The sequence below is a fragment of the Sminthopsis crassicaudata genome, chromosome 3 (genome assembly GCF_048593235.1).
Source record: "Sminthopsis crassicaudata isolate SCR6 chromosome 3, ASM4859323v1, whole genome shotgun sequence".
Classification (NCBI taxonomy): Eukaryota; Metazoa; Chordata; class Mammalia; order Dasyuromorphia; family Dasyuridae; genus Sminthopsis; species Sminthopsis crassicaudata.
Genome location: NC_133619.1, coordinates 644,615,485 through 644,723,375, shown reverse-complemented (window position 1 = coordinate 644,723,375; position 107,891 = coordinate 644,615,485). Strand labels below are relative to the sequence as shown.

The 107,891-nt window shown below is 39.3% G+C and overlaps 3 protein-coding genes across 7 annotated transcripts; 2 read left to right on the top strand and 1 right to left on the bottom strand.

Moving 5' to 3' along the window:
* The first annotated feature begins 15,411 nt into the window (after window positions 1-15,411).
* LOC141564953 (uncharacterized) lies at window positions 15,412-31,609 on the top strand. Its single transcript, XM_074307834.1, has 4 exons — window positions 15,412-15,610; window positions 25,759-25,885; window positions 26,808-26,876; window positions 29,574-31,609. The coding sequence occupies exons 1-4, from the start codon at window positions 15,605-15,607 to the stop codon at window positions 30,920-30,922; spliced, it is 1,551 nt and encodes a 516-aa protein (XP_074163935.1). The 5' UTR covers window positions 15,412-15,604; the 3' UTR covers window positions 30,923-31,609.
* Window positions 31,610-31,684: 75 nt separating this feature from the next.
* On the bottom strand, window positions 31,685-63,779 carry LOC141564947 (uncharacterized). Of its 3 annotated transcripts, none has more exons than XM_074307815.1 (5): window positions 63,421-63,779; window positions 46,272-46,432; window positions 44,269-44,395; window positions 43,238-43,306; window positions 31,685-40,814 (listed from the first exon to the last, which is right to left on the bottom strand). In XM_074307815.1, the coding sequence occupies exons 2-5, from the start codon at window positions 46,302-46,304 to the stop codon at window positions 38,797-38,799; spliced, it is 2,247 nt and encodes a 748-aa protein (XP_074163916.1). In that variant the 5' UTR covers window positions 46,305-46,432; window positions 63,421-63,779; the 3' UTR covers window positions 31,685-38,796. The 3 variants fall into 3 exon arrangements, with proteins under 3 accessions (XP_074163916.1, XP_074163918.1, XP_074163917.1); XM_074307817.1 differs by having other exon boundaries at window positions 63,544-63,779; XM_074307816.1 differs by lacking the exon at window positions 63,421-63,779 and adding an exon at window positions 56,144-63,414.
* A 117-nt stretch (window positions 63,780-63,896) lies between these two features.
* On the top strand, window positions 63,897-87,304 carry LOC141564955 (uncharacterized). 3 transcript variants are annotated; one of them, XM_074307838.1, is made up of 5 exons: window positions 63,897-64,323; window positions 66,672-66,786; window positions 79,483-79,609; window positions 80,936-81,019; window positions 83,777-87,304. In XM_074307838.1, exons 2-5 carry the CDS (start codon window positions 66,754-66,756, stop codon window positions 85,015-85,017), a joined length of 1,485 nt encoding a protein of 494 aa, XP_074163939.1. In that variant the 5' UTR covers window positions 63,897-64,323; window positions 66,672-66,753; the 3' UTR covers window positions 85,018-87,304. The 3 variants fall into 3 exon arrangements, with proteins under 3 accessions (XP_074163939.1, XP_074163938.1, XP_074163940.1); XM_074307837.1 differs by having other exon boundaries at window positions 63,897-64,767; XM_074307839.1 differs by lacking the exon at window positions 63,897-64,323 and adding an exon at window positions 70,080-70,222 and having other exon boundaries at window positions 66,684-66,786.
* Window positions 87,305-107,891: the final 20,587 nt, after the last annotated feature.

The following is a 107,891-nucleotide window of genomic DNA, read 5'->3' as shown; positions in this document are numbered from 1 at the left end:
ACCTCTCAGATGTGGAAGAGGAAGGAATTTATGACCAAAGGAGAACTAGAGATCATTATTGATCACAAAATAGAAGACTTTGATTACATCAAATTAAAAAGCTTTTTGTACAAACAAAATTAATACAAACAAGATTAGAAGGGAAATAACAAACTGGGGAAATGTTTTTACAGTTAAAGGTTCCGATAAAGGCCTCATTTCCAAAATATATAGAGAACTGATTCTAATTTATAAGAAATCAAACCATTCTCCAATTGATAAATAGTCAAAGGCTATGAACAGACAATTTTCAGATGATGAAATTGAAACTATATCCACTCATATGAAAGAGTGTCCCAAATCACTACTGATCAGAAAAATGCAAATTAAGACAACTCTGAGATACCACTACACAACTGTCAGATTGGCTAAGATGACAGGAACAAATAATGATGAATGTTGGAGGGGATGTGGGAAAACGGGGATACTGATGCATTGTTGGTGGAGTTGTGAAAGAATTCAGCCCTTCTGGAGAGCAATTTGGAACTATGCCCCAAAAGTTATCAAATTGTGCATGCCCTTTGATCCAGCAGTGCTACTGCTGGGCTTATATCCCAAAGAAATACTAAAGAAGGGAAAGGGACCTGTATGTGCCAAAATGTTTGTGGCAGTTCTTTTCATAGTGGCTAGAAACTGGAAAATGAATCGATGCCCATCAATTGGAGAATGGTTGGGTAAATTATGATATGTGAATGTTATGGAATATTATTACTCTGTAAGAAATGATCAGCAGGATGAATACAGAGAGGCTTGGATCTGATGCTGAGTGAAATGAGCAGAACCAGGAGATCACTATACACTTCAACAATGATATTGTATGAAGATAAAGGTCTTTTATCTTTGAGTGATCCTCAAACTTTTTAAATAGGGGGCCAGTTAACTGTCCCTCAGACTGTTGGAGGGCCGGACTATAGTAAAAACAAAAGCTCACACTCTGTCTCCATCCCTCAGGCCATTTGCTATAATCAGAAGGAACATTTGGAAGAATATAAAAAAGAATTCAAAAATCAGAGATCAAGGAAATGTTAGGGGGGTTGGGGGGGAATGAAAGCATTCCAAGAAATTATGAAAAGAAAGTTAATCAATTGGAAAAAAGTTTTAAAAAGGCCTTGAAAAATAGAATTGAACAAGAGGAATCTAGTATCATTGAGACACCAAAAAGTAATTAAACAAAAAAATTGAAGGGATAAATAGAAGGGATATAGTTGATTATGTTGATAGTTTTCCTAATATTGACCTAGCCCTTCACTCCTGGTATAAATCCTGGTATAAATCACAGTGCATTATCTTGGGGATGACTTTCTGTAATCTTGTTGCTAATATTTTATTTAAGATTTTTGCATCAATATTAATTAGAAATTGGTCTATAATTTTCTTTCTCTGCTTTCACCTTACCTGGTTTGTCTATCATCCCCATATGTGTGTCATAAAAGAAATTTGGTAGGACTCCTTTTCCCCTATTTTTTCAAATAGTTTATACATTATTGGAATTAATTGTTCCTTGAATGTTTGATAGAACTCACATGTAAATCCATCTGGCCCTAGAGATTTTTTCTTAGGGAGTTGATTAATAGCTTATTCTATTTTTTTTTTCTAAAATGGGACTATTTAAATAATTTATTTCCTCTTCTGTTAACCTGGGCAATCTATATTTTTGTAGATATTCCTCCATTTCATTTAGATCATCAAATTTGTTGGCAATTGGAGAATGGCTGAATAAATTATGGGATGTAAATATACATGGAATATTATTGTTCTGTAAGAAATGATCAGCAGGATGATTTCAGAGAGGCTTGGAGAGACTTACATGAACTGATGCTGAGTGAAATGAGCAGAACCAGGAGATCATTGTATACAACAACAACAAGAACTACCATGATCAATTCTGATGGATGTGGCCCTCTTCAACAATGAAATTATTAAAGTCAGTACCAATTGTTCAGTGATGAAGACAGCCATCTAAGCCCAAAGAGAAAACTGTGGGAACTGAGTGTGGACCATAGCAGAGCCTCTTTGCTCTTTCTGTTGATGTTTGCTTACATTTTGTTTTCATTCTCAGGTATTTTTTTCATTCTTTACCCAAATTTTCTTATGTAGCAAGATAACTGTATAAATATATTGATTGATATATGGATATTGGATTTAACATATATTTAAACTTATTTAACATATATTGGACAACCTGCCATCTAGGGGATGAGGTAGGGGGAAGGAGGGAAATATTTGGAACAAAGTTTTGCAAGGGTCAGTGGTGAAATATTACCCATGCATATGTTTTGTAAATAAAAAGCTTTAGGGGAGCTAGGTGATCTAGTGGATATAGCATAGGCCCTGAAGATATGAGGATCCGAGTTCAAGTCCGGTATGAGATACTTAACACTTCCTAGCAGTGTGACCCTGGGCAAGTCACTTAACCCCAATTACCTCAGAGGAAAAAAAAAAGTTTTAATACATTTTTAAAAAAAAAGACAAAATAGAAGAGAATCATTAGAAAAACTGGAGAACAGATCAAATAGAGACACTATAAGAATTGTTAGACTATCTAAAAGTTATTATTTAAAGAACAATCTGGATACAATATTTCAAGAAATTATGAAAGAAAATTACTCTGAAGTTCTAGAACAAGAGCATAAAGGGGGAAAAAAAAATCTATTTTTCACCAGCTGAAGAGATCATAGAAGAAAATCTTATAGGAATATCCTAGCAAAGTTTCAAAATTCCCAGATTAAAGAGAAAATATTGCAATCTAACCAGAAAATAAGTGACTAAAATACTGCAGAAATAGTCAGGATTTCATAAACCCCAGCAGTTTCTACTCTAAAAAATCATAGGTTTGATTACATTAAATTTCAAAAAAAAAAAAAAAAAACAATTGCAGTTGCATCCAGAATAATTTACCCAGAAAGTCGAATATAATTTAGAATGAAGGGAAAAAATGGACTTTTGATAAACTGCAAAGCTTTCAAGTATTTGTATTTTTAAAATTTTTATTATTATTATTTTTTTCTCCTGAGGCTGGGGTTAAGTAACTTGGCCAGGGTCGCATAGCTAGGACATGTTAAGTGTCTGAGACTGTTATGTTTTTACTAAGTGCTAAATCAGTACTTAACAATTCTCTAGTTCCGGCCTTTATTGGGAGTTTTACTTATGAATTCCTGGGGAGGAGCAAGTTCATTGGTTGAAGTAATTTTTCCCAGGAGCCCTTGCATTATCCCATGCCCATTCTCTGGGAGGATAAAAGAGGGCAGCTCTGGAGGAAGGAGAGAGTTTTTTCTGGACTAGACTTGAGGCAGCTCTCTGGAGGAAGGGAAGTCGACTTCTACAGGAAGAAGAATCTGTCTCAGAGATTTGAGTTGATACAGCAGATCTCCTACCAGAGAGCGATTTGGCAGCTTCTAGAGACAACAGCATGTTACATATTGGCGCCCAACGTGGGGCAAGGACTTTTGCTTATCCTGACAAGGACTTATTCTGAGCCCTTCAGAGGAGCTAGACCGGACCATTGCAATTTGGTGCCTGAACAGGGACAGACATGATCCTGATTCCAGTGGAAAAGCCTCTGATCCAGATCTCAGTCTTTCTGACCCAGAACCATGAGTAACAAGGAAACTTTGTTAAAGATTAAGTGGGCGTTCTAATGGATAAATAAGGAACTTAACTTGTTAAGGGCTAAACCAGCAATCTCTTATAATGAAAGGGGGCAAATGCCTTCTGTTCAAGGAAAATGTTTAGAGAGCATCATCAAGGTTATGAAAAGCCAAGGATTGATTATAATCTTGGAGGTGATTACTGAACTTTTAAAAACTGTGAAGGTCATATGTCCTTGTTTTTCTCTGGAAAAAGAATTGGATCCAGATGAATGGGAATTAGTAGGAAAGCAATTAGGTGAACACTACAATTGCCCTTGTGACATTTTGCACTTTGGTTCCAGACCAAACGCCATTTCCAAAGATATACTTCATACCTATAATTTAATCCAAATGGCTTTAAAAAATGTTATTCTAAAGGAAGAGAAGAAGGAGCAAAATGGGGAAGTGTCAACTAAACTAAGTGAAAAGGATGAATCAGATAACAATGAAGTTAAGTACAATTCTGAGCAACAGGAGCATTTCCCATCTCCTCCCTCAATTAACCCTTCAGGGGTGGAGCAAGAAGGAGGAGGGGAAGAGGTAGAAACACAAACAGAATCGCCTAAGAAGCAGCCTAAGCCTATAACAAGATTAGAAAAAGCATTGGTTAAAGCTAAGAGAGAAGGACAGGATATAAGTGATTTTATACATGCATATCCTGTGATTGAAGATATTGACTCTGTAGGTTAAAAAAGGAGAAGATATGCACCTTTAGATTTGAATAAAATTAAGTACCCTTTATGGGGCTACATCAGCTTATGTTAAAATGTTAATAGATGGTTTGTCTTATGAAGTCCTAACCCCGAATGATTGGAAATCCATAGCAAGGACATGACTAGAACCTGGAGAAAATTTGTTATGGCTTGCGGAGTTTCATGAATTCTGTAAAATCCAAGTCAGATGCAATTTGGAAATAGGAGTTAACACACAATTCACTTTTGAGCACTTAGCTGGTGAAGGTCGGTATTGAGAATTCAGAACAGATTAATTATACCAATGCAATATATGAGCAAATTGCTAAGGCTGCAATAAAAGCTTGGGGTGTCCTCCCTGGACAGAAAGATTGGGGAGAGGCTTTCACTAAAATAGAGCAAGGTCCCAATGAACCTTTTGCAGATTTTGTGGGACGTTTGCAAACTGCTATCAAAAGAACTACTGGAGAAAATGCAGCTACAGAAATAATGACCAGACATCTGGCTAAGGAAAATGCCAATGAGATTTGCAAAAGAATTATATGGGGATTAGACAAAGATGCTCCTTTAGAGGAGATCATAAGACGCTGTGCTACAGTGGGAACAAATGCTTTTTACACCCAGACAATGATGAACGTGGTAAAACAGGGTCCCTCCTGGCAAGGGACATCTAGAGAAACTCGGCGATGTTTTCAATGTGGAAAAATTGGGCATCTAAGAGCTCAATGTAGATATGGAGATACAGTGAGAAGACAGGGTGAGAGAAGACCTAAAACTCCATTTCCAAAATGTCACAAGGGTCTCCACTGGGCCTCCGAATGTAGATTGACCCAGGGAAATGACAGGTGGGGCCCAGCTTCATCCCCCCAGGTGGGGCATGATGGCAGCCGAGGTTACATCCAGAGAATTTTAAGACATGATCAATCAGCCAAAAGGCAATCAGATGGAAGAAAGGGATTGAAATTAGGAAAAATAGAGTTGTGTGCAGTAGAGACTACTGAGATACTCCCTGGAGAAGTGAAATCTGTTCCTGTTGAGCCTATGGATCCTTTGCCTCGAGGCACAGTAGGCTTGACCATTTCACCTTCTGAGAGTGCCTACAAAACAGTGTCCATCCATACACTGATGTGGGAAACTGCAGAACGTGTAGCTAATATCCCAGTCACTAACACAGGCAGACAATGTGTGATTTATCAACCAGGAGAAGTAGTAGCATCAGGCTTATTGTTACATACCCCTAGTAAGCAACCTGGTGATAGTCGCCCAGATTCTGACTCTAATGAACAAAATCCAGGAATTTATTGGACAGCAGCTGTGACAGCTGAACAACCTATGCTTACTATTTATATAAATGGAATACCATTTCAAGGATTGGTAGACACGGGTGCAGATCGTACAGTTATTAGAGGTGCCAATTGGCCCAGTCACTGGCCAAAGATTAAGGCAGACACCTACATGTCTGGTGTAGGAGGATCAATAGCAGCAGAAATTAGTGCTAGGCCTTTTTGATGGATATTTGAAGGTGAAAGAGGAGTTTTTACTCCTTTTCTGGTTGAAAAAATCCCCATCAATCTGTGGGGAACAGACATTTTACAGCAGTTGGGATTGCAAATAAGCACTTCAGCTTTTTAGGCAGGGCTGCTGTTGAAGGCCTACCTGCACTTTCACCAGTTCCTATTCAGTGGAACACTGATTCACCAGTGTGGGTAGAACAGTAGCCCTTAAAAAGTGATAAAATTCAGGCCTTATTAGACATAGTGAAAGAACAACTTGACCAAAGACACTTGCGGCCTTTTCTAAGTCCTTGGAATTCCCCAGTATTTGTGGTGAAAAAGAAATCTGGAAAATGGAGGATATTAACTGATCTAAGAAGAGTAAATGAACAGATGGAAACTATGGGAACTTTTCAGCCTGGACTTCCATCTCCTACTCAGTTGCCAAGAGAATGGCCTCTATGGGTTATAGGCATCAAGGATTGTTTCTATTCTATCCCTCCAGATAAGGAGGATATGAAAAGATTTGCTTTTTCAGTGCCTAGTGTTAATTTGGCTGAGCCTTATAAAAGATATGAATGGACAGTTTTGCCACAGGGAATGAAAAACAGCCCTACTATGTGCCAAATGTATGTTGCTGCTCCTCTTGCTCCAGTAAGAAAAGCCTTTCCAAAAGTAATATTGTTACATTATATGGATGATATTTTGGGATGTGCACCTGAGGAACAAATGTTAGAAGCATGTCTACAAAAGACCATGGAAACACTAAAGTACTACAAACTGCATATAGCTACAGAAAAAATTCAAAGACATGCTCCTTTTCAATATTTAGGATATGAAGTATATCCTAAGACACTCATAGTACAAAAGCTTTCTTTAAGAAGAGAGAAGTTTGGTTACCACTAGGAGGAGTTGGACTGAGCTCTGTCACTGTCTTTAAAGCCCTTCATCAGGAAGATAATGGTAGCTGTGCTGACTTTATTATTCATGGAGAGCGACTCAGGGACAAGACGGTGGTTTTAGAATGTATACTAAAGAAGGACCCCATTTACAACAAGGTCACCCCAACCTTTCATCACTGGAAGATTGATGACAAAAAGTTTGGCCTCACTTTTCAAAGTCCTGCTGATGCAAGAGCTTTTGACAGAGGCATTCGAAGAGCTATGGAGGATATTTCTCAAGACTGTCTGACATCACACAATGAAGTTGAAGTAGCTGAAGACAGTTTTCCATAATAGTTATGCATGAGTGCAAGCTGTGGTGATGACCCAGGATGACTCAAGTGGTGGAGAACACTTTAAATGATTTCCAAAAATTAATAGGAGATATCCAATGGATGCATCCAGTATTAGGCTTAACCACAAATCAACTACAACCTCTATATGACATTTTAAGGGGAGACAATGCTTTAAATTCACCACGCCAGCTTACAAAAGAAGCACAATAGGCTTTGAGAGAAGTTGAACTGGCTTTATCCAATGTGGTTGAAAGAGTTACTCAAAAACCCTTGGAAATATCAGTTTTTGCTACAAAAGAGACACCCACAGCAGTCCTTCATCAAGGAGACAGTGTGATTGAGTGGGTGAACCTCCCAGCACAACCAGAACAAAGCCTTACTCCTTACCCAGTGCTTGTGGCTAGAATTTTATTAAAGGCTATTAAGAGAGTAATACAATTATCTGGAATAAGTCCTGAAAAAATATACACATTCTATACTAATGCACAAATTAATGTATGTTGTGAGACCATCCCAGAATGGCAAATTTTATTGGTCACAGCTCCAAATTTTGCACATGGATCCCCATTAAAGATAACCCGGCTACTACATAATTGGTGATGGATTTTTGAAGAAAAGGTTTCTAAGGTTCCTCTTAAAGTACCAACAATCTTTACAGACACCTCCAAAGAAAATATTTGTGCTGTATACTCTCATGATTTAACCATAAAGAGAGTAGTCAGGACTCTTTTTCAGTCCACTCAACAGAATGAATTATTTGCTATCATGCTAGCTCTTACTTATTACCCAGGAGATGTAAATATAATTATTGATTCAGCCTATTCAGTAGGTGTAGTACAAAGAATTCCCACAGCCCAAATAAAATTTGCAGCCTCTAATAATTTATCAGCTCTTTAAGGAACTTCAAGAACAAGTGAGAAAACATCCAGGCAAGATTTATATCTTGCATGTCCACTCACATAGTGGACTTCCAGGTCCTATTTTTGATGGAAATTCAAAAGCAGATAGCCTTCTAACCATGTTAGCCAGTAGTCCTTTATTTCAGGAAGCACAAGAATTTCATTCTAAATATCATCAGGCTGCCTGAGCTTTACGTTTACAATTTGGAATAACAAGAGAAGAAGCTAGGAGCATAGTAAAAAGCTGTACAGCTTGTTTTCCTTTCCACGCTCCTACATGCCCTCCAGGGAAGAATCCTCGTTATTTGAGACCCAATGAAATCTGGCAAATGGATGTGACCCATTATAAATCTTTTGGTCGTCTGTCTTTCATCCACGTGGTAGTAAATACCTTTTCAGGATTCACTTTTGCAGTGCCAACGAGTTGTATTCACCTTGTCCATCAGAGAGAGACAGAAAAAGAGAAAGACCTCAAAACAAAGGAGAAAATCTAAGAAACATCTGATACTGAAAGAGCATGGCTAATAAGAAGACTGTTAAAGAACTTTAAAAACCAGCAGGAATCACTGGATTTCCTAACACAAGATGAGACTAATGGACAATGGATTTATGGACATTTATAAATTCTCAATTTATGATTATTTGATCATGTTATTTGTTACATACTTCTAGCATGTATTATGTTACTATGTTACTATGTGTTTATGTAATCTATGTAATTATGTGTAATGCCTCCCATATTGATGGATTTAAGTTTCAAGGTCATGACCACCCTATGTTCTAAATCAAAAGAAAGGGGGAGATGTTAGGTTTTTACTAAGTGCTAAGTCAGTACTTAACAATTCTCTAGTTCTGGCCTTTACTGGGAGTTTTACTTGTGAATTCCTGGGGAGGAGCAGCTTCTGGAGACAACAGCATGTTACATAGGAGAACTAGAGATCATTATTGATGACAAAATAGAAGATTTTGATTATATCAAACTAAAAAGTTTCTGTACAAACAATACTAATGCAAACAAGATTAGAAGGGAAGTAACAAATTGGGAAAACATTTTTACAGTTAAAGGTTCTGATAAAGGTCTCATTTCCAAAATATATAGAGAATTGATCCTAATTTATAAGAAATCAAATTGCAATGGTCCGGTCTAGCTCCTCTGAAGGGCTCAGAATAAGTCTTTGTCAGGATAAGCAAAAGTCCTTGCCCCACATTGTGGACGCCAATATATAACATGCTGTTGTCTCCAGAAGCTGCAGATCGCTCTTTGGGAGGAGATCTGCTGTGTCAACTCAAATCTCTGGGACAGATTCTTCTTCCTGTAGAGAGTCGACTTCCCTTCCTGCAGAGAGCTGCCTCAAGTCCAGAAAAAACTCTCTCCTTCCTCCAGGGCTGCCCTCTTTTATCCTCCCAGAGAATGGGCGTGGGATAATGCAAGGGCTTCTGGGAAAAATTACTTCAACCAATGAACTTGCTCCTCCCCAGAAATTCACAAGTAAAACTCCCAGTAAAGGCAGGAACTAGAGAATTGTTAAGTACCGACTTAGCACTTAGTAAAAACCTAACATGAGACCACATTTGAACTTGTGTCCTCCTGAACTCAGGGCTGGTGCTCTATCCACTGCGCCACCTAGCTGCCCCTCAAGTTTTTGTAATAAAAAGCAGAACTCAATGGAAAATTTAATATAAAAAATCCTGAAAAAAGGAGAACATTAAAGACTAATTCTAAGGCATTCCTTAAGGCCAACTATTTACTTATATATGTGAAAATGCTATCAGTATAACTGTAGGTAGTTTGAAAGACTGGGGCCGAATCATTTATGATGGGGTAGGAAAAAGCAAAAGGAAACAAGTATCAAAATTGGGCAAGAGGAAGAAGTAATACTAAGAAAGACGGTGGGGGAGAGGGAGGAGAGCTGGTAATATTGTAATTTTACTCTGAATTTTCTAGGAAACAATGTATACATCCAGAAAAATGTAGAAGCCTTTTGAATATATATATAGAAGTGAGGAAACTGGGGGAGGGACTTTTATCTGGATAGGATTGGGAGTGGGAGAGTAGAAGGGAGTGAGATTAGATAAAATGACTGGGATAGAGTAAAAAGCAGCTTGAGAAAGAGAATGGTGAGTAAATCTAAGATGGAAGGACAATCAGTTGTTTGGATGGGATGTTTAAAATGGCCCTTTGTGAGAGCAAACACCTGGAAACTGCATGATACTCATTCATTCCGTATTTATTTTATTTTATTTTATTTTTTAGTGTAAGTATATTTTATTTTATCCATATTTATTTTAAATTTTAAATTCCATTATTAGAAATTAGACACTGTACTAAGAATCCTAAGACTGGACTGTACTATTGGAACAGATTTGTTTCATCTCATCTCATTGTTGAAGATGGCCACATACATCAGAACTGATCATCATATAGTATTGTTGAAGTATATAATCTCCTGGTCCTGCTTATTTCGCTCAGCATCAGTTCATGTAAGTCTCTCCAGGCCTTTTTAAAATCATCCTGCTGGTCATTTCTTATAGAACAATAATATTCCATGGTAAAATTTAAAAACATACATTAATCCCTGAGTAGACATGAGATGTTCTATACTAGATGAAAAACTTCATTCATATAATCCATGTGGAAAATTATTTAAGCTCACTTCAACCACTGATTGTCACCAGAAAATTCCTCGAAGATTCAAATCATGTATAAAGGTGTAAAGATGGAGGACAGAGCTTGTTAGTTAGCAGGGATTTTCTGCTTGGGAACAACTCTCCTATGGACTTGTCACAGGAAGATCTTTAACCCAGATTCATCTCTGAGTTTATATCTGAAGATACATAGTGGAGAGAAGACTTACAAATGTGCTGAATAAAGACCTGCCTTGACTTGGAAAATAAAGGTCATTAGACATCACAATATTCACAATGGGAAAAAAATTATAAAAATATATTTGTACAAAGTCTTTCACCTTGATCTCATACTTTTATGTAGAAATCTTGCAGATAAAACATGGGAATATAATGAATGAGGGAAAGTTATTAGACATTGCAATTGTATACACTCTGTGGTCCAGAGAAGGATAGCTATGTGTGTGTTTGTGTGTGTGTGTGTGTGTGTGTGTGTGTGTGTGTGTGTACACATGGGCTAACCATCCTTGCTTTTTCCCTCCCTCTGAAGGTTGAAGTCTCTCCCTTTAAGGTAGGATCCTGGTCATTATAACTCCTGTAGGGCCTCACACTTTGTAATTCCTTGTAGCCAGCTTCCTGTCCCTGAAGAGAAGGGAAAGAAGTCTCCCCCAATTAGAATCCTTCTCCTCCCCAGCTCAGTGTGCAGAAGACCTAGGCCTGGCCAGGCAAAGGACCTGGAGCCAGCAAGAATTGAGGAAGCAGGTGGGATAATTTTGCTTTGCATTTTCCCAGGTTTTCTAAGATCATTGAGCTCATCATTTCTTATAGCTGAGTAGTATTCAGTCTTAATCATGGACTGTCACCACATGTGACCACCTCTAGTTCATTGCCCAGTTGATGGGCATCCCTATAATTTTTGGTTCTTTGCCCCCAAAAAGCTAAGTGCTACAAATGCTTTAGTACATATAGATTCTTTTCCTTTTCCCCTCTTCATCTTTGAAAATAGACCTAGTGATATTTTATGAGTCAAAGAATAGAGACAGTTTAATAACTCTTTGGGCCTAATTCCATTTTGCTCTCCAAAATGGTTGGAGAAGTTCCCAATTCCACCAAAGGTGAATTAATGTCCCATGTTTCCCATATTCCCTCCAACATTTGTTGCTTTTCTCTTTATTTGAGCCAGTTGATAGGTGTAAAGTGATATCCCAAGGTTGTTTTCATTTGCATTGCTCCAATCAAAAATTATTTACAGCATTTGTTTTCATTTAATTATCAATTATTTTGACTACTTCATTAAAGTTCCTATTCTTGTACACTGTTCTTAAGTGGGATTGGGAACCCTGATAGAAAATCAGGATAGCTGGAGTCCAAGATGTGGTAAAGCCAGTCTTTATCCTCTGCCACCTCTGAGCTGGCCCTCAACTTCTCCCTGTTCTTCTTGTGTTCCTTTTGAGATAATGAAGGGATGCTTGAAATTTATCTTAGGAGTGGCAAGCATGTATTAGAAAACAGTGTAACAAAACATATGCAAGGCAGAAAATGTAACAGCAAGCTTGATACATTATTAAAAGGATTGAGATGATTTCAACAATCTGACTGCAACATCATGAGAAGCAATACCGTCAATCTGAGAATCAGCTACTTTATGTTGTATCTTAGACAATTGACTAATTTCCCATATAATATTTTCAGAATGCACTCTGTAGCTTGTTCTATATTTGTTTAATAGGTAAATTGGTAGAGTTTGAATAAGGAGTTACCCAGAGAAAAGAATACTGATAATCATATTCCCAATTAAAGAGAGTTTCTAATTGTACATGCCTACTTATTGTTCTTAGTGATTGTTCTAAAACATCCAATTCTTGTTGATATAGCATCTATATCAATTTGATGTTGTAAAGCTGAAGACATATTTTAAACTAAATTTTTAGCAAAGTGAGAAAAGTCCAGTGTGACAGAGTTGACTCAGCAAAATGAAAAGGTGCCCAACCATTTCATCTCCTCTCTGTCCTTCATCTTGCCCCTTATTGTCAAACCTGGGGAGATGGCTATATGCATTTGGCCAATGAGTGACCCTATGCTGCACCATGATCAACTTCATTGGCCCAGGTAGATATTTTGCCAGGTAGGGCAGTCTATGGGCCTGCTCATTAGTTTGGCAGGACAACTTGAAAAGTCTGTCAAGGTCTGCCCATTAGACTAGTTGTTATTAATGGAATTCTGTATTTGTATAGACCCTTCTGGAGAATTAAGGGCAAAGTCTACCCATCAATGAGACAGTATTTTCAGTTTGCTTCACCTGTATTGGTTGGGTATCAAGCACTTTAAACTAAGGCCTTGGAAAAAGGAACATCTCAGATCAGAAGGAAGATCTGAAGTACTATTCATTGAAGAAAGCCAGGTCCCTTCAAGAAATGGTTTATTGGCTCAGAGCTCTGTCCCAATGAGTTTTCTTGTAAATGGCTATTTTGGGGCCCATGAATTCCAATGGGGATAGAATGGAGGCTCACAGGATCTACTATCATGTTCTGGTATTATAAGAAATTATGCAATTTGTCTTTAGCCTCATGATTTATCACTCATGTTTGCTCTTTTATACTTTTCTTGAATTCTGTGTTTGAATGTAAAATTTTCTGTTTGGCACTGGTTTTGCTTTATTTATTTATTTTTTATCCAGGAAAGCTTAAAATCCTCTATTTCATTGAATATCCATATTTTGACCCATAGGATTAAATTTAATTTTGCAGCATACCTTGTTTTTGGTTGTAATCCTAGATCCTTTGCCTTCCAGGACATCATATTCCCAACTCTCTATTACTTTAGAGTAGTGACAGCTAATCCTGGATGATACTGACTGTGGCTTCATGGTACTTCAATTTTTGTTGTTGTTGTTGTTTTGTTTTGTTTCTGCCAGCTTGCAGTATTTTCCCCTTAATCTGGCTGTTCTGGATTTCAATTATAACATTCTAGTGTATTTAGATTTTGAGGTTTAGTTCAGAAGGTGACCATGGATTCTTTCAATTTCTACTCAATCTTCTTGTTCTAAAGTATTCAGGCAGTTTTCCTTTATAATTTATTGAAATAAGTTAACTAATTTTAAATTGTTCATAGTGTTCAGGTTGTCCAATGATTCTTAAATTTTTTTTGTCCTTGATCTATTTTTCTAGTTGTGATTTTCCCCCATGAGATATTGCACCTTTTCCTTTTTTTGGGGGGGGGAGAAGGGATCTTTTCATTTCCTTTAATATCATTCATTATCTCACAGAATTATAAGTTTAATTTCATTAGGGCAATTTTTTGAAAAGAGGTTTTTTTCCCCCCAAAAAATATTGTCTATTCACAAATAATGCAACTTTCGTGTGTAACTCAGTTACTTTTTTCATCTATCCCTTTGATTTTTGTAATTTTTTTTTTTTTTTGCTAATTTTACTTATTTATCTAGCTATGGACATATGTTCCATCTTCATTTTCCTTTGAGTATTTCCTTGTAGATATTGTCTAGTCATTGTCTTCTGTGTTTTGGGTTTTGAGCTCCCCTATCCTCATAGCAGCTACTTGTGGTGAGGATTTTTTTGTTTTGTTTTAAAATATATTTTTTAAATGACCTTTCAAGGGCAGAGTTTTAGTATTCTACTTTTGAATAATTTCATGTGACAAATATATTACTATACTGACTATATCATTGAAATACCTAATCTTGACAGATCAAATCCCTCCTTTAAGCTTTTATTTCAAAATTCCAAACCCTTTTACTTTCAAACTTCACTACTTCAATTTTCCTCTTTCTATAAATCTCTACAGCAGAGCACTAGATCTGAAGTCAGGAGGACCCAAGTTCAAATGTGACCTCAAACACTTAACACTTCCTGGCTGTGTGACCCTGGGCAAGTCCCTTAAAAAAAAGATTAAATCTCTCCATCGACTGATTAAATATCTTCAAAAGAGAATTTTCCTTCTTCTGCTTCTATATCTCCTCTGTTCTTTCTCTTTCTTATCCTAGACTATCTATAACCCTTCTCTTCATTCTCCTAATTTTTCCCTAACAGATGACCTCATTTATTATTTTCTAGATAACCCTAGCTGATTGTAATACTGTTGTCTTTGAGATTTTCAAGAGCTTACATGGTCTTATTCAATTTCTAATTCCTTTCTAATGAATTTATGTAGTTTTATATTTCTAATTCATTTAGGATGCCATCTCAGGTAAGTCTAGAGACACCCCAACCTGAATGGTGGGGTTAGAGACCCCTGTTAAGAGGAGCATGGCTAGAGACATCAGAGCTGGGGGACGGGGCTAGAGAGCCTCAGTAGGAAGGATATGGGCAGGAGGGAGTGGGCAAGGGACTCCACTCTAAATCCAGGACCGGGTGGGGATTTCTTACGGGGGCTCTTTTTCCTCACTTGTCGCTTCCCAGCTTCCCTGCTCACCCTGTGTTCACACACGAGGTAGGGCGCTATTTGAACCCATCTTTTGATATTCCCACTCCGAAAAAAAACCTGGCCACGACCAGCTCCTTTTGCGGGGGAGGTTTTTTTGTTTTGTTTTGTTTTGTTTTTTTTTTCCAAATTTCTCAAACGGTATTATGGCCCAAAAATATCTTGTAACTGAAAACAAATCAGTCTCCTTGGTCCCTTTTTTTTTTTTTTTTTAATTTATTCCGGAGCAGGAACGTCCCCAAATCGGGGAGGCAGACAGGATCACCCCCTCTCCAGCCTTTGACCAACATTTCCTTCCGGGCGCCCCAAGAAGAAGGCTGGGGAAGGAGCGGCGGGAGGAGGGGGAAATGGGGGGTGGAGCTCAAAGTGGGGGGAAAGCGCTGGAGAACTCCAGCCGGGACAGTGACATAAGAAATCAGGAGGCGATGGCGCCATCTACAGCTCCCCCTGCATTTCCAAGTGGTTTGACCCGCATGGCTCCTTACCGGCCGCGCCTTCTCCCACGGAGCTTCCCGTGCTAAGTGAATGGATGACCAGTTTATGAAAGGCAGGAATGGGGGTAGGCGCGCCTGCTTCTTTGGGGGAGGGGAAATGGGGCGGCAGCAAGACCGCAGTGGAAAGTGGGGAGGGGTACTGAGGCGAGGGCGTGGGTCGCGGAGCGGGGCCAGAGGAGGAGGGCCGGGGCCCTGAGCATCCCTGCCGCCCCCGCCAGGTTAGAGCTGGGCGCTTGGTCACGGCTGGGTTCGGATCTCCTTTTTAGAGGGTTTTGGGGAGCGCCCCCCCCCGCCATCTTGGGGCGAACTCATTTACGTCCCCAGATGGTCCCCAAGCCACGGTCCGGTGGTCCCGGGGATGGACTGGGCCGGCTGAGCTTGGGGTCGAGTTCCGGGCGCTGCAGCGGCGCCATGGCTTCCACCCAACCCGCGGTTACTTTGTGATTCAACGTGTGGATCCTGCGCCTTTAGTCCGTGGGGAGATTTGTCTGGGGCAGCCTGTGGCCTTGGTGCTCTGAGTGCACATTTCCTAAGTGGAGGAGGACGGGTCCTAAGGGGCGCAGAACAAGATGACTTTTTACACACCCTCAGAGTCCCGGAGTTCGTCCTCCCTGTCCCAGAACTCGCCCTGGATTCAGGCAGTGAAGCGTCTGCTTCCCTGTCTCTTCTCTGGATTCATCCCAGACAGGATTGTGTGTTCCCCAGTGTCTGGCTTCTCCTGGTGATTCCGGAGGGCTTCCTCTTGCTAGTTGCCTTTGTCTTTGCTAATGTGGGGATCATCTGACCTCAGAAACGTGCTGCTCTATCAGCAGAAAATAGGGAACTATTGAACAAGCCTTCTCTCCCCAACTCCCCACATCCATTCCCCTTCCCACCATCCTTGTTTTTCACATACCAATTCTTCCTAAACAACAGAGGTTACTGTCCCCGGATTTATCATCAATTCACATTTTCCCAATTTCAGACCTTGCCCATAAGGAGTCAGGAGTACCGCCTTGTTCCTTGATCCTGATTACACATGTGGTGGTTCTGCCCTCCCGATCAGACCCTAGGCCTTGACTTCTTTAGGGTCTCCAAGCCTAATCTCTACCTGAGAGTCCTAGACATTTTTCCCAGCTCCTAGGAAGACCTCAGGGCACAGTAATGCTGCTTTCCCAGGATCCGTGTCCCCCGCAGCCTTCTGCCCCTCCAGTGCCCCTGAACTTCCCTGAGCTGTGTCAGAATTTCTTCCAACCAGATCTTACCTGGGCTCAACTTTCCCAGGCCTTCTGCCCCCTGTGTTTTTTTTTTGTTTGTTTGTTTTGTTTGTTTTGTGTTTTTTTTTTTCCTGAGGCTGGGGTTAAGTGACTTAGCCAGGGTCATACAGCTAGGAAGTGTTAAGTGTCTGAGGTCACACTTGAACTCGGGTCCTCCTGAATTCAGGGCTAGTGCTCTATTCACTGCGCCACCTAGCTGCCCCTGAACCTTGTTTTACATCCCTCAAACCTCATCTTACTCCCCCCCACCCCCAACAGATCCCAGGCTTCCCCAGCTTCCCTTGGTGCCTCCATCCAGAGCCATCCTTCCATCCCCAACGTTTATTATATATTCACAAGGCTTCCACATCCTTCCCGATGCATACATTGTTTCCTCACAATTCAGAGAGGAAGGTTACAATGTTACCAGCTCTCCACCACCCCCCTCACCCCACCTGCTTTCTCAGTTCTAGTTCTTCCTCTTGCCCATTTTTCATAATTGTTTCCTTTTACCCTTTCCTACCCCATCCTACACAATTCATTTCTAACCTTTGAAACTATCTACAATTTATACTGATAACATTTTCTCATATATAAGTAAATAATTGGCCTTAATGAGTGCCTTCGAATTAGTCTTTAATGTTTTCCTTTTTTTCTGGATTTTTTATATTAAATTTCCCACTGAGTCCTAGTCTTTTTCTTAGAAATGAATGAAAGTTTTTCAGTTTGTCAAATGCCTATTTTTCCCCTCATTCCATATTCTATTCCAGAATTCTGGGGTTAATTATTCTGGGTAAATTATTCAGGAGGCAAATCCAGTTCTTTTGTTCCTTGAAAATGTAACCAAACCTATGGTCTTTTAGAGTTGGAACTGCTGGGTTTTGTGAATTCCAGATAATTTCTGCAGTTGGATTGTAATATTTCCTTCTTAACTTGGGAATTTTGACATTTTGCTAGGATATTCTTGAAAGGCTTTCTCCTGTGGTCTCATCAGCTGGTGAATAGTAGATTTTTTTCTCTCTCTCCACTTTTATCCTCTTGTTCTAAAACTTCAGGGTAATAATCTTTCATAATTTCTTGTACTATTGTATTCATAGTCTCTTAAAAATAACAACTTTTGGGTATTCTAACAATCCTTATATTGTCTGTCCTTGATCTATTCTCCAGGTTTTCTAATAAGATGTTTAAGATTCTTTCATATTTTTTCCTAGTTTAATTATTTTTTTTGGTGTCTCACAATGTCACTTAATTCCTTTACTTCAATTCTATTTTTCTTTTTTTTTTTTCTCTCTTTTTTGATATTTATTTATTGCCCCACTACTCTCTGTCTCTCAGGCTCACAACCAAGATGTCCTCCATGAATCCTGTTTCTTACCCCACTTACATCATGCCAATCCTGCAACATTTCTGCCATCCATCTTCTCTCTACTGATGTTTCCACCTTCTTGCTGTAGCTCCTTGTCACCTCACCCTTGGAGTATTGCAGCAGCCTGCTTGTGGGTTGGCCTGATTCCAGATTATCTGACTCCAATGCATCCTTCATTTAGCCAGCAAGGTGATTTTCCTGAAGATCCAATTTTCCTGGACTCAATGATCAGGGATATTCTAACCAACCTGCAAATGTGAACACTTTCTATTCCTCACTGATTATGGGCAGATTCTTATACCTTAGTTCTTTGGGATCTCATGACAATGGCTTCCTTGCTATTCCAGGAAAATGATACCCTAACTCTCCCCTTCAAGAAATGTCGCTGGCAATTCTCTGGCAATGTTATCTCCCTCATTTGTGCCTCCCAGTTACCTTCATTTTCCTACTGAAAGCTTTCTTTCCATGGGAAACCTTTAACTGTGTGGAGCAGAAACCACTGACTTCAATAAATCAGAGGCAGCTTAAGGTAGAAAACAAAGCAGTTCCAATTTGACAGGGCTTGGGAGATTTGACCCTGAGTGGTCTGGCCATGAAGAGAGGCAATGAACAGTAAACAGGCAATAACTACATAAGGGGTCTGGGGAAACACTCCCTATAGGTTGGACCTTTGCCCTGATTAGTCAGCAGAAATGAACTCACATTCTAAGTCATAAATAAGGAAAAATTTCTAACCCAATCACATCTTTAATCTTTTAGGATTAAATTACCTTACATGAGAATTTTAATGGCAAGGTAGCCTTAACTTAGTCCCACAAGAAAAGGGTAATATGATCCCAATCTTTTTAAAACTGTTGATCTCTAGAGAAAGAAACTTGGGCCTGGGGTGTAGCCAATCTTCACTCACCTTGTGAGATAGCTTTAACAGTTCACTTTATTCATAAGCACTCTTGATTCCAGTGTTTCCCTCTTTTCAGTGATATCCTATTTATCTTGCCTGTAGCTTGTTTGCAAGTTATTTCTTTGCTTGTTTCTCCCATTAGTTTGTGAACTTGTTGTAGGTGGAAATTGTTATTTACCTTTTTTTAAAACCCCTTTCATTCAGCATCAGAGGTAGAGGTTTTATACAGAAATCCTAAGTAGGAATGGTCGGGGAAAGTGAGTTACACTACAGTCATACCCTGAGTTTGACTGGTTTCCCAATGGAAGAGGATACAACAGTTCTTGGATTATTTCAAATTTTGTGGGTTGTGACTACCCCTTCTTTAAAGCACAGAGTTCTGTGATAAGTTTTCTGTAGTTTTCAATTCACTTATTGTACAGAAGCACAGTACAGCATAAGAATATACATTATCAGGATATTTGATAATTTTACCCTGCATTGTGAGTCCTGCCTCCTAACCCAGGAAAGGGAGCTCCGAGAAATCTAAATTATTAGTATATTTATTAGGAATATAATATAAAATATTAATTCCAACTACAATATAAAATCAAATAACATGAAAATTACAATGGTTACACTGTGGGAAGGCCTCTAAAAGGAGTTTTCATTTTTCTGAATCTAAGAAGTTTCTGTTCATGATGATGTTTTGTTCTAGAAGAGGACCACAGGTAAAAGGGAGATGTCTTGAGTTGTGTTTGCATGGGATGTAAGGGAGGCAGTGCTCTGCCAAGTCCTGTGGCAAGATAAAAGTCCTAAATCCTTCCTGCAACAAAACATGAGATGATGGGAGCACGGGGGAGGAGGAGTTCATGGGAGATAAGATGGGCAGCCTGGTGGGTAAGTGACCAGATGAAATAAGAGTCCTAGGGTGGAGTTTGGAAGCCTGAGAGGAGTCTAGGGATGGAGAAGAGCCATTCCAGTGGCTACTGGCCATGTGATGATGGGCAGGCCTGGGGGTGGGGAGGCAGGCAGCATTCAGAGGTCATCACCCTGGATGATTTCGGGAGTGAGGACCCACCCTCCAGACTTTAGGGACTAGGCTGCTAGGGGCTCTTAAGCCTCAGAGGACATTCCTGGAATAGATTAATGGGAAGCAAGAAGGCTTGGAATGGAGATCTGTGGGCATTTTCTTGACTCTGCCATTTTCTACTTAGTGCAACACATCTCTACTGGGATAAGTCCCATGAACGTCTGAGACAGGACTCTTCACAGTTCTTTTCTGCTCTGATGACTAGTGTCCTCCACATCTATCGGTACAACTTCCTTCCATGTCGGGCTATTTGATGAATTCTTGGCTGTTACCTCTTTTTCAGGTTCCCAAATATCCAGTGTTTCCCTCTTCCTCAAGCTTTCCATTGGGTCATATTTGCCCAAAGATCAGACTTTCCCTATAGTAACTCAGGAGTTGCACTTTCAGCCTCCCCTTCTGGATCACAGTGGTCTCTTTCTGCCTCCAGCTCTTTTTTAGTGAATTTATTATTCTGCCTTCAAACCTAATTTCTAATGAGGTTCCACAGGGTCTGCCTTTCTGCCCTCAGGAACCTTCCTTGGTTGTAGGAACTGAAGCTGTTTCCTGGGGCAACTTTCCTGGACCCACACATCTTGGGCTCCTTCCCAGGCAAGTGGCTCACTGTTTCTACATTCCCTTTCAGGATTCTAAGCCTAAAATCAATGCAAGAGTCTTAGTTACATTACCCCATCTTCCAGTTACATTTTAGGACACAACAGCCTGTTTTTCTGATTCAGCTACCCTCCTAAATCACTTATGGACACTTAAAATTCTTCTTTTTTACCCAGGCTTCCCAGCTCCCTGCCTTCCTCCCTCACCACAGGTCCAGGGAGCTAAATCCCAGACTAGATTATTTTCCTGTCTTAGGCTTCCTCTTGTCTTTCTCTGTAGGCTCCATCTCAGAGGCTTTAGCTTTTGTACTGGATCCCTCACTCAGTTTACTGTCTAGACAATATGTCTGCTGGGGAGAAGGGATGCTGGGAGGACCAATATCACTGGCAGGGAGATTTCTGACTCAGGGGACATTGAGGTTCTACACACTCTCATCCCATCTAGGGCCTTAAATTTCTCTTGCCTCTAGGGTCTGTAGGAAGATGGAGGAGAGGAAGGGAGTCCAAAGAGTAGGAGTAAAAATTTTGAGCCCATTTTCAATTTTATACCTTTCCATCAAAGTCATCTTATTCTCTGTCCCTTCTATCTATATATACTCTTGACTGCCCCTATGGCCAATATCTCTGGGGACTTTTCCCCAGTTTGTTGTTTTTGACAAGGTAAAAGAAGCCATTTCTGTCTTCATTCCTTTCCTAGCTTTAATTCCTCTGTGGGCCAAGGTCTCCACTGTTTCCAGGGTCATCTCCAGTCATCCTGATCTATATCTGGCCACTGGAGCCAGGTGGCTCTGGAGGAGGAGGTGAGGCTGGCGACTTTGCACCTCACCAGACTCTTCTCCCTTGTCCTAATGCAATTAACTAACTTCCCAATCTTGGCTTCCCCTTCCTAATATCTAAGTCCTCTTAGAGAACAAAGGCCAAAGAACAAGCCAGGAGAAATTCAGTTCTTAACTAGAGTTACAAGTATTATCTCACATAGATACATAAACAGTTTAGTCTTGTTAACTTAGTTATTTCTTTTTCTTTCCTCTTTACTTTTTTATGCTACTCTTGAGTCTTTTATTTGAAAATTTGAATTCTCTGTTCTGCTCTAGTCTTTTCATCAAGAATATTTGAAAATTCCTTTTTTTTTGTTGTGTTTCCCCCCCCCCCCCCAAGATTGTAACATGCACTCCTGGTAGTTACAATTACTAGTCTGTCCTAGGCCCAATAGAGTACCTTTGACCACTGACCTTTGCAGTGTCAACTCTACCCGGCTCGCCGCCTCTGAGGCCTTCAAAGGTCTCTGGCCATGATCTCTTGAATCTATAGTTTAATAACCGGTAGCACACTCAAGAACAGCCACATGTAATCTTAAAAGCCTTTATTATACCTACTCACATAATGCCCTGACTTGATGCCCTGACTTGTTAACTTCTTATCTCTCACGGCTCCATCAGCTTGGCTCAGCTACCCCAGATTAGGGAGCCAGGTTAAAGAGCGCCAGGTTAAAGAGAGTGACTGCTGTCTGCAGTAGGCTTATAAAGGGCCTGTGAGGTCACACACACAGTCAATCAGTGAGAGAGTCACCTATTACGAAGCTATCTCAATGTGGCCAAGATCCCATCTACAGGGCATTCCTAATATCCACAGAGAATACTTCCTGGGATACTCAATCTCCTGTTGCGCTGTGGCGCCACCCATTTAAAGGGCCCTTACACAAGAAGATGTTTAGTTTTGTTGGGTAGTTATTTTTTGGCTGTAGTCCATGCTTCTTTGCCTTTTGAAATATCATATTGCAATCCTGACTGTGCCTGAACAATATATGAGTTGGTTCTGGCTACTTCTAAATACTTTTTTTGACTGGGAGTTCTGCAATTTGGCTACCAACATTTCTTGGAGTTTTCATTTCGGGATCTCTTTCAGTAGGTGATCAGTGGATTTTTTCCATATATATTTTATTTATATTAGCTTCCAAATTTTTAGTGAATTATTTTCTTTCATGTACTTTCTTTTTCATTTGGCCAATTCTTTTAAAGAAGTTGTTTGCTTTAGTGGATTTTTGTGCTTTCCTTAAACCAAACTAGTAACTCTTTGTTCCCCCATGATTTTCTAGTTCCACTCTCATTTCTTTTCCTAATTTTTATTCTACTTTTTTTTATTGGATTTTCAAAATCCTTTTGGTGCTCCTCCAGGAGGACTTTTTGGACTTGTGACCAATTCATATTTCTCTTTCAAACTTTGCATTGGAGGCATCTTGATCTTGCCTTCTTCCCAGTTTGTCTTTTGACCTTCCCTTTGACCATAATAATTTTCTATTGTCAGAGGTTTTTTATTATTTTTTTATTTTTATTTTATTTTTTTTTCTCATTTCCCAGGCTATACTATGGCCTTTAAGGTTGAGCTCTTCTCCTGAGCAGATGACACTGTCCCAACCATTTTGCACTGGGGCCAGAAACTTGGTTACTTATAATGTTCTGTTGTCTCCAGAAACTGCCGATCACTCTCTGGGAGGAGATCTGCTGTCTCAACTCAATCTCTCAGAGAGCCGCCAACTCTGACCTAGAGTAGAGACTTCTCCCCTTTGCTCACTGTTGCTTCTTTTATCCTCCCAGAGAATGGGCATGGAATAACTCAGGGACTTCTGGGAAAAAATACTTCAACCAATGAACTTGCTCCTCTTAAACATGTAAGCTCCTCCCCAGGAGTTCAAAGGGGTAAAATTCCCCCCAAAGGCCGGAACTAGAGAATTGTTAAGTACCGACTTAGCACTTAGTAAGAACCTAATATCTCATTATCTCATTAGCACTTAGTAAGAACCTAACAGTTACTAACTTCCTGCTTCCCAGACAGAGCCTCAGGAGCTGGCTCCTTGCCAGTTGTGCCAAGGGCTCTGGAACTGGTTATTCACATGCTGTGCCAAACACCACTGGGGCTGGGCTGTTGATCTGTGCTGGGGCTATATTTCCCTTTTACTCAAGTGAGACAGATCTTTGTTGAAGCCCTTCTAAATTATCTAAGGCTAGAAAATTGTTTCTCCACATAGTTTTGTAGGTTCTGTCACTCCACTCATAATTGCAAGTTATTTCATAGGAATCTGCAGGGAGTTCAGGCAATATCTTGCCTTTTCCCTCCCATCTTGACTCCACCATTTTCATTTTCCAATTTGCTCTCCCTTCAACCTCCCTCACTCTGTTGGTTGGGGTCTCTGCCCTAAGGGCAGGGCCAGAGGCTCAGTAAATCACCTAGAGCCTCACAATCTCTAAATTGCTCTAGGCTAGCCTCCTGTTCAGAAAAAGAAGGGAAAGATATCTGTTCCACTGTAATCATCCTGCCCCAATAGCCTGCAGAGGACCAAAGCCTGGCTCAACCAGGAAACCTGCAGCCAGAGAGGGTCACACAGCTAGAAAGTATTAAGTGTCTAAGTTCAAATTTGAATTCAGGTTCTTTTTATTCAGAGATAATGCTCCCTCCATTACACCATCTAGTGGCCCTATTATAACTTACATTAACCTTAAATACAAAATAAGAGAAGAAAAAAAAATCAGGTAACCAGCAGAACATAAGAGCAGATTCCATATAAAATAAACCTACATAACAAATGCTACACATTGTTGAGGAATTGTCCAGCATTTTCTGGCTTTCTGGTAGGTTTTCTTTTATTCCATTTTATTTTCTTTATCTCTTGAGACCCCTCTATGCCCCAAAGCTGCAATTAGGTACTTCTAGAATAACTCCATCATACTCAGCTCATCCCAAGCTTTTCTATCCCTTCACTATTGCTTGGGTCAAAACAACAGGCATTTAGAAAGGGAAGAGGCTCTGTGGGAATATAGAGGAGATGCAAAGGAGGAAAAATCAGTCCCTGCCCTCAAGAAGCTTCCATTATAACATGGAAGCAACATGTTGGCAGCTATATCCATGCCAGCTGTGTACAGTGTAGGTGGGAAGCCTTTGCATGACTGTGCTTCCAAATGTTCTCATACAGGATGTGACCTTTTCGTAAATCCCTTCTTTCTGCTTCAGTTTGCTTTTGTAAATTGATGACCATTGGGCCAGATTCATTTTAAAGTGTGTGATTCTGAAATCTGGAACACAAAATCTTACAAAAAATGAATGTTGAAAACTATCTGTACTTGCATTTGGAAAAATAAAATATTCTTGGTGGGGAAGGATAGTGTTTTCATCTGGATAATACTTAATTTCTGGCTTGGACAATTCACAGTCTTTTTTTCTTCTCAGTGATCATGGAAATGTTTTAGCTCTACATAATACTTGCTAGCTTCACACAAACACTTCATGCCATTTTCTTAATATAGCACTATCTGATTTCACCTTCAAAAATCCTCATCTCTCTCTCATAGAAACTATAACTTCTGATTTCACAGAAACTACTGTGTGGGAAAAAGGTGAAGAACTTACAGATCAAGCACATATTGATCAGAGACTGTTAGCTAAAGCCTTAAAGGCCTCAGTTGAGAAATCATGTGATTTTAGATAAAGCCTGGACTATATTCCATTGTCCAAAGAAGGGGTGGCCGAAGAGGCCATATATAACCTTGTCTACTACATTCCACTGACCAAATAGGGGAATACAGACTTATGTGACCAATCACACCATAAAGAGGGTAGGATTTTGGGGGTTCTTTGTCTGAAATATATAAAAACTGTGAGCATTTTCAAGGGAGTGGCTCTCTCCTGCTGTGAAATTTGGCTCACAGATCATGATGGGGTCCGCTTCTCAACATTCTAATAAATAATTCTGCTTTTTATGAGTGATCTTTGAGTAGTCAATTTGGGTAGATCTCTTCATCCCAAACACTACCATTTCCTAGTAAGACATTTTTCAATTTTATTCCAACTGAAAATATAAGATGTGTTTCTCTATATTCCACCGGTCTTTGGGGGACTTTGCTTTCAGTGCTGGCTCTGAATCCTGTAGGGGCTGTCACCTTTGAGCAGATCCCTCCTCCATGCTTCAAGTCCCTTTTGTAAATTGAGAAGCATTCAATTAGGTCAGTTATGAAGCATGCTTCAACTCTTTAAGTCCTGTGGGTGTTGGTGTTTTAGGAGTTGGTGACCTTCAAGGATGTGGCTGTGGACTTCAGCCCGGAAGAGTGGGGTCTGTTGGACCCGGATCAGAAAGAGCTGCACAAGGAGGTCATGCTGGAGAATGCCGAAAACTTGCTCTCCCTGGGTAAGGAGCACTTCCCTTAGAACTCTAGAACTGCCATCAACAGGAGTGTCACCATCCCCTCCCTGGGGTGCAGAGTTCCAGCCTTTTATCAGTTCTTAGAAAGGCCCAAGGGCAGCCTCCTTTCCCCAACAGACAGGGTCCTCCTGCTGCCTGGTTCTTCTGTGAGTGGTCTTTGCATTGTAGGATGGGAACCTAGCAGTTTTGCCTGCAAATCTTCTAAAAATTAATCCTACCCCTTTTCATTTAGCATGGAATAGGAGAAAGAATTCCCTTCTTCTTTGGGGGAAGCTTTGTCTTTGCAATGTTCTTTTTGGTTAAAAAAAATTTTTTTTTTATCTCACTGCCCCTGGTGTAACTCATTCCCCAGCACAGCAAGTGGGCCCTTGATCTTGCTTCATACATCCCCCAAAGTCCTATACAGATACAGGGAGAGAAAGAGAAGGGAGGAGGTCTTTCCATACATTTGCTGGGATCCAGACCTTGTGCTCAGAGCTTCCTTCATACACATTATCACACTTGATCCCCACCAAAACCCTTTATTTTGGGTGCCATCTTTATCCCCATTTTACAGGTCTGGAAGCTGAAGCAAAAAGATGAAATTACTTGCCCAGGACATACCTAAATCCAAATTTGAACTTGGGGTTTCCTGACTACAGGTCTGGTGCTCCCTTCTCTGTGCTACCAGCTGCCTCTAATGTCCAGAAAATGGAGGCTGTCAGATGTAGCCATCCTGCTGTGAAGGAGACAGCAAAATCAGGATTTTCTGATTTTAGATTGCCTGCATGGCCTCCTTTCCCCTCTGCCCACTTTCCCTGGCAATAAGCACCCTGAAAGCCATCTTTGAGTTGCACCCCTGCCCTATTCCAATGAGGAATAAATGACCAGTTTCAAGACTCACACCCACTATCTTCCCCCTGCCCAGGAGTTCCAGTTCCCAGAGAAGATTTCATCTCCCATGTGGAGAGAGGAGGCCTGAGGAACTCCTGTCCTGGTGAGTGAGTTGGAAGCTGGGGTACAGACTGTTATCCCAGGAGGCTTCTTCATGTGAGGGGTCTGGGGGTGAGAAACTGGCTTAGAATCCCTTTTCAGACTCTTATGGTAGTGAGATCCTGAGCACCTCACTGAACCTCTGATCCTCAGTCTCTTCATCTATAAGATGGGGGGGTTGGACTCCATGGCCTTTCAGGTCCCTTTTAATAAAGAATCAATGACCCTAGTGGAAATATTTGTTTGAAATTTTGGGATGTCCAACTATCTACAAAGAAAGAGGGCTCAGGCTATCTAATATGACTATTATTAGGCCTTCCTTAAGCCTAAAGGCATTTATTTTTACTTTTTTTTTTTTTTTTTACATTTATTTAAAACTAAAAATGAAATAGGAAAAGACAGAAAAGAACAATTTCTTTTTTTTCCCCCCTGAGGCTGGGGTTAAGTGACTTGCCCAGGGTCACACAGCTAGTAAGTGTTAAGTGTCTGAGACCAGATTTGAACTCGAGTCCTCCTGAATTCAAGGCTGGTGCTCTATCCACTGCGCCACCTAGCTACCCCAAAAGAACAATTTCTAAAAATGTTTTATGTTCAACAGAACATAAGGGAGGATTCAATATATGTAATAATAAATTTCTATAAACCATAAATGAAAGATATTGTAGTTAGAGCTTTCCACTGCTTTTTGCTTCCTTATAGATTTTCTTCTTTTCTCTGTTGTGCACTTTTTACTTTATTCTCCCCTCCTCCCTCCCCCTTCATCCTCTTCCAACTCTCCACACAGTTAAGCACAGATCTATATAGGAAAAGCAACAACCTCTGAGTAAAGCTGGCCACAGGCTGGAATCCATCAATTGGAAGACTCCCTTCTTGCCTCCTTCCCACCCTTCCTCCCTTCTCTCTCCCTCTCCTCTCTTCTTCCTTTCTTGCCTATTTCCTTTTTTTCTTCTTTCCTTCTATCCCTCTGTCCACTTAGGATATCATATACCCTTACCTATAGATACTCTTTCTTTTCTTTCTTTTTTTCTTCTTTTTTTTGCTGAGGCAATTGGGGTTAAGTGACTTGTCCAAAGACACACAGCTAAAAAGTATTATGTGTCTGAGACCAGATGTGAACTCTGGTCCTCTTGATTTCAGGGCTGGTGTTCTATCCACTGTGCCTTGATTCCTTTCTTAAAAACTTTAAATCAAAATCAGTCTGATTCTCAGTGACCACCCATAGGTCCCTTGCTAAACTCCATTTGGTTTTTGTTTGGGTCCTGATACACTCAGATTGAGTGTAAATCACAATCATTTCTGCTTTGGCCAGAAACCCTGAGGTTCTTCCGAGAGTCGCTCATTCATTTTTATTTATTGAGATTTTTTAGGCCTAGGTGAGAGAGGAGATTCTTTGCCTCCATTACTGCTTAGCATTAATCATTGTATGGGTGCAGCCTCAATCACAGGTGACCTGTTGGGAGACCTTACCTTAAGAAGACCCAGGTCTCCTCTGCATCCAGAGCGATCTGCAGTAATCCTGATCTATAACTGGCCACTGGATGCAGATGGCTCTGTGGGGGGAAGTGAGGCCGATGACGTTGGACACCTCCCTCACTTAAATCCAAGTCACTACATAACTGACAACTTCCCTCAGGTTAGAGGGAAAGACTCCTGGTTATTCCATAACAGCATCAGGAGCCCTCAGCTCTTGTTAATCTTCACTATGAGATTTGTTCATAGGTGAGAGGGAGCAGGAAAGAGACAGAAATAGAAACAGAGATTTGTCCCCTCAGAGGGACCAGCATGCAAGCACTGAAGTGGGGTTAGGACATGTGATCAGCCCTGGGTAATGTCAACCAACCAATAAACATAGATTAAGCACCTGTTCTGTTCTATGCATTGCATTGAGCCCTGGGTATACAAAGAGAAACTGTCAAGAAGTTGTAAATCCAGCATATAAACTTGGAGACAGTTTGAGAATAAACAGCAATTTATGAAACTTATTCTTAGCAAATTTAGGCAAAGGAAAGTGTTTTATATGGAAATGCATTATGTTCAACAGACATATGTATATAAAGAGAGAGAGGAAGGGAAGTTTATGAAGGAAGGAAGCATTGAGATGGGGAGAATCAAAATCATAGTGACAATGATAGTAGTTAACAAGCATATGGTGCCTACTGCATGCCAAGAGTTTTATAACTATTATCTCATTTCATGCTCACAACAACCTGGGAAATGGTTACAATTATTACCTTCACTATATAGGAAAACTGAGGCTAAGAAGCACTTTCCTAGGAATGCAGAGCTAGTCTGTGCCTGAGTTTGAATTTGAAGGAAAGGATGGAAAATAAAATGAGAACATCTGTCTAATGCAGTAGATTGAGAAGCCTCAGTTTCCAGCTGCAAATTCTAATCTCTGCTTCAGGGATTTGGATCAGGTTACTCAGCCATTCAGAGCTCATAGCCTGGTTTCTACATTATGAGAACTTTTACCTTGCCTTTGTCTCAGCTTTATTGTGGGGGTCCAATGTCATTGTATTGTGTATGGAACTCTGTGTTAATTGAATAACTTTATTGGTGTGAGCTAATCACATTTAAAAATGATTGAATCTGTCCATTTCAGTTTGAAATATTTTTGCCTGAAGAAATTAAATGTCCATGATTTTATTATCTGCCAACATTAAAGGATATATTTATACATGTATATGTTTGTTTCTTTCAGATGCAGATGCACAGTTTGATATGAAGGAGATGAGTGCAAATCTGAAAATGATCTCATGGAAAGACCTTTTTCAATATCGTGAATACAGGGCTGTTCTTGGTGAGCACAAAAGAAACCACATTGGAGAGGAACATTGTGAATGGAATACACACAAAAAAGCTTTAAGAAAGAGTCCCAGTGTTGCTAAAGATAAGCATGTACACATTGAAGAGAAACCACCTGAGTGTCATGAATGTGATAAACCTTTTCTTGTCCTCTCTTCCCTTGCCAACCATCAGAGAATCCATGCTGGAGAGAAACCTTATGAATGTAAGAAACATGGGAAGACTTTGAGAGAGCAATCTGCTCCTGCTAAACATGAGATAATTCACACAGAAAAACAATCTTATATATGTAATCGATGTGGAAAGGATTTCCAATATTATTCCAAATTGGCTCAACATCAGAGAATCCACACTGGAGACAAGCCTTATGAATGTAAGCAATGTGGAAAGGCTTTCACAAAGCGCTACTACCTTGATGCACATCAGAGAATCCACACTGGAGAGAAGCCTTATGAATGTAATGAATGTGGAAAGGCTTTCATTCAGAGCTCCAGTCTTCTTGAACATCAGAGAATTCACACTGGAGAGAAGCCTTATGAATGTAATCAATGTGGAAAGACTTTCATACGGAGTTACAGTCTTCTTGAACATCAGAGAATCCACACTGGAGAGAAGCCTTATGAATGTAATGAATGTGGAAAGACTTTCAAATGTCACTCCAATCTTGCTAGCCATCAGAGAATGCACTCTGGACAAAAGCCTTATGAATGTAATGAATGTGGAAAGACTTTCACACACTGTTCCAGTCTTGCTAAACATCAGCGAATCCACACTGGAGAGAAGCCTTATAAATGTAATGAATGTGGAAAGGCTTTCACACACTGCTCCAGTCTTGCTAAACATCAGAGAATCCACACTGGAGAGAAGCCTTATAAATGTAATGAATGTGGAAAGGCTTTCACATATCACTCCTACCTTGATGCACATCAGAGAAGCCACACTGGAGAGAAGCCATATGAATGTAATGAATGTAGAAAGACTTTCATATATCGCTCCCATCTTGCTGTCCATCAGAGAATCCACACTGGAGAGAAGCCTTATGAATGTAATGAATGTGGAAAGACTTTCACATATCGCTCCAGTCTTGCTATCCATCAGAGAATCCACACTGGAGAGAAGCCTTATGAATGTAATGACTGTGGAAAGGCTTTTACACGGCGCAATAGTCTTGGTAAACATGAGAAAATCCACATTGGACAAAAACCTCATGTGGAAACCTTCAGACAAAGCTCAAATGTTGCTTAACAACAGAGTGAACATTAGAGAAAAACTTTTGAGTGTCTGGAACATGGTAAAGTTTTATAGATACTAGTTCCTGACTAGACTTGGGAGATCCATACTAGATGTAAAACCTCATTCATATAATCCATGTGGAAAAACATTCAGGCTCACTTCAACCCTGAATTGCCTCCAGAAAATTCCTAGTTGATTGAAATCATAGATAAAAGCATAAAGATGTAGGTCAAAGCTTGTCAGTCAGCAGGGATTTTCTGCTTGGGAACAAATCTGTGAACTTCGAACAGGAAAGTCTTTAGCCCAAGTTCATCTCTGAGTTTTTATCTGAGGATACTGAGTGGAGAGACTTACAAATGTGCTGAATGAGGACTTGCCCTTATCTGGAAGATAAGGGTCACTATAAAACACAATATTGACACTGGAAAGAAACATTATTAAAAATGTATTTGCCGAAAGGCTTTCACCTGGATCTCATCCTTTGTATAGAAATCTTGCTGCAGATGAAATGTAACTATAATGAATGAGGGAAGGCCTCTTCTTACAGCACAGATCTCATTAGACATTGCAATTTTATACTGTATATATAGGTCAGAAGATAGATTTATTTCTCTGAAATTCCAAGATTGGTGTCCAAAGAAGGGTCTTTATAATGGGGGAAACTAATTGTTTTAATTTCTTTTCTCAATCAATAATGAATAAGAGATTTTAAAATTTGATTTTAAATTGTTTTTATTCCTTAATTTTCCTCTTCATTCCCTTGTTTATTCCTAAATTGTTTGGCTTTCCATCTGTTTGATAAGTAATATGTTCCAAGTTCTAATTTTCTTTTAAAATATCTGTAAATGTGTCTCAGGTCTCCATTTTGACCTTGTTAAATTGTGTTGGGTGGGTTTGAGGGCAAGTGAGGCCTTTTCAGAACATTTACCCCGAGAAAAGTGCTATAGTTTAGGGCTACACTTCCAGAAAAACTCTCCTCCTTGTACCCTTGCTTGGTCTTGCACAAACCACTTTGCCACATCAGCAAGCTTTGTAATGTATAGTTACTGTTCTTAAGTGGAGTGGGTTCCTGTGACACATTGTGAGTCTTGATACAAATCAAGGATAGCAGATGCCCACTATATGGTAAAATTGCTCAGTCTAGAGTATTAAAATTCCTTCTCTGTCGCCTGCCCTTTGCCTTCCTTCACTAGATTGCACTAGTTGAGGTGATATCCTATTCCTACAAAAATGAAATCAACTGCATTCTGCTCTGGCTCTGAGAAATGTCTGTTTGAATTATTTGGAGTTGGTGGTCATTGTCCCACATAGTGTGAGATATCATATAAATTATAATCTTGAAATTGACAAATGTAAAAAGTAAAGACTTGGGAGAAGAATTTATTATTTGGTTTAAAAAAATTAATATTCATTTAAAATATATATACCAGTTAAACAGGTAAGTTTTCAAACATTTTAACTTCAATTTTTAATTTTACAGAATCCAGATCAAAAGAAGCATTCATTTTCTAAGGGCACATTTACATAATCCTCTAGAAATTATTTATAAAATAACAGTATTTCTAAGAAAAGATTTTCCCCTAAATTCCTAAATGAGAAAAATCATAATAAAAACAATTTCATGAATAATGTTAGTGTTTTTAAAACATGAGAGGAAATTACCAAATAACATGAATTCACTTGATTATCTTAGAATTAACTTAAGTTGCTGCCCATCCAGCCCTAGCAGTCAGGCAGTCTGTGAGCTTCTAGACCTTGGTGGGGGGAGGGCTGGAGGGCAAGCTGAGAGGAAACACAAGTCAGGTGGCAGAAAAGAGCAAATTCCAATTATTCATCTAAGGGTAAGCATTTATATATCTTTTGCGAAAGCAATAGTGTGCTCCTGGGAACATTCGTTTTTTCTCATGGGACTACTAGCTATGAAAGCACCCAGATGGTTTCCTTCCTTCCTTGAAATCTCCAAGGACATTCTTTCCCCTAGAAACAGAACAGAGGGGTGGTGAGCCATCATGCTGAGTTCTCACAGGGAAAACCTGAGCTGGTCTGAATCCTCTGCCTCCTCAGAGCTGGCCCTCAATCTCACCCTGTTCTGCGCTACCTTGAGATACAAAAGGGATGCTTGAAGGAGTGGCGAGTGTGTCTTAGAAAACAGGGCAGGAGGAAACATGCCAGGGTAACAAAACATATCCAAGGCAGAAAATGCAACAGCAAGCTTAATACATTATTAAAAGGATTAGGTTGATCCAATTCCACAACCTGTTTGCAATATCATGTAATAAAGTCAATCTGAGAATCAGCTGTTGTATCTTGGACAACTAATTTCCATGTAATATTTTCAGTATGCCAAGCACCCTGTAGCTTGTTCAATATTTGCTCAGTTCAATTGGTAGAGTTGGAATATACATAAGGACTTACACGGATAACAGAATAATGATGATCACTTTCCCAATTGGAGTGAGTTTCTAATTTTACATCCTTACCTATTGCTATTATGAGTGTTCTAAAACATCCAATTGTTACATCATAGCTTCTATATCAATTTGATGTTTTAAAGCTACAGACATGTTCTAAACTAAATTGTTAGGAAGTGAATTTTCAGAAACTGCAGCTAAAATTCCTACAACTTGAGACAATAAATCTTTTGCTTTTAGCTTTTACAAGAACTTTCATGAGCATTGACTTTCATGTCAAAAGTTTCTTCTCCAGCATGCTGATCCCACACTTTCATTGGAAACAAGGCATAACGAGATTGTTCTACAATCCTAAGTACGGGTCTTGAAGTGGCGTCTGTGTATCTACATAGAGTACAATTAACACACGATATAGTAAGAATTTGTTTTATGAAAATTTGGATGGGCAAATTTCCATGAAGAAACATTTCAGGATGCTTATGCTTTTACATAATGAACTTTAGGACTCATTAATCGTTCCCACATTATTTTTGTGTTCTGGGACCCAGCTCTGCCATGGCTCTCCAAAGATCTTTAGAGACCTTTCCTCATTCCATTATAATTGTGTCCTCTGTAAGGGGTCTTATGGATATTTGATCTTGAGTGTCAGATCACAGGAACAACCTGGACCCCCCATCCCATTCAATATGATGAGTGATGCATTTCCACATTTCTAAAAAGGGACAAAATTGGATAATACACTCTTAAGTATTAGTGGCATGGACATATTATTCCCTAGTTTGAGAATATAAAAACAATTTCCTCACTGATCATCATTGTTCATGTTCAAAAAATTGGACTTTATCATTTGGCAAAAGGTTATGGCATATGTTTTGTTTCCCCTCACAAGTCAAATTGACACTAGGAAAACGTCTAGGGGCTCTGCTAGCTAAAAGCTGCCAAGATATAATCTTATATATATATATATATATCTGCAATATATGGGTTATATCCTTTTCCTCCCAAATTATCAGTATCATTTACAGCTATCGGGGTCAAGTTATCATACCAAGTGACAGTTTTATATAGTAGGGGTAAGGCACATAAATCCAATTCAATCTTTTTTTCATTCGGTAGGTAACCATAATAGACATCACTGCCAGGAGACAGATCAATGTCCTATATCCCCCTTCTCCTCCATTGGGGTCTTGCTTTCCACTTTCTGTTGGTCCTTTTTTTGGGAAGATTTCCTGGACCCTCAAAACTCTCATCTTCATGGCTGCTATGTTGATATATGGGGATATTTCTCTCTGGGATCTGGACCACTAATGCATTTTCTGGAAGAGCAGAAGCATAAGCTCAATGCACATTAGTAATTTGACTAAGCCAACATAATGACCCACTATTGGATATTTCCACATGATCTTGAAATCTGGCAGTTTTCCTGACAACCCATTTCTTTGTCCTGCAAATGTTTTTGAGCTTATCTAGGTCCTTGCTTATCTAAAGTTATGGGGGGGGGGGGTGGAAACTATGACATGTATTATTTGATCCAAACTTCTTCTTACTCTATTTCCTATTTCCCCTTTTTTCTCTTTGATAAGGATCTTAATATTCTTATTGCATCTTGTAACAATAGTATATAGTGAAGCTATCCAAAAGATGGATTAGGAGTAGCATCCATCTGCCATCTGTCCAATGGATCTGTGTTGCCTGAGGCAACAGGAGCAGCAGCAGGAAGACAATTTCTACTGTGCTCCCAGCCAGGTGAAGGACAAAAGCTGGGGATACTTCCAGGATTCTGCTCCAGACAACACTCAGGGTCAAGGGTTTCCAGAACCTTCAGCTATTACAAGGGCACTTGGCCATAGGATACAGAGAGTGGATAAAAGGGGTGTGTGTGTGTGTGTGTGTGTGTGTGTGTGTGTGTGTGTGTGTGTATAGTGGGGAGATGGTGCTGGACTAAAGCAAAGACATGATACCCACAGGATAGACACTAATGAGTGAAATGTTCATCCTTGTCAGTGACCTATATTGAGGGAAAACTTAAACAAACATGTGGGGGCAGCAACTAGGGGAAGTAGTGCTCAAGATGCCTAAGGGACAATGAATCAGTTCAAAACATGGGAGAGAGGAGGGTGGTGCTGTTACTACTGCATTGACTTTCCTGCCCATTTTTGTAAAGTAAAGATCCTTAGATAAATGGCCAGCATCATAGACCATCCTCCAGATCTGTGGAAATGGCCTCTTGGGCTGATGTTGCCCACATCTGTGGGCAGAATACACTCACCTGGAGTGGTTGTCTGTGGTTCTTGGGGCCATTCCCTCTGGCTGCAGGCTCCCTGCTTGGGCCAGACCTTGGTCCTCTGCAGGTTGTTGGGGCAGGATGATTACAGTGGAACAGATATCTTTCCCCACTTTTCTTGGACAGGAGGCTAGTCTACAGGAATTTAGAGCTTGTGAGGCTCTAGGGGAGTTACTAAGCCCTTATTCCTGCCCTTAGAGGAGACACCCCAACCAATAAGAGGGAGGCTGGCTGAAAGAGTCAGGTTGAAAAATGAAAATGGTGGAGTCAAAATGGGAGAGAAAAGGCAGGATAATGCCTGCACTCTCTCCAGTTTCTTATGAAATAACTTTGAATTAAGAATCTGGAGTGAGAACTTGCAAAACAATGGGGAGAAACAATTTTCCAGCCTTAGATAATTTAGAAGGGCTGCAAAAAGATCTGTCTCACTTGGGTAAAAGGGGAACATATCCCTGGTATAGATCAACAACAGAGGCTTCTTGGACCTTGGCACAATGGGTAAACAGCCAATTCCAGAGTCCTTGAGGTTCTGTATTGATGCAGCAAGTCAGTGACCAAGCTTCTGGCCCCATCACAAAAAGCTTCAGACAGGGTCCTCTGCTCAGTAGAAAGCCAAAATAAAATAAAAAAGCTCTGACAGTAGAAAATTATTGTGGTGGAAGGGAAGATCAGAAAACGCATGCAGAAGATCAAGATGCCTCCAATGAGAAGTCTAAAAAGAGAATATGGATTGAACACAGGTCCAAAAAGTCCTTCTGGAAGAGCTCCAAAAGGAAAATAAAAATCAAATAAAGAGAAGTACAATAAAAGTTATCTGTGTAAGTTTTGGGTTTGTAGGTACTCCAGGGGCTTGTGGGAACTACTTACAACCAATGAAACTGCTCCTTTTAAAGGTGTATAAAGTCCTTTTCAGAACTCCCTTTCAAGGTGTGAACTAAAGATGTGAACCCTGAGCTAGAGAATTGTTAAGTACCGACTTAGCACCTAGTAAAAACCTAACATCTCCCCCTTTCTTTTGATTTACAACATAGGGTGGCCATGACCTTGAAACATGAATCCATCAATATAGGAGATATTACACATAATTACACATAGTAACATAACACATGCTAGAAGTGATGTAACAAATAACATGATCAAATAATCATAAATTGAGAATTTATACATGTCCTTAAGTCCATTGTCCATTAGTTCATGTGCCAGAAATACAATAATTCCTGCAAGTTTTAAAGTCCTATAATAGTCTTCATCAACAATTTTTCATCTCAAGGAATCCAATGCTCTGCTGGTTTTCAAGTCCTTTAACAGTGTTTTTATCAGCCATGCTCTTTAAGTGTCAGATGTTTCTTAGATTTTCTCCTTTGTTTTGAGGTCTTTCTCTTTTGAATGAAATAACAATGAGGACTACTTTGTTCACTATCTCTCTGACTGTCAGTATCAAGTAAGGCATAAAACTAGGAGATATATATTTATCAGAAGTAGTTTTCATCATAATGGAAGATGGGCCTAAATGGAAGAAAACTATTCTCTAAATTATATAGTTTTCCCAAATACCCCTGTTTGCCAATTACATTGCCCACAGCATTACAGAACCTACCTGATAAACTTTACAAGCTCTTAAACTAGATAAATTTCCTGATCTACAGGAAAATCAAGTAGATGAAGAATTATCATTGTCTTGAGAATGATATGCAGTTGGATTGACAGTCCATAGATCTGGTCTAGCAATGTGTAAAAGTAGGACAGAAACTGAAAATGAACAATTATCTGGGTTGCTTTTGGGGAATTATGATCTTTTTAGTGACCCCAAACTTTTCCTTAAAACAAAAATTCCTCTTTTTTAACATCAGTATTCTTCTGGTGAAGCTGCATGGTTATTGTTATAGAACACTACAGTGTAAAGAATTAAATTAAAATTGCCAATCTCTCAGAGGACATTGAAAAAACACACTGTAGTTATAAGTAGGTTGAGACTGGTGAAGAATTATATTAGAAGTGTAAAAAATGTCATCAAATATAAATGACAGCAAAAGGAAGTGGGCTGATCATGTAGAATGAACATGAGAACTGTTTCATAGTCCATTTGCTCTGTTAGTACAGAAAGACCTGGAAGAAGGCCTTGAGCAAATTGTATGGACAACTTCCTGACCTCATTCTTCTCCTGGAGGATTTCAGCAAAGTTGGAGACAAGAGGCATCTTGGATGCCTTTGAGGCATTTGAGGAAGTTCTCACATGAGAGCACAGATCCTTTGAATTACTAAAGTAATCTTAATATGCTCTTTTTGCCACTAGTAAAACAAAAGTGATCTTGTAACAGTCTTAACTGAAGAATTTCCATACTAGGAGAAATTTATGGTTAAAAATAAGTCTTTCAGTACCACTTTTAAAATTAATTATTCCTACATACTTCTACACAGAACTACACAGTTTCAATGTAGATACAAATAGTTTACTTCTTACATAATGGGAAACAGAAATTGTCAAGTCCGTACTAGCTCCTCTGAAGGGCTCAGAATAAGTCCTAGTCAGAATAGGCAAAAGTCCTTGCCCCACATTGTAGGTGCCAAATTGTAATGTCCTGTCTCTCAATTATAATCCTTCTCTGGTAGGAGGTTTCTTGTCTTTGAATCCTTTTCTCTGTGAGCTGATTTCTTGGGAGGCTTCTGGAGCTTCCAGCCAGAGCGAAGGTAGATAAATCCTCTCAATCTCAAATCCTCTTCTTCCTGAATCCTGGCTCTGAATCTCCTCCAGCTTCCCTGAAGTTCTCTCGGGAAGTCTCATTGTTCCCCAATCCTGACTGCTCTCGCAATGTTGCCTCCTTTTACCCTTCCAGAGAATAGGCTTGTGGGTACTCCAGGGGCTTGTGGGAACTACTTACAAATCAATGAATTGCTCCTTTTAAAGGTGTGTAAACTCCTTTTTGGAATTCCTTTTAAAAGTGTGAATTAAAGATGTGAACCCTGAGCTAGAGAATTGTTAAGTACCAACTTAGCACCTGGTAAGAACCTAACAATAAGGCTTCTCTCCAGTGTGGATTCTCTGATGTATAGTAAAATTAGAATGAGATGTTAAAGCCTTTCCACATTCATTATATTTATAAGGCTTCTCTCCAGTGTGGACTCTCTGATGTTGATATCTAAGAGTGCTTTGTGAAAGCCTTTCCACATTCACTATATTTATAAGGCTTCTCTCAAGTGTGGGTTCTCTGATGGGAAGTAAGACTAGAGTGAGATTTGAAAGTCTTTCCACATTTGATACATTCATAAGGCTTCTCTCCAGTGTGGATTCTCTCATGGATAGTAAGACTGGAACAGCTTGTGAAAGCTTCTCCAGTGTGGATTCTTTGATGTTCTGTGAGACTTTTTGTGTGTTTGAAAGCCTTTCCACATTCATTACATTTATAAGGCTTCTCTCCAGTGTGGACTCTCTGATGGGAAGTAAGATTGGAGCCATTTATGAAAGCCTTTCCACATTCACTACATTTATAAGGCTTCTCTCCAGTGTGGATTCTCTGATGGGAAGTAAGACCAAAGTGAGATGTGAAAGCCTTTCCACATTTGTTACATTCATAAGGTTTCTCTCCATTGTGCATTCTCTGATGTGCATCAAGATAGGAGCGCTTTGTGAAAGCCTTTCCACATTCACTACATTCATAAGGTTTCTCTCCAGTGTGGATTCTCTGATGGATAGTAAAATTAGAATGAGATGTGAAAGTCTTTCCACATTCATTACATTCATAAGGCTTCTCTCCAGTATGGATTCTCTGATGTACATAAAGATAGGAGCGCTTTGTGAAAGCCTTTCCACATTCACTACATTCATAAGGCTTCTCTCCAGTGTGGATTCTCTGATGGACAGCAAGACTGGAGTGAGATTTGAAAGTCTTTCCACATTTCTTACATTCATAAGGCTTCTCTCCAGTGTGGATTCTCTGATGGATAGTAAGACTGGAACACTGTGTGAAAGCCTTTCCACATTCATTACATTTATAAGGCTTTTCTCCAGTGTGGATTCTTTGATGTTCTGTAAGACTTTTTGTGTGTTTGAAAGCCTTTCCACATTCATTACATTTATAAGGCTTCTCTCCAGTGTGGATTCTCTGATGTTTAGCAAGGATGGAGCAATATATGAAAGTCTTTCCACATTCATTACATTTATAAGGCTTCTCTCCAGTGTGGATTCTCTGATGTTGATAAAGATAGGAGTGCTTTGTGAAAGCCTTTCCACATTCATTACATTCATAAGGCTTCTCTCCAGTGTGGATTCTCTGATGGATAGTAAGACTAGAGTGAGATTTGAAAGTCTTTCCACATTTGTTACATTCATAAGGCTTCTCTCCAGTGTGGATTCTCTGATGAATAGTAAGACTAGAGTGACATGTGAAAGTCTTTTCACATTTGTTACATTCATAAGGCTTCTCTCCAGTGTGGATTCGCTGATGTATAGTAAGACTGGAACACTGTGTGAAAGCCTTTCCACATTCATTACATTCATAAGGCTTCTCTCCAGTGTGGATTCTCTGATGTGCTATAAGATAGGAGCGCTTTGTGAAAGCCTTTCCACATTCATTACATTCAAAAGGCTTCTCTCCAGTGTGGATTCTCTGATGGATAGTAAGACTAGAGTGATGTTTGAAAGTCTTTCCACATTCATTACATTCATAAGGCTTTTCTCCAGTGTGTACACTTTGATGTTTAGCAAGGTTGGAGCCATCTATGAAAGTCTTTCCACGTTCAGTACATTCATAAGGCTTCTCTCCAGTGTGGATTTTCTTATGTTGAGCCAATTTGGAATAACATTGGAAATCCTTTCCACACTGATTACATATGTAAGATTGTTTTTCTATGTGAATTCTCTCAGGTTTAGCAAGAATAGATTGCTCTCTCAAATGTTTCTTACATTCATAAGGTTTCTCTCCAGCCTGGATTTTCTGGTACTTAGAAAGGGAAGAGAGTACAAGAAAAGCTTTATCACATTTATGACACTGAAGTGGTTTCTCCTCACAATGTATATTCTTATCTTTAGCAACACTGGAAGTCTTTCTTAAAGCTTTTTCGTGTCTATTCCATTCACAATGTTCCTCTCCAATGTGGTTTCTTTTGTGGTTGGCAAAAACAGCCCTGTATTCACTATATTGAAAAAGGTCATTCCATGATATCATTTTCGGATTTCCACTCATCTCCTTCATATCAGAACATCTCTCTGCATCTAAAAGAAACAAACACACACATGTATAAACAAACCATCTAAAGCTGTCTGATCATAAAATCACTGACTTAATTTCTCCAGGCAAAATGTTTTCAACTTGAAATTGACAGATTCAATCACTTTTAAATGCTATTAGCTCACACTAATAAAGTGATTCAATTGACACAGAGTTCCACACACAGTAAAATGATATTGGACCCCCAAAACAAAGCTGAGACAAAGGCGAGGTGAAGGTTCTCATAATTTAGGAACCAGGCGATGAGCTCTGAATGGCTGAATAATCTGATCCAAATCCCTGCAGCAGAGATTAGAATTGGAACCTGGAAAAAGAGGATTCTCAATCTATTGCCTAGACAGATGTTCTCCATTTTACTTCCAATCCTTTCTTTCAAATTCAATCTCAGGCACCACCTAGATCTGCACCTCTGGGAATGTGCTTGTTTGCCTCAGTTTTGCTGTAGAGTGAAGGTAATAACTGTACCCACTTCCCAGGTTGTTGTGAGCCTCAAATGAGATAAATAGTTATAAAACTCTTGGCACACAGTAGGCACCATATGCTTGTTAACTGCTATTGTCACTAGTGAAGATAACAAGGGCCTAGGCCTCCTGGTTCTCTTATGGAATAAACAGGAGTCTTTCCCTCCCATATCCCTAACCTAAGGGAAGCTGTCAGTTATGTAAATTAGATCAATGATCCTCCAAGAATAGGCCAAAGGTTGGTAAACAGGAACCAGGAAAAGTTGATGAATTAGGTCTGAATTCTTTCTAAGTAAGGTGATAGTCTCCACTCCCATTCACAAACCGATGAATGGAGAAAAAGAAAATCATAAAAGTAGAGTCAGGTCCATTCTTGTCAGTCCTTTGTTCTAAGAGAGGACAATGACATGAGGGAGGTCATGCCCTGACAAATGAGTGACTTGCATTTAAGTGAGGGAGGGCTGTCCAAGGTCACTAGCCTCCCTTTCCTCCACAGAGCCATCTGTGTCTGGTGGCCAGTTATTGATCAGTCTTACTGGAAATAGCTCTGGATGCAGATGGCCAACAGAGACCGGGGCCTTCTTAAGGTAAGGCCTCCAACAGGTCTCCTGTGACTGAGGCTGCCCCCATCTATTAAGGTTAGGGAGCAATGGAGGCAAAGAAATCTCTTTCTCACCTGGGATAAAAAAATCTCAAAAAATAAAAATGAATAAATGAATAACTCTGGGAATAACATCAGGGTTTCTGGCCAAAGCAGAAATGATTTCAATTTATACTCAGAATGAGTCAAGCAGGACTCAAATAGAGACCAAATGGGGTTTAGCAAAGGACCTATGGGTGGTCCATGAGAATCAGACTGATTTTGGTTTAAGGTTTGTTCCTTAAGAAAGGAATTAGAACAGTTAGATGGAGCAGTGGATAGAACACCACCCCTGAAGTCAAGAGGACCTGAATTCAAATCTGGCCTCAGACACTTAATACTTCCTAGCTGTGTTTTCCCTGGAAAAGTCACTTAACCCCAATTGCCTCAGGAAAAAAAGAAAGAGAGAAAGAGAAAGAAAGAAATCTAACCAGGGATGGTTCAGTGATGAAGAAAGAAGGGGGGAAATGCTTTTATGAGCATCTGTAGGTAAGGGTATATGATATCCTAGGTGGATGGAGGGAAGGAAGGAAATAAGAAAAGAAATAGTGAAACAAGCAAGAAAGGAAGAAGAGAGGAGAGAAAGAGAGAAAGGAGGAAGGGAGGGGAGGAGGCAGGAAGGGAATCTTCCAACTGATGGATTCCAGCCTGTGGCCACCTTTCCTTAGAGGTTGTTGCTTTTCCTATATAGATCTGTGCTGAAACTGTAGCCTGCATGGGGTGAGTTGGCATTGGATGAAAGGGCAGGGGTGGGGAGTGGAGGAGAGAAATAAAGTAAAACTTGAACAGCAAAAGAAAACCTACAAGGAAGCAAAAAGCAATGGAAGATTCTGAATACATTATCTTTCATTTATGGAAATGTATTATTACATATTCTGAATCCTTCTTTATGTTTTACTGAACATAAAACACTTTTTAAAAAATTTTCTTTTTTTTTTTTCTATTTTGTTTTTAGTTTTAAATAAATATCTAAAAGTAAAAATAAATGCCTTTTGGCTTTAAAAAGACCTAAGAAAAGTGTTATTAGATAGCCTGAGACCTCTTTCTTTCTTTGTAGATAGTTGGACATCCCAAAATTTCCAAGCAAGACTTCCACTAGCATTACTTCATTAGAAGGGAACTGAAATACCATGGAGTCCAACCCCCTCATTTTACAGATGAAGAGACTGACATTCAGTGAGGTGCTCAGGGTCTCACTACCACGAGTCTGAAAAGGGATTCCAAGCCAGTTTCCCTGCCCCCAGGCCCATCACATGAAGAAGCCTCCTGGGATAGCAGCCTGCCGCCCAGCTTGCTACTCACTCACCAGGACAGGAGTTCCTCAGGCCTCCTCTCTCCACATGGGAAATGAAATCTTCTCTGGGAACTGGAAGTCCTGGGGAGGGGGGAGATAGTGGGAGTGAGCCTTGATAATTGTCATTTATTCCTCATTGGAATAGGGCCGGGGTGCGAGGCCCATGGGGTAATTCCAAGGACAACTCAAAGATGGTTTTCAGGGTGCTTACTGCCAGGGGAAAAGGGCAGAGGGCAAAGGCGTCCATGCAAGCAATCTGGAAACATAAGATCCTAATTTTGCTGCCCCCTTCACAGCAAGATGGCCACTTTCCATAGCCTCCATTTTCTGGACATTAAAGGCAGCTGGGAGCACAGAGAAGGGAGCACTTGGCCTATAGTCAGGAAGCCCTGAGTTCAAATTTGGCTTATGACATGTCCTGGCTATGTGACTCCGGACAAGTAACTTCATCTGTTTGCTACAGCCTCCACACCTGTAAAATGGGGATAAAGATGGAGCCCAAAACAAAGGGTTTTGGGGGATTGAGTGCAATAATATGCATGAAGGAAGCTCCGAGCACAAGGCCTGGATCCCAGCAAAAGTATGGAAAAACTTCCTCCCTTCCCTTTATCTCTCTGTATCTATACAGGCCTTTGGGGATGGATGAAGGAAGAACAAGGGCCCATTTGCTGTTCTGGGGATTTATGAGTTACACCAGGGGCAGTGAGGTAAAAAATTTGTCCTTTTTACAAAAAGAACATTACGAACACAAAAGGGTTCCCCCCAAGAGGAAGGGGGTTCCTTCTCCTATCCCTTGCTCAGCGAAAAGGGGCAGGACCAGTTTTCAGAAGGTTTGCAGACACAACTGCCAGGTTCCCATCTTATAATGCAAAGACGACTCATAGAAGAATCAGGCAGCAGGAAGACCCTGTCTCTTGGGGACAGGAGGCAGCCCTTGGGCCTTTCTAAGAACTGATAAAAGGCTGAAACTCTGCACCCTAGGGAGGGGATGGTGACATTCCTGTTGATGGCAGTTCCAGAGTTCCAAGGGAAGTGCTCCTTACCCAGGGAGAGCAAGTTCTCGGCATTCTCCAGCATGACCTCCTTGTGCAGCTCTTTCTGATCCAGGTCCAACAGACCCCACTCCTCAGGGCTGAAGTCCACAGCCACATCCTTGAAGGTCACCAACTCCTAAAACACCAACACCCACAGGACTTAAGAGTGGAAGCTGCTTCATAACTGACCTAATTGAACGCTCCTCAATTTACAAAAGGGACCTGAAGCATGGAGGAGGGAATCTACCCAAAGGTGACAGCCTTTTTAGGATTCAGAGCCAGCACTGAAACCAAAGCCCCAAAGACCACTGGAATATAGAGAAACACATTTTATATTTTCAGGTGGAATAAAACTGAGAAATGTCTCACTATGAAATGGTACTGCCTGTGCAATCAAGAAAGACTCTATGAGAGATGAGGATTTTTGGAGGTGAAATCAGACAGTGCTTTGTTAAGAAAATGGCCTGAAGTGTTTCTGTGAAGCTAGCAGGTATTATGTGCTGTAGAGCTAAAACATTTCCATTATCACTGAGGAGAAAAAAAGATCTTATGTATTTCCCAAAGACAGAAATTAAGTCTTATCCAGATGAAAACACTATCCTTCCCCCCCCCAATTAATAATAATAATTTTTCCAAATGCAAGTATAGATAGTTTTCAACATTCATTTTTGTAAGCTTTTGTGTTCCTAATTTCAGAATCACACACTTCTTGATGGATGTGGCCCAATGGTCACCAATTTACAAAAGCAAACTGAAGCAGAGAGAAGGAATTTACCCCCAAAGGTCACGTTCTGTATGAGAATATTTGGGGGCACAGTCATGCAGACTACACCTACACTGCCCAGACCTGGTGTGGACACAGTTGCTGACATGTTGTCTTCCATGTAAGAATGGAAGCTTCTTGAGAGCAGGGACAGATTTTTCCTTCTTTTCATGTCCTACATATTGACACAGAGCCTCTTCCTTTTCTAAATGCCTCTTGCTTTGACCCAACCAATGGTAAAGGGAGAGAAAGACTTGGGATGAGCTGAGTATGATGGAGTGATTTTAATTGCAGCTTTGGGGGCACGGAGGGTTCTCAGGAAATAAAGAAAATAAAATGGAACAAAAGAAAACCTACCAGGAAGCAAAGAAACGCTGGACAGCTCCCGAACCATGGGTAGCATTTATTATGTAGATTTGTTTTCTATCAAATCTGCTGTTATGTTTTGCTGGTTGACTGAAATTTTTTTCTTCTCTTATTTGTATTTAGGGTTAAAATAAATTATAATAGGAACCAAAAGATGGTACAGTGGATAGAGCATTGGCCCTGAGTTCAAATTAGAACACTTAATACTTAGTAGTTGTGTGGCCCTGGGCAAAGTCACTTCACCACAATTGCCTCAGGGGAAAAAATATTATAATAATAGTGAAAAATGGCAAAGGGAAGGGATTCAGAGAGATTTGGGAAGATCTGTGTGGTCTGAGGCAGCTGGAGCTGAGCAGCAGCAGGAGGACAATTTCTGCTCTGCTCCCAGCCAAGGAAAGCACAAGAGCAGGGGAAGCTTCCAGGGTTCTGCTCCAGACAACAGGGTCAAGGGTTTCCAGGAAAGTCAATGGGTATAAGAAGGAGCATGGCCACAGGACCCAGAGAGCGTTTAGATTGTGTGTGTGTGTAAAGGGGAGATGGTTCTGGATCAAAGCAAAGACATGATACCTATAGGATAAATACTAACAAGTGAAGAGGTCATCCTAGTCAGTGACCTATATTGAAGAAAAATTTAAACAAACATGTAGGGCAGCAACTGGGGGAAGGACATTAGTGCTCAAGATGCCAAAGGGACAATGAATCAGTTCTAAACATAGCAGAGAGGAGGGCAGTGTTGTTATTACTGCATTCACTTTCCTGCCCATTTTTTTAAAGTAAGCATCCACACATAAGAGAGATGGCCAGCCTCACAGACCACCCTCCAGATCCATGGAAATGGCCTCTTGGGCTGATGTTGCCATATCTGTGGGCAGAATACACTCACCTGAGGTGGGGGTCTGCAGTTCTCAGGGGCCATTCCCTCTGGCTCCAGGGTCCCTGCTTAGACCAGGCTTTTGTCCTCTACAGGCTATTGGCGGGGAGTGGAAGGAGATGATAATAACTGAACCGACGTTATTCCCTTCTTTTACTGGACAGGGGACTAGCCTACAAGAAATTATACAGGGTGAAGTTCCAGGAGAGTTACCAAGCCTGGGAAATTAAGAAAAAAAAAACACACAACAAAATAAAAAATTTCTCACAATAGAACATTATGGTAGTCAAAGGGAAGGTCAAAATACAAACTCAAGAGAAGATCAAAATGACTCCAATGTGAAATCTCTAGAATAAAAATTAAGAAAAGGAATGAGAGTGGAACTAGAGAATCATGGGGGGAGGGAGGGAGAAAGTCACCAGTCTGGTTTAAGGAAAGCACAAAAATCCACTACAGAAAACAACTCCTTTAAAAGAATTGTCCAAATGAAAAAGAAGGTACACTGAAGAAAATAATTTGTTAACAATTTGGAAGCTAATATAAATAAAATATACATGGAAAAATTCCACTGATCACCTGAAAGAGATAACAAAATGAAAACTGCTAGGAACAGTATAGCCAAATTGCAGAACTCCCAGGTCAAGAAAAAAAATTTTGAAGCAGCCAGAAGCAACTCATATATTGTTCTAGCACAGTCAGGACGGCAATATGATATTCCAGAGGGTAAAGAAGCATGAATTACAGCCAAAAAATAACATAAACTACCCAACAAAACTAAACATCTTTCACAAAGGAAAACATTCAATGAAAAAGGGAATTTTCTTTTTTTTTTTTTTTTTTTTATTATATATATATATATATATTTTTTATAATATTATCCCTTGTATTCATTTTTCCAAATTACCCCCCCTCCCTTATTCCCTCCCCCCGACGACAGGCAATACCATACATTTTACATGTGTTACAATATAGTCTAAGTACAATACATGTGTGTGAATATCATTTTCTTGTTGCACAATAAACATTAGAATCCGAAGGTACATGCAACCTGGGCAGACAGATATTAGTGCTAACAATTTACATTCCCCTCCCAGTGTTTCTTCTCTGGGTGTATCTACCTCTGTCCATCATTGATCAACTGGAAGTGAGTTGGATCTTCTTTATGTTGAAGATTTCCACTTCCATCAGAATACATCCTCATACAGTATCGTTGTTGAAGTATACAGTGATCTTCTGGTTCTGCTCATTTCACTCAGCATCAGTTGATTTAAGTCTCTCCAACCCTCTCTGTATTCCTCCTGCTGGTCATTTCTTATTGAGCAATAATATTCCATAACCTTCATATACCACAATTTACCCAACCATTCTCCAACTGATGGACATCCATTCATCTTCCAGTTTCTAGCTACAACAAAAAGAGCTGCCACAAACATTTTGGCACATATATGTCTCTTTCCGCTCTTTAGTATTTCTTTGGGATATAATCCCAGTAGTAGCGCTGCTGGGTCAAAGGGTATGCACAGTTTGATAACTTTTTGGGCATAATTCCAGATTGCTCTCCAGAATGGCTGGATTCTTTCACAACTCCACCAGCAATGTATTAGTGTCCCAATTTCCCCACATCCCCTCCAACATTTGTCATTATTTGTTCCTGTCATCTTAGCCAATCTGACAGGTGTGTAGTGGTATCTCAGAGTGGTCTTAATTTGCATTTCTCTGATCAGTAGTGATTTGGAACACTCTTTCATGTGAGTGGATATAGTTTCAATTTCTTCCTCTGAGAATTGTCTGTTCATATCCTTTGCCCATTTATCAATTGGAGAATGGTTTGGTTTCTTATAAATTATGGTCAGTTCTCTATATATTTTGGAAATGAGACCTTTGTCAGAACCTTTGTTTTTAAAAATATTTTCCCAATTTGTTACTTCCCTTCTAATCTTGTTTGCATTAGTATTATTTGTACAGAAACTTTTTAGTTTGATGTAATCAAAATCTTCTATTTTGTGATCAATAATGATCTCTAGTTCTCCTCTGGTCATAAATTCCTTCCTCCTCCACAAGTCTGAGAGGTAGATTATCCTCTGTTCCTCTAATCTATTTATTATCTCCCTCTTTATGCCTAAATCATGGACCCATTTTGATCTTATCTTGGTATATGGTGTTAAGTGTGGATCCATATCTAATTTCTGCCATACTAATTTCCAGTTTTCCCAACAGTTTTTTCCGAATAATGAATTTTTATCCCTAATGTTGGAATCTTTGGGTTTGTCAAAGATTAGATTGCTATAGATGTACCCTTTTTTGTCCTTTGTATCTAATCTGTTCCACTGATCTACCGGTCTATTTCTTAGCCAATACCAAATGGTTTTGGTGACTGCTGCTATATAATATAGCTTTAGATCAGGTACACTTAGACCACCTTCCTCTGAGTTTTTTTTCATTAGTTCCCTTGCAATTCTTGACCTTTTATTCTTCCATATGAATTTTGTTGTTATTTTTTCTAGGTCATTAAAATAGTTTCTTGGGAGTCTGATTGGTATAGCACTAAATAAATAGATTAGTTTGGGGAGTATTGTCATCTTTATTATATTCGCTCGGCCTATCCAAGAGCACTGAATGTCTTTCCAATTATTTAAATCTGATTTTATTTTTGTGGCAAGTGTTTTGTAATTTTTCTCATATAATTCCTGACTTTTCTTTGGTAGATGGATTCCCAAATATTTTATACTATCAACATTTGTTTGGAATGGAATTTCTCTTTGTATCTCTTGCTGTTGCATTTTGTTAGTGATATATAAAAATGCCGAGGATTTATGTGGATTTATTTTGTATCCTGCCACTTTGCTGAAATTTTGAATTATTTCTAGTAGCTTTTTAGCAGAGTCTTTGGGGTTCTCTAAGTATACCATCATGTCATCTGCAAAAAGTGATAGTTTAATTTCCTCATTTCCTACTCTAATTCCTTGAATCTCTTTCTCGGCTCTTATTGCCGAGGCTAGCGTTTCTAGTACTATATTGAATAGTAATGGTGATAGTGGGCAACCTTGTTTCACTCCTGATCTTACTGGGAAAGGTTGCAGTTTATTTCTATTGCATATTATGCTTACTGACGGTCTTAAATATATACTCCTGATTATTCTAAGGAATAATCCATTTATTCCTATACTCTCAAGAGTTTTTAGTAGGAATGGATGTTGGATTTTGTCAAATGCTTTTTCTGCATCTATTGAGATGATCATATGGTTCTTATTAATTTGATTATTAATATGGTCAATTATATTAATAGTTTTCCTAATATTAAACCAGCCCTGCATTCCTGGAATAAATCCTACTTGATCATAGTGTATTATCTTGGAGATGATTTTCTGAAGTCTTTTTGCTAATATCTTATTTAAGATTTTAGCATCAATATTCATTAAGGAGATTGGTCTATAATTTTCTTTCTCAGTTTTCGATCTACCAGGTTTAGGTATCAGTACCATGTCTGTGTCATAAAAGGAATTTGGTAGGACTCCTTCATCCCCTATTTTTTCAAATAATTTATATAACATTGGGGCTAATTGTTCTTTAAATGTTTGGTAGAATTCACATGTGAATCCATCTGGCCCTGGGGATTTTTTCCTGGGGAGTTGATTAATAGCTTGTTCTATTTCTTTTTCTGAAATGGGACTATTTAAGCAATTTATCTCCTCCTCTGTTAATCTAGGGAGCCTATATTTTTGGAGGAAGTCATCCATTTCACTTAAGTTATCAAATTTATTGGCATAAAGTTGGGCAAAGTAACTCCTTATTATTTCTCTAATTTCCTCTTCATTGGTGGAAAGATCCCCCTTTTCATTTGTAAGACTATCAATTTGATTTTCCTCTTTCTTTTTTTTGATCAAATTTACCAAAGGTTTATCTATTTTATTGGCTTTTTCATAAAACCAACTCTTGGTTTTATTTATTAATTCAATAGTTTTTTTACTTTCAATTTTATTGATTTCTCCTTTTAATTTTTGTATTTCGAGTTTAATTTTTGATTGGGGGTTTATAATTTGGTCTTTTTCTAGCCTTTTAAGTTGTAAGCCCAATTCGTTAATCTTCTCTTTCTCAATTTTCTTCAAATAAGCCTCTAAAGATATAAAATTTCCCCTTATTACCGCTTTAGCTGCATCCCAAAGATTTTGATATGATGTCTCATCATTATCATTATCTTGGGTGAAATTGTTAATTGTTTCTATAATTTGCTCTTTCACCCAGTCATTCTTTAAGATGAGATTATTCAGTTTCCAATTACTTTTTGGTCTATTTACCCCTAACTTTTTACTGAATGTAGCTGAAAAAGGGAATTTTCAAACATTCTTGATGAAAAGGCCAGAGCAGAATAGAGAATTCCAATTTTAAAATAAAAGACTCAGGAGCAGCAGCAAAAAGGAAAGAAGAAAGAAAAAAAGAAAAAACTAAATTGCAAAGTCCCCAGCCTCACCTCCACCTCCAGAGCCACCTGGCTCCAGTGGCCAGATATAGATCAGGATGACTAGAAATGGCCCTGGAAGCAGTGGAGAGCTTGACCTTAACCTAAGCTAAGCTCTCTGTCTGAAGGAGGCCACACCCACAGAGGCAATAAAGCCTGGTAAAGTTTGAAGGGAACAATGACTTCTTTTACCTGGTCAAAAACAAGTCTGGGAGGGAAAAGTCCCAGGGTTATTGGCCATAGGGGCAGGCAGAAGTTTACATAGACAGAAGGGACAGGGAATAAGATGACTGTGACTCCCTTTCTGTCCCTCATCTTGCTATAGACCCAACAGGCAGGAGGGATTTGGGATGAAAGTGTTTGGGACAAAAAAGACCTACCTAAAATGACTAGTACAGAGATCCCTCATAGAAAGCAGACTTATTAGAATCTCGAGAAGAGGACCCCATCCTGGTCTGTGAGCCAAAATCACAGCAGGAGAGGGCCACTCCCTTGAAAATGTTCACCACTTTTATACATTTCAAAGAACCCCCAAAATCCCCCCATATGTTGTGATTGGTCACATATTGTTCCCCTATTTGGTCAGTGGAATGTAGTAGATATCCTTCTTTGAACAATGTAGTCCAGGCCTTATCTAAAACCACATGCTTCCTAAACTGAAGCCGTTAAGACTTTAGATAACAGTCCCCGATTAATATATGCTTCATTGGTAAGTTCTTCACCTTTTCCCCACACAATCCCCTTTGTTATTCATATATACATACATATATATATATATATATATATATATATATCTCCTCATGAAGAACTAACAATGTGGTCAAATTCAATTAACATCTCCACACATTGATTGTTAATCTCCTCATCTGGATCACCACTGCTACTGCCTCCCGTCCCTCTTTCTGTCATTTTAATGGCATCCTCTGTATGTAAGATTCTTGACAGTGATCTTTGAACTCTTCTTGTTACCAATGTGATTACACAGGGTAAACATAGTGGCAACGAATAATACCCCTGATTGCAATATGTCTATACCATAAGAGCTGTTTCCACCAGCTACATCAAACCAAGACCACCAGCTACTTGTGAAGGGAGATTTCCAAACTTGTACAGGCATATGAACTATCCTGAGAATGCCCTCAGTAATTTCTTTCACTGCTTGTTCGTCATCATTAATTTGCATACAACAGCTGGACAGACCCTTCCTTCCTCTGCTAACAGATATTCTAAAATTAATTTATGTTGTAAAACAGTTTCCCTTGTCTGGGTAGCTTGATCGGCTAGTAGATCAAGGGCCTGAGCAGTTTGATTAGTTGTTACCTCTAATACTGCTTGCAGTTGAATTAATCTGTTTAATACATGTATTAGTGTCCGATATCCACTACTACCCTCTTGGGCCCATGTCGCAGGGCCATATTCCTTGATAATCTGTGCTGGGAGCCAGGCATCTCATTAGCACCACCAGTTTGTCCTCAATCCCCTCTAATGAATGCTGGTGGCCACAATTAAGCACTGACCCATCATCACAAACAACATTTGACTTGCTCCCTCTGTTTCTATACTCACCACAATCTATGATGTCTACCCTCTTTGGTCGATGAGTAAAAGTCCATTCACATTTCCTCTCTCCCACCCATGGGCCTGCATCTGTTTGATTTAGGTAATGCCCCAATAAGGCACCCCAGATCAATACCGCTATCTAGATTTTACATGCACTGTTCATCAGGCCCTTTTCAATGGTTATCCCAGCTTGTTCTCTGGATTCAGTTTGGAAATGCACACCCTTGCAGCATGTGCCAGTCCTTTAATTTTGGTATGCTGAGTCCACTCTTCTTCCTGTGTAGCACTGCTGTACCTGATGTCAAGAGGATCTTCCTTCCCAGGTCAGGGTCAGCTTGTCTTCTTTCCATGTCCGAACCAGGACCCAGTCTCTAAGCTAGAATTTATGCACTGTAATGCTAAGGGAGGAGTCTGAGCAAGAAGCCCTTTTAGTTGTAAGGTTTTCAGATGTTGCAGTAAAGACATGACATATTTCCTTAAAAAGGAATCCTTGGTTTCAAATATTGGATCCAAGGAAGAATTTTGAATCCCTTTTGGATAAGGGTGCCCATACAATAATTCATAAGGTGATAATCCCACATCTCTTTGGGGTTTTGTTCTAATTCTTAATAAGGCATTAAGGAAGGCATTTGGTCCAGGGCAATTGTGTCTCTAACGCCAATTTAGTCAGTTGCTGTTTAATTTCCTTATCCATCCTTTCTACCTAACATGATGAGGGCAGATTTATAAGTTCCATGATAGCTACTGATAGGAGGATCTTAGCTGTGAAATGGGTGCCTTGGCCTGAATCTGCCTACTCCACCATCCTATACCCCGGAATGATATGCTGGAGGAGTACTTTTACGACTGCTGAGGCAGTTGCCCAGGCAAGGGGAAAGGCCTCCACCCATGAGGTCAGATGGTCCACTACAATCAACAGGTATTTGAGATGCCTCACTGATGGCAGCTTGGTAAAGTCCACCTGTATGCTTTGGAAAGGCCTAATACCAGGGGGCTTTCCTCCTTTTTGGACTCATCATCAGGCCATACTATTCATCCTCTGACAAACAGGACACCAGCTAACAAATTGCCTGCTATTGTGTACAAGCCAGTGCCACAAACTTAGCACTGTATCACACAGGCCTTGGACACCCCAATGACTGCCCTGATGTAAATATTGGAGTACATGTCCCAAACACAGTACCTCTCTGCCATCAGGGAGGAGCCAGTGCCCTCTTTATCCTCCTGAGCACCAAGGCTTTGGATTTCCTGCTTTCCTTCTGGGGTAAGGGAAGGTGGAGGCATAAATGCCAAAATTAGCACCATCATCTCCTCCCTACTTACAGATTTCTCTTCTTCAGACCATTTCGCCTCCTCATCCTCAAAGCAATTTCCTCTTGTCTCAAATGAATCTCCTCTTTGGTGCCCCTGCACATGAATCACTTCGATGTTCTTAGGGAACATAAAATTAGTCAAAATTTCAGTGACCAATGCCCTGTGTGCCAATTCCTTCCCTTTACTGTTTCCATTCTTTCCCTCAAATAATTTATAAGATTTAATTTCTTTTTCCCTTCACTTATACAATGACCTAAATATTTTGCCTTCCATTTCACAAATTGCAATTTGTCTTGAGAAATTCTCAGTCCCTGTGCTCCTAAATAATTTAATAAACTGATAGTGCCTTGGACAAGGTCACTCTTTTTCCTCCCTGCCACAAGAGGATCATTTACATATTGTAAGACTTTTAGCATTAAGAAATTTATCCCAGAATGTTCACATAATTCTTACATACCCAAGTGGATGTTTCAGAAATTGAACATTATACCAATCATTTTGCTTTTAAAGTACCCAATACACAGAAAAATCCCAAACTACATATTGTTCATAACATAAAAACATTTTCAAAAGGATGAAGGAAAAAACTCTTATCTTTGGAGTCCCTTTAAATAATTGGCATCAATACAGTTAATGAAAACTTCCCATTTTCACATAAAAGAATCTGCAAAGTTCTTAAAAACAGCAATTAAACTTTTTGAAATAACCCCTTCAAACTATAGATCGAATTTATGATCACATTCCTTAAAGAAGAAAACCATTATGTTTCAAAGAAACAAATATTCAGTCAATTAACACCCCTTGAGAGCAGCCTGTCCCTTTAAAAGATTAGCCTGCTTTCTTCAGCAGTTCAGCAACAGCTGGAACAAAGGCCCCTTTCCACTGCTGCCCTTCCCCCCACTCAATTTCCTACACAGGAATCCTTCTCAAGAGTGTGGTAATCAGTTTATTTCCTTTCTTTTTCCAACTGATTCCTTCTTGAAATCATTCAGGCTTTCAATTTGCTCCTCCAAAGCAATCCTTCATAAATCTCCTGCATTCCCTCTCATCCGTCCCTTCAAAACTTAAAAAGTTTTTTCTTTTTTCTTTTTTTTCCATTCTGGCAGCGTTTAGATCAGATAAGGTTTTATTGCTTTTTCCTTTAGCAGGCTCTGAAAACTGCTTTAAGGAAAAAACTTTCCAGTCTGTTTAAAATGGCCAAGTTCCATTTACTTACAAATTAGTACATCAGGTTAAAAAGTTTATAATCACAAGCAAATTTTTTACTAAGTAACATTAAAATAACCAATTCCCAAGTTTCTTAATCATTGTTCTTAAAACTTAACAGAGCTTTTAAGTCAACAAAACAGATTAGGGGCTTTTTCCAGGACCTCCCCAGAGAGGTTTGTTTCACCTTGAACAGTCTTCCCTGCCAGAATCCAAAGGGAGCTTCTCTAAACTTCCAAACCCACTTAGTGCATTTCTCTGCCTTCATAGAGAATGATTAGATGTTCCATTCAAACTTCTTTTCTTTAAATGTTGGCACACTGCTCTTCCTTTTAACTTTCCAATCTTTCAAATCCCTTTCAATCTATATTTTTATTTCCCCCTCTTCTCCCTTTTCCCCACAAGGCTGCTGCAGTGAGAGGGGGAAAAGATTTTCTTTTCTTGCCTGAGCCACTCTGAAAGTATTACTACTCTGAATGAATTCCACTTCAAACAATTCAGCCTGATATTTTCTAAGTCTGCAACACAGAAGCTGAATTCTTATCTCTCCCAAGCTTGCTAACTTTTTAACATGGAACACAAAACAAACACACAGACAGACAGACACAGAGCTCTATTTTCCCCTTTTACATTTTTATCCCTAGCTATCTTTGTCACAAATTCTTGGACTGCTTCTATCCATTATCAGCAGAGGTCGATCTCAGTCATTGCAGAGCCTACTCAGGAAGTCCTTTCCTGGGGGCGACACAGTCCTCACCAAAAACAAATTTAGAAGGGCTAATCCCTGGTGATCTCCCTCGACCCAGCCAATGGACCCCCCCCAGACCGTTCCCTGACAGCATACCTCAAATTATACATGTAAGTCTTCCAGACTGCATTTAGCCTGCCATAAAGACTCCCTTCATCTTCAGCTCTGCTTTCCACTGAGTACCTGTGCCTTGGCCGGGTGTCCAAGAGGGAGGGAGGCTGCCCACCCAGAGCCAGAGACCATGGAGAAAACTGCTCTGTGGGCGCCCGTCCCTGTTCGGGGTACACAGCCGTCTCCCCCAAAGACCCCATCCCAGAGAGCCCCCAACTGTTTGGGACAAAAAAACCTACCCAAATTGACTACTACAGAGATCACTCATAGAAAGCAGAATTATTTATTAGAATCTCTCGAGAAGCGAACCCCATCCTGGTCTGTGAGCCGAATTCACAGCAGGATAGGGCCACACTCTTGAAAATGTTCACAGGTTTTATACATTTCAGACAAAGAATCCCCCAAATCCCACCCTCTATATGTATGAACCCTTATACAAGGGTAACCGACAGAAATCAGGACTTGTGAGGAGCCCTGGCTCGGACCTACCTGGGACCTACCCCAGTAGAGATGTATTGCACTAAGTAGAAAATGGCGGATCCAAGTGAATGTCCAGAGATTTCAGTTCCAAGCCTTCCGGCTTCCCATTAATCTATTCCAGGAATGTCCTCTGAGGCTTAAGAGCCCCAAGCAGCCTAGTCCCTGAAGTCTGGAGGGTGGGACTTCACTCCTAAAATCATCCAGAGTGAAGACCTCTGAATGCAGCCTGCCTCCCCTCCCCCAGCCCATCAACACATGGCCAATGGCCACTGGAAAGGCTCTTCTCCAGCCCTAGACTCCTCCCAGGCTTCCAAACTCCACCCTAGGACTCTAATTTCACCTGGCCACTTATCCACCAAGCTGCCCATCTTATCTCCAATGAACTCCTCCTCCCCCAGGCTTCCATCACCTCTAGTTTGGTTGAAGGAAGGATTCAGGACTTTTATCTTGCCACAGGACTTGGCAGAGCACTGCCTCCCTTACATCCCATGCAAACACAACTCAAAACATCTCCCTTTTATCTGAGCTCCTCTTCAAGAACAAAACATGTGGAAGTGGAAATCTTCAACATAGAGAAGAGCAAATCCAATTCCAATTGACCAATGATAGACAGAATCAGCTACACCCAGAGAAGGAACACTGGGAAATGAGTGTAAACTGTGAGCATTTTTTTGTTTTTCTCCCCAGGTTATTTTTACCTTCTGAATTCAATTCTTCCTTTGCAACAACAACAACAACAACAAAATTCGGTTCTGCACATATATATTGTACCTAGGATATATACGATAACATATTTAATATATATGGGAATGCTTGCCATCTAGGGGAGGGGGTGGAGAGAAGGAGGGAAAATTCGGAAGGGAGTACAAAGGATAATGTTGTAAAAAATGTTATAATTATAAAATTAATAAAAATAAAATAAAATTGCTTTTTGATAAAAAAAAGAACAAAAAAAGAACAAAACATCACAGACCACAGAAATTTCCTAGATTCAGAAAAATGAAAACTCTTTCTAGAAGCCTTCCCACAGAAAGCCTTTATGATTTTCATGTTATTCAATTTCATATTCATTCTGGATATAACATTACAAGAAATTGAAAGAAAATTGCCCTTAATTTCTAGAAGAGGATAAAAGTCAAAAGAGAAAAAATCTACTGTTCAACAACTGAAAGAGATCAAAGGAGGAAAAGTTACACAAGAATATCCTAAGCAAAGTTTCAAAATTCCCAGGTTAAGGAGAAAATATTGCAATCCAACAAGAAATAAGACAGATTGCAATACTGCAGAAATAGGATTACACAAAACCCAGCAGTTTCTGCTCTGAAAGACCATAGGTTTTGTTACATTAAGTTTCAAAGAACAAAAGACCTGGATTTGCATCCTGAATAATTTACCAGAAATCTGGAATATTGTAGGATGGGGTAGGAAAGGGGAAAAGGAAACTATAAGTATAAAAAATGTGCAATAGGAAGAACTAGAACTGAGAAAGCAGGGTGGTGGGGGTGGAGAACTGGTAACATTGTAACCTTCCTCTCTGAATTGTAGAGGAAACAATGTATCCATAAGGAAGGAGGTAGAAATCTTCTAAATATATAGAGATGAGAAAAGTGGGGGGTTGGGTGGAGCAGGGACTTTAAACTGGATTAGTATTGGGAGTGGGAGAGAAGATAGTCACAGGGATAGCGTAAAAAGGGGCTTGAGAAAGAAAATGGGGAGTAAAAATAAGATGGAAATGATGGGGGAGAACCCCCATCTCTGACAGAGACCCCGCCTTCAGGGCAGTAAGGGGTCTCATCCAATGCAGATTTGGCCAGAGATGTGGCCTCTATTGAGTTGAGCCCCTCCCAGTAGCTCAAATCCCAAGATAAGTCAATTTCTTTTGAGAGGCCTGGGACCACTGACACTATGGGAGGAATCTCATTCAATGGAAGCCCAAACCTTAGACCATTGATAAAAAGTGATTCTGAACCCCAAATCTTTGAAGAAGTGTGAAACAGATTATCCTTTGCCAAGGAAATTGTCTTGGCAAAGCTGCCTCCCAGACTCCTGCCCTGGGTGAAGATATTCTCAGTATTAACCTTTGCTATTTCCCTGACAGGACCTTTGCCACTAAGAAGAAGGTCTTCCTTGAGAAGCTGGCTTCTCAAGTGCCATCGGGTTTGTGAATTCTTGCACATTGGACCTGCACTTCTGATCAGAGGGGATTCCCCACCCCAATTCTTGCACTTCATCACAACTACCACCAGACCGCAGCAGAAGGACATTCACTTGTTTGGATGGGATGTTCAAAGTGGCTCTTTCCCACTTTGAAAATGAAATTTTTTTTAATTAAAAAAAAAGAAGAAGAAATTGCAGTGATCCCCATCAATCAGAGAGTCCCTGACCAAGTTTGTGGTGTTTGGCTGTGAGACTCCTGGGCTGTGAGAAGTGAGCTCAGTGGTCTTAGAAAGACAAAAAAAAAGACTTCAAATGAATAGTGAAATGAGCAAAATCAAGAGAACACTGTAGGCAGCAGGGAGGAGCAGGCCTGGAAGTGAAAATGATGGGAACAGGAAAATGACTCCCCTCTCTCATCCAGTAACAGAGACCTGGGAGGCAGAGAAGCTTTGGGATCCCAGCTGGGATGAGTGTCAGAGCTCTGCCTGCCATTGGTACTCTGCCATCCCGCCTTCCTGACTCACCACAGACTGACTGCTTGATCCAGGAAGAAGGGAGGCTAATCAATGTTGAGGATGGAAGGATGGCTCTAGATGGAGGCACAGAGGAAGCCTAGGATCCAACTCTGTGATATAAGGAGAGGGAGAGAGGAGGTCTGAGTGCTCTAAAAGGGGGAAGGAGGGCAGGGAAGCTGGAGGCTTGGGAAAGTAGAGCCAGGTAAGGTTTGGGAGAAAGATGTCAGCTCCTGACAGGAAGATCAGGGACGCTGCAGTGACAGAAGGCTCCTGGGGGACAGAGCCTGGGAAAGTAGCATGACTGTGTCTTGAGGTCTACCTAGGAGCTGGGGAGATTGCCTGGGACCCTTTGGCAGAGTTTAGGCTTGGTGACCCTGAAGGGAGCCTGGACACAGCAGGCCAGGGTGAGGGTTTGATAGAGCAGCAGCTCAAGAGCCTGGAGGATAGGGGAGAGAGAGATCTCCTTCCTTCTGTTTCTCTGCAGAATTCCCTTTTCACCTGGCTTTGTAATGGTGATACTAATGCAATAAGCTTTCCCACTTGGCCAGGAAATGGGTTCAAGCCTGTAAAATCTTTTGAAACACCTCAAAACACCAGTCTAGGTCCCCCAAAACATTTGAGGGTCTCACCTGGGATGCCAGAGAAGGCAGAAGTGCTACAGGGTACTTTCTGATAAAGATGGGCCAGTCCTCTTTCATGTCATTTTGTCTGTGTCTGTGTCTCCATGTAGAATGTCTGTTTCATGTTTGTTCTGTGCACAATTTAAAAATTGTGTTTAAAATTGCAACCAAAAAATATTTCTGAAGCACCTCAGTGATGGGGATTGTTAGCAAGACTGGTGTAGCCCAAGGCTTTCTGTTTGCTCACTCTTCTCATCCCAGAATTGGAGGGAAATTCAAATTCTATAAAGGTCTTGTTGTCTAACAGATCACCATCTAAACTTAATCTCCCAGTCAGACTGCTCTCCAGACCCAATGCTGCCCTCTTTTATCCTTACAGAGATTAGGTTAGTGAGAACTTAACGGGGCTTGTGAGAAACACTTCAACCAATGAACTTGCTCCCTCTAAAGGTACAAACTCCTTTAAACATGTAAACTCTACCTCAGAAGTCCAAAGGTATAAACTCCCTTCAAAGGCCTTAACCAAAGGTGTGAACTTGAGCCAGAGAATTGTCCAGACAACCTGAGTTATCACCTTGTAATCCTAACATCTCCCCCTTTCTTTTGAATTAGAACATAGGGTGATCATGGCCTTGAAACATAAATCCATCAATATGGGAGGTATTACATATAATTACATAAATTGCATAAACACATAGTAACATAACACATGCTAGAAGTGATGTAACAAATAACATGATCAAATAATCATAAATTGAGAATTTATAAATGTCCATAAGTCTATTGTCCATTAGTCTCATCTTGTGTTAAGAAATCCAATGATTCCTGCTGGTTTTAAAGTTCTTTAACAGTCTTCTTATTAGCCATGCTCTTTCAGTGTCAGATGTTTCTTAGATTTTCTCCTTTGTTTTGAGGCTTTTCTCTTTTTCTGTCTCTCTCTAGGTGCTTGTTGCCACCCATCTGTTTCCTTCTGTCTGTTAAAATACAAACAAACCCTCTCTCCCAGGCAGTTAACCTATCTAACTTCCTTCTAATTACCATTTTCTAAATCTCTTCTCATCATCTGGCAATTACATTGGAGTTGTTTGCACTGGACACAGCCCTTTTGGTTGAAAAGGTCTGTATTCTCCCCAAATGTAATCCATTTCTGCAATCTGGTTGCTTTTTGGCTGACTTATCAGGTAATCCCTTTTTGCAATGTGCTTGCTTTTCTGCAGGTTGATCAAATTAGAGTCCTGACCTTCTAAAGGCTCTTTGGGTGTAACCTCAGCTGCCATCATGCACCAAGTCTTTTTTGCCTGGGGCCCTGGACCTGGGTCCTTCATCCCATTTCCCTGAATTAGTCTACACTAAAACAAAATCCTCAAAAGGTTCATTGGAACCTTGCTCTATTTTAGTGAAAGCCTCCCCCCCCCCCCCATCCTTCTGTCTGGGGAGGGAACCCAAAGTTTTTATTGCAGCCTTAGCAATTTGCTCATACACTGTCATGGTATATTTAACCTGTTCTGAATTCTCTCCATACTGATCTTCACTAGCTAATTGCTCAAAAGTGAATTGTGTGTTAACTCCTGTTTCCAAATTGCATCTGACTTGGATCTTACATAATTCATGAAACTCCACAAGCCACAACAGATTTTGTCCAGCTTCTAAACATGTCCTTGCTATGGATTTTCAATCATTTGGGGTTAGGACTTCATAAGACAAATCATCTAGTAACATTTTAACATAAGCTGATGTAGCCCCATAAAGGGTACAACCTTTTTTCAAATCTTTAATTTTATTTGAATCTAAAGGTGTATATCTTCTCCTTTTTGGACCTACAGAGTCAATATCTTCAATCACAGGATATGCATGTGTAAAATAACTTATATCCTATCCTTCTTTCTTAGCTTTAACCAATGCTTTTTCTAATCTTGTCATAGGCTGTTTAATAGGTGATTCTGTTAGTATTTCTGCCTCTTCCCCTCCTCCTTCTTGCTCCACCCCTGAAGGGTTAATTGAGGAAGGAGTTGGGAAATGCTCCAGTTGCTCAGAATTGTACTTAACTTCATAGTTATCTGATTCATTCTTTTCACCTAGTTTAGTTGACACCTACCTATTTTGCTCCTTCTTATTTTCCTTTAAAATAACAATTTTTAAAGCCACTTGGATTAAATTGTAGGTGTGAAGTGTATCTTTGGAAATTGAGTTTGGTTTGGAATTGTAGTGTTCACCTAATTGCTCTCCTACTAATTTCCACTCATCTGGATCCAATTCTTTTTCCAGAGAAAAACAAGGACATATGACCTGCACAGTTTTTAAAAGTTCAGTAATCTCCTCCAAAATTATAATCAATCCTTGGCTTTTCATAATCTTGATAATGCTCTCTAAACATTTTCCTTGAACAGAAGGCATTTGCCCCATTTCTACTTTAGCTCTTTAACAAAGTTTCCTTGTTACTCACGCTTCTGTGTCAGAGGGACTTTTCCACTGAGATCTGCATCAGAGGCTTTTCCACTGGAATTAAGATATTGTCGGTCGCTGTTTTGGCGCCAAAATGTGAAGGTCCTGGCTTGCTCCTCTGAAGGGCTCAGAATAAGTCCTTGCCCCACATTGGTGCCAAAATTGTAAAGGTCCTGTGGACTCTTCAATTATAATCCTTCTCTGGGAGGAGATCTCTTTTCTGTAAAACCTTTCCCCATATGAACAGGTTTCTTGGGAAGCTTCTGGAGCCTCCAGCCAGACTCTCTTCTTCCAGACTGCCATCTCAACTCTGTCCCAGACTCGACTCTCTTCTTGCCCCACTGCCCTCCTCTTTTATCCTAGCAGAGACTGGGCTACTGAGAACTCATTATCACCTTATAATCCTAACAAAATTCTGCCTCCCTTGTAGGAATAGGGGAAGCAAAACTATGGGGACCACACACAACTTTGCCCAGATTTCCCCCTGGGGGAATAGGGATGGGAATCTATGTAATCCAGTCTTTGCACTTTGAACTCCTCTATTGAAAACTTGGCTGTGGGTATTTGCCCTCTCTCCCCAGATTGAAAAAAAAAAATCCTTTTTTGCTTTTTACCATAAGAGTCTCCGATTTTAATTTGGATAAGAGTTGTTGGCCCACATACTTTGCATTTGACTAGTATAAAGAAGCTTTTGGGATAAGAATTCATTATTTGGTAAGAACTATTAATCATTTTAAACAAAATCTACCCAATTAAATGCACGAGGTTTCTTTTTAACATTGTAACTAGATTTTCCACAGTTTAATTCATAATCAAAAGAAGAGTTCATTTTCTAGGGGCACGATCATACATTCTCTAGAAATCTTTTTTCCGTTTTAGCAACATTTCTTAAGTTTCACCCAAATCTCGAAAAGAGAATACTTAGAATTACATAATAACATCATCAACCACAATAGTTTAAAATGTGAAGCAGAATTGCCACTCAAATTACCCTAACTCAGTTATCTTATAATCACATTGGATTTTTTTTAACCACTCTGTCCTTTTTTCCATCTGATTCTCTAGACTGACTGCATTCAGATTCTACTCCAGAATAATTCGGATGCGGCCACGTTCAATTTTTATTCTTCCAGCTCCTAAACATGGCCCTTTAATGTCAAACCTTAAGGGCTGATCTACCCTAAGTGGCTCCAGCCACGCGATGACCTTCCTGGGAGAACACAGGGGGCTTTAAATGGGCCCGTGCTAATTTAGATTGGGAGAAATGTGCTAACCAAACCCAAGGGATCCGGGACCAGACTCTATGAAAGCGACCGGAATAGACAAAGCAAAGACTCCAGATATTAGTAGCTGGGCTCGCTCAAAGCCTAGATCTGTTTCCATTTCTCAAAAGTCAGGACCAGGGTGTGACCCGGGCGTGTGGACACCTCCTGCCTTGCTTAATGCTGGCTCAGCCGCAGGCAGCCAGGAATAACGGCCAACTGAGGCCAATGAGAGAGAGCATCCCTGCGCCTGAGACCGAGTCGCTTAGAGGCGGGGGAGGAAGTCTTACGGTTTGGGGCTTCGGGACGCGGCTTCTGCTTCGGCCTCCGCACGGCGCCCCCCGGCTCGGAATCCGCGGGGAAGGACCCGTCGCGGTTCTCGTCAGTCACAGAAAGAACCTGTCGGCTTGTACCTGGAGACGCCTCCGAGCGCTCAGCTGGAGTCCGCGTCTTCAAGAACCCCACAAAACTCCCTTCTGCTGGAAGCGCTGGCTTTCCGGGAAATCTCCAGACTGCCTCCTCCTGGCCGGCCCCGGCCCCGCGACGAGAGTCCCCAACCTTGCGGGGAACGCAGGGAGATGACCAGCCGGGGGGTGTGGCCCAGGTGGGATCGGAGCCTTGGGAAGGAGTCCTGAAGCCGGAGGGGGGGAGGGGAGAAGCGGCCATGGCAGTGGCCAAGGCGTCCCACGTGAGGGGGCAGGGCTTGGGGAGCAGTAGGCGGGACCTGAGGTGCTGGTCGTGGGCGTAATGGGAGGAAACCGGGCCTCGGGGTAGGTGGGGTTTCCCGGAGCAGGAGGCCCCGCCCGGGGGGGGGGCTGGGATCCCTCTCCCTGCCTCCCTGGCAGGGGTTAGACAGAAGCCCCAATTATGTTTTCTCGAAAGAGGGAGAGAGACTGAAGGACGCAGCCCCCAGCCCCCAGAAGGGAGTCCCCGGGTAGAGGCCGGAGGAAGCCTTTCTAGGCTTCCCCCCTGCCCGGTCCCTCTCCCATTTAACCTACAATTGGCCAGAGGAACAATTCCCGGGACGTCCCAGGACCGCCTTCTTCCCCGCCCCACGGGGCCTAGGTTTTTGTCACCGCTCCGCCCGAGGGAACAGATCCTGGGCTAGAGCCCCGCTCTAGATCAAGTTCCGCTACACCGGCTGCTTTAAGGCGGTTTCCAGGCTGGAAGCCCTTCTCAGAATTCCGCCCCGGGTCCGTTTGTGCTCCGGCAGCCCATTGCTCAGATCCCCCCTTACCTGGAGGCTCGCCCCGTTCCGTAGGGACTCTGCTTGTCCCCGTTGCTCCTCGTGTGCTCTTGGCTTCTGAGAAATTGCTCTTCAACTGCTCTGGGAACTTGCCCCCGGCTTGTCTCCCACAGGTGGAGACTCTGCCTTAAGCTGAGGTCTGATTTCCTTCTGGGTAGCCGCGATCGCTCTGCCTCCTTCCCCGGAGCTGCGGCCTCTCTGCCTCCTTCCCCGGAGCTGCGGCCTCTCTGCCTCCTTCCCCGGAGCTGCGGCCTCTCTGCCTCCTTCCCCGGAGCTGCGGCCTCTCTGCCTCCTTCCCCGGAGCTGCGGCCTCTGTGCTTTCCTTCAGATCTCTCTCCCTCTTCCCTGGATCTGAGATTTCTGGGAGCTAGCTGTGCAAGTGCAATCCCAGGTAGGTCTGAGCCAGCCTCCAACCCCAGCCTCCCCCTCCCGCCCCTCTCCCCTCCCCATCAGGTTGTGCTGGCTGCTCTGGCCCTCAGCCTCCACATCTCACCACACGGTCAGTGTCCTCCCCTCCCAAGCCTGGCTGTTGGACGACGTGTGTCCTGCTAACTCCTTGGCAGACTCGCAATCACCTCCAAACGTTCAGGGTCCCCCTTCCCAAAGTACAAACTACTTCCTGCCCCCAGCTTTTGGTGAAAGGTTCCGTTGTTCTGGCTTGAGGCAGCCCCTCCTAAGACCCCCGTCCTGCCTGCCCCGAGGACCCGCTTTGGCTGCGGGCACCGAAGCTCCTGGTGGCCCCTGTCTGGCCCCTCAGTTCTTGGGCTGCTGCCCTACCAGACCCCAGTCCTGGCTCCCTCTGCCCAGGCCCCCTGTAGGGACTCCAAGGTGAGCTCTGCCAGGGGGTCCCAGGCGTCCCAGGCAGACTTCGGGACCGGCGACGCTGCTTTCCCAGGCTCCGGGGCCACCTGGAGCTCGCTGTCAGTGCGGTGTCCCCGCCCTCTGGCCATGAGCTGTGTCAGACCCTACCTGGGCTCCAGATCTCCTGCTTCCCTGCCCCCGCTTCTCTCAGAGCCCTCGGGCTCCCTGCCAGGGGGCTTCCTCCCACACTGGACTTTTTCTCCCAGCCCCAGGCATTCCCCGCTCTTTCCCCGGTGGCTGTGACCCAGATCCCTGAGCATCCTCAACCTTCCCTTCCTCCTGGTCCAGCAGGCAGTTTGTTGTCTAGAGAAGTAGTGTTTGTGAGGGGGAGGGGGACTGGGAGGAAGTCAGAGAAGGAGAGGGAGAGGGAGAGAGTGAGGAGTGAAAGTGGGAGGGAGGGGGAGAGAGTGAGGAGTGGAAGCGGGAGGGAGGGGGAGAGAGTGAGGAGTGGAAGCGGGAGGGAGGGGGAGAGAGTGAGGAGTGAAAGTGGGGAGAGGGAATGAGGAGTGAGAGAGAGCTAGAGAGAGACACACACAGGTAGGGGAGACCGGGTGGGCAGAGGACATATGGGAGGGGGAATCTCTGACTCATGGACTATGGAGACTCTGACTGGTCTCATCCCATCTGGGATCCCAAACCCCTTCTTCCTCCTGGGTCTCTGAAAGAGGAAGGGGAAGAGGAAGGGCAAGGAGAATGTATAGTCTTGTCATTTCCAACCCTGCCCCTCCCTGCTGCCTCCCTCCCTCTCTCTGCTGTGTGTGAGGGATGGAGAAGACCCTTACTCAAAATGACTTCTCAGAGATCACTCAGTAAAAAGCAGAAAAGTTGTTTCTTGAAAACTTCCAGAGGATGAGCCCTCCCATGGTGATAATAAAGAGAAAGCTCTTGGTAGGAGGGCTAAAGAAGTAGTAAAGATACACAGCTCTTTTACAAGAGATTATGTCACAAGGAAGAGAGCATTGAGAAGGGAAGGGAGAGGCACCTATGGGTTGATGTTATTGGGAGAGATTGGAATGGAAGCTTTCTGTTACAAAGGATTACATCTTAAGTTGGGGAGCATTGAAAAATAGGTGCCCTCTCCCCTGATTGAATATTAGACATGGGTGCCAGAGGCAGATTAGAACAGGATGCTTTGTTTCCCTGATTCGGAGAGGAATCATCAGTCAGACATTCAAACTTCAGATTACTGAGTTGATGGTATTTAATAATCTAAATATTGATACCATTGAACAAGGATAAATGTCATCATTTCTGGTTAAGTAACTATCTAAAGTTTTAAGTCAATATTGGCTTGCACACACTGTACTTATGTAGGTCACAGAGACATAGAAATAATAGAAAATTACAGAAAAGGAATTTAAACATTCCTGTAAGTTATTCACCTTCTCTCTCCATTCCCCACATGTGGGACCTCACCCTTCATTAACCCCTCAGCCCAGCCTTCTGCCCCAGGAAGACAAGGAAAAGTTGTCCAGAGGACAAGGTCTGCCCAAGGAAGGCCCCGGAGCCAGAGGGGATGGCCGGTGGGAGCCACACCTCCGCACCTCAGGTGAGTGTCCTGCCCACAGACTCCATGACTTCCTAGAGGCCTTTCCCATAGACAGGTTGGGCTGTCTCTGACACTGGCGATGCCTTCCCTTTGGATTGTTTCTTTACAAAAATTGTCAGGAGATTGAATGTAGCCCAAGCGACACTGCCCTGCTCTCTCCCTCTGGGTTTCAAACCGATCTGCAGCACTTCAGTCAGCATCAGCAGCACTAACTCCCCTCTTCCCCTGATCCCCCCAGCCCACTTGCTGCCCTCCTTCCTCTGGATTTCTGAGTCACCCACGTGAGAAACAACCCACTGGACTTGGGAGGGATGAAGTTCAAGTCCTCAATTCCACAACTGAGGGGTGTCCTATAGGGACAGTTGGCATCAATGTGTGTCTTTTTTATACTTGAAATAAGCCCTTCCCCTAGTCCCCCACCCACTGAGTACCACTGAGTGTACAACCTATCCAGAGCATATAATCCCAGTTCTCTGTTACGTCATTACTCCCTCCCCTCCCACCCCAGTGCAAATTCTTTCCTTCACTTCCCACCCCTGATTATATTTTACAATCTTTTTTTTCTTTTCAGGCCCCACCTCTCTGAGTTCATTTCATTCTTGTTTTCCAGTCTGAGTGCCCCAGCCATATTACATTATCCTTTTATTAGTATTGGTCCTATCCTCCATTTCTTAAGTTTCAATTTTTATTTCCTAATTTAGGTTTTATTTCTCTATTTCTCTAGTCTCTGTAACTCTGGAAACTAAAAACTCTCATCCAGTTCTCACCCAAGGACGACCACTTCACTCTATCTCTGTTCTGAAGGGATGGGGTCATTGCTCACTTTATGCACACCCAGCATCCTCCCTCACAATCTATAGAACTTCTCCCCTCCCCTTTGCTCTCTTTGTTCCCCTTTGCCCAAACTTTCTATGCCAGATCTTGAAACCAGGGTACCCTGCTTATTCTCAAGGCTCCAGGTACATAGTTGATCCACCTGGTGCACACTGGCTAGCCCCTGTCTTGGAGCTGGTTCCTCTCTAGGGCTCACTCAGAGAGCAGGGAGGGTGGAAGGAGCAAATACTGTGTAATTGGGCTTCCTGCTTATCCCACATCCATCTGGAGAATACAGCAACCCAAGGAAACCAGGTGAAGTTGGCTTCTTGGTCACACTAAAGACGATGAACTATTGAGACCAGGCCAAAGAGAGTGTCTTTTTTTTTTTTTTTTTTTTTTTTTTTTTTTTTTTTAATAGCAGTTAATAGTTGTTAAGGCCCTCAGCCTGGAGAGAATTCAGGGAAAGGGCTAAGTTTAGGAGACTATTCAAAGTACTTGGAGTTTTCTTTTCCAATGGAAACTGGGGTGCACTGAAAGAGACCCTCAGGTCTTGTCTAAAAGGCATCAAAGAAGGATTAGATGAAGCTTCCATGTTGTTTTGGTTCACATTTCTCTTGTTTGAAGCGTTTTCCACATGGTTGGCAGTTCTTCCTTTGAAAATTCCTTCTTCGTGTCCTTTGACCATTCATCTAGTGGTGAATGATTTTGTTGTTATATTTGTTGTTTCAGTCATGTCTGACTCTTTTTGTTACTCTTTTTTTTTTAAATAGTAATTAAAATTTTCACACTTACATATTAGAAATATAAAACATTTTGAATATTTTTCTTTTGAATTCTCAATTCAATATCTTCTTCCCTCCCTTACCATGTTCCAGAAATGATCAGCAATCTGAGATAGGTTAGGTATATACAATTGTGTAAAAACATATTTCTGAAATAATAATTTTGTGGACAAATTCTTGAACAAGAAGGTAAGACAGGAAAGAAAAAAAGAAAAGAAATCTAGCATTTGATCTGCATTCATTCTCTAGTATTTCTTTCTCTGGAGTGGGATAGTATTTTTAATGAATCCTTTGGGGTTGTCTTAAATCATTCTATTGTGAGCATATCCAAGTCATTTGTAGTTATTGGTTATTCTGATCTTCTGGTTCTACTTGTTTTACTCTGCATCAGTTCTTGTAAGACCTTCTAGGTTTTTCTGAAATTATCCTGCTTGTCATTTCTTATAGCACAATTATATTCCACTGTAATCACAGAAGACAATTTGTTAAGCCATTCATCCCCCAGTTGTTTCCCTCAATGTCCAATTCTTTGCTGCCATAAAAGAGCTATTATAGATTACCTTGTAGAAAATGGTTTTTTACTTTTTTAAATCTCTTTGGCATACACACTTAGTAGTAGTGTTTCTCAGGTTAAAGGGTACATAGTTTGACAGCCCTTTGGGACAGTTCCAAATTGATCTCCAGAATGGTTTATCAGTTCATACCTCCATCAGTGGGTTATCATCCCAATTTTCCCACATCTCATCTGACATTTATCATTTTCCTTTTCTATCATATTAGCCAATTTGATAGGTGTGATAGTTTCTTTAAATGGGGGTAGAATTCATTTGTGATTTAAAGTGATCCTGGGGAGCTCATAAATGGCTTGTTCAATTTCCTTTTCTAACATTGTATTATTTAAGTATTCCATTTCTCTTCTGTTAATCTGGGAAATTTGTATTTCTGTAAATATTAATCCACTTCATTTAGGTTGTCAGATTTATTGGCCAATATTTCCTTTAAAATAGAGGGAATGTTGGTGAATGACTTTCTGTTTGCAGATGCCTATATACTAAATGAAATCTCTGAACTGAGATGTAGAAGAGTATGAATTGATTCCCTTCTAATTGTGCTAATTTTGACATAACAGTTAAGACCAAGAAAATGCAGGTGATGCACCAGCCAGCATTGGTTACAGCAAATGGAAATGTCTTGAGTGCTCTTGTTAAATTCATTCACTTTGACAATATACTTTCTGAGGATATCCATAGTGATAATGAGGTTGGCATATGTATTACCAGAGCTAGCTCAGTATTTGGGAGACTCTGAAGGAAAGTTTGGGAGAGGAGAGGGATTAGACTGACTCCCAAATGGAAGTTCTACCAAATCCATGTGCCGGCCTTACGGTTATATGCCTATGAAACCCAGATAGTCCATCAAACAAAGCCACTCCTAGAAACTGAATCACTTCCATTTGAATTGCCTTGGGAAGATTCTGAAGATCACCTGAATGGATAAGGTTCTAGACACTGGAGTCCTTTCTGCAACTAAGTTGCTGAGCATTCCAGCTCTACTGCAGAAAGCACAATTTTAGGGGGCTAGCACATTGTTTAAATACCCAATGAACATCAGCCCAAATTTGAATGTTATGAAAAGTTCACACAGGGCAGGCGCTCACAAGCTGGTCAGAAAAAGTGATACAAGTTTGTTCTCAAGGTTTCTCTGAAGAACTTTAGACTTGATTGTATGATGTGGGAGAAGCTGGCAGCGCAACATGGTGCACTCTCATCAGAAAAGGAGCCCTGCTCTGTGAGCAAAGAGCAACTAAATGAGCTCCATAGAAATGTGAGTTGTGCAAGGTAAGAAAATCTATCTGATCTGAAATGTTCCCATTTACTGTATGTGCCCAAATTGTGGTAGAGGCTCGCAAGGTCTTATTGGTCTGATCAGCCACAGTTATAACTTGAATATATCTGAATGATGGTCTTCTTTGAACATGAAGCATAATAACCACCCATATAGTTGACAAAATAATGACAATTATTGTTTTAATTTCCTCTTCATTTCTTTCATTTTTGATACTGGTAATTTGGTTTGTCTTTTTTTTTCCTTTTTAAAATCAATTTAAGTAATAGTTTATTTATATTATTGCCTTCTTTTTTCTTTCCTAAAACCAGTGCCTTAGTTTTATTTATTCAATGGCTTTCTTATTTTCAATTTTATTAATATTTCCTTTGATTTTTAGGATTTTCAAATTGGTTTTTAATGGGAGATTTTTAATTTATTCTTTTTCTAATTGTTTTAGTTGCATGATCACTCCAGTGAGAAATGATACATTTCTCTATTTTATTGATGTACATGTTTTAATTTATTCATTGGAAAACTGCCTATTCATATCCTTTGATGTTCAAGTGGGGAATGGGGAATGACTGATATTCTTATAGATTTTATAAAGTTTTTATATATTTGAGATATGAGACCTTTCTCAGAAACTGAAAATCTTCTGCTTTCCTTCTGATCTTGGTGGTCTTTGTTTTCTTTATATGAAAATCTTTTAATTTAATGTAATTAAAACAATTCATTTTGCACCTAACTGTGCTTTTTATTTCTTGGTTATTTATAAACTGTTCACCTATCCATAAGTCTGATAAGTGATATATCCCATTTTCTTATTTTCTTGTATTATCTCTCTTTATCGTGTATACATTTTGACTGTATCTTGGCAAATGATGTAAGATATGTATCTATGCCCAGTTTCTGCCATACTGCTTTCCAGTTTTCACAATTTTAAATCAAATTTTTAGTCTTTACACTTGTGAAATATAAGATTATTATATATATTTGCTGCTGTAAATTATATATCTACTCTGTTCCATTGATCTACTTTTCTATTTCTTAGCCAGTATCAGATAGTTTTGGTGATTGTTGCCTTATAATAAAGCTTAAGATCTTTCTTTATATTTTTCATTAACTCCTTTAACATTTTTTTTCTTTTGCTCAGCCAATTGGGGTTAAGTGACTTGCCTGGGGTCATACATCTAAGAAGTATTAAGTGTCTGAGACCAGATTTGAACTCAGGTCTTCCTGATTTCAAGGCTGGTGCTCTATCCACTGTACACCTAGCTGTTCCCCTCCTTTGATATTCTTAATTTTTTGTTCTTCCAAATGAATTTCTCCCCCTAATTCTTTAAAAAAATCATTATTTGGCTATGTAATTAGAATGGTATTGAATATATAAATTACTATAAGTATAATTATCATTTTTATTTTATTGATCCTACCTACCCATTAACAATGAATATTTCTCCAAATATTTGTCTGATTTTATTTGTTCAATTTGTGTGTGGGTGTGTGATTTGTTTTTAGGCATTTGTTTTAGATAGATTTATTCCCAGGCATTTTATTGTGTCTAAAGTTATTTTAAATGGGATATCTTTTACTATCTCTTCTTGCAAGGTGTTGTTTGTTATAAATAGGAACCCTTATATTTAGAGACTGCTACTTTGCTAATGTTACTGTTTTAACTAACTTTTTAGTTGAATTTTTTGGATTTTCCAAGTATGTCATCATATCATCTGCAAAAAGAGAGAGTTTTATGGCCTCATTCCCTATTCTGATTTTTTCTATTTCTTTCTCTTCCTCTTATTGCTTTATTTTTTTTCTTTATTATATTCAATAATATTGGAAAAAGTTAATATCCTTGTTTCACACCTGATGTTACTGAGATGGTTTCCAACAAATAGTTGTTTTAAGTTTTAAGTGAATACTTTCAAGTGTTTTTCTTTTTTTTTTTTTTTTAAGTAGAATTGAGTACTGTACTTTATCAAAAGCTTTCCCTGCATCTATTGATGTAATCATTTTTTTAAACTTTCATTTTTGACATAATCAATTTTGTTCACTGTTTTCCTTTCATTAAGCCATTTCTGCATTCTTTATATAAATCTCACTTGATCATAATATATAATTTTTGCAATATATTGTTGTGATGTTTTCACTAGTATTTTATTTAAGACTTTTGCATCCATATTTATTAATAAAAGTGGTCTATAATTGTCTTCCTGTTTTTATTCTTCCTGGCTTTGGTATCAGTATCATATTTATTTCATACAAAAAAAATTTGGTAAGGGCCTTTCTTTGTCTATCATTCCAAATTATTTAACATTGTAATTAGCTGATCTTTAAATGTTGGATAGAATTCATTTGTACATCCATCTGATCATGTTGTTTTTTCCTTAGGAAGCTCATTTATGCTTGTTTAATTTCTTTTTCTAAAGTGTTTGTATTTATATAACCTATTTTCTCTTTTGCTAATCTAAATGATTTATATTTTGTAACTATTCTTCCATTTCACATAAGTTGTTAAATTTATTGTCATATAATTGGGCAAAGTAACTCATTATTTCTTTAATTTCCTCTTTACTAGTATATATTCACCCTTTTCATTTTGATACTATTGATTTGCTTTTCTTCTCAAAAAAAATCAAATAAACAATTGTTTGTTTTATTTTATTTTATTTTTTCCACAAAACAAATTCCTAGTCATTAATTCAATTTTTTTTCCCACTGAATTTGGTCATCTCACTTTTCATTTTCAGGATTTTAAATTTAGTATCTAATTGGAGAATTTTTTAGTTTGATCTTTTCCCATTAATTACATACCCAATTTATTAGTCTCTTCTTTTTCTATTGTACTGATATAAGTATTTAGAAACATAAATTGTCCTCTAATTCCTGCTTTTGCTGTATCTGATAGGTTTTGGTGTTTTCACTGTCATTCTCTTTAATGAAATTATTTCTATGATTTTATCTTTAACCCACACTTTAAGGTTAGGTTGTTTAATCTTCAGTGAATTTTTCATTTAAATTTCCATGATAATTTATTATATTAAATTTTTATTACATTTTGATCTGAAAGGAACGCATTAATATTTCTATTTTTCTACTTTTAATTACAAATTTTTTATATATTTTGGGCCAATCTTTGTAAAGGTATATTTTTATTTTTATTTTTATTTTTTTAAATTAATTTTATAATTATAACATTTTTTGGCAGTACATATGTATAGGTAATTTTTTTCAACGTTATGCCTTGTACTCCTTCTATTCCAAATTTTCCCCCTCCTTCCCTCCATCCCCTCCCCTAGATGGCAGGCATTCCCATACATATTAAATATGTTATAGTTTATGCTAGGTACAATATATATGTGCAGAACCAAATTTTGTTGTTGTTGTTTTTGCAAAAGAAGAGTTGGATTCTGAAGGTAAAAATAACCTGGGGAGAAAAACAAAAATAATGCTAACAGTTTACACTCATTTCCCAGTGTTCCTTCTCTGGGTGTAGTTGATTCTGTCCATCATTGATCAATTGGAATTGGATTAGCTCTTCTCTATGTTGAAGATAATCCACTTCCATCAGAATATATCGTCATATAGTATTGTTGTTGAAGTGTATAATAATCTCCTAGTTCTGCTCATTTCACTTAGCATCAGTTCATGTAAGTCTCTCCCAGCCTCTCTGTATTCCTCCTGTTGGTCATTTCTTACAGAATAATAATATTCCATAATATTCATATACCACAATTTATTTAGCCATTCTCCAATTGACGGGCATCTATTCATTTTCCAGTTTCTAGCCACTACAAAAAGGGCTGCTACAAACATTTTGGCACACACAGGTCCCTTTCCCTTCTTTAGTATTTCCTTGGGATATAAGCCCAGGAGTAGTATGGCTGGGTCAAAGGGTATGCACATTTTGATAACTTTTTGGGCATAATTCCAGATTGTTCTCCAGAATGTTTGGATTCTTTCACAACTCCACCAACAATGCATCAGTGTCCCAGTTTTCCCACATCCCCTCCAATATTCATTATTTGTTCCTTTCATCTTAACCAATCTGACAGGGGTGTAATGGTATCTCAGAGTTGTCTTAATTTGAATTTCTCTGATCAATAGTGATTTGGAACACTCTTTCATATGAGTGGAAATAATTTCAATTTCATCATCTGAAAATTGTCTGTTCATATCCTTTGACCACTTATCAATTGGAGAATGGCTTGATTTCTTATAAATTAGAGTCAATTCTCTGTATATTTTGGAGATGAGGCCTTTATTAGAACTAAAGGTGTATTTTTAGAAAAAGTGTCTTTCTTTGTTCAATTCTCTCCAAATAGGGTTTTTTTTTTTTTTTAAATCAAGCTTAACCAGAATTGCATTTACTTCCTTGGCTTCTTTCTTATTTATTTTTGGACTAGATTTATCTTGCCCTGAGAGGGGTAAGATTAAAGTTCCCTATTATTATAGTGCTACTATGTATCTTCATCTTAACTTTTCTTTTGAAAATACTACAATATTTGGTATAGCTTGATATTGTTTCATTGTCAATGATACTTTTTGTCAAAATATTGTTATACTATTTTTCTCTTTTAGTTAAATCTATTCTAGCCATAACTTTTTATGAGATGATAATTTTGATCTGTGCTTTTTTTAGAGGGGGTATCAGCTAAAACATAATAAATTGTACTTTACCTCTCCATTTTAACTCTGTGTATCTCTTTTTCTTAAATGTTTCTCTTGTAAGCATATTCTGATTTTTAATCCATTATGCTGTTTCCACTTTATGAGTGAATTCATCCCATTCACATTTAAAGTCATGATAACTATTTGTGAATTTCTCTCCATCTTATTTTTACTCACTGTGTTTTTTCTCAACCTCTCTTTTAACCCAGTCCCTCTTATCTTATCCTTTCCCTCTCTTATTCCATATTTTACACCCCTTCTCTTAATTTACTCTATTGTTGTTTGTTCCTGACTTCAGGAAGGTGATGCCTTGACATGTAAGTGACTTGAATTTAAGTGAGGGAGGGCTGTGCAATGTCACCTGCCTTACTTTCCCCTCCAGAGCCATCTGAGTCTAGTGGCCAGATATAGATCAAGAGACTGGAGATGGCCCTGGATGAAATGGGAGATCTTGACCTTTTTAAGGTTAGGTCTTCTACAGGTCTCAGTTGGACTAAGGCCACACCTATACAATATTAAGTCTAGAAAGAAATGAAGGCAAATAATCTCCTCCTTCATCTAGTCCAAAAAATCTAAATAAATTTTTACAAAAATGAATGAATGAATTCTGGGTGGGGAAGACTCTTAGGGTTTCTAGCCAAAGCAGAAATGGCTGTTATTTACATTCAATCTGAGTTAATCAGGATCCAAATAATGACCAAATGGGGCTTGGTCTGAGAACTATTTGTGGCCAATTTGAATCAGATTGTTTTTGGTTTATAACTAAATCTAAATACCTCCCTACTCTATCCCCCAGTTTTCCCTCCTCTTTATAATTTCAAAAACTTCTATACTCTCCAAAATGTACATATTGTTTTCTCTTCAACCCAGAGAAGATTGTTTCCAACATTACCAGCCTTCACCCTGTTTTCTCTATTAGTTCTTCCTTTCAGGCTCCATTTTAATGAAATAATTTCTCTTGTAAGCATATTCTGATTCTTAATCCATTCTGCTGTTTCCACTTTATGAGTGAATTCATCCCATTCACATTTAAAATCATGATAACTATTTGTGAATTTCTCTCCATCTTATTTTTACGCACTGTATTTTTTCTCAACCTCTCTTTTAACCCTGTCCCTCTTGTCTTCTCCCTTCCCTCTCTTTTTCCATATTTTACACCCCCCCTCTTAATTTACTCTCTTTTGGTTTTATTAGAATCACTCCATCATACAAAAGTCTTCCCTATGCTTTCTTTCAAAATACCTTAGTAACAATAGCAGTTTTTAGACTACTGCTAACATTTTCATATATGGTAACTGAACAGTTTGGTTTTAACATGTATCTTATAATTAGATTCATACTTTCCTTATGTTTCTTCTGGATCTTTTATATTGAATTTTCTATTAAGCTCTGGCCTTTTTGTTAAATACTTAAAAGTCTTTCTCTTAGTCAAATGTTCATTTTTTTTTTAAATTCAGGATTATACTTCAACTTTTCTCTGATGCAACCCCTACTCTTCTGCTCTTTAAAATATAATGTCCCCAAGCCTAGGATTTTTTAGGGTAGAAACTGCTAAAAAACACATTCAATGGTAGTTGAGATGTCACAACATTCTAACCATATTATGCCTTGTTCATCTCTTCTTTGGATGTTACATTTGCCAGATTTCGTTTTTCAATTTTATTTCCCTATTTACTTTTAGGAAGAGGTTGCACAAGTCTTTCTATTGTTACTCTGTGGCAACCCCTCCTAGATTCTGTTGTTTAGGATGTTCAAGAAACAAGTAATTTGTACAAGTGAAGTTCATAACCCTATCCAGCCCATGGAGGTGAAAGCTAGATGTGGGAGGCTCGAAAAGGAAAGGGGTTTGTAAGAGCTTCTGCTGGGTATGAGTCAAGGAATGAATAAGAGATAAATTAGCTATCAATAAAAGGAATGCTTTTCTTATTAGAAAGGCTACATAATGAATTCTGTGTAGTGAAGCATAAGTCACTCGAGACTCTAGTGAAAAAAAGGTTTACAAATTCTTGGGAATCTCCAAAAGTATAAGAGATCAATAAATAACCTTAATTATTCCAAAGTAGTAGAATAAAGGCAGTGAAAGTTGAGTTGAAATAGACCAATGAAAAGGTAATTTTATGCATATGATGACTTGTTTCCAAATATCAGAATCTCCAATAAAGTACATCTTGTACTTATGATGGATATGGAAGGCTACCAAATGTCAAGTACATTGGCCAACTATACATTATGCATTTAGCAGACTTTGAATAAGGATGATGGCTCCCAAGTATCAGGATATTTTCAGACTGTTGAATCCTCCTGTATATGATCCAGTAGTAGGCATCTTAACTTGGTCTCTTGACTTTTGTTGTCCCATCCTATTTTTCATGAATTACCTGAAATGCAACTCTCATCAATTGAATTTAGCTTTTTTAATATATGAAGGAAAAACTTCTTTCTCTACCAGAGTTACTCTTATATCCATGTGACTATATAGCAGATTACAGATCGTTTCTCTGCTGCTTGTGCTAATTTTGGCCTAACACTTAAACACCAAGAAAATAGAGGTTTTCCCCAATCTCTCTCTCTCTCTCTCTCTCTCTCTCTCTCTCTCTCTCTCTCTCTCTCTCTCTCTCTCTCTCTCTCTCTCTCTCTCTCTCTCTCTAACCCACTGGTTACAGCAAATGGAAAAATTCTGAATTCTGTGAACAGATCTATTTACCATGGCCATTCTACAGCACAAAGCAGGGGCTCCCCTGATGGTCAGAAGCAGCACTGCAAGGACATTCCCAAGACCTCTCTGAAGAACTTTTCATCATCAGTAGTGAGACATGAGAGACCCTGGCCTGGGCCCCGCCATGACACATGCACATCAGAGAATGTGCCCTGTTGTGTGAGTGAGACAGAATTGCAAGAGCTCAAAGAGTGGTGAGATGTCCAAATATGCAGCCACTTCCCCTGCAGTTACTCATCTGGGCTCTTGGTGTCCAAGGTGTTACAAAGTGTTCTGAGCTTAGATCAGTCTGATGTGCCATGGCAGATGTTCTAAACCTCAGCTCTGAGATGTCATTTTGGTCCTGTTTAACCATGAAGATAAAAACATCAACCAAGTGTGTAATGAAATATTACAGTTAAGAACTCTATGATATTGATAAATGGAAGCAAGCATAAAGCAAAACATGAGATATTTTGGCCATGAGACTTCCAGCCAAAGTAGCCTGGAGCCCTCCATAGATACATAGAGAATTTCTTTTAGGTAGCTGGGAAATCTCGGGCTTCGCAGTTCAGTAATCAATATCTCTTTGGAATTGTCTGTGTTTTGTCTACATGAGACTTTATTTCAATGTCTCTGGAAATAACCAAGATTTTTTTTTTCCTCCACTCTCTATTCTGTGACCACACATCTGTTCCTTCACCATCACCCTAGAATACACAGTACCTCCCATCTTCTTGCATCTTCACAGAATTTTCTTTTTCTTTTTTTTTTTTTTTTTTTTTTAGGTTTCAGGTTCTTCTTCCACAGGATCTTTATATATATATATATATATATATATATATATATATATATATATATATATATATATATAAATTTATTTACAAGGCATATGCATGGATAATTTTTCAGCACTGACAATTGCAAAACTTTTTGTTCCAACTTTTGTTCCCCTTCTTCCCCCACCCGCCTCCCCCAGATGGCAGGTTGACCAATACATGTTAAATATGTTAAAGTATAAGTTAAATACACTATATGTATACAGTTATTTCGCTGTACAAAAAGAATTGGACTTTGAAATAGTCTACAATTAGCCTGCGAAGGAAATAAAAAAAATCAGGCAGACAAAAATAGAGGGATTGCGAATTCTATGTAGTGGTTCATAGTCACGTCCCAGAGTTCTTTTGCTGGGTGTGGCTGGTTCAATTCATTACTGCTCTATTGGAACTGATTTGGTTCATCTCATTGTTGAAGAGGGCAACGTCAGAATTGATCATCATATAGTATTGTTGTTGAAGTATACAATGATCTCCTGGTCCTGCTCATTTCACTCAGCATCAGTTCCTGTAAGTCTCTCCAGGCCTTTCTGAAATCATCCTGCTGGTCATTTCTTACAGAATAATATCCCGTAACATTCGTATACCATATTCAGCCATTCTCCACCTGATGGGCATCCATGTAGTTTCCAGTTTCTGGCCACCACAAACATTCTTGCACATGCAGGTCCCTTTCCCTTCTTTAAAATCGAAGAACAATTTTCTTTATAAGCTATAAACTATATCAATTCTGAGAAAGGAAGAACTTTCATGTCTTCTGTCCTTCTCTTCCACAGATCCACATAGGTCTCAGATAAAACACTCATTTTGTCCCAGATTCCATAGGGAGACACATTCCACAATAAGATATTTCTCTGCTTGCTTCTAACTGACCAGAGCATGTGCTTTTCTCAATATTTCTTTGGGTTCTTACTGTGGCTTCGAGTCTTGACTCTGGCCCTCATCAAAAATAAGACCTTTGAGTAAATTCTCTTTCTGTTCTTTAGTAGCCTCACCTCTGATGTTGAGGGTTGGACTAGATGAGCCCAGAAGTCCCTTTTAGCTCTAAGCCCTCTGACTTTTGGTGCTGTAGGAGTTGGTGACTTTCCAGGATGTGGCCGTGGACTTCACCCCAGAGGAGTGGAGCCTCTTGGACCCTTCTCAGAAGGAGCTGTACAAGGAGGTCATGCTGGAGAACACTTGGAACCTGCTGTCCATGGGTAAGGACACTTCTGGCCACTCTGAATACTGCTATCAAAAGGAATATCTTTGTTCTATGTTGGTTTTGGAGCATTTATCTATTTTACTAGAAAGGAAAACGTGCTGGTCTCTTATGCTCCAGACTCGGGGTCCTCTTGCTCCTGGTTTTCCTATAAAAAGGCAATACATTGGTGAAGAAAAGCTGGAGATCTCCCAGTTGCTCCTGAAGCTCTCCAATTCTAGATGGCTTGAGGTCAAAGATCAGATCAGTGCTGGAGCATCTCAGATGTGGAACTAATCTCACAGGCTAATTGGGCCAGTCTCTCCCTGGACATGACTTTGTCTGGCAAAACCAGGAAAACGCTCAGATAGTTTTTCCCTCCAACCCTTTCCTCTTTGAGATGGGCCTAATATGTGAAACATTCTTTTTTTTTTTTTTTTTTTTTTTTAAAGAAGCTTCAGTTGGCAGTTGACAGCTCTTCCTTGTGCCCAGTAGATCCCATTAGTCCCCAGCCTTCCTTTACATTGCCCCCAAACTCCAGCATGGATGGTGCAGCTGGAAGGAGGAGAACAAGCCTTGATATTCACAGGCTGTTCCCCAGAAAGTGCTTTCTTCACCACATTGGGCCATTAAGTGATTTCATTATCCCCATTTTACAGTTGAGAAAACTGAAGCAGACAGTTTAAGTGGCTTGGCCAGGAGCACACATTGAAATCCTGGCATTGCTGACCCAACCCCAGGCCCTTGGCACTGAACTCTCAGATGTCTCTATTTCTGGGTAATGGAAACTACACAATGAGGCCCTCCTTCCATGAAGAAGGGGCACCAAGACTGGATTTTCTGGTTGCAAACTATCTCCCTGATCTTCCCCAATTCTCCCCAAAGCTCCCCAAAGTAAATGCTATGGAACCCACCTTAGGAGATCTGGGAACCACCCCAAGCTCTTGCTTGCTTGCTCCCATCAATGGCAGGAACAACAGACTGGCCAAGAATCAGAATGGGGACTAACTAAGGTTCCTTGAGTTCAGCAGCAGGAGAATCTCCCCCTGTGGCAGAGAGCCGTGGATGAACAAACCTAAGGTTTTTGTAGATTTCAGTGAGGGGGGAGCTGGGTAGGGGGGCAGGGCAAAGGGTGATTCAGCAAGGTCTCCTTTGCTGGGGCTCAAGGATGATCTAGCTTGTCCCATTTGGGGGATTGTATTACAAGTGCTGATGGAAGGAAACAGCCAGATGTGTGAACCCAATGGAGTGATTCTCAGAACGGAGCAGCTTTGCATGCACACTCTTCCCTAAAGAGGACTAAGTTTGTGTCTCTCCATCCTCACCCTTCATTCTCCGTGTCCAGGCTTGCCAGCTCCCAGAGACGTCATCTCTCATCTTGAGCAAAGGGAAACACTGGAGGAAGAAGTCCAGGGGAGCTGCTGCCCAGGTGAGAGAGGTGGAAATAGGTAGATGAGAGCTGTGCTTACAAGAGGGTTCTAGGTGTTGTGTCAAGAGCTAGAACTGGGGGCAGCAGGACCTCACTTGGAGTTCTTTTCAGACACTTTATCAAAATAGCATTGTGGATATGGAGCCTCAGTTTCCCCATCTGTAAAATGAGGGAGTTGCACTCCTTGGTGTTTAATTTCCCTTCCAGAGATAAATCTATTATCCTACAAAAATCCATCATAGAGAATTTAGGGGTGTGGAAGTCCCCTCAAAGTGCAAAAGGGGCTTAGGCTTTCCAAGCTGAGCTCCTTTTTAACTTTCTTCAAATCAATAAACAAATACCCACAACTATGTGAGGCAGGGAGGAGTGCTTGAGGCTTCATTTGTGAGCTTGCACTTCTTGGAGGAGACCTTGGAGAACCTTAGGAAAGATGGAAGATGGGAGACCTGGGGAAGGAGAATGAGCTTGCTTTGGAGTACAGTAGAAGGAGACCCAGGAAAAGCACATCACTGAAACCCAGTGAGAGGGAAAAGGGGTGATTGGTGGACTTAAAGCAACAGAGAAGCCAGGAGGGATGAGGATGAAAAAATGGCCATTGGATTTAGCAATTTTGAGATCTGTGATAATGCTGGAGATAGGAGTTTTAGGTGAGCAATGAAATCGGGAGCTAGAATACAGAACCTTTCTGAGAAAACAGAGACGAGCACTTGGACACACCTGTTGTAAATGGCATCTAGAGCTGTTTATCTGTGAAAGGGAATGGAGATGAAGGGATTAAGAGATTGTGTTTGAGGATTAGAGAGACATGGTTTTATTGGAGTCACTAGGAAATGGTGGGAAACACTGAAAATGGTGAAAAAACGGAGATGCTAGAGAGGCAGTATACTGCGGAACATATTGGACCCAATGAACCAGAAAGAGGTTTGCTTTAGGTGGCAGGAGAACTGTTTCATCTGATCTTTGTGCCAAAAAGGAAAAGTAGGCTCCTGATTTATGAGGGTGAGGAGAAGATGGTACTGAATAAATGTCCATTTATTCCAGAGCAATATAAGGCAATATCTCTGATTGGAAGAACATATGGGAACATATGAAAGTATTGGGAAACTTTTTGTTGTGAATAGGATAGGGAATCAGCCAAGTTATATTTGATCATTTCAAGTTATTTTTGACTCTTCATGACCCTATTTAGGGTTTCTTGCTAAAGATACTGAAATACTTTGGATTTCCTTTTCTAGCTCATTTTACAGGTGGGGAAACTGAGGCAAACAAGGGGGAGTGACTTAGCCAGGGTCATACAGCTAGTAAGTATCTGAAACTAGGTTGAAACTTTGATGTTCTTGATCCTAGATCTACTTATTCCATCACTTAGTTGCCCCAAGGAAATCAGGGAGATGTCAAAGGATAGCCTTGCCACAGTGAGAGTCACACTAAGATTTTTGTGGCCTAAATTTATACTGGAATCTGGTTTGTTAGGTTCTTCCTAAGTTTATAGTGAGATAATGAGATATTAGGTTCTTACTAAGTGCTAAGTCTGTGACTTAGTGACTTCTTCCTCCAGAGAGCTGCCTTAAGTCTGGCCCAGATAAGAGACTCTCTATCTCTCATGTGCCGCCCTCTTTTATCCTCCCAGAGAATGGGCGTGGGATAACACAAGAGCTTCTGGTAAAAATTACTTCAACCAATGAACTTGCTCCTCCTAAGCATGCAAGCTCCTCCCCAGGAGTTCACAAGTAAAACTCCCAGTAAAGTCTGGAACTAGAGAATTGTTAAGTACCAACTTAGCACTTAGTAAGAACCTAACACTGGTTTCTTGATTTTCTCCCTCCATTCAGCAGCATGTAAGTAGCAATTAAGACTGCTGCCTTACTCAGAATTAATTTAAGGCTATGTTTTACAGAAGTCATCACCATCATTTCTCCCTGATATCTAAGTTTCTAATTTTGGCCCTTTCTTGGAGACTCATTGGCCAGATTCATGGGGCTCCCTCTCAGTTTAGGGAGATGAGAGGTAGAGGCTCCCAGGTTTACCATATTATGAGTTGTTTCCAGAGCTTAGAAAGGGGCCTCTGTGATCTTCACCATGGGTTTAGTCAGGTCCCATCAGAGTTAGAGACAGACCAAGGTCACTCAATGTAGGGTAATAAAACACAGAAACTGGGTTGAAGCCAGAACATGAGAGTGCTGAAGCTGCCTTTGTCATAGGTTTGTTTTGAGAATTGTGAGGCCTAAAACTGTTCAATCTACAAGAAAAACTACTTTGTTAAAGGTTGCATGGATTCCTCCACTAAGTGTACTTAGATATTCCTGAGACGGCCCTGCTCCCTAGGGTTTGATAAGTGGACACTCTAGAAAGATGAAACAAAGTATAAATCCCCATTGCTTGGTAGACCTTATTTTGAGGGCCAATAATGATACATCAGCTAAAAATTTATCAGCAGAGAGGTAGGGTTATCTCTGCTGACATAAGAAGGATGGGTTCCTCCTCAAGAAGATATGGCAAAAATAGTACTGAGATACCAAAAACAAATTGGGGGCTTACTATATCGTGTCACCCATGCAAGTGTAGACTTGGAATTTGAGAAAAACAGAATGTAGATACATTAAATCCCAGGAGATATGATTCATTACAACCCCGATTCCATTCCAAATAGTATTAATCAGTTTTGTAATCTACATAAACCACAGGTACGTTTTTATAGGAAGTCTTTATAGTATAAAGCCTGAAACTTTAATGGAACATTTACCCCTTGTTTACCAGATATAAAGACTATTGGAGCCTCCACAAGAATCCTGTATCTACATACTGGAGAGAAACCTTACAAATGTAATCAGTGTGAAAAAGCCTACAAAAAGAAGGCTTTTCTTATTGTACATCAGAGAATCCACACTGGAGAGAAACCTTATGAATGTGATCAGTGTGGAAAGGCTTACAGACAGAAAGTTTATCTTACGAGACATCAGGGAAGCCACACTGGAGAGAAACCTTATGAATGTGATCAGTGTGGAAAGGCTTACAGACAGAAAGCTTATCTTATTATACATCAGAGAATCCACACTGGAGAAAAACCTTATGAATGTGATCAGTGTGGAAAGGCTTATAGACAGAAAGCTTATCTTAATATACATCAGAGAATCCACACTGGAGAAAAACCTTATGAATGTGATCAGTGTGGAAAGGCTTACACACAGAAAGCTCATCTTATGAAACATCAGACAATCCACACTGGAGAAAAACCTTATGAATGTGATCAGTGTGGAAAGGCTTACAGACAGAAAGCTTATCTTATGAAACATCAGACAATCCACACTGGAGAGAAACCTTATGAATGTGATCAGTGTGGAAAGGCTTACAGACAGAAGGTTTGTCTTATTGTACATCAGAGAATCCACACTGGAGAGAAACCTTACGAATGTGATCAGTGTGGAAAGACTTTCAGAACCAACTCACACTTTCTTGTACATCAGGGAGTCCACACTGAAGTGAAACAATATAAATGTAATGAATGTGGGAAGGCTTACAAAAACCACCATGGTTTAGTTGTACATCAGAGAATCCACACTGGGGAGAAACCTTATGAATGTCATCAATGTGGAAAGTCTTTTAGATGCAGCTTCAGTCTTACTGTACATCTGAGAGTCCACACTGGAGAGAAACCTTATAAGTGTCACGAATGTGGAAAGGCTTATAAACAGAAGACTCGACTTACTATACATCAGAGAATCCACACTGGAGAGAAACCTTATCAGTGTCAAGAATGTGGAAAGACTTTTAGAAAAAGCAATAATCTTGTTAAACACCAGAGAGTTCACACTGGAGAGAAACCTTATGAATGTGATCAATGTGGAAAGGCTTACAAACAGAAGTCTTGTCTTAGTATACATCAGAGAATTCACACTGGTGAGAAACCTTATGAGTGTGATCAGTGTGGAAAGGCTTTCAAACAGAAGGTTTGTCTTACTGTACATCAGAGAATCCATACTGGAGAGAAACCTTATTAATACAATCAATATGGAAATGCTTTCATATGAAAGTGAGTCTTGCTGTACATCAAGGAATCCACACTGGAGAGAAACATTATACATGTAATGAATGTGGAAAGGGCTGTTTTAAAAACCATGATTTAGCTGCATATCAGAAATCTTATGAGTGTGATCAACATGCAAAGAATTTCCAACAACATAACAAATTTTCTGCCCATCAGAGAATTCACGCTGGAGAGAAACCTTTGGAATATTATTTGATGTGGAAATGCTTCTAGATATCCTTCTGATATTATCTCCCTTAGAGAAACCACAGTGAAGAAGAGTCTAGAATGTGGTAAGGTTTTTATATGCCCTCTTCCCCAACATAAATAAAAGAATCCATATCAGAGGACAAACATCATTAATGTAGCCACATGGAAGCATTTAGGTTAAAATAATCACTTATTTCCCATCAGAGAAGGGGAAGTAAAAGGACATAGAAATTACATCCCTGTAACAAACGTGGAAAGGCAATACAGATTAGAATACAGAGGTTGTTAGGCATCACAGTATTCATCTTGGGAACATGCCCTGCCTGGATTGAACATATGAAGATCTTCAGCCAGAGACCTTCTTTTATTTTATATCAAAGACTCTCAGTAAAGGAAAGACTTCGGAATCTGCTCAATGATGACCTGCCTTCCCCTACAAAATGGAGGTCATTAGACACAATGTATTTCTGTGTACAATGGAAAAATCTTCATGTAGATAAAACGTATGGAGCTAAATAGAGAAGGTTTTTATCCACAGCACAGATTTCAGTAGAAACCATACATTTCATCCATGCTTGAAGCCATGAAAATGGGCAGTAATTCTCAGAAATCTTACAAGTTTTGACTTCTGGGAGTCAAGAGAGCAGAATAAACAGGAAATTGCCCAGACTCTCCCATATTCACCTCTAAACAATTATAAAATTATGCCCCCAAAAGAATTCTGGAATTGTAGAACCAGTAAAAAAGAAAGGCTCAGACAAATCTTTTAGCCCAAAGAAAGTCAGAAAGTTGTCAGGTAAGGTCTCCTAAAGGTCTACAAAAGGGGAGTGTGGTCCAGGACAGAAAGAATTGCAGTAACATTCCCTGCTTCAGCAAAACAGCAAGATGCCCTAAGCCCCAATGCAGTGCCTGACAAGCAGGCAGACAACATTGGATCCCACCACATGCCTCAATATGTCTCAGATGAACAGGCAGAGACCAGTCAGGAATCCCTTCTCTCCATGTGCCTTATTTACCAACTTTTCAAGGTGATCTTGCCTCTTCAGATGGGGAAAAGTGCCAGCCACTTACCTCCCTGACCTGGACAGCCATAGCAAGGATCGCACAGTCCTGGTGCAGCACAGGGGTCTCCCACGTGCCTCAGTGTAGTGCCAGGTAATATGGTGGGATTTGTATTATTTTGTTCATTTTAGCTCCTACAGAACGATACGCCCACACAGAAATACAAATAATGCATTTTAACATCAGCAATTAATAGGAGTGCAAGTAGTATTGCAGCAACAATATCCAATGTATTGGATAATTATGCACAGAAAAGCAAAAGAAAGTGAAAGAGGGGAAATCCATCCCTGCTTTGGGGGAGCACCAACTTGTGATTTTCTTGCCTGGAGAATCCTCATCAGAGTCTTAATCAGAACCAACTTAGCAGAGTGTCTTCTCAAATGGTGCAATTGTCTCCAGATGGTTTAAATGACTTCAGAACAAAGAAGGCTTTGGGCAATTTCCAATTTTCTCCCGGACTTTCCCAGAGCAGTAGCCAATTCATCTGGAAATGTATGGGAGTACTATGGAGACTTCAGAACTGGTTAGGTTCTCCCAGGGGCAAGACTTCATTTATTACAACCTTGTGCATCTGGCCATGATCAGTCAAGGATGTTTTGCTGTTCTTATGCTCTCAAGATGAACGAGTGTTCAGACATAAGGTGGGGGCAGGCGGAGTAAGCTACAAATCATTCAGGCTTCAAGACACTAGTCTGAGCTTACAACATGGAGGATCTTCATTAGTCAGTCATTAACCTGTCATTCTGCCTTAAGATGGGACATGTTTAGGGTATAGGCTGTAAAGACTTTAAGGGTCACTCTGGTATATGTCATATTTTGTAAAACAGCAGTTACACATGAGTAGTAATAGTAGAGTAGATAATAAAATAGGGTTAGCTAAAATAGAAAAATATTTTGGGGTGGTTATTGATTTAAAGAAAAAAATGTCAATGATGATTAGTATTAAAAATAACCAAATGTGAGGTTTCAGTTATTTTTTGGCAACTATATGAATTTGTATTCAATGTTTATTTACTGCTCTGTGATTCTTTTACAAAAATTGCTTCAATCTTAAAGAAGAATTTAATATAGATACCAAAGGTTCAAGAAATACATAAGTAGAGGGTAAAGGTAAAAATGTGGGTACCAACTCAAAGTCTCTTCATCCACTTGATCAGGGAGAAAGTAAAAATCATCACCCTGCCAATGAAGATAGGAAACATTTTCTAGATATCCAGCATAGGGGGCTATTAAACCCACGAAATGTAAGTCAGTTTGATTAGCAAGTTACAACACAAATATGTTGAGCCAAAACTTCATAGAGCATATACAACATATCTTCATCAGTGGGCAAAGTCCTGTGAGGACTTCTGCAAAAATAAGTTGACAAGCCCTTGATTATGTTGGGCCAGTCTTGGCCTAGAATTGAGGAGCAGTTTGAGCCACTCCAAAAGATGTTGACTATGCTCCAGGCATGGATCTCTAATTGAATGAGACCATTTAACTTAAGGTTGTTGTCTGGAAAAGGTGTGCTTTTCCCAGGATTTGAGAGTCCCCCCAAAGGGGACACAGTTTCAGAGTACCCCTAAAAGTTAAAAGGGACACAATTTACATTGGCTTGGGGGGTCCAGATATCCTGCAGTTATGTGGAGCCATTTTGTCAAGGCTTCTAGGTCCTAATCTTGTTCTGGATCAGCTTTCACCTGGGCAATCTTTGCTAGTGCATCTACATAGGCACTGTGCTTGTGTTCAGGAGAGTCCATCATAGTAGGAGCATCAAAAGGAAAATGAAGACAGCATTTTGTACCCATTCCCAAAAAATCCAGGTAAATGATCCCTTGTTCTCCTAATTTGCTTCTAGTATCACCCTTTATATGATTTTCATCACCCTTTACATCAAATAGAACCTATTTGGACCTGATTTTGATATCATACTTGAGATATTGGTCAATACCTAGTTCCTGTCATACTCTTTTCCAGTTTTCCCAATTTTTATAGTGTTTTTGATAAAAACCTCATTTCTCAGAGAACTGCGTTAATTTTTTAAGAATACAAGTCATTCCCCAATTAAGAAATGGTTAAAGAATCTGAATAGGTAATTTTCTTTTTCTTTTTTTTATGATTTATTCTTTTTTTAAAGATACACATACACACACACACACACACACATACATACATACACATGTACCCTGCTTCCCCTCACATACACATACACAGATATCTTTTCTATCCCTGCTGAAGCTTTAATTTAATTCTGTTGCTTAACTTACCTTTTTATTACTTAACTTTTCCCCATCCATGGATCTTTCCTTTAACATCTTCCCTAATCCTTTGTTTTCCCATTTGCTTATCCCTCTCCCCTTAATTCTTTATATGTTTTGAAAAGTGCTATACTCTTCATGTTATGTATGTAGTGTTGCCTAATGTGAGCAAATTTTCAGAACTATAAGCCCTTCTCCCCTTCTAATGCCTCTGTGCCTCATTTATATAAAATAATTAGTATTTTTACCTTAACTCTGCCCTAATCTTTCTTTTGAGCTACCCTATTGTTTTTTTTTTTAATTTTTATTTAATTTTATAATTATAATTTTTTTTGACAGTACATATGCATGGGTAATATTTTACAACATTATCCCTTGCACTTACTGCTATTCAGATTTTTTCCCTTCCTCCCCCAACCCCCTTCCCCAGATGGCAAGCAGTCTTATACATGTTAAATATATTACAGTATATTCTAGATACAATATATGTGTGTAGAACCGAATTTCTTGTTGCACAGGAAGAATTGGATTCAGAAGGTAAAAATAACAGTTTACACTCGTTTCCCAGTGTTCCTTTTCTGGATGTAGCTGATTCTGTCCATCATTAATCAATTGGAAGTGGATTAGCTCTTCTCTATGTTGAAGATAACCACTTCCATCAGCATACATCCTCGTAGAGTATCATTGTTGAAGTGTATAGTGATCTTCTGGTTCTGCTCATTTCACTTAGCATCAGTTGATGTAAGTCTCTCCAAGCCTCTCTGTATTTCTCCTATTGGTCATTTCCTACAGAACAATAATATTCCATAACATTCATATACCATAATTTACCCAACCATTCTCCAATTGATGGACATCCATTCATCTTCCAGCTTCTAGACACTATGAAAAGGGCTGCCACAAACATTTTGGCACATACAGGTCCCTTTCCCTTCTTTAGTATTTCCTTGGGATATAAGCCCAGTAGTAGCACTGCTGGGTCAAAGGGTATGCACATTTTGATAACTTTTTGGGCATAATTCCAGATTGCTCTCCAGAATGGTTGGATTCTTTCACAACTCCACCAACAATGCATCAGTATCCCAGTTTTCCCACAGCCCCTCCAACATTCATCGTTATTAGTTCCTGTCATCTTAGCCAATCTGACAGGTGTGTAATGATATCTCAGAGTTGTCTTAATTTGCATTTCTCTGATCAATAGTGATTTGGAACACTCTTTCATATGAGTGGAAATAGTTTTAATTTCATCATCTGAAAATTGTCTGTTCATATCCTTGACCATTTATCAATTGGAGAATGGCTTGATTTCTTGTAAATTAAAGTCAATTCTCTGTATATTTTGGAGATGAGGCCTTTATCAGAACCTTTAACTGTAAAAATGTTTTCCCAATTTGTTACTTCCCTTCTAATCTTGTTTGCATTAGTTTTGTTTGTGCAGAAACTTTTTAATTTGGTGTAATCAAAATTTTCTATTTTGTGATCAATAATGGTCTCTAGATCTCCCTTGGACAAAAACTCCTTCCTCCTCCACAAGTCTGAGAGGTAAACCATCCCATGTTCCTCCAATTTATTTATGATTTCGTTCCTTATGCCTAAATCTTGGACCCATTTTGATCTAATCTTAGTATGTGGTGTTAAATGTGGGTCCATGCCTAGTTTCTGCCATACTAATTTCCAGTTTTCCCAGAAGTTTTTGTCAAATAATGAATTCTTATCCCAAAATTTGGGATCTTTGGGTTTGTCAAACACTAGATTGCTATTTTTATTCACTATCTTGCCCTGTGAACCTAACCTATGCCACTGATCAACTAGTCTATTTCTTAGCCAATACCAAATGGCTTTGGTGACTGTTGCGTTATAATACAGTTCTAGATCAGGTACAGCTAGACCACCTTCACTTAATTTTTTTTTTTCATTACTTCCCTTGAAATTCTCGACCTTTTGTTGTTCCATATGAATTCTGTTGTTATTTTTTCTAGGTTATTAAAATAGTTTCTTGGAAGTCTGATTGGTATAGCATTAAATAAATAGATTAGTTTAGGGAGTATTGTCATCTTAATTATATTCGCTCGGCCTATCCAAGAGCACTGAATGTCTTTCCAATTATTTAAATCTGACTTTATTTTTGTGGCAAGTGTTTTGTAATTTTGCTCATATAATTCCTGACTCTCCTTTATTAGATATATTCCCAAATATTTTATACTATCGACCGTTATTTTGAATGGAATTTCTCTTTGTATCTCTTGTTGTTGGATTGTGTTGGTAATGTATAAAAATGCTGTGGATTTATGTGGATTTATTTTGTATCCTGCAACTTTGCTAAAATTCTGACTTATTTCTATTAGCTTTCTAGCAGAGTCTTTGGGGTTCTCTAAGTATACCATCATGTCATCTGCGAAAAGTGATAATTTGATTTCCTCATTTCCTACTCTAATTCCTTGAATCTCTTTCTTGGCTCTTATTGCCAAGGCTAGAGTTTCTAGTATTATATTGAAAAGTAATGGTGATAGTGGACAACCTTGTTTCACTCTTGATCTTATAGGGAAAGGTTCTAGTTTATCGCCATTACATATGATGTTTACTGAAGGTTTTAAATATATGCTCCTTATTATTTTAAGGAATAGTCCATTTATTCCTATACTCTCAAGCGTTTTTAGTAGGAATGGATGTTGGATTTTATCAAATGCTTTTTCTGCATCTATTGAGATGATCATATGGTTTTTATTAATTTGATTATTAATATGGTCAATTATACTAATAGTTTTCCTAATATTAAACCAGCCCTGCATTCCTGGTATAAATCCCACTTGGTCATAGTGTATTATCCTGGGGATGATTTTCTGAAGTCTATTTGCTAATATCTTATTTAAGATTTTAGCATCTATATTCATTAAGGAAATTGGTCTATAGTTTTCTTTCTCAGTTTTCGATCTACCTGGTTTAGGTATCAGTACCATGTCTGTGTCATAGAAGGAATTTGGTAGGACTCCTTCAATCCCTATTTTTTCAAATAGTTTACATAGCATTGGAGTTAGTTGTTCTTTAAATGTTTGGTAGAATTCACATGTAAATCCATCTGGTCCTGGGGACTTTTTCTTAGGAAGTTGGTTAATAGCTTGATCTATTTCTTTTTCTGAGATGGGACTATTTAGACTACTTACTTCTTCCTCTGTTAATCTGGGCAAGCTATATTTTTGAAGGTATTCTTCCATTTCATTTAAGTTATTGAATTTATCGGCATAAAGTTGAGCAAAGTAGCTCCTAACTATTGTTCTAATTTTCTCTTCATTAGTGGTGAGTTCACCCTTTTCATTTTCAAGACTAAAAATTTGCTTTTTCTCTTTCCTTTTTTTAATCAGGTTTACTAAGGGTTTGTCTATTTTGTTGGTTTTTTCATAGAACCAACTCTTAGTTTTATTAATTAATTCAATAGTTTTTTTTTTTTACTTTCAATTTTATTAATCTCACCTTTTATTTTTTGAATTTCAAGTTTTGTGTTTGTCTGGGGGTTTTTAATTTGTTCCTTTTCTAGCAATTTTAGTTGTAAGCCCAATTCGTTGGCCCTCTCTTTCTCTATTTTATGCAAGTAGGCCTGTAGAGATATAAAATTTCCCCTTATTACTACTTTGGCTGTATCCCACACATTTTGGTATGATGTCTCATTATTGTCATTTTCTTGGGTGAAGTTATTAATTATGTCTATGATTTGCTGTTTTACCCAATCATTCTTTAGTATAAGATTATTTAGTTTCCAATTATTTTTTGGTCTATTTTCCCCTGGCTTTTTATTGAATGTAATTTTGATTGCATTATGGTCTGAAAAGGATGCATTTACTATTTCTGCCTTACTGCATTTGATTTTGAGGTTTTTATGCCCTAGTATATGATCAATTTTTGTATAGGTTCCATGAACTGCTGAGAAGAAAGTATATTCCTTTCTGTCTCCATTTAGCTTTCGCCAAAGATCTATCATATCAAACTTTTCTAGTATTCTATTTACCTCTTTGACTTCTTTCTTATTTATTTTGTGGTTTGATTTATCTAATTCTGAGAGTGCAAGGTTGAGATCTCCCACTATTATAGTTTTGCTATCTATTTCCTCTTGCAGCTCTCTTAATTTCTCTTTTAAGAATTTAGATGCTGCACCACTTGGTGCATATATGTTTAGTATTGATACTGCTTCATTATTGATGCTGCCCTTTAACAGGATATAATGCCCTTCCTTATCTCTTTTAATTAGATCAATTTTTGTTTTTGCTTGATCTGAGATGAGGATGGCTACTCCTGCTTTTTTGGTTTTGCCTGAAGCATAATAGATTCTGTTCCACCCTTTTACTTTTAGTTTGAATGTCTCACCCTGTTTCAGGTGTGTTTCCTGTAAACAACATATAGTAGGATTCTGATTTTTAATGCAGTCTGCTAACTGCTTCCTTTTTATGAGGCAGTTTGCCCCATTCACATTTATAGTTAGAAGGACTAATTCTATATTGCTTGCCATCCTATTAACCCCTGCTTATGCTTTTCCCCTTTCCTTCCCTTTTACCCTCCTACCCAGTATTAAACTGGTGAACACCACTTGCTTTTCACAGCCCTCCCTTTTTAGGATCCCTCCCCCACCTTAAAGTTCTTCCCCTTATTTTACCCCTTTTCCTCACAATTTCTGTTTTCCCTTCCCCTTAGCTTACTCCTTCCCTTTCACTTTTCAATGAAGTGGAAGAAGTTTCACCATGAATTGAATATGTCTATTGATACACACTATGTTCATCTTCCTCCTTTCTTTCTCTCAGATATAATAGGTTACCTTTGCCTCTTCATGAGATGTAGTACCACCACTTTACACTTTATGATATAATTTCCTTTCCACCTCTAGTTTCTAAGACAAATTGTACATATGTTCTTTACATATTTTTTTGGCAGAAGTATAGTTTTCAAGATTTCTTTTTACCTTTTTAGAAATCTCTTGAGTTCTGTATTTGAAGATCAAACCTTTTATGTAGGTCTGTTTTTTTCATCAAAAATAGATGGAATTCATTTATTTCGTTAAATGTCCATCTTCTTCCCTGGAAAACGATGCTCATTCTTGCTGGGTAAGTTATTCTTGGCTGCATACCAAGTTCCTTAGCCTTTCGGAATATCATGTTCCAGGCCCTTCGTTCTTTTAATGTGGACGCTGCTAGATCCTGGGTTATCCTTATTGTGGATCCTCCATATCTGAATTGCTTTTTTCTAGCAGCTTCCAATATCTTTTCCTTTGTCTGATGGTTCTTGAACTTCCGGCCAAGATGGCGGCGTGGAGGCAGACAGCTGCTTGAGCTACCCTATTGTTGATATCAATCTTAAACATGTGATATATATATATATATATATATATATATATATATATATATATATATATATATATATATATTTCCATTAAACAATTTGTCTATGTTGAATTTCCTGAGAGTGGTCTTTGATACTGGCTCTTATATGTTAAATTTTCTATTAAGTTCAAGACTGATTCATAGGAAGTCCTGAAAATCTCCAAGTTCATTGAATGTCTATTTTCCTCATTCAATATTGTAGATAATTTAGCTGGATATGATATTTTTGGCCACAAACCTAGTTCTTTTGATTGTCAGTAGAAATTATTCCGGCTTTTATTGTGGCTGCTGATAAGCCCTGTACAATTTTAATTGTAGCTTTAGCGTATTTGAATTTTTTCCTTGTTTCTTGAAAAATTGTCTTTGATCAGGGGATTTTGAAATTTGGCAATAATATTCCTATCTGTTTTCCACACAGGATCTCAATGAGGGTTGAGGGTGATTGGTGGATTTTTTTTAACTTGCCCCTCATATTCTATCACTCCAAAACAATTACCTTGGATTATTTCTTGCATAACTGTGTCAAAGTTCTTTTTTTGGTCACAATTTTCAGGATGTCCAATTATTTTAAAATTATTTTCTTATTTATTGGTTCTCCAGATCTTTCATTTTTTCTTATAAGCTGTTTCACATTCTGTTGTAATTTTTTCCCATTCTTTATAATCTGTTTTGTTATTTTTTGTTCTCTAATTATTGGCTTCCCCTTACCCAATTCTAATTTTCAAAGACTTATTTTCATTTTTGAGATGCTGTATCTTTTTTTAGTTGATTAACTTTTTTTTCCCCATAATCTTGTTTTTCTTGGATGGTTTTTATGTTGTTTTTTGTTTGTTTGTTTGTTTGTTTTTTACTTTTTCCTCAATGTCTGTCATTTGATTTTTAAATTCTTTTGTGAGTTCTTCTATAAAATCTTGCTGAGTGGGGAACCAATTCACATTACTCTTTGAGATAGAAAAAGCTCTTTTTACTTCACTATCCTCCTTTGAAAATGAATCCTGGTCTTCCCTATTCCCATAGTAAGTTCCTATGGTGGGGTTCTTTCTTTTTTGTTTTTGTTTTTTTAAATAAGAGATATTAGTGTAAGCATCTCTAATCATGGAGTGGGAGGTCGGTGTCTCTGACTTCACTCCAGCTCTTCACTCTGACCAGGAACCCCAAACTAAGTGTTCCATCCTCCAGCAAGTAATCACAGTCAGCAGGGTCCCTTCCTCCTGGTCTCTGCACTCCCAGTGTGCTGGTTCCTTCTTTCCCAAGGCCATTTCTGCAGCACAGCTGTTCTTTAACCTACTCAACCTTTAGGATTACATCAGTTTCTGGTTATATTAAATAGATGCTTCCTTGGTGCTTTATAATATGTAATATTGACTCTATTATGTTATGAAAAGAGTGCCTTTAATATTTCCTCTTTTCTACATTTGGTTGTGGGAGTTTTAATGCCCTAGTACATATTTGTAAATTTTCATGAGATGATATGTAAAGCCAAGAAAAAGGTATGCTTCTATTTTCATTTAGTTTTTTCCAGAAGTCTATCACAACTTATCCTAAGATTGTATCCGTCCCTTTAACTTCTTTCTTGTTCATTTTATGATTCCCTCCCTTCTGAGAGGGAAAAGATAATGTCCCCCATTATAATAGTTTTATTATCTATTTCCTTTTCTCATGGTCTATTTTTATGCATTTAATTTTTTTTCTTTTCTTCCAATATAACTGAAATGAAAACTACACTACAATTCTGTAGTGTACCAAGTGTCTTTTTCAATTTACTGTATGCAATCTAACAACAAATTTGGTTATAATTTACCGGATATACATAAATGATTTAAGTAGTAAAAGAAGATTCACTTTCAAGAGAATTAGTTCATACCTTGAGGAAAAAATTACATTAAGAATAAAAAGCCAGGTCCAGGTTCTATGCAGTATATAAGTGAGCTATCCTCTAATAAAGAAGATTTAGGTGATTTTCATATCTATATCTATAGATATAGATATCTTTTTAATCTACATATATATGTGTATTTCTATAGGCATATCTACCAATTGTAAGCTATAGTTTTTTTTTTGTTTTTTTTTTAAGAGGGTATAAATGGATGGAAAAATCTTTATACTATTATTTATATATTTACAAAGTAGAACATTTACATTTAAAATACTTTTTCATTTATATTATCTTTGCTTTACTATTTTCTTTGTTGGACCCCATCAAAATTACACTTACTCATTTCAGTCTAGAACAATGAAAATAGGACACAGTAAATTAAAATGTACACTATAGAATGTGCTTTTGTTTTGATTATAATTTGAAAGCAAGGGCTAATATAGATGGTTTGTTACTGATAATTTAAAATATTTAATAATTGATTGTCCATTGCTGTAATATTCTTCTCTAAAATATAATGTTCTCTGGAAGCAGATTTCTTTGGGGGCTTCTGGAGGTAGCTTTAGTTTCAGTTCAGAGCAATCGCCCCAAGCCAGGTATTAAAGTCCAGATCCTATTAAAGTCTCCTTCAAAGTCTTGTCTCCTTCCTTGCGCCCAGTTAGCTTTCTTAGAGGCCTATCTCTATCCTTGGTTCTGAGAGCTCCTACTGCTAGTCCTTTGCCTCTGCCAACTTCTGCCTCTAGCTCCCTCCAAATGAGCTTCTAGTGGGCTTCTCCTTCCTGTCCCTAACAGCTCCTCTTTATATGTTCCACACTGAGCATACACTAATCATTATATCTCTAGGAAAAAAACAACTTTTTTTGTGGTAAGATTAAATCAATGCTAAACTAGATTTAATCATTGTCTCCTCAATTCCACTTAGTACCTTGTTTCAAGTTCTGATCCATAAAGTCTCCTTGTAGGATCAGATCAATCATACTGAATCATGCTAAATTAGATAATTATTGTCTCTATCTATTCCATAGACTTAGCACCTTTTAGGAATCTTAACACACTGCCTTTTGTGTTATGACAAAATGGGCTTTATTCTTGGTCAAGTTGACATTTGATATTATTTGTTTAAGAATAGTCATCCAGAGAAAAAGTGTTTATATTCCTGAATATATTAGCTACAGACTACAAAAATTATTTCTTCAAAGTAATAATTTTACAACAGAAATGGAATTGACAGATTTCTTTGACTTGCTGACTGCCTGACTTTTTTACCTTCTGATCTTAGAGGGGGCACTGTTCACTTTCTAGGTCTTATTTTTTTAAATCAGTAATTTAGAAATGAAATTCATGAAATTTCAGAAAAGCTTCCAGCAGCCTCCAGGTCCCCATTTTTCCTCTCCCCTGTTAGGATTACTAGGTGAGAACTCAGGTTGTCTGGATAGTGACAAGGTGAGAATTCAGGTTGGACAATTACAAGGTGAGAACTCAGGTTGACTTGATAGAAGGAGCAAGCTCATTGGCTGAAGTGGTTCTTTCCAGAAGCCCTTGCATTATCCCACGCTCATTTTCTGGGAAGAGATCTGCTGTGTCAACTCAAATCTCTCCGTTTAGAACATATGTTCTAAATCAAAAGAAAGGGGGAGATGTTAGGATTACTAAGTGAGAACTCGGGTTGTCTGGATAGTGACAAGGTGAGAATTCAGGTTGGACAATTACAAGGTGAGAACTCAGGTTGACTTGATGGAAGGAGCAGGCTCATTGGCTGAGGTGGTTCTTCCCAGAAGCCCTTGCATTATACCACACCCATTCTCTGGGAGAATAAAAGAGAGGACTCCCAGAGATAGAAGAAGACTCTGCATTGCATCAGGCTTGACGGGGCTCCCTGCAGGAAGGGAAGTCACTTCTCTGGACAAGAGTTAACAGCAACTGCCTGGAGACAACGGTTCGTTACAGGAAGAAGAATCTGTCAGAGAGATTTGAGTAGAAGACACAGCAGATCTCTTCCCAGAGAGTGAGCGTGGGATAATGCAAGGGCTTCTGGGAAGAACCACTTCAGCCAATGAGCTTGCTCCTTCTATCAAGTCAACCTGAGTTCTCACCTTGTAATTGTCCAACCTGAATTCTCACCTTGTCACTATCCAGACAACCTGAGTTCTCACCTAGTAATCCTAACACTCCCCAACAGCTGGCCATCTAGTTAAAGCTTCCCCTCTCACAAAACCCACTCCATTCTGAGCAACTCAAATAAGTTTGTCCTCCCTCCCAGCCTAAATTCTCCTCTTTACATTTGGTACCCCTCCTCCTAGACATGTCCTCTGGGCCCAAAAAATACAAGTCTCCTTCCTCTCCCAGGCAATTGTTCCAGTTTCAACAGCCCTGTAAGAGAAACCTGGAAAACAGTCAAGAGTTGAAGTCAAATAAGGGCCAATCCTGCTCCAAGGAAGGGAGGGATGGAGGCTGAACTATGTCCAGCAAAGACAGGAAATCAAGGCCAAGGAAAACTAGGCCCTGGGGCTGAAATTCTTCATGCCTAAATAGGCCCAAGCCGGCCATTTTCCAAAGAACCTTACTTAACAGCTTAAGGCTTTGCTATAACCCAAGTTACACAATTTTCATTATCACTGGTAATAAGTGAATTACATTTTTAAAATATAAGCTTCCTTATCTTCTGGCCCAATTCACACCATCTCATAAAATCTCCCATCTGTTAAGGACCTGGGTTTCAAGTCTGTGGAAGCTAGCTGTTTTAATCCTATTTATTTTAAATAAAATTTTAATTCCTACCTTTAGTTTTTATATTACCTAGACTGGTCAATGTGTCCCTTTCTCTTTCCCCAACCAGAAGCCATCCTTTACAACAAGGACTTTAAAGAAGACAAAACAGAAAAAGAATTATCTAAAGAGCATAAGTTGGGCTGTATTCCATACCCATAAGTCCTTACCTCTTAAAAGTGAAAGTGATTTTATTTCAAATATATGTTAACATTTCTTTCTTTTTTTTTTTTTTTTTAATTTTTATTGCTGCTGTTCCATCATCTCCAACTTTTTGTTACTCCCTTTGGAGTTTTCTTGGCAGAGATACTGGAGTGGTTTGCCATTTTCTTCTCCAGCCCATTTTACAGATGAGAAAACTGAGGCAGACAATAAATATTAAGTGACTTCCCAAGGGTCACACAGCTAGTAAATGTTTGAGGCTGAAACTGAACTCAAGATGACTCTTCCTAAATTCCAGGTCCTGCTCTCTATCTACTATGCCCTCTTTCTTCCCTAATAATTCTTTCAGTTCCCTCCTTTTACACCAAGCCTAGGATCTAAGGGCATTCTGATATTCAAGAATGAGAAAAACAACAGAAACTCTCAAACTAGATGGCGGTTTGACTGAAATTCCTAGGAAAATTCTTCAATGGATCATTAATGAGGAGGAGGAGGAGGAGGAGGAAGAACAAGAAGAACAAGAACAAGAAGAAGAATAAGAAGAACAAGAACAAGAAGAAAAAGAACAAGAACAAGAAAGAACAAAAACAAAACAAGAAGAACAAGAACAATAATAGAGAAAGAAACAAAAAAAGAAGAAAAAAGGGGAAAGGAGGAGGAGGAAGAGGAGAAGGAAAGAATATTTATTTAGCATTTACAATCTGCCAATTGTGTTAAGCACTTTATAATTATTATCTTATTTAATCCTCACATCCACCCTGGAAGATAGGTGCTATTATTATCCCCATTTTACAGTTAATGAAAGTGAGAGAGATTAAAAAGTGACGTGCCCAGGGCCAGCTAATTATCAAGTATCTGAGGCTAAATTTGAACCCATGTTTTCCTGACTCCAGACTCAGAGTTCTGTGTACTGTAGCACATTTAACTGCCGAAGATGGTTTATGAATACATGGAAAAGGCACAGCCAGCCAGGGGCCGATGGAGGCTCCTCCACAAAGAATCCTACCTGTGCCACTGAAGAAGGAGTCAGGGAGAAGGTGGCCTCTCAATGGGCTACCCTAGCAATGGGATGAGTGCAAGTATGGTGAAAGCCAACAAAGGAGGCAGGAACATGGTCTGAAACAAAAGTCCATGACAGAGAGGAAATATATCCCTTGGGGAAGACAACTCTAGCACATCTTAGGGAGGTAGCATGTCCTCCGGCCAGTGTCATGAGGGTAAAAGCCTGGCTGATTCATCCTAATTACATCTCCGATCTTTGACACTAAAGTGTGAGATGCTTGGAGGTTCACTGAAGCGTTGGTTGGACACAGAAAGGAAAGGAAGGGGCAGCCATGATTGGGATGTGGGGATAATTGGAGAATAGAGAAGCAGGGGCTTTGATGAGTCTATGAGTTTGATGAGGACTGAGCCTGTGGTACTGAGAGACAGCATGGAGGAAACAAAAGAGATGAAAGTGAAGGGAGAGGCTGGAGGGCTTGATTGATCGGTATGAGTGTTGGGGAGAAACCATTTTGCAAAAAGGCAAATGATTAGGAATTGCCTGGATGAAGATAGGAGGGAGCACCAGACTGAGCTGGAAGAGTTTTGATGGATTGCTCATCCTTAGAAAGCTGAGATGAGGGTGCTCCTACATTAGAGAAAATGTATCTCATTTAATTGAATTACTTGCTGTGCTAACAGTTTTCTGGAACTTGGCAAAACTGAGCAGGGGGGGGGGGAGAAAGGAGGGAGGCAGGGAATATGGTCCCAAGTTCTGAGTCCCCCTTAATTAAATTGCTGACCTCGCCAGAACTAGGTTTTGCCTGAAGAGGAGCAATGGTAGAACTCTGCCAGCTCCCAGACCATGATGGAGCTCTCCTTCCCTGTATGTGCTGAAATCCCATCTTCAAGTAGCTGTCTCCCCACCTTCCTTCACCCTGAAGCTGAGATCTAATGAAGATCAGAAGATGCTCAGTGCTCCTGGCTGGGCCTGGCAGCGGTTAAAAAAAAAATGTTCCTCCCTGTTCCACATAGAATTTATTTCAAAATTAGGACCATGTTGGTGTCCATCCATGTCTGAAGGCCGAGAAACAATTCCTTAGAGTGGAAAAAAATGGGGATTTCCTCTAGAGGGAGGCAATGAGTACATTTAAAAGGTGGACAGTATAAATATTAAGTGAATAAATAACATGTATAAAAAAGTGAACAATTACATGAGAAGGAGGGCACTAGTAATTGCGGAAAGGGAAGAGAAGAAGACAGGCAAGAGTTGTGGAAGAAGTAGAAACATCAAGATTTGGGAACTAGTCGAATCTATGGGATAAGAGACTGGGAGGAGTCCAGGCTAATGTTGAACTATTTTAATCTATAATGCTTTAAGCCACTAACATACAACTCTTCATCACCCTTTAGGTGATTTCTCAAGAGACTGTAGTATATATGACTCAAACTTGCAACATCACTAAAAATTATTCATACTCAAAAATTTATCCATATTTGTTTTTTTTTCTTTTTAAAATATATTTTATTTTTCATGAAATATTTCCCAATTACACATAAAAAATTAATATCCATTTTGTAAAATTTTAAGCAGCAAATTTTCTCCCTTCCATCCCTCCCTCACCCCTTAGGAAATCAAGCAATATATAATAACTATATATGTGAATCCATGCAGAAAATATTTCCATATTAACCATGTTGCAAAGAAAGAATACAAACACATACACACACCTCAAACAAGACAAATAATGAAAAAACATTTTTTAAATGTTTCAATCAGCACTGAGTTCATCAGTTCTCTCTCTAAAAGTAGATAGCATTTTTCATCATGGTTCTTTTGGAATTGTCTTGGATTCTTGTCTTGATCAGAATAGCAAATCTTTTTTCTATTTTTTTATGATCTTTTTGGGATACAGACCTAGTAATAGTATTGCTGGATCAAAGGGAATGCACAGTTTTACAGCCTATTGGGCATAGTCTCAAAATGCTCTCCAGGATGGTTGGATCATTTCACAACTCTACCAATAATGCATTAGTGTTCCAATTTTCCCACCTGCTCTTCATTTCATATGATACTTGCTGATGGTTTTATATAGGTACTTCTTTTCATTATAAGGAAAGCTCCATTTTCCTTTTTTGTCTTATTAGCCAATTTTATAAGTACAGGAAGTACCTCAGAGATATTTGAATTTGCATTTTTCAAATCAGTAATGATTTAGAACAATTCCTATATGACTATAGCTTTAATTTTCTTTTTTTTTTTTTTTGTTTTTGCATGGTTTCTTTTTTTAATTATAACATTTTCTTTGACAGTACATATGCATAGGTAATTTTTTTTTACAACATTATCCCTTGTACTCCCTTCTGTTCCGAGTTTTTCCCCTCCTTCCCTCCACCCCCTCCCTTAGATGGCAGGCATTCCCATACATATTAAATATCTTATAGTATATCCTAGGTACAATATATATGTGCAGAACCATATTTTGTTGTTGTTGTTGTTGCAAAGGAAGGATTGTATTCGCAAGGTAAAAATAATCTGGGAAGAGAAACAAAACAAAACAAAACAAAACAAAACAAAAAACCAATGCTCTCAGTTTACACTCATTTCCCAGTGTTCCTTTTCTGGGTGTAGCTGATTCTGTCCATCACTGATCAATTGGAATTGGATTAGTTCTTCTCTATGTTGAAGATATCCACTTCCATCAGAATACATCCTCATACAGTATCATTGTTGAAGTGTATCCCCTAGTTCTACTTGTTTCACTCAGCATCAGTTGATATAAGTCTCTCCAAGCCTCTCTGTATTCCTCCAGTTGGTCATTTCTTACAGAACAATAATATTCCATAACATTCATATACCATAATTTACCCAACCATTCTCCAATTGATGGACATCCATTCATTTTCCAGTTTCTAGCCACTATGAAAAGGGCTGCCACAAACATTTTGGCACATACAGGTCCCTTTCCCTTCTTTAGTATTTCCTTGGGATATAAGCCCAGTAGTAGCACTGCTGGGTCAAAGGGTATGCACATTTTGATAACTTTTTGGGCATAATTCCAGATTGCTCTCCAGAATGGTTGGATTCTTTCACAACTCCACCAACAATGCATCAGTGCTCCAGTTTTCCCACATCCCCTCCAACATTCATCGTTATTAGTTCCTGTCATCTTAGCCAATCTGACAGGTGTGTAATGATATCTCAGAGTTGTCTTAATTTGCATTTCTCTGATCAATAGTGATTTGGAACACTCTTTCATATGAGTGGAAATAGTTTTAATTTCATCATCTGAAAATTGTCTGTTTATATCCTTTAACCATTTATCAATGGGAGAATGGCTTGATTTCTTACAAATTAAAGTCAATTCTCTGTATATTTTGGAGATGAGGCCTTTATCAGAACCTTTAACTGTAAAAATGTTTTCCCAATTAGTTACTAATCTTGTTTGCATTAGTTTTGTTTGTGCAGAAACTTTTTAATTTGGTGTAATCAAAATTTTCTATTTTGTGATCAATAATGGTCTCTAGTTCTCCCTTGGACACAAACTCCTTCCTCCTCCACAAGTCTGAGAGGTAAACCATCCCATGTTCCTCCAATTTATTTATGATTTCATTCTTTATGCCTAAAGATAGCTTTAATTTCTTCATCTGAAAATTGTCTATTCATACCCTCTATTTATCAGTTATGGAATGACTTGTATTCTTTTTTATTATAGCTTTTTATTTATAAGATATATGCATGGGTAATTTTTCAGCATTGACAATTGCAAAAGCTTTTGTTCCAATTTTTCCCCTCCTTCCCCCCCATACCCTTCCCCCAGATGGCAGGTTGACCAATACCTGTTAAATCTGTTAAAATATAAGTTAAATACAATATATGCATACATGAATAACTTGTATTTTTTATAAATTTGACTCAGTTGTCTTTATATTTTAGAAATGAGACCCTTATCAGAAACACTGACTATAAAAGTTGGTTCCCAGCTTTTTGTTTCCCTTCTAAGCAAAACCTTTTTAATTTAATGTAATCAAAATACTCCATTTTACATTTCATCATGTTTTCTGTCTCCTGTTTGATCATCACTGCTTCCCTTTTATCTAGCTCTGAAAGGCAAAGTATTTTGTGTTCTCCTAATTTGCTTATGGTATAACCCTTTATGTCTAAATCATGAACCCATTTTGACCTTATCCTCATATACCATATGATATGCCTAGTTTAAGCCATACTGTTTTCCAGTTTTTCCAGCAGTTTTTGTCAAATAGTGAATTCTTATCGAGAATCTGGAGTCTTTGGGTTTATCAAATAATAGACTACTACAGACTATTGTGTCTTGTATACTTAACCTGTTCCACTAATTTACAACTATATTTCTTAGCCAATATTAAATAGTTTATCACTTTATAATGTAGTTCTAGATCTGGTACAGTGAGATCATCTTCCTTTGCATTTTTAAAAATTACTTACCTTGATATTCTTGATCTTTTTTTCCTTCTAGATGAATTTTATTGTTTTTTCTAGTTCTATAAAATAATTTTTGGCATTTTAATTGGTATGGCACTTTATAAATAATTTAATTTAGGTAAAATTATTATTTTTATTATATTAGCTTGGCCTACCAATGAGCAATTAGTATTTGATATTTTTCCAATTATTTAATTTGACTTTATTTATGGGAAAGTGTTTTATAATTGTATTCATATAGACCCTGGGTTTGTTTTGGCAGATAAACTCCCAAATATTTTACATTGTCTACAATTACTTTAAATGGAATTTCTTTTTCTATCTCTTGCTGTTGGACTTTGTTAGTAATACATAGAAATAGTGATGATTTATGTGGGTTTATTTTATATCCTGCAACTTTGCTAAAATTGTTAATTATTTTAAGTAGTTTTTTTTGTTGTTGTTGTTGTTGATTCTCTAAATATACCATCATTACATCTGCAGAGTGATAGTTTTGTTTCTTTGTTCCTATTCTAATTCTTTTAATTTCTTTTTCTTCTCTTGTTGCTAAAGTTAACATTTGTAGTACTATACTGAATAATAGTAGTGATAATAGACATCCTTTTTTTACCCTGATTTTATTGGGAATGCTTCTAGCTTATCTCCATTTCATATGATACTTGCTGATGATTTTATATAGGTACTGCTTTTAATTTTAAGGAAGGATCCATTTATTCCTATGCTTTCTAGTGTTTTTTTTTTTTTAAAAACATGAATTGGTGCTATATTTTGTCAAAAATCATATCTGCATTTATTAAGATAAACACATGATTTGTTAGTTTTGTTATTGATATGGTCAAGTATGCTGATGGTTTTCCTAACGTTGAACCAGCCCTGCATTCCTGGTATAAATTCCACCTGGTAACAATATATTATTCTGATGATAAATTATAGTCTCTTTGCTAATATTTTAGTTAGAAAATTTTCACCAATATTGTTTCAAAAGATTGGTCTGTAATTTTCTTTCTCTGTTTTGGCTCTTCCTGGTTTAGGTATCAGCACCATGTTTATGTTATCAAAAGAATTTGGCAGTACTCCAGCTATTTTTTCAAATAGTTTGTATAGTATTTGAATTGATTGTTTTTTAAATGTCTGGTCGAATTTATTTGTAAATCCATCTGGCCCTAGATGTTTTTCCCCTCAGGCAGTTCATTGATAGCTTGTTTAATTCTTTTTCCCCCCCTAAAATTGGATAATTTAAGCAATTTTTTCCTCCTCCATTAATCTGGGCAAATTATATTTTGGTAAATATTCATCCATTTCATTTAGATTGTCAGATTTATTGGCATACATTTGAGCAAAACAGTTCCTAATTATTATTTCAATTTCCTCTTCATTGGTGGAAAAGATGGGTCTCTCTTGATAATTGCTTCTAGTTCTAAGATTTTTGTCATTAAAATTGTATTTGCTAGTTGTTTTTTTAACTACCCTATTTAAGTTGCCTTGGCAACCATGGCATAGAGGATAAAGATCTGGCTTCAGAGTCATAAAGACCTAGATTTGAGTTCAGTTTCTGACATTCGCCAGTCTTGGGATCCTGGGAAAGTCACTCAATCTCTTAGATAGATAATCTGTATAAATCTCTTAGATAACTAGGCAACTATCTATGACCTCAAGTCACGGAAGGTGCTCCAACCTGTACTGGTAGAGGGAATTCCATCACGTGGACTTCACAGAAACCCAGACTCTAAGGCTTGGCAGAGACTTCAGTGGCTATTAAGCCCAAAATGTGCCAGGAAGGACGCCGCATTAGAAATGTATTTAAGAGGTGATTGTCCAGTCTCCACATGAAGCCCTCCAAGGCAGTGGAGCCCACTAGCCCTGAGCCAGAACATTCCACACTGGGACAGCTCTGGGGGTAACTTGGAGCCAAAATTGGCCTCTTCATTAGTTCTCCCTTTGTTCATGGCTCTGCTCTTGGGGGCGCACCATGAGGGCAGTACTATTCCCTTCAGTTTTCTCTGTCATGGACATCCTAGTTCTTTCATCTGATGTTCATATGATATGTGTCCAGTCCCTTCCTCAGCCTAGTTAACCTCCTCAGATAGTCCCTAGCTTATGAACATCCTTCTTAAAATGTGGTACCCACACTAGATACATTGGCTAAGATGACAGGAAAAAATAATGATAAATATTAGAAGAGATGTGGGAAAACTGGGACACGACTACATTGTTAGTGGAGTTGTGAACTGATCCAACCATTCTGGAGAACAACTTGGAATTATGCCCAAAGTGCTATCAAACTGTGAATCTCCTTGGATCCAGCAATTTCTCTACTGGGCCTGTATCCCAAAGAAATCATAAAAAAGGGGGAAAGAACCACACTTGCAAAAATGCTTATAGCAGCTCTTTTTGTAGTGACAAGAAACTAGAAACTGAGTGGATGCCCATCAGTTGGAGAATGGCTGAATAAGTCACGACATATGAATGTTATGGAACATTATTGTTCCATAAGAAACGATCAGCGGGATGATTTCAGAGAGGGCTGGGGAGACTGACATGAACTGTTGCTGAGTGAAAAGAACATTGTACACAGTAACAAGAAGATTATATGATGATCAACTGTGATGGACATGGCTCTTTTCAACAATGAGACAATTCAGGCTAATTCTAATAGACTTGTGATGGAGAGAGACATCTGCATCTGGGGAGAGGACTAGGGGGACTGAATATGGATTACCACATAGTATTTTCCCTCTTTTTATTGTTTTATTGCTTTTATTCTTTCTAATTCCTTTGCTTTTTGATCTGATTGTTCTCGTGCAGCACAATACTTGTAGAAATATATGTAGAAGAATCGTTTCATATATATTGGATTACTTGCTGTCTAGGAAAGGAGGTAGGAGAGAAGGAAGGGATAAAAATTATCACAAGGTTTTGCATATATTTTGAAAATAAAAAGCTATTATTTAAAAAAAAAAAAAAACAAAAACAAAAAAACGTGGTGCCCAGAGCACACAGTGTTCTAGGTCAGTGAGATCTCAGGAAGATGTATTTGGCACACAGTTTTAGGGAACCAGAGCAAACATTCTCTTTAAATTAATTAAAATTAATGGAAACTCTACTCTCTGTGCTATGAAGTCCAGATGGGAATCCCATGTGGAAAGGAGTGTGCTAACTTTGTTGTCTCTAGTTCATACAGAAGGAAACTAGGTGGGAGAGAGGGATTGACGGGAAATGGCCCAGCTTTGAGTTGGAAGAGCACCATACAAATGTGGGCTCTGCTGCTTCCTTCCTGGGTGACCTTGGACAAATTCTTTCCCTTTCAACTTCATTTTCCTTTACTGTGAAAGGAGGAAAATGCCCTAGAAGGCTGCCCTTCCATCTCTAAATCTATGAATCATTGGCATGGTCAAGGTCGTTTGGGCAGTAAGTATCAAAGCACTAAATAAGTCCCATCTCATGTTCTTTTCCTACAGGGCTCTGTCACATCTCCAAGAATAAAGCCATGTAGAGAGAGGAAGAGGGTGGGGAGGGCTGTCAGCAGGATTCCATCTGAAACAAACAAACCTTTAATCTCTAATCAGCTCTACTAAGCAGAAATCCTGGGAAGTCTGAACTGGAACAATAGCCAATCAGTTGTCAAGTCCTGTCAAATCTTCCTCAACAAAGTCTCTCTCATCTATTCCCTTCTTTCCCATTCACCTGGGCCCTACCAGTGCAGTCTCTCTTCACCTTTCACCTTGA

Bases quoted from the DNA above. Each gene is read 5' to 3' on its own strand.
- LOC141564953 (XM_074307834.1), top strand. The intron at 25,886-26,807 runs GTAAGGAGCACT...CCCCCTGCCCAG, and splicing joins CGAAAACTTGCTCTCCCTGG to GAGTTCCAGTTCCCAGAGAA. The intron at 26,877-29,573 runs GTGAGTGAGTTG...TGTTTCTTTCAG, and splicing joins CCTGAGGAACTCCTGTCCTG to ATGCAGATGCACAGTTTGAT.
- LOC141564947 (XM_074307815.1), bottom strand. From the start codon at position 46,304: ATGGCCCCTGAGAACTGCAGACCCCCACCTCAG. The intron at 43,307-44,268 runs GTAAGGAGCACT...CCCCCTCCCCAG, and splicing joins CGAGAACTTGCTCTCCCTGG to GACTTCCAGTTCCCAGAGAA. The intron at 40,815-43,237 runs GTGAGTGAGTAG...TGTTTCTTTTAG, and splicing joins CCTGAGGAACTCCTGTCCTG to ATGCAGAGAGATGTTCTGAT.
- LOC141564955 (XM_074307838.1), top strand. From the start codon at position 66,754: ATGGCCGGTGGGAGCCACACCTCCGCACCTCAG. The intron at 66,787-79,482 runs GTGAGTGTCCTG...TTGGTGCTGTAG, and splicing joins GCCACACCTCCGCACCTCAG to GAGTTGGTGACTTTCCAGGA. The intron at 81,020-83,776 runs GTGAGAGAGGTG...CTTGTTTACCAG, and splicing joins CCAGGGGAGCTGCTGCCCAG to ATATAAAGACTATTGGAGCC.